The sequence below is a fragment of the Rana temporaria genome, chromosome 1 (assembly GCF_905171775.1).
Source record: "Rana temporaria chromosome 1, aRanTem1.1, whole genome shotgun sequence".
Lineage (NCBI taxonomy): Eukaryota > Metazoa > Chordata > Amphibia > Anura > Ranidae > Rana > Rana temporaria.
The window spans coordinates 244926283-245070461 of NC_053489.1; the positions used below are offsets into that span (position 1 = coordinate 244926283).

At 43.1% G+C, this 144179-nt stretch overlaps 3 protein-coding genes across 7 annotated transcripts; 2 read left to right on the forward strand and 1 right to left on the reverse strand.

Annotated features, from left to right (window-relative positions):
• Positions 1–866: 866 nt before the first annotated feature.
• PARP2 (poly(ADP-ribose) polymerase 2) lies at positions 867–51232 on the reverse strand. 4 transcript variants are annotated; one of them, XM_040352503.1, is made up of 19 exons: positions 51076–51232; positions 47105–47324; positions 37350–37486; positions 34911–35117; positions 31035–31148; positions 30729–30799; positions 29716–29769; positions 19935–20031; positions 19775–19850; positions 18653–18755; positions 18393–18555; positions 18151–18289; positions 17971–18034; positions 15791–15925; positions 14968–15095; positions 5938–6037; positions 4049–4147; positions 1391–1515; positions 867–1307 (listed from the first exon to the last, which is right to left on the reverse strand). In XM_040352503.1, exons 1-19 carry the CDS (start codon positions 51215–51217, stop codon positions 1148–1150), a joined length of 2334 nt encoding a protein of 777 aa, XP_040208437.1. In that variant the 5' UTR covers positions 51218–51232; the 3' UTR covers positions 867–1147. The 4 variants fall into 4 exon arrangements, with proteins under 4 accessions (XP_040208437.1, XP_040208453.1, XP_040208445.1 ...); XM_040352519.1 differs by lacking the exon at positions 51076–51232 and adding an exon at positions 50931–51039 and having other exon boundaries at positions 47105–47321; XM_040352511.1 differs by lacking the exon at positions 51076–51232 and adding an exon at positions 50931–51039.
• Positions 51163–77820, forward strand: METTL17 (methyltransferase like 17). The gene is made up of 14 exons (XM_040352542.1): positions 51163–51251; positions 57330–57483; positions 57748–57891; positions 60248–60335; positions 65306–65387; positions 65801–65874; positions 68689–68783; positions 69067–69137; positions 69690–69797; positions 69885–69953; positions 72728–72778; positions 73534–73626; positions 73730–73917; positions 77023–77820. The coding sequence occupies exons 1-14, from the start codon at positions 51216–51218 to the stop codon at positions 77135–77137; spliced, it is 1368 nt and encodes a 455-aa protein (XP_040208476.1). The 5' UTR covers positions 51163–51215; the 3' UTR covers positions 77138–77820.
• A 9329-nt stretch (positions 77821–87149) lies between these two features.
• SLC39A2 (solute carrier family 39 member 2) lies at positions 87150–139372 on the forward strand. 2 transcript variants are annotated; one of them, XM_040352555.1, is made up of 4 exons: positions 87150–87273; positions 87427–87519; positions 128027–128145; positions 137706–139372. In XM_040352555.1, exons 1-4 carry the CDS (start codon positions 87165–87167, stop codon positions 138387–138389), a joined length of 1005 nt encoding a protein of 334 aa, XP_040208489.1. In that variant the 5' UTR covers positions 87150–87164; the 3' UTR covers positions 138390–139372. The 2 variants fall into 2 exon arrangements, with proteins under 2 accessions (XP_040208489.1, XP_040208500.1); XM_040352566.1 differs by lacking the exons at positions 87150–87273; positions 87427–87519 and adding an exon at positions 121740–122119.
• Positions 139373–144179: the final 4807 nt, after the last annotated feature.

The following is a 144179-nucleotide window of genomic DNA, read 5'->3' on the forward strand; positions in this document are numbered from 1 at the left end:
TTGCCTATATGCTTCAGTCTAATGATCTCCCTGCTAACTTAATGCTGTTGGTTACAGGTAACAGGTGTTTTATGTGTGATTCATCTCTCTCTGTAAGGACTGTTCATATGTTAAATAAGGCTAGCTTTTGAAAGGCCTTTAATTGTGTGATAACCCTGTCTACAACCTAGTGATTCTCAGAGGTGTTAATAGGTGTCAAACTGGAAGCAGACGAAACGTCTGCTTAGGAAACTCAAGTGTGTGAAGGTGGTTTGTTGCGTAAGGAATGTGCAGTGATTAGACATGATAATTGTCGGTCGGTGCCGACCTGTCTGGAATGTTTTAGTAATTAGCCTTAGTGTGTGATTGGGTTGGGTGGAGATTTCATTGTTGCTTCAATGTCTTGGACTGTATAAAAAGCTGAGAAGAAAAACCATTAAAGGCTGTGTTGTTCAAGCAGTAAGCTGGTCTCATGTGTGGCTTTCTGGGCGATTCCAGGGATATCCCTCCTCGTGGAAGATTGGGGTGATTTTCGTTATGGGAAGAAGGGAACGTTGACGGGGATATCATACCGATACCGTCACACTCACTCTTTCTAATCCTGCACAAGTAGTGTACAGGAAAACAAGTTGTAGTCTGCCATTAGGGGTTTTACCACATCTCCATTATGTCCCCCATTTACACCAAATACGATATAGACACTTGTTGGACAAAATAGCAAGCACGCATTCTTAATCCTTATTGAAACACAAATCATTGCTTTTTTTGATGTACCTGGTGGAGGATTTTTTAACACATGACTGAGTGTAGTGGCATTATCAAATGTGCCAATATTTCCCCTGTTAAGTAACCCTGGTGCAGGCAGGATAATCAAGGAACAAATGCAATTACATTTTTCGAACTGTCAGTTTATTTAAGTAATACAAAATGTGCTAGACACTTGCTCACACTTGATGCTTTCAGTACAAAGGACTAGTTTTTGAAATATGGATCAATCAAGTATGTTGGCAATTAGTCTTATTTTGAAATGTGGATAAATCAAGTATGTTGGCAGAGGTGTGGACCGCCCACTGAGGATACCATCTACCTCAAGCCACATTACATTGTTTTGTCCACCTTTAAAACATATATATGATCAAAGTGGTGATTCTCCTACACAGCAATTCTGTTACCACAAAGATTCATAGTTGAAATGCACTTGCAGCAAATATTTCATTCGGACCTGACTAGAGTCATATACAATGTACTCATTGTAATTTAGTGTATAACCATCGTTATTCTGCAGTCCTGTGTCTATCAGAGGCCCCAATGGAACCAGTGTTCCTTCACTGAAAGATGAAATGAGAAGAAACGGTTAAAATCCTCAAAAACAACCAACATCAATGAGTTCATATAGTTAATAAAAACTTACTGTGTGATAGATTTCTGTGGGTCTGGAATACAACGGCCAACACCCTTGGTGCTGTGTTTTCCTTTCAATTGCTTCTGAGCATCATAATCTGCAGCTATAAGATTGTTACACTCACCAAGTGCAACCTGAAACAGAAGAATATACATTCAATACCAATGCTTTTAATTATTTAAAATGAAAGGTTTACAAAAGGTGGTTCTCAGTCTATGAATCATAACACACTGTGAAGCACCTTATCAAATAATGAAAGTCTTTTCTTGCATTCTATGCTCTCTTCTTGGTATGTGTTTGTTTGGCAATAAAAGTCACACAGGTCATCCTTGTCTAGAACATCAAACTTTCAGCCCTAGCACAAACACCAGTCACCAAGACAGACCTGAATACAATTCATTCCAGTACCAAGCTACCTTGAAACTAGTCTCAGAAGATTACCCTTTTAATATTCAGTTATAAATCATGTATGCCTTTGAAAGCGGAGATTTAGGACCCTTTCACACTGGGGCGGGAGTTGCGGTGGCAGTAAAGCACCGCCATTTTTAGCGGCGCTTTACCGCTTATTTCGCAGCGCTATTCGGCCGCTAGCGGGGCAGTTTTACCCCTGCTAGTGGCCAAGGGTTAAAACCGCCTGCAATGTGCCTCTGCGGAGGCACATTGCCGGCGGTATAGCCAAGGTGTTCCACTGATTTCAATGGGCAGGAGCGGTATACACACCGCTCCAAAGATGTGGCTAGCAGGACCTTTTTTACCGTCCTGCTAGCGCACCGCTCCAGTGTGAAAGCCTGAGGGCTTTCACACTTGAGAGACAGCAGCGGCTGTTTAGGGTTTGTTTTCAGTCGCTATTTTTAGCCCAATAGCGCCTGCTATCCGCTCCAGTGTGAAAGGGGTCTTAAGTGAGGGGACTGAACAAATAATCAGACATTTCTCTTTGCCCAAAAATATTTTTCTTGGATTTGGGAAACAAACAAGTCTTTAAAATTTTGGGTTATACTACCACCTATAGGAGGATTGTATACTGGCAAACAAAAAAACATGTAGGCCAGCAAAGGATTTAAAGCAGTGCAGAGATCATAATATTAAATCAGAGGGGTGGGATCAGTCTTTAATGAATTCCAAGAAAATTATTTTACTGTAAGTACAAACACTCTATTTTCTTTCTCATCTATTGAGGGACAAAAACAATCTTAAACCTTTAGAAAATTCAAAAGCAGTTCAACTGAGGGGTAGGCAGCAAAGCAAATGCTAACAGGCCCCAAAACAGGGAACTAGAGACTAGCTCTAGCTCAGAGTCACCTGCAGCTGGCCTTAGATGAGGTTGCAACATACACATAGTAAAACTTAAAGAACGTGTGGAAAAAAGACCAAGTGGCAGCTTTGCAAATCTGGGAAACAGTTGCTTGATGTCAAAAAGCACTCACAGATTTAGTAAAGCCTAGAAAAGGTGGAACGCAATCTGTTTAGAATTTCCTTCCCAAACTTCCTTTTGGTGAACTGGACACAGGGACAAGAGAGAACAATGTCCTGGTTGTGGTAAATTGTAGAAATCACCTTAGGAAAGAAGAAAGTACTACGCGTTTCAACATCCACCCTGATCATCACACTGATCTCCTGAGAATGTCACACTTCAATGACAAAATACGTAGGACGGAACTTCCGATATGTCACCTTTGCTTTGCTGGAATGCACGTTGGGCGAACCAGCTGCTATTTATGTATACATACAAAAGTCTTACTTTATTCACAAATGGTGAAAAAATAACTGCACTTGCATCAAGCTAAACAATGCAGAATCTGTCAGACCGAGGCCGTCCATTTTTCAAAAGCCGCGCCTCCTCCTCGTGCTGTTCCGTGATAGGCGGAACACTCAGCTTCCCAGGAGACACTGTGTTCAGTGTTCCGCCTATCACGGATGCCCTCTCGTCCGAGACCAAGGACGAGAGGGCATCCGTGATAGGCGGAACACTGAACAGAGGCTCTGCTGGGAAGCTGAGTGTTCCGCCTATCACAGGACAGCAGAAGGAGGAGGCGCGGCTTTTGAAAAATGGACGGCCGCAGTCTGCATGTTAGGTTACCGGCGTATAAGACGACCCCCGACTTTTAAGAAGAATTTCAGGGGTTAAAAGGTCATCTTATACGCCGGAAAATACGGTACTTTGTTTTATTACAAGGAGGTGAGTGAGCTTTCTGGACATGGTGGAGTGGAGCATATGATGATAATCCTTACCAGTAGACTTCCTACCTTTTAGCATCATATTCGCTTTAGCTAGAAGAGGATGAAGCCCCATCCACACATTCCAGGTGAATTGGGAAATTCTTCCTGCTGTGTCATTGTATTCTGACAGTGGGAGTCCCCCACCATCAGTATACACTGATCAATGCTACAGCCCATTGGCTGCATGTGCTAATCAAGCAGTAATTTTACAAGCCCTTTCATGAAAAGTTGATCTATAAATCGACTTCTCAAGAACAGAAATGGCCATATTGTTCAAGTATTGAAATTTGTCCGGTTCAGCATGTATGGCCAGCTTTACTCACATAAGGACACTAATTATTTAGAGGAGCCTCATTGATAAGCACCAATTCCATTACATTTTCTTGCTGACCAATTGTAAGTTTGGAAAATCAGAATTACTAAGTGTTAGAAATTCCCAACTGACCTTACCTCTGACAGAAGTATAATTCCCACATTCTTATCACGAGTGGTAAAGCAGTAATTTGCACTCTTTGAGGAGACATCAGCAAAATAGATTCCTTTGCCAAACTATAGGGAAAAAATGCTGCAATTATTACTTCCAACAGCAGTTACATATTTTTATGTACATACAACAGAAAAAAAAAAAAAAGGAAAACCAAAATGACTACTTAACTGCTTATCCAGCCATAGTACAGGGGCAGGCTGGATCCCATAAATGTTTTGGGTTAAGGATGCATACTACTAACCTGCACTGTCACTGGCTACAGCTGGATTTTGGCCCAATGGTTTATGGCTGTAGCCAATCACAGCACAAAACACACATGGTACACAAATACGTGATGTGGCTGTTTCTTCTCCCTGCAAAACAGGGAGAAGAAACAGCCAGATCTGTTACTAAAAGCACAACATATAACACACATCTGATCACTATATTAGTCTCACTATTGATTTCAGTCAGTTAGTGTACCTTCCAGCAAGGGTCCGTTTAGCAACAGATTGCCCACCACACTATCACAGTCCCACTTAAGTCGCTGATCACTGCCATTACCTGTATAGCTGCATAAATTCTATATATTACACACATACACACCATCTTTTATAGACAAACCAATTAATATACACTTTTTATTGGTTATGTTTTTTATAACAGAAAGTAGAAATAATTTTTTCTTTTTAATTCTCTGTCTTTTTTTGTTTATATAATAATAAAAATAAAAAACAACAGTGGTGAACAAATACTGCAATAAGAAAGTACTATTTGTGTGAAAAAAAATAATACAAATTTCATTTGTGTAAAGCGTTACATGACCGTGCAATTGGCAGGTAAAATAGCGCAGTGCTGAATAGCAAAACATGGTCTGGTCATGAAGGGGGTAAAACCTTCTGGAGGGTTAAGTGGTTAAAAAGAACCTGTCACCAACCTAAAATAATTGCTGGTAAAAGTACCAAACGTTTTCCCCATAAATGATTTTTCGCTCTCTGTGCTGGCCCAACTTCTCTGCCCCTCCCCTCACCTCCCTAAATAACCTTTGAGGAGGAAGAGCAAAAAGGTATGTCACCCGAGTAATAGTACCGAGTCAGCTGGGGCTACTGATGACATATCTAAGATGACAGCACCCAGCATCAGTCTTGGGGCTTTTGGATGTCTACACAAGGAAGGCTTAAATAAAAATAAAAAGCAGCATGTGTCAAATATGTAAAAATGCACACATGGTAAGATTTTTATTTAAAGCGGATCTCCACTCTAAAGTGGAGTCCCGCTGATCGGCACCCTCCCCCCCTCCGGTGTCACATTTGACACCTTTCAGAGGGGAGGGGGGTGCAGATACCTGTCTACAGACAGGTATCTGCACCCACTTCCGGCCCTACGATACGGGCAAAGGACGGGTTTTTTCTCCGCTTCCCGTCCGTCCCCCGTTGTATGCTGGGAACACTCGGCTCCCAGCACACAGCGGGAGCCAATCGGCGGGCGCAGCGCGACTCGCGCATGCGCCGTAGGGAACCGGGCAGTGAAGCCGGAGCGCTTCACTTCCTGGTTCCCTCACCGTGGATGGAGGGGGGAGCAGCAGGGTGACGAGCGATCGGCTCGTCATCTGCTGCGATCACCGCTGGACTCCAGGACAGGTAAGTGTCCTTATATTAAAAGTCAGCAGCTGCAGTATTTGTAGCTGCTGGCTTTTAATATATTTGTTTAGTGGCACATCCGCTTTAAATGTAAGGTCTGGGGACAAGACTCTGCAGCTCCCCAGTGGCAAAACATTACCTTCATCCAAGTGTTCTGATGTGTAAACTGCTACTACAGCATTGTTTTTGTTGTATTTGTCATTATATGGCCCCATTATCAGTGTGTTACCTACCATATATCCTGTTACTGGGGCTTCTGGGGGAGCCACACGCAGACCTTGGCTAAGGATACCAACCCAGTTAGACAGACGAGATCCGTGCCACAGAAGCATTCTTTAGAAACACAAACATTACTATATAATTAATCATCAATTTTTTTCTTCTATTTCACTACACACATGAAACGCTATACACCAGACATATTAAGAAAAATGATTAAAAAAAAAAATTGCAAATGCAGATATTATTTGAATTATTTTACACCTTTATGAAACCTACAGAACATACAACAAAAGAAGACTTTTTATACTCACAACAAATTATTTTCTTGGAGTCCACTGAGGGACACGGAAATCTTAATGGGCTTATACTACCACCTACAGGACACTGAGAAACCTAAAAACTGCTGGCCAGACCTATTAACAGCATGTCTTAATTTTTTAGCAAAGCAGTACCAGGAGCATGATCATAGAACACCAACGAGTGGGACTTGTGTCCCGAAAATTATTTTATTGTAAGTACAAATACCCGATTTTCCCTTTTCTTTTGTACATCCAAAAGCACTCAATGCCAGTTCACACCACAGAAACGCAGTCCTGGAGCGTTTCAGATGCTTTTCTGCATGCGCATTTTTGATGCGTTCGTTCTAGTGCGTTTTTAACTCCTTAACGCATGACTATTTACGTCCGCAAAATGGCAAGGACAGGCAGATGGGCGTATATATACACGTCCTTGCCTTCTAGCGGGTGGGGGGTCCGATCGGGACCCCCTCCGCTGCGTGTGGCGGGCGGATTCCCTCGGGGAGCGATCCGGGACGACGGCGCGGCTATTCGTTTATAGCTGCTCCGTCGCGATCGCTCCCCAGAGCTGAAGAACGGGGAGAGCCATATGTAAACACGGCTTCCCCGTGCTTCACTGTGGCGGCGTATCGATCGAGTGATCCCTTTTATAGGGAGACTCGATCGATGACGTCAGTCCTACAGCCACACCCCCCTACAGTTGTAAACACACACTAGGTGAACCCTAACTCCTACAGCGCCCCCTGTGGTTAACTCCCAAACTGCAACTGTCATTTTCACAATAAACAATGCAATTTAAATGCATTTTTTGCTGTGAAAATGACAATGGTCCCAAAAATGTGTCAAAATTGTCCGAAGTGTCAGCCATAATGTCGCAGTCACGAAAAAAAACGCTGATCGCCGCCAATAGTAGTAAAAAAAAAGAAAATTATAAAAATGCAATAAAACTATCCCCTATTTTGTAAACGCTATAAATTTTGCGCAAACCAATCGATAAACGCTTATTGCGATTTTTTTTACAAAAATATGTAGAAGAATACGTATCGGCCTAAACTGAGGAAAAAAAAAATTTGTATATATGTTTTTGGGGGATATTTATTATAGCAAAAAGTAAAAAATATTGCATTTTTTTTAAAATTGTCGCTCTATTTTTGTTTATAGCGCAAAAAATAAAAACCGCAGAGGTGATCAAATACCACCAAAAGAAAGCTCTATTTGTGGGGAAAAAAGGACGCCAATTTTGTTTGGGAGCCACATCGCACGACCGCGCAATTGTCTGTTAAAGCGACGCAGTGCCGAATCGCAAAACCTGGCCTGGGCATTTAGCTTCAAAATGGTCCGGGGCTTAAGTGGTTAATGCAGTCCAGTGAATTTTCCCCCCTCTATTTTCTTAACCTTAAATAAGGACATGTGTGTTTCAGTGCGTTTTTGATACTTTCTACAGTGTTCCAGTACAGTCCAGTGCAGGAAAAATGCAACATGGTCTAATTTTTTTTTGGAACTGGAACTGCAAGCACTGGTGTGAACTATTCCATTGGAAATCATATAGCCTACTTTCCAAGCATTTTTGATGCAGAAAAAAATGGCCTGCATGTGGTGTGAACTGGCCCATAAACTGAGGCATGGACAAAAAAACAAAAAATAGGATTTTTAGACAGCTTACCTGTAAAATTCTTTTCTTGAACCCCAAATTCCCGCCAGGTCTTGACCCCCAGGTTGGGAGCTTTTTTGGAGGCCTGCGCCGTACGCAAGTCAGACATTTTCTGGTGAATGACCATTGGCCCTCTTTGGAAGAGCTGCGAGATGAAAGGGGCGCCTTTCAACTGCCGTTTTGGACGGCGGTTCAACTGAGACACTTTCTGGTGTCCCTGCCTAATCCGCAAGGGTTCGCCAAATCACTTACCACCTTCGAGGCTTATTGCTCAGAAGAGGGTGCGCTCCCAAGGACACTATCCACCATGTACAACCTCCTGACCTCCCCGACGGACAACGCGCACCTGACCTATTTGACTAAGTGGGAGAGAGACCTGAATCGCACATTTACCCCATGCGAGTCCCAGCGTATTATCTTATTTGCCCTGAAGACCTCCATATGTACGAAGGTGCAGGAGACCAACTACAAGCTCCTGACTAGGTGGTACCTAACCCCACATGCTTCTTACAGGGTGTCTCTGCAGACCAATGCTTTAGCCAAAGGATTCTGCGCATATGCACCAACTGGAGACGAGATGCTTGCAGGATAGAATCTCTCATAGCATCTATTGTAAAGCATAAAGCTTTAGGCAAATCCTCCCAGGCCTTGGACTGCTCTGGAGTCAATTCCTTCAGTCCCTCTTTTATCTGGTCTTTGATGACCTGACACATGCCTACTGCTGCTACGGCAGGCTGGGCAACTGATCCTGCAAGCAGGAAGGAAGATTTAAACAAGGATTCCAGCTTTTTCTCTGAAGGATCCTTGAATACCTGTACGTCATCCACTGGACAAGTCAGGTTCTTATTTACAAAAGATATAGCTGCATCTACAGCAGGCAGACTAAATCTCTTTGTAAACTCTTCCTCCATGGGATAAAGAATATTAAACTTCTTAGGAGGAGAGAAATGTTTGTCTGGGTGTAACCAGTCTGCAAACATTAGCTTCTTTAGCAACGGATGAATTGAAAAGGAGTTTGTACTCTGCAGGGTCTTTAACGAGCCCAGGGAGGAGACAGGTGATTAAGTTAACTCCAAAGGAGGTAACCTGAATGTAGTACGTACGACTTCAGCGTAATATTGTACCTGTGACTTTAGCATCTGAGATGCAGAGAAGGGTTCCTCTGAAAAACCTGATCCATCCCGACTACTCTGCAGGTGAAATCTCATCCTCATCCTCTTCAGATCTTTCTGAAATAGGATCAATAATCACTGAAGGAAATCTGCTTCGCTTTCTGTCCGTCTTAGAGGACTGAGCGATTAACTTAGCGATCTATCCTTCTAGTTTTCCCATGGCTGCATAAAAAGTGTCTTCAGTGACATATGCAGGCCCAGGTGCCACTGGAGAAGCTCCTGAACGTGGCGACGGCTCCTCCTGAACTGGTAAATCAATAGTTACAGGGGAGGAAGGTTCCGAGCAGGTGCGAACAGAGCCTCCTGTCTCAGGCGGCACTGTTTTCTTGCTCCTAGTCCCTGATCCCTTTTTAGTGGAAGACATATTACTGAGCAAGAAGCCTAGGTACCAAAATGCATATACTGCTGTGCAGAGTTTAACATGCATATACTGCTGTGCAGAGTTTAACAATCTAAGTATGCAACTTCAAACACACAGACTTATGCATAGAGTGGGTGTCTCTCATATGGTAGTGCCCTACTAGCCATCTAGAGTTTGCTTCCCCCCCATTGCTGCAATCTCCCGTGGGAAGATCTGCTGCTGGCCTCCAGGATGGATCTTTTGGCTTTTACAAAAAGTTCCCCTTCATTAAAAACGGCGTGCGTGCACCCGTGCACGCCTCTTCCTGCTCCCCTCCCTTTCCTGCCTATAAAGCGTGCCCCCGTGCGTGCTATCCTAGCGCAATGGCAACTGCCTGGGAGCCTAGCCAGCTTCCCCCTACCTTCTGGGGGATTTTTACCGGCATCTGAGGGGAGAGCAGCGGTGGCCGTGTTCAGCAGAGCTCTGCAGCGGAGGAAGTGTGCTTGTCCAACGGATCTGACACTGTCTGAATGAGGTGAGACAAAACTCAGCTCATTACTCCCTCTAGTGGCCAATTTTGAGAAGACACCCCTCCAAATTTTGAAAAAGGTCCTTCAGAAGGCTCCTTTTTCTCTTGCCTTAATCCTCGCCGCAGGTTTTTCTGCTGAAATATTTTTCAGACAGTACCAATCTTCACCCCTCTTCGCGAGCTTTGTGTGCCAAACCTTCAGGGATACAAGTTTCCTATTTAAAGGAGACTTCCCCCTGGGCCTTGTAAAGGACTCTGACCAGGACTTTAAGTCTTAATACAAAAAATGCTGGACCTCAGAGCCCAGTCCTCCGAAGAGAGACATTACAGGTGACGCCTCTTTGCAGGAGGCCCGCATCCATTCCAGTTTTGGCATAGCTTCATAGCCTCTTGGATGGATCCAAAACAGGCATAGCTCCTTAGCCCCGAAGGGTCTATTTTAGCAGAGCTTTCATTAGCATTTCTCCACGCGTCCTACACCTTAGACAAAGGCGAAAAAACTGAGGTACTTCCGGGATGGGAGGGGCTATATTGAGGGGAACTGACTGATTGGTTGTGCCAGTGTCCAATCACCTCTGGTGAGCATATAACCCATTATGTAAAGACTTAGTCTCTGTGTCCCGTGGTGTACGATAAAGAAAACAGTCCCACTAGTAAACCAAAGAACTAGAGACTGCCTGCAGCTCAAAGAGCTGCCTGGAAGGCTTTACACCCAAAGCTGGCTTTAGAACAGCCACCAGATAGAATTTGGAAAATGTGTGAACAGAAGACTAGATGACTGCCTTAAAAATCTGAGAAACATTACCTGATGGCGGAGAGCCCAAGAGAATGTGCCTTGACAGGACAGAGAAGAACCCTTTCTCCAAGATCATACCCTAGGATAAAGGTCATACGAAGTCAAGGATGAGGACTGCACTCCTTTTAGTGTTTGACCTTGGTAACAGATGGGTGCTCGTAGTGACTGTATCAGTACCACGTAAAACAATCCAATACGTTAGGCAGTATCTTTCGCATGCTCACTGACGGAAGACTCGTGCAGGAAATGAGATGGCAAAGCAACAACCCATCCACACTGTAATCTCATATCAAAAGGGCATTTGTTCTAAATGCTCTATGACCAAGATATCAAATGCTATGCTAAGTAGATCATTACAAATCTTACAAGGCTGATGAGCACTTGGGAGGTAAAAAGATCTTGTTAAAAGTTTTTCAGTCTCCATAAAGGAAAAACATAACAGGGGGTGCACCAGAAAGGCCTTGGCAATCTCAGAACAGTGCTGGCAGAGGAAATAGGCTGAGCCTTTAGTTTGAAAGTAGCACATACCTCATTAATAAGAGTCCAGGCACCTTGTGTTAGCCTGGAAATTATAGCAAAAGACTGCAACTCCTCAGATGCAAGTTCATCCAGCAAGAACTGGAGAGACTCGGAATTAAAGTCAGCAGCTGATGGCTGGAGTATGCAAGCACACTGGATGTAGAATCTGAAGTCGAAAGCAAAGCAGCATGCTTGTGGCCTCTGTGGTCAGTCAGCAAACATCTGTACTATTTTGGTCCCAATAGTCCTGCGTGACTGTAGTGAAATCCTCTTTGGAAAGAGCAAAAGTGCTAGGCATGCCCAACAAAGCTAGGAAAAATTACAATATTGCATATTCTCTAGGAAGAGAGGGCAAGATTCCAAGCTACAGATGTCAGCCACATAAGTAGGCCCGCTGCAAGTAACACTGAAGCCGTTATTGGGGTTTGAAGTGGGGGACTCCTGTGTACAGGACGCAGTGGCTGTGTCCTCGAAGGACGCTATGTTTCCCCTCTGTTTGGGCTGTGGTCCCGTTAAGTAAGCAAGCAAAAGGGTTAACTCACCTGTCAGAGGAAGCGAGTTTAAAAAAAAAATACAGGAAGTTGTAGGTGGGTGAGGAGTATAGAGGAGACTGTGGATGGTGGTTTGGTGGACAGCCGTAAAAGTGCACAGCAGTGTCCTGCCTGGAAGCCTGCTAGCAGGGGAAGGTACCTGCGACAAAAATCAAGGACTGTTGAACTGCAATAGCAGTTCTGAGCTCTGTTTTTGCTGCTGTTAAGTGGTTTAAGTTAAATAAACATTCTTTTGATTGCAAAGCCTTTGTGCTGCGATCTAGCTGGTTCCCCAAACTTTACACCTGGTACAGAAGGAACGGTCCTCATGTGTCTAGAATCAGACATGTTGCCACTGCAAGGCGAAAAGGAAACAAAGCTCAGGCTATGAGGCAAGGCCTCAGGTACTCAAAACCCAACCATTGGTAGCAGGTGTATGGTCAAACAGCCAGAGGTGACAAAGTCACTGTAGGCAGGTAGCAGGAACAGACCAGCAGTCAAGAGTTCCACAAAGCTCTTGCAAGCGGAAACAGCAGTTAGGCTAAGCTTCCTCCTATGCTGAAAGGCAGAAAAGAGCAGTGGATGACATCAGTGCTCAATCCATCAATGTTAGACCTTTCTGCAGTAAGCAGATGGAAAGGAGGACATTTTAAGGCACTCAGCAAACCAAAACAACAAGGTAGCTCCCTGGGCTTAGCCTGACGAGCCTACTCACAAAGTAAGGATTCAAAGACAAGGCAAATTCTGAGACATTGGCAGCAGCTCTGGACCCAGAAAGTACTAAAATAGCCATTTAATACCAGTACGGGGTCTGTAAAGCAGGGCTGTGGAGTCGGTAGATAAATGTTCCGACTCCGACTCCTCAGTTTTATGTACTTCCGACTCCTCTGTATTAATATGCGAATGTATTTTATACATTCCTTGAGGGAAAGAAACGCAACCTACCACAGGACTACTGGCTGGGAAGCCAACAGTCTACTGTATTGCACAGTTTAAGCAAAAGACAAACACAATGAAAACAATCAAGTGGCTGGATAGTAGCAGCAGGCATAAACATCAGGAACAGGATCTTTACCAGTTCAAAAATACAAACCACATTATTTGGTTGTTTTAGAACAAAAACAAAGCTTATCTATAATGAACCAAAAACAAAATCTGTAAAACCTAGAAATGGTTTATATTAATCTTGAAATGTAGTTATAGGCTTAGCAAATGCAAATCAATTCAATGTAGAGTTCTAAGGAAGAGAATTGCCTCTGCCAGATCCTCTTTCATAGAAGCTCTTAAAGCGGGAGTTCACCCATTTGTAAAAAAAAAATTTTTCTCCCCTTAGCTTCCTGCTCGTTTTTACTAGGGGAATCGGCTATTTGTTTTAAAATATGAGCCGTACTTACCGTTTTCGAGATGCATCTTCTTCCGTCGCTTCCGGGTATGGGTCTTCGGGAGCAGGCGTTCCTTCTTGAGTGACAGCCTTCCGAGAGGCTTCCGACGGTCGCATCCATCGCGTCACTCGTAGCCGAAAGAAGCCGAACGTCGGTGCGGCTCTATACTGCGCCTGCGCACCGACGTTCGGCTTCTTTCGGAAAATCGTGACGCGATGGATGCGACCGTCGGAAGCCTCTCGGAAGCCTGTCAATCAAGAAGGAACGCCCATTCCCGAAGCCCATACCCGGAAGCGACGGAGAGGATGCATCTCGTAAACGGGTAAGTACTGCACATATTTTAAAATAAATAGCCGATTCCCCTAGTAAAAACGAGCAGGAATCTAAGGGGGAAAAGTGCCCTCTAAGGGTGAACCCCCGCTTTAAGTCAGACTGAGCCTAGGTTCACACTGCTGTGAATTCAAAATCGCGGTAAAATGCGCGATTTTACCGCGCTTTCGCGGCTGTGATTTTGCCGCGATTTCGGCAACAATTTAATGTAAATCGCGGCCCGAAATCGCAAAAAGTAGTACAGGAACTACTTTTTGAAATCGCAGATGCGGCGTCGCACTGATTAGGACAATGCCATTGCCGACAATTGCCGCCGATTTGAGATGTGATTTGACATTTCAAATCGCATCTCAAATCGTACCCAGTGTGAACCAGGGCTTTATTATTTTTAGGGCTGAAAATAATCTTTCGACACTGACTTGGGTGGGTGGCATTGCAGTAACTATTCTGGCCACATCACTAACGATCTCTGGATAAACAAGGATGGCTTCTTCAACAGTAAGTTTTGATGAGCGATCATACTTTTCAACTTCTTTTAGTGCTTTATAAAACTCCTGTTGGAATTTTTTTATTTGGACACTTACTGGTTCTCTAACATGCGTTCCCTGTAAAAGCAGAACACAACACTATGGAAAGTATAAGTATTGCAGCTCCTAATTGTGCGTTGCGTGCCATATAGTGAAGCACATGAAAAGCATGCTTCTTCACGGTCACTTAACGTGTTCGTTTTGCGGTTACGTGAGGCACTGCATGCATTGGTCTTTATTCTTACAGTAGAGAAGTCATTAATTATAACTTTTTGTGAATTGGGACATTTAAACTTGCTTTTTTTTTTTTTATTCCAATCTAAATTTAGTAGGAGTCGGAGTCGGTGCATTGTTTGCCGACTCCAGGTACCCAAAATTTCCCCCGACTCCGACTCCTCGACTCCGACTCCACAGCCCTGCTGTAAAGTGCCACAAGTAACCACCAAAGGTCACCTCAAGGCTAGCCCTGCAACTTCCAGTTTGGCAGGGTCTGGGCATGACACTCCACCCTCAAGCAGCAATGTGGTAGGAAATCTTATTTTGAACCAACAATTGAACTAAATGTAAAGAAAAAAAGCTACTAAAACATGACTAGACTTTTCCTAGCCAAGCCTATGAAAAAAAAAAAAAAAAGGTAATTCTCTTAGTACACTAGCAAAAAAACAGAGGTATGCTGGTAGTGATGGTAATCCTGGGCCAGACTACAGTGTTTTTTGATTGCCCGTGTCCAATCATCCTGTAGATGGCTTTATAGCCCAAATGTAACGATTTCCTTTGTCCCTCAATAGGCAAGAAAAAAAAAATCTGAATTTAAAGTACTAGACAGTGACTACTGGCAGAAAGATTACAAGCCATCCTTTCAGTCGATTTCATCTAAATACAATGTTTTCATATACAATAGTGTCGTTCAATTCTATAGAAACCAGACCGGATTCATATGGTTTGTAGAATACATATTGTAATACATACCTGTTTGGGAGTTCCGCTCGGAATTTACTCTCTTCGCCTTCTTTGTTTATCCGGAACACATTTATCAAGGTCATAGTGTAATCATTATGAGTAGAGGCATGTGTTGTTTTCAAGTAGCGCTCAATAAGCTTTTCAGGAATTGAAAATGCAAAAATGTGTGTCAAGTCTGGACTAAAGATTGGTGAGGTTATTCACAAAGAAAACAGTATGGATCTCTAAAACAATACTTTAGGCAAGCAGCTAAATATGCCGCTGAAATACATATGTGTGAAGAGTTACCTGACAACAACTTTATAATTCTGCTTAGTCAGTCTTGTGATTCATGTGCCACTGCAAGACAGAATCTGCAAATCCCTAACCTTAAGCAATATAGGCTTAATTAATCATTAATTGTATAGTAAAAAAAAGCAGCTGCACACTGATGAGGATACTCTTCCCTTCTCCTATCATATTGGCAAGCTTTGTTTTAGACTGGCAGCACTAAAAAGAAAATGTAGAACCCGATTGGCTCCTAGTTGAGTACTGCTAAACAAGTGATCTGATTACAAGAGGCCAATATAAAGACAGGTTGGGGTAGCATTTTAAAATACAGTTAATCCTTTAATAAACATATGTTGATTAAATGTAGGCATTTTAGATTTGCCTATAGTTCTGTAATAATGCAAAAAGCACAAAATTATTGTGCTACACATTTTTTTAGTTAATTCATGCAACCATTTATTGAAAAACCCAGCATATCTATAACTCCCCCTGGTACAACAGGCTGTATAATGTTTGTCAATGAAGAGAAAGTGGGGAATTGATAAATCTGCATGAGAAATACCTGGAATTCATCTGATGTTTTATCCAAATTGTCCAGTGAGCAATGTAACTGCCGATATTGCCTGTCCAGTGAGTGCTCATGAGAGCCGAGATCCATACTTGCCAGTTTCACTGCAATCTGAATGTCACCCAAAGCCTGCAGGGGACAGGGAATTTATTTCTTAAAGATTGGTTTTATATGAATGTTTAACATGCAGTAAATTACAACCGAATAGAAAAACTGTTGTAAGAACAATGGTTTAATAGCTGGTTTTGCACAATTCAAGTGTCACCTAGCTGCATCTGAATCTCATCACACTGCTTTGGACTGGACACCATTTCTGATCTTTATAAAGGAGCTAGCACACATGGGCCTGCATTAGGGAAGGTTATGGCTTCATAGTAGGCTATACAGTGAAGTGATCAGAGGACAATCAAGCATTTTCTATTACCATGTGGATGAATAGGATGCCTCCAAGTAACATTTTTTACTCCAGGTGTAGCCACAGGTCTGTTTTGTTGACACATCAGGGGTGTAAATCCCACCTGTGACAGAGAGAGTTTGGGCACAGACAGTTGAGTCTTGATATACTGAGCACACCACAGTGTGAAACCACTTAGGACTAAACAGTACTATCCTAATGTACGGTTGGAGGAAATGAGTGAATACAAGCTTGTGTCTTTCCTCAACAAACACATTTCTGAGCCTGTCTGTAGGTTCAAGATTCAAAATCATACCTGCAACCAATCAAAAAGAGGGGGCATCCGACAGAACACCACCTGGCATGAAACTATGCACTTAGTAAGCTACTCATACCTCCTCCTCCTACTTATTCAGAGCAACACACAACTCGGGTTAAGTACAAGTGGTCCCCGGGTTATAAACAAGATGGGGACTGTAGGTTTGTTCTTACACTGAATTTGTTTGTAAGTCGGAACAGTGAATTTCTAAGTGTAGCTCCAGTCTGTGCAGTGATGTGGGACGTTCTGGGTGCTTCTGCACATGCAGTCATGCTATTTGAGGCTCTTGTGGCCATGCAGTACTGCAGTGTGGGATGTGTTCAGCACTGCAAGATGGTTGCTCGGCGGTATCCGGGACCAGTGTGGAGCGCAAGCAGCCGGCAGTGACGTCACACCACCTCCGTTCGTAAGAAGGAGTCTTTCGCAGCTCGAAAGTTCATAACTCAGGACTGCCTGTAGCTGCGGCGCACACTGGACCAGATGGAACTGCGGCACCATTCTGAACTGATAAAGACATGCAAATCAATGCATGTGCACATATTGTCCATAGGCTCTACTGAATATGCCATCAATCTGCAACCTTGCCATTAGATGTCTTTTCTATTAGGTCTAATATGGAAAGCCACACTTGCACAGTACTGTACAGCTCTGCTAGCTCAGAAAAGGCATGGAACACTGCATAGTAAAGGCTGAAGCTCCTGGACTAGGTCAACCATTGATCTGAGCAAAGTACTAGGGGTACAGGTAGCGTGGGGTTGAGCTGTAAGGCTTAGTTTTTTTATAAGCAGTTATTCTTTCTCAGAGATTCACTACTATGACCACCAGTACAGGGGATGTGTTAACACTTTCACTGGCATGGCCTGTAATACGGGGGGGGGGGGGGGGGGGGCAAGTGGGGTTCACACTTTCACTGCCATAACCACTAATATGGGGAGTCAACCTTCGCTGCCATGACCAACAATGCAGAGGGGGGTGGGAGTAACTTTTATAAATACAGGGTGGATGGGAGAGTTAACTTGCCATGACACCAAACCGGGAGGGATGGGGAGAAGACGGTTAAATATATCACTGCCACTGACCAACTACCAATGATGGGTGAGTGGGGTTAAATTTCACTACCACTGACCATCAATGCAGGGAGGGGTGGAAGTTTAACTTTCACTGCCACTAACCACCAATGTTAATGTTAAAAGTACTTACACCCATGATGGGGGATATTATTGTGGCCACTGACATCAATGCAGGAGTGGGGGTTATTGTACTCCAACTTTGTCAGTATGCATCTCGATACACTACAAAAAATGAAGAAGCACCGAAATGTTTGGGTGTTGAGGTGAAAAAATGCACTGCTTTTGTGTGGCCCCCTGGAAGTGTCCGGGGCTGTGCTTGAGGCCTTCTATAATGTTCCAGTTGACCGCCACTGACTTAGGCAGCTGTAATAAAGAAAGTTGCAACTCTTACCTCTAGGAGGCGCACTTTCAAAGCCATCTCCTCTATCGTCCTAATTAACGGGGGTGTCCTTAGTCTAAATTTTAAGAGAACACAAGTTATAGTTAAAAATGTATATATATAAAAAAAAAAAAAATAATAACTTTGGTCACTTAACAGCTACCAATTTCTGTAAAATGAATATATATGTACCCAAAATCATGGGGGATTCTGGTGTAAAATTCATTACAAGCTTCAATAAGATGTTTGCCCAACTTTTGTAGTTTAATACAGTCCTCAATACGTTGCAGTGAGCTGTAACCTGCACGGATCTGCTCCACTGTGAGCTTTCCTGGAGAAGATAGAAGTTATTCATTTTGAATATACCATTAAAGTGAGTGTAAATGATGTACTTTTTTTATTTATAATACATTAGTCAGAAGCAATTGTCTTACCCAGAGGTGCCTTCTTTGTGTCATACTTCATCTCCAGAACAGTCTCTTCCATGTTCTGCATGTTACAAATCAGTTGGATCAAGGCCTGAACCGAGCTTGCCAACTTGGACTCAGGTTTGGGAATGTCGGATGGTTTGTCTACTTCCACAAGATTTTTCTCTTCCTATGGGCAATCCAAATATTATGAGCCATTTGTAACCAGTTCAAAATTGTGTTTTGTCACAGAAAAAAAACTTCATAAAATAGTCGTGAGCATGTACCTCTGTAGTTGTCTTATAGTCCAGATACAACATGTCATATTTACCAGCAACCTTTTCAAAATCTTTACGCTCAGACCAAACATTCTTGGTCTTATCAAAAAACCTAAAAAAAAAAAAAAAAATGAACTGCAGATTCATTATCACAAAAAGTTAAAGAGGAACTTTGGCCGGCCTCCCCATTTCCCCCCCGCCCGCTTACCTGAAGGTGGTATCTTCTCATTTCAGATACTCAGCCATCCTGTGTACACAGCGTCAACCCACTGAGATCATCTCATGCCCAGCCACAGCTCCATCACCCACCACAATGGTCTATCTGACGTCATCGAGAGGCCTGCTGGCTTTTCTGGGTTCAGCGGATAAGCCTCTCAATGACGTGCAGATAGGTCCACCCCCTCCTCCTGTTCTTCAATGAAAAAATATCCCAAAAGGAACAGGCTAAGTACATATACTGGGAGATACAGCGGGCAGAGTGCGCGTCATTCGCGCAAGGCAAATTACGTGCATGGGGAGGCAGGGCATAGTTTCAATATGTATATATATTAAAAAAAACACATACACAAGAAAACAAAAACACAAGACATAGGGACTACTTTGAAGTCACACAGATATAAATGGTACTCATTGGAAATCATGGGGTAAGACTTGTCATGTGACCTTAAAAGTCCCAAGTCGCAGGACAAGTCACACAAGTGTGAAAGGGGCCTTAAGGTGTGACGCTACTCTTATACAACCATATGAAAAAGCTGTTCCTCACATCAGGCATTTTGGTAGCAATCCATAGCAATGAAATTGAGGAAAGCCAAGTCTTAGTTCCATTGTACGTTCTAGTGGCTATGACTCCAGATACCAGAGATGAGTTTTTGAAAGTGTACAGATTCTGACATGCAACAAGAGGACAGTCATTAAATATTCTGACACAGGCAGTCATAACATCCACTGGAAGGGGGGAAGAGGGTTTGCTACATAGGTTAGTTGCATGCACAGACTGAGGGGCTGCTGTGGCTACAGGAAATTGAAAAAATTAGAAAAATAGTTCTTTGGACAATCCATAGGGCTAATTTGCAGAAATAACATGCAATGCATACATATTACAGAAAAGATAATGGGATCAAAAAAACTTACTTCTTCTCAAAAACGTCTTTTGCCTTTTGAAGGTCTCCTCCACAAGAAACCAAAGAATTTTGACCCACCTTTCCCACTGGCAAAGAATACACATACAGTAGGTGGGTATTTGGTTAAAAGCAGCTTTATAAAATCTAAATGAAACCTTATGCAGACTCACCTCGTCCCCAGCGCATCCAGACAGAGAAATTTTTAAAACTGTCATCTTCAAGCAGCTGGATCAGGTAGTACTTATTGTTATTAAATTGCAGGTTAGTCTACAAAAACACAAGATTTGTTAATGGACTTTCACAAATGACATTCACAAAAATTACCAATTTAATTCACACCAGTTTTGAACTTTTAATGAAAATTAAGCCATATGCATTGTATAAGTGTTAAAAGATGCATTTTCAAGGGTTCCACCTAAAACCACAGACCAAAAAAGTTGCATGTACTAATTATCCTAATGTATAGTAGAACTACGAATGCTGATTGATACTGCAGGTGCTCTAAGATTAGTTAGGTTGGCATTACACAACCGTGCTACTTGAAATAAAATTTACTGTAACAGAAAAAAAAGAAGAGTATACCACAAAATCATAATGTAGGGGTACAGGACTATAAAGAACTTAAAGCGGTAGTTCACCCTCACTTACATCATTTTTCCATCGAGACAGGCATTGTAGCGCGAGCTACAGTATGCCTGTCCCGATTTTTTTACCCCCGTACTCACTGTGTACTCGTACATTAAAGATTTCGGCTCCCGCGGGGAATGGGCGTGCCTATGGAGAGGGAGGATGATTGACGGCCGGCCCTGGCACGTCACTCTCCCCGAAGACAGCCGGAGTAGGTCTCGGCTCTTCACGGCGCCTGCGCACAGGCTATGCGCAGGCGCCGTGAAGAGCCAAGCCTATTTCGGCTATTTCCGGAGAAGCGTGACGCGCCAGAGCCGGCCGTCAATCACTTTCCGTCTGGATTGGAACGCCCATTCCCCGTGGGCAGACGGAATCGTCTAGGTCGGATTAAACAGTGAGTACGGGGATAAAAAATGTAAGACCGGCATACTGTAGCTCGCGCTACGATGCCGAATTTTATGATAGAATACATTTTTTTTTTTTTTATTCTAGGGTGAACCCCCGCTTTAAAAGGTGCATGACTTAAAAGTGGATGTAACCCCTCCATACACCCAGTGAACAGCCTCAGATGCTATTACTGCTCTGTGTAATACAACAGCTGTTGCATGGTGCTCATTGTGTTAAAGTAAGAGTTATATTCAAGGTTTATAAATAGCGTTCATACAAATCTCTTATGCATACTGTACATTTTATTACTGACCAAAAACTGAAATTTGGCATTTTAAACACAAGATACTTGCAATAGTTGGTGATGGAGGAATAATGAAACACACCCATTGCATATTAAATTACTTTAATAACATTTGAAGAACAATTCCAGGTAAATATATTAACAATTTACCAATGTATTTCTTTAAAAGGTCATGAAATGAAACTATCTGAAATCTAGGCTGCTGCATAGAAAGAAGTCATCACTGAACCTCACTGAGAGAAGCAGGGGACCAGGAGTTCAACACTCCCAGAAGTGTCAGTCATCAAAGCAATGTTAGGCAGTATCGGCAAAAATGTGATTTCCTCTTTTGCAGGGACTTATTCTAGGTTTTGATTTTAGTCGCAGAGTTCATCTACCAGGTTACAGACAGCAAAACCTGAGAGAGGATCCAACCCATTCTGATGCCATTTAAAACTAAAAGGTTTTTGGTTGAAGCAGGTCAATTATAGCATTATTATTTATGAACAGTTATACAGCCACTCTGCTGTCATAAAGGTACACAAAGGCTTAGAAAACTACATCTATGTTACTTATTTTGCAAACATAGTAGCTAAGATTTTGGACAACTATTCTTCTCTTAAACACGCTAATACATTTTTTAAGGGCTACTTTAACTAAAATACATACTGTATATAAGTGTACATGTTACAGGCCAGAAAGGGGATTAGAAACTGTACCTGTAATGAATTCTTTTTAAAAGATCCTAATGAATTCCTCTGACTTTATCATGAAACCTGAATTAGTGTATGGAAAGTAAGCCAACACCAAATATATTGTTGCAAATAATCAGAACCTTGTTTCATGTTCTGATCTAGACTATAGGAGTTGGAAGCTGATTGCTCATAGCAATCAATATATTTTTATACAGCACACACTTCATACATCAGGCCCAATGCTAATAAGCCAAGGTAGCACACATGAACCTCCGTGTTCAAGGATATAAAGATGCTCCAACTGTGGGTATATGGGAATTGTACGATCTTTATTTATTTATTTATTTATGGTTGAACTGGATGGACTTGTGTCTTTTTTCAACCTGACTAACTATGTAACTATGCCAAGTTCAAATGTCAGTTTCTTATGATCATTATGCTGTCTCTAAAACAACAAACATTTTAAACATGAAATCCTGTTTGAAATGCCTAAATAGTTATGGTAAAAAATATAAATGCATACACTAGATAAAATATAAAGAACCTTTTTTGAAGAGAAAAATGTACAGGGCCATATTCGTGGGTGAACACTATAGGGATTAATATACTAATAATACAAATATACTTTTCACCTACAGCACCATCTGCTGGAAAAAATTGGTAATTGCAGCAAACACTAAAATTACATGGTTTTCTATAAGACCCATATACAGTACAGTAAAACCTTGGTTTGAGAGCGTTTTGCAAGACAAGCTAAATGTTAATACATTTTGCCTTGATATACAAGCGATGTCTTGATATAAAAAAGAGTAGCTTCATGTCACAACTGAGTATAAAAAAGAAGAGGAGCCTCTAAGTGGTTACAAGCAATATGGTTACATTTATTGAGGGTACAACATTTAGCAACTTATTGCTACACTTAGAGGTGCCTCTCTTCTCTTTTATACCCTGTCAAAAAAATGCTTTAATATACAAGTGCTTTGGATTACAAACACGTTTCTGGTACCAATTATGCTCGTAAACCAAGGTTTTACTGTACATGAATAATTAAAATACAAAAACAGAGTCATGAATTATGTGCTTACGTGATGTTCATCATTTCCTAATACGAAAGGTCAATTCAAACAACGAATATTGGTTATTCTTTAAATATTGCATGCGATAATAAAAGAGATAATTCTTTAAAGTAAAAACATAACATTTGTTGTAAGTACCGAAAACAAATTTCGATAAATCTTTAAAGTCAATTCCCAAAAAACAAAACTTAAAAAAAAAAAAAAAAAAAACAACACACACACACACACACACATTTGTTATTCATGTCATTATATAGGCAGTAAATATTTTAGGAACGTACAAAATAACATTGAGGTGGTCAGTAAGAAAACAATGCATGAGTGTGAAATATGCCCTTAGCTCGGGATGGTAAATAATGTGTAACATTGCAGTAGAGGGAGATTGAAGGCACACTAACAATGTTTTCATAGGGGGTTATATACGAAAGGCAAATCCACTTTGCACTACAAGTGCACTTGGAAGTGCAGTCGCTGTAAATCTGAGGGGTAGATATGAAATAAGGGGAAGCTCTTCTGATTTTATTATCCAATCATGTGCAAGCTAAAATGCTGTTTTTTATTTTCCTTGCATGTCCCCCTCGGATCTACATTGACTGCACTTCCAAGTGCACTTTGCACTTGTAGTGCAAAGTGGACTTGCCTTTAGTAAATAACCCCCATAGTATCACAACATTTCTGTGCACATTCATTCACAAATCAATCTTCCTCTGGTGCAATGTTAGCGTGTGAAAAAAATAACTGATAAACCAAATTTACGTGCCAAATATTGCAAAACATAAAATTAAAAAAAAATATTAATTAGAACAGGCATGTTTTCTAATGAAATCTCTACTTTCGAGATACATACCCCCTGAGTTATTTAATGAGTAGGAGATGCCCAGTGTTTAGACATGCATACACCCACTAAAGAAAAAAAAACTTGTCCCATCTCCAGTGATATCAGACTTGCTGTTTGGTAGGTCTATTGTACAGTGAAAAACTGCTCTCTTCTATGCAGGGAACAATAACTCCCTGGCAATACGGGTTCTCAAACAGGAACATCATATGATCAATAAAGAGCCCTTCCAATGCTCTTATGTGTTTAATAATGCCTGGGAAATAATCCCTGCCCCATAGAGTATGTACTTAAAATAAAAAATATTTTAATACTCCCGACATACTTGACTATTTGATAAAGTGTATTTACTAATAAAAGTTTCTTTAAAGCAACCTTAACAGGTTTAACTACCTATTTACATTATATGAAAATAAAATAGATTAAGTAATGCCAGGGGACAAGGATATAGTCTACTATGCAATGGACATTATTCAACTGGAAAATCTTCATAAAGAAGAACTGCTGTTATCATCTGCGACACCTGCTCCCTGCATTTCACTGAGTGACACCCTCAAAATGCTGCTGTGGGAAGATTGCATATGCTGCAGCATCAAATATTCACGGTTGGCACTGACAGTTTCTCCCCGTGATATCATTGCCCCGCACAGAGTACAAACAGTAGCAAAAAAACAGTAACAGACGTCAAGCACTGAGTGCAAAAGTGGCAATTCTGGTTCCTGAGGGATTGTTCGGGAGGTGGAGGCCACTGCATAGTGGCAATGGGAGGTAGCTGATGCGGAAGGTGCAGTTATGCCTGTAGTGCCAGTCGCTGCCCACTCCCTTTGGTGATGCTTGGCCAGGTGGTTGCGCATTGCCGTGGTTCCCAATCTTCCTGGAGTGGACCCCCGTTTCACCTCTCTAGTGCACAGGTTACAATAGGCACTTGTGGAATTTCTTATGCCAATACTGGGGTCTTTTAGGTGAAAGAAATCCCAAACTGTAGACTTCCTTTGGGAGTAAGAAGTTTGCACTTCTGCATTATCAATTTCCAGAAAACTGTGGGTGGGTACTTCATTTGGATAATCAGGGGATTGCCTTAGGTCAACAGTTTCATTTTCAAATGTCCCAGATGGAGGAAGATCTAAAACTTGAACCTGAAGATTAGGTTGAGCATTGTAATCAGGCATGGAGTGCCTTGAATGGTACTGCAGGGAAGGTTGATGGAAATGCTCTTGTAGTTGGTATTGGTATTCTTCACCATGGCGGTGATGTTCATAGTGACTGGTTATCCCTTCCTGTTGGTGATCACACAACCAAATTAACACTCACTGTTCACCATGCAATGTGCCATGCATATCAAACTAGAAGTCCCCAAGTAAGCGTCTGAGCCTTTTAATGTGACTTCAGGTTGACATTATTTAAAGACAGACAGAGCTGCCTCACTGGGGTTGGATTTCCCACCTTCAGGCACCAACATTGTAAATCTAGTTATAAAATGGCCATCTGAAAATTATTACATCTTTTTGTATTTAACCCATTTTCAGGTGATCTCCCTACTGCCATTTATGGTGCATTGCCCCCTCGCCATTTTTGCTTTATGTAAAATGAGCAACTATTCTTAACAAAATTAGAACATGCTTTAGAATAGGTACAAAAAATGTCTCAGATAATATATATATATATATATATATATATATATATATATATATATATATATATTTAAATAAAAATAAGTATGTGTTCAGAAAGTTTCCATAAAAAAAAAAAAAAAATTGATACAAGTTAAGTTATATCCAAAATTTCCCGGTATTCTTAACTACTTTATCGAAGGCGTTTTCATACTTGCCTTCCCTATTTCTCATGCTCTGGCACTGCAGCCAGTCACCAAAGACCAGCACTGTCAAGTGGGAAGGAGGGGAGTGAGTTACATGCTTCCCCTTACCTGGAAGTACCAGGAACAGCTGAACACAACATAAAAAAACTTTTTAAAAGAAAAGGTTATCCTTTTTATTTTATTTGTAAAACATTTTTGATCATACTTTGGATCAGAAATAGTATTGTGATAAATGGCAAAAAAAAAAAAAAAAAAAAGAAGGACTATCACTATTATCTTCAGTAACACAAATGTTTTTTTTTTTACAATGTATTTTTCTAAATTTTTACCTTGACAATACAGGGACCATTCTAGAAGGCCATATTGTGTTAAGGCATGCCATTCAAACGAATAATCTGCCAATGCCCTAGAACAGGGATATGCAATTAGCGGACCTCCAGCTGTTGCAGAACTACAAGTCCCATGAGGCATTGCAAGACAGACAGCCACAAGCATGACACCCAGAGGCAAAGGCATGATGGAACTTGTAGTTTTGCAACAGCTGGAGGTCCGCTAATTGCATATCCCTGCCCTAGAACATACTTTTTGTATGTACACAAATGCAGCATTTTTCTTTCAACGTAATGCATCACGCAATGCATTTGAGTCAGAGGTGACATTTAAAATGTATTGTGCCGCAATGTGCTGTGTGTTCATTGACAAACAGCACAGGGCTCAGAACGGGCCCATTTGTCAATGAACACATAGAGCGAGGCCCGAGAGTGAGCATGCACAAGTGCCCCTATAGCAAGTGGTTTGCTATGGAGGCACTCAGCAGGGGAGAGGTAGCCCAGGGCGCCTGTGTGGGACCTGAGAAGAGGAGGATCGGGGCTTCTCTGTGCAAAAACCAGTGCACAGGGCAGGTAAGAATAACAGGTTTGCCATTTTCTTTTTTGTTCCTTTAGTATCACTTTAACTCCTTTAAAAGGAGGGTACAGTTCCAGACACCTTTTCACATATTTGTCAGGTTCCTTTACAGCTTTACTGAAAAAAATAATAATCATATTTACACATACAACCTAACTGAAAGAGTCAAAGGAGTGATGTTGTGTAGTGTTGGGAGTTTCAATGAGAAATGCCGCGTACACACCATCACTTTATGTGATGAAAAAAAACGACACTTTCTGTGAAGTAAAAAATTACGTTTTTGAAACTTCAATTTTCAAAGACGAAGTTGCCTACACACCATCGTTTTTCTCACAATGTTCTAGCAAAGTGAGGTTACGTTCCACTACGTTTTACCATTGAAGCTTGCTTCATAAGTAGCTTCTGGGCATGCGTGGATGAAAAAACGTCTTAGAAAACGACGTTTTTTGCTACACACGGTCAATTTCTGTGAAGTAAAAAGTGCACTTTTGAAAAACGACACATAAAATTGAAGCATGCTTCAATTTTTTTTGGTCGTTTTTTACAAGACATAAAACGATGTTTTCCCCCACACACAGTCAATTAAAGTGACGTTTTTAAAAACGTCATTTTTTTTCATCACATAAAGTGATGGTGTGTACGCGGCAAAAGAGTCTGGAAGCAAACATACAGTACGTGTACACTCAGAGAAGACGGGATATTCCTTTCTTTCAGAAGAACACTGTTTAGAGGATATATACTGTTGCAATTATAAAATTACTGTAAGGGCCAGTTTACACCAGACGCAGTTCCGTGTGCTTTTTTTCTGCACAAAATGCATGCACGTGTTTTCCATGTATTCCTATGGCTGTAGTTCACACCATGCAGTCAGTTTCTGCACCGGAAACTGACTGCATGGTGTGAACTACAGCCATAGGAATACATGGAAAACACTGTGCATGCATTTTTAGTGCAGAAAAAATGCACACGAAACTGTAGGGAACTGCGTCTGATGTGAACTGGCCCTAAAAGAATTTACCCTGTAAAGTGTAAACTGATCTTTATTGCACACCGATGTGGAACTCAAAATGTACAACTTAGGCCTCTTGCACATGACACTCCTGAGAATCTACTTTTTCAGATTTTTTTTGTATGTAATTGCCCGTATTTTCACGTATATGCGTTTGCGCATTTTTGCAAAAATGTACTCGTGTTCTCATTCTGCACATTATGTAAATGGATATTTGTGCGCATTTTTGCAAGCACAAGGCATAAATTACTGACCAAAAAAGCAGATTTTTCATTTTTTTATTGAAGAATGCACAGTGCTTGTTTATGTCCCTCTGTGCACATTACAATTAATAGGCTGTAGTTAGCTTAAAAAAAAAACCTGTACTGAGCTTTTTCAAGCTGCAGTGTGCAAGAAATAACACATTGCAGCATCTCGTTAACCACTTCCCGACCTCCTCATGTACATTTATGTCGGCAGAATGGCACGGACAAGCACAATCACGTACCTGTACGTCCTCTGCTAGACGTGGGTGGGGGGTCCGATCGGGACCCCCCCCCCCGGTACATGCGGAGGTCAGGTCCGCTCGGGGAGCGATCCGGGACGACGGCGCGGCTATTTGTTTATAGCCGCTCCGTTGCGATCGGTCCCCGGAACTGAAGAACGGGGAGAGCCGTGTGTAAACACGGCTTCCCCGTGCTTCACTGTGTCGGCGCATCGATCGCGTCATCCCCTTTATAGGGGAGACACGATCAATGACGTCATTTGTACAGCCACACACCCCTACAAAAGTAAACACATACACAGCGCCCCCTGTGTTTAACTCCCAAACTGCAACTGTCATTTTGACAATAAACAATGCAATTTAAATGCATTTTTTGCTGTGAAAATGACAATTGGCCCAAAAATGTGTCAAAATTGTCCGCCATAATGTCGCAGTCACGAAAAAAATTGGTGATCGCCGCCATTAGTAGTAAAAAAATAATAAAACTACTACTACTACTACTACTACTACTACTACTACTACTACTACTACATAAAAAATTTCCTTGTTATGCCTGGTGCCTCTACTACTACTACTACTACTACTACTACATAAAAAATTTCCTTGTTATGCCTGGTGCCTCTCTTTGTATGCGATAGAATAGTAACAGTAGCTTCCACTTAACCCAGAAATTGAACCACACACCCCCAGTCATCTGCCCTGCTCCAGCCATAGTGGAGATGGGCTCTGAATATATACATGCCGATAGCTGCCCTTTTTTCTGTTAGGATACGGTAGAAAATAATTAGAAAATTCTGTGATATGCTTGATAGTGAAACAAGAGCATACTCATCTAACCCCCAGACATCACATTACATGGGTAGGTGGTGCTCCAAACAGAATACAGAAGTTCTGAATTACCTTTCCTGTTACCACAAAGAGGTATCCTGAGAGTGTCAGGATTAAAGAATAAACACATCAAATAATCTTTAAAAGGGACATCAATTACCGTATTTATCGACGTATAACACGCACCCTAACTTTAAGAGGGAAGTTTCAGGAAAAAAAACTTTCCACAGCAACCTGCGTATAACACGCAGGCACAGTTTACCCTCTATTTTCAGGGTAAAAAAGTGAGTGTTATACGCCAATAAATACAGTACTTTAAATGTTTAAACCTAGTAAATACAAATAAGAAAAAGCAAAAATGAGAAAACAGCAAGAGGAACTGTACAATTTCTATTTGATAAAATTGAATGCAGAATGCATATCAATTAGGACATCATTAATTGAACGCATATAATACTAACAGAAGCAAGAAAGCTGGAAATCTAAAAATGTGATGTACTGCCATTTCATAACATGTCAAGGATTAGTTCAACTTTATTAATCAACAGCTGAAGCGGATTTTAAGGTCTAGTGACACCTTAAAAAAGAGGAGTTCCGGGCCCCCATGAAAAAAAATTCAAAGTCAGCATCTACAAATACTGCAGCTGCTGACTTTTAATATTAGGACACTTACCTGTCCAGTGCGCCCACGATATCAGCACTTCAGCCAATTTTTGGATTGGCTCTCAGGTGCCACCATTTCGGCTTCACAGCTGGTTCCCTACTGCAAATGCACAAAGTGTCCTGCGCTTTCTAATTGGCCGGGCAGCGCAGGTAGGAGGAGGGGGGCCGAACTTCTGAGGGACGGCGTCGCCTCACGGAAGTGGGGACAGGTACCTGACCGTCCGTGCCCTCCCCCCCAGAAAGGTGCCAATTGTGGCATTGGGGGTTCCACTTTCCACTAAAATTAGAAGCATTACACATACAGAAATGCATGACAGTAATAAAAAAAAGCTCAGTTCTCACCTGGTTTAACATAACATCATATACATCATCATCTCCTTCACAATACACATGAGCCTAGGAGAAAAAGATACAGGGGTTGATAAAAAAATGTAATTGCCACAGCTACTCGGCAGAAAACAGGAGGCAATCGAACACACAATGACAGAATAACCAAATACTATGGTAATGAAGCAGCAACCTTATCAAGCAAACAAGGCTTCCTAGAGAATTCCCTGGACAAAAAGGCCCCATCTACAGCCTAGCTAAGATCATATACTCATTTGGAACCAGGTTATCAGACCCTTAAAATGCTATGCCATCTGTATACTGCCTATTGATTTTCTTTGTATATATTAAAGTTTTTTTTAAAGGCTTAAGTTTTTTCACCTTCATGCAATCTATGCATGAAGGTAAAAAGCCTTCTTTGTGTGCACCCCCCACCTAATGCTTACCTGAGCCCCTCTTGATCCAGTGATGTGCATGAAAGCAGCAGCTCTGACATTCCTCATTGGCTGAGACAGCAGCGGGAGCCATTGGATTCTGCTACTGTCAATCACAGCCAGTAAGTCAATAAGGGGGGGGGGGCTCCAGGTCGCAGCTCTGTGTCTTATAGAAGCATAGAGCGGGGCTGGGGAGCAAGCATGCACTAGTGCTCCCACTAGTGCAAGCGGCTAGTTATTGGGGCACTGGCTGAAGAGGAGGAGCTATGAACGCTGGCAGGGGACCCAAAAACAGTAGAATCGGGGCTGCTCTGTGCAAAACAGAAACAAAACAAGTATAACAAGTTTATTTTTATTTTTTTTAAATCAGCCTTTAATGTCACTTTAAGTTCTTCAGTTTAAATAGAAATCTATCATTACACTGAACTGAGCAGGCAAGAATGTAAACAGATGTATTACGAGTATCCAAATGTAGTGGTACTGCCTTCCATTCTTAACTTTGAAAGCATCCAAACAAAATATTAAATATATATATATATATATTAAATAATCAGTGTTACTACAAAAACTATTTAGACTTCTGTTAACATGTACCTTTCCAATTTTTCTGGAACATTCTGGATCAACTGGAGCTTTGCCTTTTAACACGAGAGTTCTCACTTGTTCTGTGTAACAGGAAAAAAAAATAACATATGAGATAACAAATTGTACAATAACACTCTGTAAAGCTCTAACTTTTGTTGTCCCCCTAAACTTTATTTGTATACACCAACATGAATTATATAATAAACCTAAAATAAATGAATAACTGTTGAGCTTACATTGTGGGAACACAGTTTGCTTGCTTGCAGTCATTCATGATCTTTATATACAGGCCATCATACATACATATATATATACCTTTGCTGTCCTCCTCTTCAGTTTCCACAGTTTTGTTCTTTCGGGAACGTTTTGCAGTAGTTGGCCCATTAAGGATATTTTGTTTTGGCGGGTCACTTTCTTCATCTGCAGCAACTACACAACACAACAGTAAAGCTCATTAAAAGCTAAAGTCAAGGTAAATAAATGTTTTAATGCAACTCTGTATTTAAAACAGCCCTGTTTTATTTAAATAAAAAGTAGACAGCGCCTGCTCCTACTTAACACCAATTGCTCTTATATATACACACTGATGTGCGTATTTAACTTGGGATGATTTGATATGACATATGGCTAAATATCATAATAATTGATCCATTACCAACATAGGTGCATGATTGTTGTGAACCAAATAAGAATAATTAATTGATAATTGTGACAATAATTAAGGCGGAGCTCCACCCTCAAATTAAACTATACATCACCAGCTTCCAATACATATGATAAATCAAGTTAAAAAAAAAATGCGTTGAAAGCTGTGTTGCTAGGCAGAAATCCTAATCTGCCTTCTTTCTGCACCGCGGTCCTTCTCTCCAACCTACCCCGCACAGACTCCTGGGAAAGTACTGCAGGACCTTCCTCCCCAGCCGCCGCCCGTTGTCGTGACAACGGCACAAACACACGGCTACGAGCGTCGCTCTAATGAGCACGCGCGAGATCTAGCGGTGCCCCAGCATGCACCTCTCCACGGAGAGGAGTTAAAAAAAAATGTACTGGGCTTTAGATGCCCACACTTAGAATGGAAACGGCCAGATCGTTCACAGCTGCAAACCAGGCAAATTGTAATATACTTTAATGATTGGTTGGCGGTATTTAAGTCGGAGTATTGTGATGTTTAATACTGTGTTATTTAAATTGCCCAAAAAAATTAATAATTTGTGACCGGAGCTCCACTTTAAATAGATAAAGTGACAATAGTACAACCATGAATAAAGTGATAAAAGTGCAAAAATAGTCCTTTTCTTTGTGCCAAAAAGTGCTATAGTGCTCCATGTCCCAATGATGTGGAGATCCACCTCCTGGGGGTAGTGTAAAATTCCAGACTCACCAGATGAGTTGGACTTCTTTACCTTACAGCAGAAAAGAGTCAATCGTGTTTGTAGATCATTTTCTGGGGGCCAAAGCCAATACAGCAAACCAGCACGTTGCAAACTAAACAAAGCGCCCCTCAGAGTAAAATCCTTTGATTTATTGGTTAAAATGGCTTAAAATAAAAAAATAAAAACTCATAATGACAGAACCGGCATCACTACCCAAACCATCAGTCAAAGCAATTGTGGAGATGTGGTGTCTAATCGACACAGCATGCGTTCCACCCTACTGGCCGGAAGTGACGTTAGTGGAGAGTCAGCTTATCTTGTTTCGTCTCTATGATGAAACGCGTCAATATGACTCTCCATTGACATCACTTCTGGCCAGTAGAGTGGAACGCACACTGTGTGCTGATTAAACACAACGTCTCCACAATTGTAAGGGCCGATGGTTTGGATAGTGACGCCGGTTCTGTCATTATGACAGTTTTTTATAAATTGTAAGCTGGCTGAGGGAAGGAGGTTCTCACCAAAGATTTGACGGTACATGGCCCCTTCCATTGTCCCTTTGATACAGTGAAGTTGTCCTGTCCCCTTAGCAGAAAAACACCCCATAGGTAATAGGCAGCATTCCTCCTCCTCCTCCAAACATGAATGACAAAAAACTTGATTTTGGTCTCATGTGACGACAACACTTTCACCCAGTTCTCCTCTGAATCATTCAGATGTTCATTAGCAGACTTCAGATGAGCCTGTACATGTGCTTTCTTGAGCACCTTGTGGGCGCTGCAAGATTTCAGTCCTTCAGGGGGTAGTGTGTTACCAATTGTTTTCTTGGTGACTATGGGCCCAGCTGCCTTAAGATTATTGACAAGATTCTAGGCCGATTCCTCACCATTCTCATGATCACTGGAACTCCACGAGGTGAGATCTTCCATTGAGCCCCAGACCGAGGGAGACTGACAGTTATTTGGTGTTTCTTCCATTTGTGAATAATCGCACTAACTGTTGACACCCTCTCACCAAGCTGCTTGGCGATGGTCTTGTAGCCCATTCCAGCCTTGAGCACGTCTACTATCTTGTCCCTGACATCCTTGGACAGCTCTTTGGTCTTGTCCATGGTGGAGAAATTGGAATCTGATTGATTGATTTGCTTCTGTGGAAAGGTGACTTTTATACAGGTAACAAGCTGAGATTAGGAGCACACCCTTTAGAGTCTGGTTCACACCTATGCATTTTTTAGTGCATTTTCCGTTTTGCAGAAACACACTACAGTCCATTTAACATGGTTTCCTATGGGTCACGTTCACATCTGTGCATTTTATGGAAAGGGCTAGGGCCTTTTTTTCTGGTTTTTGGTTCCATAGCCTTAAACAAATCAAAAATGTGTATTGAAAAAAATGCAAAATGCACCTGCATAGGTGTGAACCAGGCCTAAGCGAGTGCTCCTAATCTCAGTTCATTACCTGTATAGAAGACACCTTCCTCTCTATTCCTTTTTTTTTTCCTTTCTCTCTTCCTCTCTCTTTTTGGTTCTATATTTACGCTATCTTTCCTCCTGGCTCTTTCTCTTCTCTCTGCTTCTTTTCTCTGTTGTTCTGGCCCACAGGCTCGGTCCTGCTGGGATTGGACACAAGATGTGACCTTGTTCATCTGACATATTGGTGGAGGTTACCTTCATTTTATGTAATTCATTCAGTTTGTTTTCCTTATTTATGGCCAAGCGTGATAATGTTATTTTTAGTCATGGGTTCCATATAGGTCCCTGTGTATTAACCAGTTTATAATCCCAGACCAGTATAATGCCTCTTTACCAGGACTTAAGTGGAGTAGACGTCCTCTCGCTAGTCACTTATGCTCGCCCTTGGTCCTCTAATGTCTGGCTTGAATTTCAATTTCCCAATTTAACGTTCCTGATGCCTGAAGTTTTATACCTGTTAGTCCATTCTTTGTTTATCGCCGTTTTTGTACTTTTTTCTGATGTTGTGCATTTTTTCAATAAAACCCATTGTACAAGACGACACCTGGGAGCCAGACATCTTGCTGATTGATAGGGGATCAAATACGTATTTCACTCATTAAAATGCAAATGGATTAAAGTGGAGGTTCACCCTTTAAAAAAAAATCTGACATCACACGGAGTCGAGCCATCCTACCAACAGAATGCCGGTGTTTTTTTTTTCCCTCAGCACATACCTCGTTATTAGGATTTTCACCTCACGGCAATCCCGCGGGAGTGGGCGTTCCCAAGCACTGCCTGTGATTGACAGGCTTCCGAACGGCACATACTGCGCATCACAGGTTGCCGACAGAACCCGAACGTCGGTGCGCAGGCGCCGTATAGAGCCGCACCGACGTTCTGTTTTTTTCGGCAACCTGTGACGCGCAGTATGCGCCGTTCGGAAGCCTGTCAATCACAGGCAGTGCTTGGGAACGCCCACTCCTGCGGGATTGCCGTGAGGTGAAAATCCTGATAACGAGGTATGTGCTGAGGAAAAAAACAAAACACCGGCATTCTGTCGGTAGGATGGCTCGACTCCGTGTGATGTCTGAAATTTTTTGAGGGTGAACCTCCACTTTAATTACTTTTTTGAAATGCGTTTTTCTGGATATTGTTGATGTTATTCTGTCTTTCACTGTTAAAATAAACCTACCATTAAAAATATAGACTGATCATTTCTTTGTCAGGGGGCAAACATACGAAATCAGCAGGGGGTCAAATACTTTTTTCCCTCACTGTACAATTAGTTTATAAAATGTAAATCACCTATATCTCCAAACACCACTCTTTTTGTGGATCATTTATTTTCATGGCTTGCACACCTACCAGATAAACAGCGTTGAATATCTCGTTCATGCTGAGTCTGGCCATTTATCTGCACCATAGCCGCCAGATCAACTGTGTAAGGCTTTCCACCCAGATTTAAAGACACACGTTTTTCATCATGCTGAAGTGCAGACTCAAGCAAGATGCAGGATTTGGCATCATAGGACACCCAGTATTCTTCATCTGACTGCCACTCCCATACAAAATCTGCAATGAAAGGTTATATATTTTTTTTAAAGCACTTGTAATTTGTACTTCCCATAAAATTCTTGTCTCTATGTTCATCGAAAGACACGGTTGGTTATAGTGCTCCTTTCACACTAGGCAGACTCCGTCGCTACGGAGTCCGCCTGTTCCTGTCAGCTCAGCGGGAGATCTGTCCGCAGATCTTTACTGAGCCGACGGATGACAAGCTCCTCTCTGCTCACTGAGCGTGGAGGGGCTTATCGGGCGCCGCTGTCTCCTATGGAGCGATCTGATGAAAACGGACAGCATGTCCATTTTCATCAGATCATACCCGATCCGATATGGACAGATGGGGATGTATTCCCATATGTCTGTTTTTAGCGGATCAGATGTCAGCGGACATGTCTCCGCTGACATCCGACGCTCCATAGGGATGAATGGAGCAGCCGTTCAGGTCCGCCGTTAAAACTGACAGGCGGGCTTGAACGGTCCATCCGTGTGAAAGGGGCCTTAGACGCTAGGCACAAGAACAATAGCACAGCATAGAACTGGCCCCTGATGGTGGCCAAACCCCCCAAATGCTTGAGACAGCTCAGCTAGTAACAAAGCAGTACATACAACACACATTTAACAACCAGAGGAGTACATGCCATGTCCTTCAATAAATGCAGAGAAAAAGATTTTACAATGGGTACAAAATAATCCTATATTTTCTTATGCTCATTGAAGGACACAGTGGACATGTTGAATCTCTGATCATTGGTATGTCCCAAAAAAGCGTCTACTAAGGCATAGGGTAATCATTTAAAGTTTTCCTAAGACAGAAACAGTACAATGCCACCTGTGAACTCGCAAGCTACGGAGGGGATACAAAACCTCGGCAATATGAGGAGGACCCCTGACTGAGTAAAGAGCCAGTTTCAACAGGTTAACTGGCCTTGGGGACCCAGAGGCCCCTTTGTTGCTTAGAGAGAGTAAGACTTTCAAACAGAGCAATGCCTCCATGGTAGGAAACATTACAGGTGGACAGAAAGAGAGCACTGACCTCAGCACAGACACAGGAACCATTCTTTTTGGAGGTAGAAAGTTAAAACTAAGTTAGGGAGGAAGGAAGCACTACTCCCCTATCGTGTGACAAATAGGGTCAAAACAACTAATCGATTCATTAGCAACTAATCGTTCATGAAAATGGTTGTCAACTATTTTCATAATCGATTAGTTGGTCATCCGATTAGTTGGTCTGCATACAGAATACATTATTTGTTTACACATCAGGAAATACAGTGCAGCACACATACAGCTCAGTACACCATCCATACATGTCAGCAAGTGCCTGAGAACTTGTGAATGTGTGAGGAGCAATGCCTCGTGGGACACATAGTCCTGGGCATGAAGTGAGTGGTTCTAAAGGCAGAATTTTTTTTTACCTTGCTATATTGTCACTCTATACCAGGGATATGCAATTAGCGGACCTCCAGCTGTTACAAAACTAATCCCATCATGCCTCTGCCTCTGGGTTTCATGCTTGTAGCTGTCAGAGTCTTGCTATGCCTCATGGGACTTGTAGTTGTGCAACAGCTGGAGGTCCGCTAATTGCATATCCCTGCTCTATACTATAACAGCTTGCTATTGGAGCACTCTGAAGGCAAGGGTCCAGAGGTGTCGGCGAGGGACCCCAGAAGAGGAGAATCAGGGCTACTTTGTGCAAAACCAATACACAGAACAGGTAAGTATAACATGTTTGGTGTTTAACCACTTCAGCCCTGGAAGTATGGAGGGCAGAGGTCAATAGTATGGAGGTCAGTAGTATAGAGGGCAGTGTGCAGAGGTCAGTAGTATGGAGGGCAGTGTACAGAGGTCAGTAGTAAGGAGGCAACATTTTTTTTTCTCCCTTTTGAATAGAGTAAAAGAAGGGTTATAGCAACAGTAAGGTTTATTTTTGCTATCTGTTGGAGATTTCCTTTCATTTCTCCCTGTCCCATAGCCAAAACAGGCGAGACAAAATCCCTATAAAGTGAAGGGATTCCTGGTCGTTACCAGAACTAGTGTCCCCATAGGAAGATATTCCTGCTATTTCTGTTCTGGGGAAAACAAAATATTGGATTTAGATAAAAATAAGGCCAGGCTCATACTCTATCCCTTGTTTAGCAAACGATGTAAAAATAAAAAACACAACATTGTGTACCCATTTCTGTATATCACATTATGAAATTTGAGATACATTTTCATATATATATATAGCTACAGACTTACACTGGTCTTGTTCCTTTACCGAAAGACGTATTTGCCTTTGGTAGCCAGTCTTTGTATTTTTTTGGATCATCTTCCTAAAATCCACTTGCAGAGGGACACCTACAGCAGGTGAGACTTTTAAGGTTTGTTTTCCAGCGCTAAGGTAAAGAAGAAAACAGATTTTATATATGAACTTTACCTTGTAAAACAACCCATTCAGTATAAGATAGAAAATAAAGGTAAAACATTTGTGTGTAGATATACAGTACACAAAAGTGAGTACACCCCTCACATTTTTGTAAATATTTTTATATATATATATATATATATATATATATATATATATATATATATATATATATATATATATATATATATATATATATATATATATATATATATATATATATATTCATGTGACAACACTGAAGAAATGACACTTTGCTACAATGTAAAGTAGTGAGTGTACAGCTTGTATAACAGTGTAAATTTGACGTCCCCTCAAAATAACTCAACACACAGCCATTAATATCTAAACCGCTGGCAACAAAAGTGAGCACACCACTAAGGCTGGGTTCCCACTGATACTACATGACAGTCATGCGACTGTCATCCTACTTTGCTCTGAAACATCAGTCCTACATGAATGAACAGGATACTACTTTGATCCAACTTTGTGATAGTCTGACTCGTCCTTTGACCACTTAAAACAATCCCATTGTGACATAAATTCCTTTTACTGCTGCTGTAATCACATGTTGGATGTCACAAGTCAGATGGTAAGGACAAGGATCCTACTTGATCTGACTTCAATGATATTCAATGGGCTAAATAAAGTAGGACCAAAGTAGTACAGGGAGCATTTTCAAAGTCGGACCGACTTGCGTTGGACCAGTTGAGACAGGTCTCATAGGGAAACATGGATTTTCACACATCATGCGACATGAGTACCCAATGTCAGAGCGTTTGTCGTACAAGTGTGAAACCGGCCTAAGTGAAAATTTCCAAATTGGGCGCTATTAGCCATTTTCCCTCCCCGATGTCACGTGAGTCGTTAGTGTTACAAGGTCTCAGGTGTGTTAAATTTGGCGTTATCGCTCTCTCTCTATCTCATACTGGTCACTGGAAGTTTAACATGGCACGTCATGGCAAAGAACTCTCTAAAAATCTGAAAAAAATTATTGTTGCTCTACATAAAGATGGCGGATCTTGGCACCCCAGATGTTTTGGAACTACATTTCCCATGATGCTCAACTACACTGCACAGTGCATGAGCATCATGGGAAATGTAGTTCCAAAACATCTGGGGTGCCAAGGTTCACTGGCCTAAGCTATAAGAAGATTGCCAAGACCCTGAAACTGAGCTGCAGCACGGTGGCCAAGACCATGCTGCGGTTTAACAGGGCAGATTCCACTCAGAACAGACTTCGCCATGGTTGACCAAAGAAGTTGAGTGCATGTGCTCAGTGTCACATCCAGAAGTTGTCATTGGGAAATAGACGTATGAGTGCTGCCAGCATTGCTGTCAAAGTTTAAGGTGTGTGTGTGTGGGGGGGGGGGGGGGGGGGGGGGGTCAGCCTTCCAGTGCTCAGAGCATACAGGTGAAAATCGAAAAATTTGAATATCTTGCAAAAGTTCATTTATTTTACTAATGCAACTTAAAAGGTGAAACTAATATATGGAGATAGTTCAAGCCGTGATTTGTCATAATTGTGATGATTATGGCTTACAGCTCATGAAAACCCCAAATCCGCAATCTCAAAAAATGAGAATATTACATGCAATCAATAAAACAAGAATTGTACATAGAACAATATCGGACCTTTGAAAAGAAGAAGCATGCATATGTACTCAGTACTTGGTTTGGGCCCATCAGTACGGCGTGGAATGGAAGTGATCAGCCTGTGGCACTGCTGAGGTGTTATGGAAGACCAGGATGCTTCAATAGCGGCCTTCAGCTCTTCTGCATTGTTCCGTCTCATGGCTCTCATATTTCTCTTGGCAATCCCCCATAGATTCTCTATGGGGTTCAGGTCTGGCGAGTTTGCTGGCCAATCAAGCACAGTAATCCCACGGTCATTGATCCAGGTTTTGGTGCTTTTGGCAGTGTGGGCAGGTGCCAAGTCCTGCTGGAAAATGAAGTCAGCATCCCCATAGAGCTCGTCTGCGGAAGGAAGCATGAAGTGCTCCAGAATCTCCTAGTAGACGGCTGCGTTGACCCTGGACTTGATGAAGCACAGTGGACCAACACCAGCAGATGACATGGCTCCCCAAATCAACACAGACTGTGGAAACTTCCCACTGGACTTCAAGCATCTTGCAGTGTGTGCCTCTCCTTTCTTCCTCCATACTCGGGGTCCTTGGTTTCCAAATGAGATGCATTTGCTCTCATCAGAAAAAAAGGCTTTGGACCACTGAGTAAAAGACCAGGTCTGTTTTTCTTTAGCCCAGGTAAGACGCTTCTGACGTTGTTTGTTGTTCAGCAGTGGCTCGACAAGAGGAATATGACATTTAAAGCCCATGTCCAGGATCTGTCTGCGTGTGGTGGCTCTTGATGCACTGACTCCCGCCTCAGTCCACTCCTTGTGAAAGTCCCCAACACTTTTGAATGGCCTTTTCCTGACAATCCTCTCCAGGCTGTGGTCATCCCTGCTGCTTGTGCACCTTTTTCTTCCACACTTTTCCCTTCCACATAACTTTCTATAAATGTGCTTTGATACAGCACTTTGGGAACATCAAACTTTTACAATTACCTTTTGAGGCTTTCCCTCCTTATGGAGGGTGTCAATGATGGGTTTCTGCACAACTGTCAGGTCAGCAGTCTTTCCCATGATTGTGATTCCTACTGAACCAGACAGTACATTTAAAGGCTCAAGGACCATTTGCAGGTATAATGGCTTAATGACACTTTGAGCCTAGAATATTGCACCTTTTCACAATATTCTAATTTTCTGAGATTGTGGATTTGGGGTTTTCATGAGCTGTAAGCCATAATCATCACAATTATGACAAATCATGGCTTGAACTATCTTGCTTTGCATGTAATGAGTCTATCTCATATATTAGTTTCACCTTTTAAGTTGCATTAGTAAAATAAATTAACTTTTGCACGATATTCAAATTTTTCGTGTTTCACTTGTACATATCAAATTGGTCTGCATGGCTGTCGTCCCAGAAGGAAGCCTCTACTAAAGATTATGCACAAGAAAGCTCACAGTTTGCTGAAGACAAGCAGACTAAGGACATTGATTACTGGAACCATGTCCTGTGGTCTGATGAGACCAAGATAAACTTATTTGGTTCAGATGGTGTCCAGCGTGTGTGGCAGCAACCAGGTGAGGAGTACAAAGACAAGTGTGTCTTGCCTACAGTCAAGCATGGTGGTGGGAGTGGCATAGTCTGGGGCTGCATGAGTGCCGCCAGCACTGGAGAGCTTCAATTTATTGAGAGAACCTTGAATGCCAATGTACTGTGACATACTGAAGCACAGCATGATCCCCTCCCTTCAGAGACTGGGCCACACACCAGTATTCTAACATGATAACGACCGCAAGCACACCTCCAAGACAACCACTGACTTGCTAAAGAAGCTGAGGGTAAAGGTGATGGACTGGCCAAGTATTTCTCCAGACCTAAATCCTATTGAGCATCTGTGGGGCATCCTCACATGGAAGGTGGAGTACAAGGTCTCTAACACCCACCAGCGTGATGTTGTCATGGAGGAGTGTATTCACTTTTGTGAGAAACTGTACATACAAAAAACACATTATATACATTTTATTTCTTTTTTTTGATCACATAATCTCCCCTTTCAGTTGTATAAAGGGCTTGGAGAGGCGGGGGTGGAGAAACAGTAGTACATCCATCTTCTTGATCTTCCCACTGAATGGCTGTGCCATTGGAGAACAGGTAGGTAGTGCTCCCTATACTAGGCTCCTACAGCGGTTGAAGGGTAACCCTAGGGGGCTTCTTAATCCATAGAGACAAGCCCAAAGGTCTACTTTAGAGATGGTCAGAGATTGCAGACATGATACAAGAGATAGTCAGAGACTGTGGACAAGCTGCAGGAGACTGTCGGACTGTGGATATGCTAGAAGAGTTGTTGGAGACTGGGGACATGACGTCAGAATAAAAAATGTTGCCTTTGTGCAAAAGCTTCCTGTAATAATGACCAGTCACTGCTGATCTCACTCATTGTCCACTGTCCAGTGGATGTAAATCTCTTGTGGCTATTGAGGAATATATTCAAATGAAATTGTATATGCCCAGAGTTCAATTGACCTTTAAAAGGATCTAATATTGCATATTGCTGTTGTTGATAACAGAAGAGAAAATAGGATTTTTGTACTCACCGTAAAATCCATTTCTCTGAGTTCATAGACGGACACAGCCTTCTTTGACATTAGGGTTATGCTTCTTCCTACCAGGAGAGTTTAGGCAGAATTTAACAGCACTTAAAGTGTTAAAACCTTTCCTTCGTGCCGCTCCTCCCAGGGGGCGTGGCTCCCCCAGGCATAACCCACACCCTGCTCTAGGAGCCTCAGTCCGTAACAAGCAGTACAAACCAAGGAGGGGTGGGTGCTGTGTCCGTCTATGAACTCAGAGAAATGGATTTTACGGTGAGTACAAAAATCCTATTTTCTCTTCCGTTCATAGACGGACACAGCCTTCTTTGACATTAGGGACGTCCCCAAGCAGTGTCAAAAAAATTTGAGGGGTGGGAAAACAACACAGCAAACCAGGTTACACCCCAAACAAAAACCGGAGTTGCTCAACGGAGAAACTCCAATCATAAACTGCCGCCCATAACACCTGCGGCTGAAGGAGGCATCAAAAGATGCACACACATCCACCTCGTAAAACTTTGAAAAAGCGTGGATTGACGACCAGGATGCATCCTAACACCGCTGTAACACAGAGGCATGATGCCGGAAAGCCCAAGAGGCCCCGATCGCCCTGGTCGAATGCGCCATAACCTGAACCTTTAGGGCATAGGCCTGAAGCACCATCCGTCGGAACCACCTAGGAACTGTGGCCTACGAGACTGCCAGGCCCTCTTGTAGGGCCAGCCACCGACACGAACAGTGAGTCCGACTTCCGGAACGGAACCGTAACATACAAGTACACTCGTAGGGCCCGAACCACATCCAGAGGATGCAAAGTGGCCTCCTCCTGGCATTTCGGCCGAGGACATAAGGATGGAAGAACAATGTCCCCATCAATGTAAAAAGCCGAAACGACCTTAGGGAGAAAAACGGCTGCGGCCGCAGCACCACCTCATCCTTACGGATGACCAAGTAGGGAGCCTTGCAAGACAAGGCCGCCAGATCAGACAGACACCCGTCTGATCGAGGTAATCGCTACCAGAAATAAAATCACCATTTGTGACAATAAACAAAAAACCTCTCGAATGTCCTCAAAGGGAGCATCCCGAAGCACCGAAAGGACTAAATTCAAGTCCCATGGGGGTAATGGAGGGCGCACCGGAGGGGCCACCTGCCAGACCCCCTGACCCAATGTACTCACCCAGGAGTGCTACGCCAAGGGTCGCTGCAAGTAAAAACAGCCAGAGCAGAAATCTGGCTCCTAACCGTACTTAAGGCGAGAGCCCGAACCACTCCCTGCTGTAAAGACAGCAGAACCCTGTACACCACATATGTACGAGGGTGCCATTTCATCTCCTCACACGCAGAGATGTAGGCCTTCCATGTATGATGAGAAATCCTACGTGAGGTAGACTTCAGTGCACGCAGCACGGTAGAGACCACCGAGCCCAATAGGCCTCGGTCCTTCAGCCCCTGGCTCTCAACAGCCACGCCGCTAAAACCGTTGGCTGTGAAACAGGGTGGAAGATCGGACCCTGTAACAGAAGATCAACTCCCAGGGGACGACGCTAGGGGGCGTCTGCCACCAGACGCACCAGGTCCGCGTACCAGGAGCGACGCGGCCAATCTGGGGCAATCAGGATTGAAAGAATCCCTACAGCTTCCACTCTGCGCAGCAGGCGAGGAAGAAGCTTCCGAGGAGGGAAGGTGTAAAGTAGACGATAGTGACCCCAAGGAGCCACCAATGCGCCTGACGCGTCCGCCCACGGGTCCTTAAACCTGGCCACGAACCGCGGCACCTACCTATAGAGACGGGACGCTAGAAGGTCCACGTCCAGAGTGCCCCACTTTTTGGCACAGACCCCGAAACACCTGCGGGTGAAGAGACCACTCTCCCTGATGATCAACCTACGCCACGGCCGTGGCGTCATCGGACAGGATCCCGACCTGTCGGCCCTGTAGATCCAGGGACCACCTGGCAAGGCAAAGCTTGATTGCTCGGAGCTCCAGAACGTTGATCAGTAGGCAGGACTCCACCTGAGTCCAGTGCCCCTGGGCTGACTGGGTGCCCCCTCCCCAACTGGAGAGGCTGGCATCCGTCGTGACCACTGTCCAGTGGCCTGCAGAAAAACGACTTTCCGGCCCGAAGCACCGGAAACGCCAGCCACCACACCAGGGGAGACATGAGCAGATGACTCAATTAAATCTGGTAATCCAGAGATGACGGAAGCTTGTCTCAACGTGACAGAAATTCCCACAGTAGACCCTGGTGTGGAATTGGACATACGGAACTGCCTCGAAAGAGGCCACCAACGGACCCAGAACCTTCCTGCAGAATCGCAGAGATGACCGCTTCTGGGTTGGCAACTGCTGCACAGCAGATAGCAGAGTCTGACGTTTTTCCGTTAGGCCCCAGCGGAATCCAGGACTAGTCCCAGGTATTCCAGTCCCTGAGACGGAATCAACCCTGATTTCAGGACAATCCAGAAACCAGCCGAACACTCGGATAGCATGACACGTGATAGACAGGGCTCCACCAATGCAGAGCTCGAAGAAGCTCGTAGGAGAATGTCGTCCAGACATCCCATGATAACAAACGCCCGTTGTCACAGCCGGGCCAGTATCGGGACGAGCACCTTGGCGAAAACCCGCTGAATGGGAAGGACTCAATTGAAAATGCCCCCCCCCCCGACCGCAAAGCACAGAATCTCTGGTGCTTTGAGGATATGCGAACATGCAGGTACACGTTCATGACATCCAAGGATGCCAGAAAATCCCCCTGATGGAGTGCCGCTATTACCAAGCGTATCGACACCACCTAAAAGTTTGCACCTTGACAAAACAAACAAGGGACTTGAGGCCCAGGATTGACCGGGCCCCATCCTCCGTGGGGACACAAACAGAATGGAGTAAAACCCCGAGACCGTTCCAATGAGGGAACTGGCACAAACACTCCCCTGACCAGAAGATCCTGGACAGCCCCTGACAGAGCCAACCGGCAAACCGGAGGAGGCCAGAGGCCGGAGGGAAAAAACCTGTATGGCAGACAAGAGAGAAACTCAATCTTGTACCCCAAGGAAAACACTTCGCAATGCGAAGCCAGTCTCCCACCCGAGACACGGGCGGGAGCAGACCTTCAGGCGGAAGCAGGTATGTCCGCAGACTTGTTAGGCATGCGGTATCAGGTGCGCTGCTACCCCGCAGTGGGGATTTAAGCACCATGTAGACCAACCCCCACCACACAGGGCGGGCGAAAAACCGCTCGGAGGTAGGCAAGGAGGGTCCTTGCACAGGGCGAGGTCCCTAGCCCTTCCCAGACTGTGGGAACAGCATGCGCTTACCACCCGTGGCATCCTCAATGATGCCATTCAGGGAAGTCCCAAAAGGACCGTTCACCCTTAAAGGCCATCACCAAGGCCTCCTTAGAGGACTAGTCCGCAGACCACCTCTTCAGCCACACAAGGCGGTGGAGAACCACTGCATAGACGGAAGCTCCGGATCGTATTCATGGCCGCCTCGCAGAGAAAATTCTGACCCTGAACCAATTGTTCAGCCAGGTCCCTAGAGGATTCGGAAGCCCCTTCTTCCAGCTCCTGCAGCAGGAGCTTCGCCTTTTTAGTCGGGGCCTGACCAGGGCCCCGGCCAGAGCCGGCCTCACCGCCGAACCCACCACCGTGAATAGGGAGCGGGCCACGGCCTCCACTCTCCTATCAGCGGGATCCTGAAATGCAGGAGCCCCTTCCACAGGCAACGTGGTGGCCTTGCGCAGTCTGGACACAGGGGGGTCCACTGGCGGAGGAGAGACCTACTTATTTTTTTTTAAAAGCCCCCCTCAAGGGGGTAACGGGTTGCAAAGTTTTTTGACAAACTTTTTGTGGTGCATCCCATTCCTTGTATAACATATTGTCCAAATAAGGAACCCAAGGAAACACTTCAGCGGTGCGTGGCGGTCTGCGGAACCCCAAAAGGTACTGACACGGAGGTGTCTCCGCCACATCCTCAATTTTTAGAGTCTCACACACCGCAGAAACAAGAGCTCCAACAAATTCTTGCCAGCAACTGACTGCAGCAGAGTCATCCTCACTATCCATAAGGGTTAAGCCCGCAGCCTCTGACATAACAGAACCAGAAAAAACAGCGATTCTGTGTCAGAGACATCCCCAGAAGCAGGCTCAGGGAGGGGGCGCTTTTTACCCCCCATCCGGGCACTAGCTGCTTCAAAACTGGCAAGAAACCCAGACAGCCAACATAACAGATGTGGCAGGGGAATGGGCGTTAAGGGTTAACTCAGGCATAGCTGGAGAGGGAGACCTGGCTCAGGTTCCATAGAGTCACCCACCCTGCAAGGCAGGACAAAAAAAAACCACTGGTCACCTCCTTGCTGCTATTGCAGGGCATGGGGGCCCCTGGTACTCACCACCCCACCCAGCTGCAGAGAGAGCTGAAAACCTGAGGTGTGCTCTGATCTGCTGGCTGTGATGTGTCTGTCACCTCAAGGAAGAATCACAGCGTTTCACAGCACTAAAACTGTTACAAGAGACCAGAGGCTGTGCTGTGTCTGTCACCCCAGGGAAGAATCACAGCGTTTCACAGCACTAAAACTGTCACAAGAGACCAAGAGATTTCCAAGATGGCCGCCGTCTGAGGTAAAAATCACCTCATAGAACACAGTCCCCCAACAACACACGGGCCCCGGTGGTAATAAAGAAAACCCAGGAGGCCCCCCTTCACAGCCACTACCCAGTCAGTGGAAGGAGGGAGAGGAAGGGGAGAGAGGAAAGCAGGACGGACCCTCAGTCGACCTCCCCAGGGAAAACACCAGCCAGACCACTTACCTGAGTAAGGGGCCACTACTTACCCGTCCTGCGACTACCCGGCTGGAGGTATCCCAGACAGAACCAACGTCCGTAAACGGCATGGCTGTCGGCCAGACACACTGTGGCAAAGCCATAGAGACCGGTCATATGTGTGCCCTAGAACCGAAGTTCCCCGGCCGCCCCTGGAGCAACGGGGCCTGTCGTGGACATCCCAAAGCTGAGCTAAGGGCCGGCACACGCTCGATGGCCGAACATGGGGGGAGTACAAGAGTCAAGACCCAGCCTGTCACCCAGTCGGCTGTTGATAGAAGAATCACAGGATTCAAAATTGCAGGAACAAAATAATAAAAGCGAGAAAAATCGCAAGAAAAAAACTCCAGAGTACAGGGACTCCAGAAGCGCCTGACTCCTCTCCTGTCGTTAGGCAGAAAAAGACTGAGGCTCCTAGAGCAGGGTGTGGGTTATGCCTGGGGGAGCCACGCCCCCTGGGAGGAGCGGCACGAAGGAAAGGTTTTAACACTTTAAGTGCTGTTAAATTCTGCCTAAACTCTCCTGGTAGGAAGAAGCATAACCCTAATGTCAAAGAAGGCTGTGTCCGTCTATGAATGGAAGAGAAAGAAGTCTGGCACCTTACCTGAATGCTTGATTCATTTGTTTGTTGAGCTCAGCAGTATAAGCCATCCACATGTCTCCATCATTCAACCATTCCCAGCGGGTCAATAGCTCGGACTTTACAGCAGATTTTCCTGTGACTTTTTCAGATTCAGCAGATGCAGAACTCTCATCTTCAAGTTCAGTTTTGATAAAAACTTCTGGCTCAGGATCTGCCTCGATTTTCCTCTTCTGGGATACTGCTACAAGGAAAAGGAGATTTTTTGTATTTTATTTTTTTAATACAGTAAGAAGTGCTGTATGTTACCTTGTGACTCTCAACTAACCAGAAATGAATTTAGCAAGCGTAATGACACTTCATAGCAATGACTCAATTAAGCATGAGATTGGTTTATAATGTAAATACCGAAGGTCATATATATAGTCCATCAGTGATTTAAAGTGAGACCAAACAATATCCTTATTCTCCAAAAATAATCAATACACATCCACTATTTATTAGCCCTGTAATCTATTTTTCTTGAAACTGTTTTATTTACTGTGTTTTTCTTGTAATGTCCTCTGAGCTCCTAAATCTTTTCCCCCTCATTTCCATTTGTTTGGAACAAGCAGTGCACTGCTCTATGAACGCTAATAATGCCATAGTCCCAAGTCCATCATGGTAGTGGGCAACAGAGGGTGGCTACATTCCTATATACACTGGAACCAGGGAAAATTTATATTGCCACCCTCTAACAGGAAGTCATATTACAGCTTTAAACAAGGAATTTGAAGGAGGCCAAGATCAATACAAGGACATCTTTGAGTTAACACTTGAAATGTTATTTTATTTTTTAAAACCAGAGTTTAGTGTCACTTACTACTGGAACCAAGAAGGGTAATTATATTATGGATGAAGTTCATTTCCTCCAAAATGAAATGGCATATACAGCATTTGTGATATGTATGTGAAGGGTCAAGCCTTAAAGGTAAACTGCATATTTTACAATACAGAAGCCTCAGTATATATTTTACTTAGAGAAGTGCACGGGATAAGTATCGGTGCCTTGTGTTTGGACAGGGACACCATTTATAGGGCACATTCGAAGCATTAAAACAAAACAAAACAAAAAAAAACTTCTGTGTGCAGCTCCCCCCTCCCTAATACTTACCTAAACCCAAGTCGATCCAGCGATGTTGCACGAAAATCTCAGCTGTCTGGAGCTCTCCCTCTTCATTGGCTGAGACAGCAGTGAAGCGCCATTGGCTACCGCTGCTGTCAAAGTCAGTAAGCCAATGAGGAGAGAGAGGGTGTGGGGCTGAGCTGTGGCTCCGTATCTGAATGGACACAGGGAGCTGTGACTCGGCTCGAGTGCCCCCATAGCAAGCTGCTTGCTGTGGGGGCAATCAGCAGGAGGGAGGGGCCAGGAGCGCTGACGAGGGACCCGAGAAGAGGATTGGGGCTGCCCTGTGTAAAACCATTAAAGAGCAGATAAGTATGACATTTAAAAAAAAAAGACAAGACTTTAATATCACTTTAAGGTTTGACATGTTTGGTATCTGTTTACTTGACGAAACCCCATCTTTTATATTTTACCAAAATTAATAATGCATAAATTCATTTTAGTGTATTTTTCCCTGAAAATATGCATTAGAAAAATAATTGCGCAAATATCGTGCGACATCAAAAAAATTGCTACCACCATTGTTTTATTATTGGGGGTTCCCGCTTTCATATTATATATAAAAAATGTATTTATTATGATGGTTTACAGTACTTTCTAGCAAAAAAAAAAACATGTCTGCAAAAAACGAAGACAACAATAAAAAAAATTGCCCTGGTATTGATACTGAAGTCTTTTTATTTTTGTTGTTAAAAAAAAAAACACGTTGCATTTACCTGCTCTGTGCAGTGGTTTTACACAGAGCAGCCTGTATCCTCCTCTTCTCTGGGTCCCCTGCCGGCGCTCCTGGCCCCTCCCTCCTACCCCCCCAGCAATCACCTTGCTATGGGGGCACCCCGAGCCAAGTTGCTGCTCTCTTTGGAAAGCTGAAGCTCTTGTGCAACAACACTGGATCGAGATGAGGCTCAGGTAGGTATTAGGGGGCTGCTGCACACAGTAGTGTTTTTTTATCTTAAAGTGTTACTAACAGTAAATTCAGAAAATCGTGCTTGTTTTTTGTCCCCCAATCCATACCCTGATAGAGCAGAGCCCTAGGAGGCAGTCTGCACATGCTCAGTTTGGTGTGTATTGCTAGAGTTTTTTTATTTTTCTTGGGAGGATGCATGTTATCAGCACAGGGCCAATCAGCACTGTGCAGACAGAGGGTCAGGGGTCCTGCAGCCTCATTGCACAGTCAGAGGAGAATGAAAACTCAAAGTTTTAACCAGTGCTTGGCCGGACACTGATAGAAGTCACAAGACTGCTATATACTGCTGATGAGAAAGGGTATTTAGCAGTTATATTTACAAAAATAAATGCATTTCCATGTTCTGTATACTGTGGGAGACCAGATATAGTGAATGCAAGGTCATGGGTTTAGTAATACTTTGCTGCATAGAATGCATTAAGATAAAAAAAAAATCTGTTTTTAGAACCATTTTAATCAAAGAAGTTAACGTGGGCAGCTCCCACTCTCCATCCAGAATTGTCCTGCCTCCCACTATTGGCTCTGCTGTGATGACAGCGGTGATGTCTGGGGATAAGGACTGGCTCCTACAGTGACGTGATCACAGCGTTCCCAGATAGGACACGGCTCGGTTCTGGGCTACAGTCTGCCAATTAGGGATGCCTGCCTGGTATAGTGGTGAGCCTAAAACCCCTTTCACACTGAGGCGTTTTGCAGGTGCTATAACGCTATAAATAGCGCCTCCAAGTGCCCTGAAAGAGCGGCTTTCACACTGGAGCGGTGCGCTGGCAGGACGTTAAAAAATGTCCTGCAAGCAGCATCTTTGGAGCGGTGTGTATACCGCTCTCGCCCATTGAAATGAATGGGCACCGCCGCCATACCGCCGGAAAAGCAACACTGCAGTGGCGCGTTGCGGGTGTTTTTAACCGGTTTTTCGGACTCCGCAAACATGACAGTAAAGCACCGCTAAACATAGCGGCACTTTACAACCGCCCACGCCCCAGTTTGACAGGGGCCTTATGGTGGCCATTCAGGGAACACTTTAAATTGTTGTTTATTGTTGTCCGATCAGAACAGCATACACCTAGCGATCATATTGAATAGGATCAGATTTTTTCTGGTAAGACCAATCAGAATAGATCAGATTTAATTTATCGGTTTATCCTTAGATATGATCACATTATCCATTTCTGTAAAGAACCATTCATCAGATCCTTATCTTCGAGGAGCCTTCCTGGCATGTAAGGATGAGCTCTGGCGTGTTCGCATAGAACACGTGCAGAGCCCGCCAGGAAGTGTGCACGGCGCTGCGCTAATAACAGCCAGGGAGACATTTCACGATCCCTGCAGCCAAGCATCGGGACAATGTCTCCCTGGCTGTTATTAGCACAGCGCCTTGCACACTTCCTGGCGGGTTCTGCACGTGTTCTATGCGAACACGCCAGAGCTCATCCTTACTGGCATATTTACAAATCTGAACCTAAGCTATCCCGCCAGGAAGCGGTCAGCCAATCACATGTGGCGGTCCCCCACCCACTTTCCTGAATACACACAGCGCCCCCTATCACCAGAATTCTAGATTTGCACAGAATAGAGTAGCAAGTTCTACCCACAGCCTACATGGCGACCCCCTATCTAACTACCCACCACATGCAGCTTATAGAAACATACAAGGGCATATTCGTCCTGCAACAACGTGTGAAGTACCCAGACATGCAGTGTTACACAGCACCCCTCACCCCGAGTCTTGCGCTCCCTGGCAGAACCTGCGCGCCCAGACATGTTCACCTCTTCCTCACTGCTTAGAGGCCAACAATGAGACCCAGCTCGCATCCAGGCCCGCCACTGGCCGACTGAGCTGTCACTCATAGGACTGCTTCTCACCATTGGATGAATGAGAAGCCGGAGTAGAGCACGTGATAGGAGCGTTTCGTAGTGGAGGGTGATTGGCTGTGAAGGCGGGGGTAGAGGCAGAGGCATGGTGTTTAGTGTTTTGTAGGTGAAGCTGTGACACTGAACGCACCATGTTAGCGGTACGCTTCCGTTTCCAGCAAATGAGGGTGAGTACTGAGGGTGGCACAGCGCTCCTGGTGTCCTTTCCCTCCCTCGGTCTTTATAGCAGAGCGGTGTTGTTGGTAGGAAGGAACTCTCGCGATAGCAGGGCTCTGCTGTGCACATGGTAGTTGCAGTCCTCCAGGGTTGTGTGCTGTAACCTCTATCCTTACACTGATGGGATGGGGTGTTACTGGCCCTATCACAGTCCTCTGCTGTCTACAGATACATTCACATCAGCTTACTGCTGCAGAACTTATTTTGTTTTAAGTTTAAAATTGCCTTTTTATTTTTTTCAGTTAAAGGGAACAAAGTTGAACTATGGACAAAACTTTATTTTTTATTTTTATTTTGGATAGAGCAAGGGAAGGTTATAAACTGCCCCCCCCCCCATCTGTGTCCCATTGGGAAGATTTCCCTTCACTTCCTGTGCCATATGGGAAATGAGAAAATCCCTGGAAATAAAGGAAATCTGTGTCCTCATTGGAGGATTTCCCCCCTCTAACTTTTCTGGGGACAACCCAAACTTTGAGATTTTCTTTTACTTTCAATGATCACATTAAACAGGACGAATAGAGAGGGTGAATCTCCTCCTTAATAGGGGCACAGACAGCAATAAAAACTAACAGGTGCTCTAATCCATTTCCACTCTATCCAAAACTTTAAAAAAAGATTTGCCTTTTAGTTATACTTTAAAAGAGAAGTATGGGTTTGGTTTCCCAACCCCCCAATCAAAGGTGGATGCAGCATTGGTCCGATGCTGCATCTGTCCCCCCAGTGCCTCTACACTGAGAACCGAGCGATCGTATGCTGCCAATCACACGGTTCTCACAGCTCCTCCAAGCAGAGAGCTGCTGACTAAGGATGATCTCAGGTGTGCTCACAATTCCACGTGCCTGCATCCGCCAGGAAGGTGACACCCTGCAGCGCTAATCACTGCACAGATCAGGGAATGTCTCTCTACCTGTGATTAGTGCTGCAGAGTGTCAGCTTCCTGTCGGACGTGGGCACGTGGAGATGCGAACATGCCTGAGCCCATCCTTACTGCTCACTGTCAATTAGCAGCTCTCCTGCTCCTCCACACTCACTGGAGCCCTGAGCTGTGGAGGGGCAGGGAGCGGCCGTCTCTGGCTCGCTAAGACGGCTATCGCCAGTCCAGGCACCTGGCGGATCCGGACTCCCATTGTCGGGATGACGCGGTGCCTGGACTGATTTCTGTGACGTCAACAGAGAGTGGACTTCAGTCTGCTCTCTGCTGAAAACGGGTCGCAAGAATGCAAAACTAATTGCACTCCTGTGACCCATAGGAGAAGTACAGCCGAATTAGATCAGGCTGAACTTTTCTTTTAGACCCCTTTCACACTGAGGTGTTAAAGCCCTAAAAATAGCGCCTGAAAAACACCTTCCATGCAGCCCCGGTGTGAGAGCTAGATTGCTTTCACACTGGGGCACTGCACAACGTTAAAAGTCCTGCAAGCAGCTTATTTCGGGCTGCCCGTTGAACTAAATGGGCACCACTGCCGAAGCATCTGCAAAGCGTTTCAGCAGCGGTGCATTTAACCCTTTCTTTGACCACTAGCAGGGGTTAAAAGGACCCTGCTAGCGGCTGTATAGCGCCGCTAAAACGATGGTAAAGCGCCGCTAAAACTAGACATTTGAATATGACAGCTAAACGTCAGTAATCTGCACTTGAGCCTAGGTTCACACTGCTGCGAATTCAAAATCGCGGTAAAATTTTACCGAAATCGCAACAAGTAGTACAGGAACTACTTTTTGAAATCGCAGATGCGACGTCGCACTGATTAGGACAGTGCCATTGCCGACAATTGCCGCCGATTTGAGATGCGATTTGACATGTCAAATCGCATCTCAAATCGTTCCAAATCGTACCCAGTGTGAACCAGGGCTGAAAAAGTTGAAAAATTTCCTGTATATAGCTACAATTTGTAAATGAGTTTAGGTGCATCCTCTTTTTTTCCCCTCAATACCCCATTCTTGGGCAGATGTTAGACCCCGGGCACCTCCTCTTCCACTTTGGTAGTTTCCTGAGCAAGGAGATAGAGCTGTGTAATTGAAATGGAGTGCAGAGAATGGCTGGTTAACATGCATGGCACTACTTTAAAAAAAATGTGTTGCACCAAATTGCATGGTTCTGCGGTACCATGCGATTTGGTGTTTGCAAAAGCATTGTGTTACGACTTGCTTTTGGGGCGCCATTAACAATCAATTGCCACCCGCATGCAGATCAGAAGAGCAGTGCGGTCACCTGCGTTGCGGGAAATGCACCTTTTTCACAACGTGTTATGCTGTGAATCAGCCCTGCAGCAGAGAGAGAGGAAAGCGAAGCAAAGATGGGTGCATGCCCTAAAATCCCTGCATCTAACTAGGGGACATTTTGTTCCAATGTATGAGGAAATGAGAACTTGTACAGGATAAATTTGACCTTACAAGAATGTCAGTGTCCACCTTGGACAACTTACTAACTAATATTAGACCACATCTGCAAAGAATGAATACCAATGAGAAGGAATACCAACATTTCAGGAAGAAAAGAGGAAGTGTGTTCTTTACTGCTGCTAAATGCACAGCAGCTAAACACTAAGGACACTTTCACACTGAGGCGCGGGGGCGTCGGCGGTAAAGCAGTGCTTTACAGTCTTAGAGGTGTTTTTCGGCCTCTAGCAGTGTGCTTTTAACCCCCACTAGCGGCCGAATAAAGAGTTAAATGCGCTGCTACCGCAGAGCTTTGCAGGTGCTTTGGTGGCGCTGCCCATTGATTTCAATGGGCAGGAGCGCTTTAGGAGTGGTGTATACACTGCTCCTAAAGTGCCTCAAAGATGCTGCTTGCAGGACTTAACGTCTCGCAATCGCACCGCTCCAGTGTGAAAGCCAGTGAGAAGCGCTTTGCAGGCGCTATTTTTAGCCTGTGAAGCGCCTCAGTGTAAAATTAGCCCTTTCTGCAGATTGTCGACCCTAGATGCAGCACTTTCCTTCTTTTCATAAATATACAGTCAGGTCCATAAATATTGGGACATTGAAACAATTCTAATCTTTTTTGCTCTATACACCACCACAATGGATTTAAAAATGAAACAAACAAGATGCGCTTTAACTGCAGACTTTCAGCTTTAATTTGAGGGTATTTACATCCAAATCAGGTGAATGGTGTAGAAATTACAACAGTTTGTATATGTGCCTCCCACTTTTTAAGGGACCAAACGTAATGGGACAATTTGCTGCTCAGCTGTTCCATGGCCAGGTGTGTGTTATTTCCTCATTATCCCATTTACACGGAGCAGATAAAAGGTCCAGAATTTGTTTCAAGTGTGCTATTTGCATTTGGAATCTGTCGCTGTCACTATCAGTGAAGCAAGCCATCATTAGGCTGAAAAAACAAAACAAACCCATCAGAGAGATAGCAAAAACATTAGGTGTGGCCAAATCAACTGTTTGGAACATTCTTAAAAAGAAAGAACGCATCGGTGAGCTCAACAACACCAAAAAACTCGGAAGACTACGGAAAACAACTGGTGGATGAGCGAAGAATTCTTTCCCTGGTGAAGAATAACGCCCTTCACATAAGTTGGCCAGATCAAGAACACGCTCCAGGAGGTAGGTGTATGTGTGTCAAAGTCAACAATCAAGAGAATACTTCACCAGAGTGAATACAGAGGGTTCACCACAAGATGTAAACCATTGGTGAGCCTCACAAACAGGAAGGCCAGATTAGAGTTTGCCAAACAACATCTAAAAAAGCCTTCACAGTTCTGGAACAACATCCTATGGACAGATGAGACCAAGATCAACTTGTACCAGAGTGATGGGAAGAGAAGAGTATGGAGAAGGAAAGGAACTGCTCATGATCCAAAGCATACCACCTCATCAGTGAAGCATGGTGGTGGTAATGTCATGGCGTGGGCATGTATGGCTGCTTCTCTTCACTTCCTGGTTCCCTCACTGAGGATGGCGGGGGGAGCAGCAGAGAGACGAGCGATCGCTCATCCTCTGCTGCTGACGGCGCTGGACTCCAGGACAGGTAAGTGTCCTAATATTAAAAGTCAGCAGCTGCAGTATTTGTAGCTGCTGGCTTTTAATATTTTTTTTTTAGTGACACATCCGCTTTAAAGCTGAAAGTCTGCAGTTAAAGCACATCATGTTCGTTTCATTTCAAATCCATTGTGGTGATGTATAGCGCCAAAAAGATTAGAATTGTGTTGATGTCCCAATATTTATGGACCTGAATGTAGCTAGTGTCTGCAATTAAATGTTGCTAATCATTCTGTGTAACATGATCACGCTGCAATGTGTGAGTCTACCTGCTTTTAGAAAAGTCTTCAAAACTCAGCTAAAGTCTGAAATGTAGATGTCTGTTTGAATGTAGCCTAAGCCCAGGTTCACACTAATGCGGGTTTGAAATCGTGCAAGTTCAGCTGAATTTCAAACTGGTAATGCAGTCTAACTTCAGGGGCGATGTGACAGACATCTGTGCGGGTTCATACACAGATGTCTATATAAATCCCCCCCCCCCCCCCCCCCCGAAGTCTCCAAAAGTAGTACAGGAACTACTTTTGGGAAAAGGTGAAGCGCCGCAAAGTCGGCATCGCACCATTTCGAACTGTGCCATTGCCAACAATAGCTGCTTATTTGACATGTCAAACGGGCCCAATGTGAATGTGGGCTAAAAGGAGCAGCAGGTCAGTTGCCTATCTGGCAGGTGATTAATTGAATCTTTGCTGTCTTGCATGGCTACAGCCCTCCTAACATGGGACACGTTACCTCAAGTTCTGTGCAGGAAGACAAACCGCTCACAGCCGTGTTTCTGTGGCTGCAAGGAATCCAAGCAGTGTTAAAGCGGGAGTTCACCCAATTCGTTTTTTTTTTCTATTTTCCCCTTAGCTTCATGCTCGTTTTGTCTAGGGGAATCGGCTATTTGTTCTAAAATATGATCCGTACTTACCCGTTTTCGAGATGCATCTTCTCCGTCGCTTCCGGGTATGGGTCTTCGGGAGCGGGCGTTGCTTCTTGATTGACAGTCTTCCGAGAGGCTTCCGACGGTCGCATCCATCGCGTCACTCGTAGCCGAACGTTGGTGCGGCTCTATACTGCGCCTGCGCACCGACGTTCGGCTTCTTTCGGAAAATCGTGACGCGATGGATGCGACCGTCGGAAGCCTCTCGGAAGACTGTCAATCAAGAAGGAACGCCCAGTCCCGCAGCCCATACCCGTAAGCGGCGGAGAAGATGCATCTCGTAAACGGTAAGTACAGGTCATATTTTAAAACAACTAGCCGATTCCCCTAGACAAAACGAGCATGAAGCTAAGGGGAAAATGTGTTCGCTATGGGTGAACCTCCGCTTTAATTTTGGCAGCAAATTTTGATTTAGTCTTAGTACTAAAATGGCATTTTAGTTTTAGTCCCATTTTATTTTTCTGCAATTGTTTTTAGTTTTAGTCGACTAAAATCTCCAGTACATTTTGGTCAACTAAAACTAATTTTAGTTGTCTAAAATCTAGTGTAATTAAATTGTAATGCATTAGTTAACATTTCTACAATTTCCAAACTATACTGCTGGAGTAAAAAACTATTATTGTTAGTATTTATAGTATTGAGGTATGAACATGCACTACAGACCAGTGTTCATTTTGAAGTCAAATTTCAATTTAGTTTTAGTCTTTAGTAATTTAGTTGACTAAAATTAACACTGAATCCAAGTTTTTTTTTAGCAATTTATAAAACTTCTAGTTGGCAGCAGATTCAAAATTTAATGTCAGCTTTAATTTCATTTGGTTTGTTTTACCATTATGTATGTTGTAGCAACTTTTTTGAAACAAATGCAAAGTTTTATTTTTTCCTTTTTCCGAAGCACAAAAGCAAATCTTGAGTTGCTTATAGCTTTCACAAACTTACCCAAACTCTTCCAAAGCACGCCGATTGTGCATTCTGGTGAAAAAATATCCCAACTGATATTAGGACAATATATGGTAACATGCTTTGGGCAACAGCTCTTCTAGACTGTTTCTGAACTATAGAGTTTCTAAAGTGGGCTGTTTCTCTCTTCCTTTTTCTCCCCCCCCCCCCAACACAGGCATTAAGCTCCGCAGCCTCTGGAAAGCCTCAGCTTGACAACTGCTCAGATTTCTTGTCTAAGGGTCTTCACCGCAAGCACCCAGGAATCTTGCGCTTGAATATAGTCCATCTGCCACAAGAGGCTGAAGAAGCAGCCAGTTATATTCTGAAAAGCAAGTGTTGCTTTAATATTATTATTTTGTCTTGTATACACCCAGTAAAGGAATGTACCACTATTGGATATGATTTTACGATTTACTATTTATTAGTACTATTTTCTATTAATATTTTTACTATTTATTAGTACTAGTCTGTAATTGTATTCCTTGAATGCCAAAGACATTTGAATAATAGTATTTTGCTGAGTGCGCTATCGTCTTTGTAGAGAGGGGGATGTTTCCTCCTTGTCCTTTCATTCATTTATTTTTCGATTTCAGAATGCCATATCCATGGTATGGAAGAGCATGCTGCTTCTTTAAAAAACTACCTATGGAGCAGGAAACGCCCTGTGGAAGATAGGGAGTTGAGAAAAAAAGCATCTGCGCTACAGGCTGAGCTTATAGCCAAAATGCCAGATTCAGGTAAATTTCCACTTGTGGACTACCCCATTCCAAAAATACTGTGACAAGACTACTACTCTGCACCGCAACACGTACATGATCTCAATCTCTGTTGGTTTTGCTGCAGATAGGGGTTAACACTAAAGTATTGCGTGCTAATGTCGTCCACTTAGTGAAGTTTTGTGTGCACTCCACTGTTTTTCCCACCATTCAGCATTGAGGAAGAAGCATCCTGCTGCTGTTTTGCATTGCAAGTGACCCATTGAACTCTCACCTGATCACCTGACTATCTGACCCTTCTGCTCCCTATCAGCCAGGAATATTTGAGGCCAAACCCTGAACCCTAAACTACTTTGCCTTCTGCCTTGCATTGCAACATGTCTTATTCTAGACTAGCACGCTGTGCTGAGTACATCAAGCTCACACTCCACTAACTATTCTGGTGCTGCTTGCAGGGTGCCAGACACCGTATCCCAGTTTAACAAAGCATCGACCATCCTAGTGGAGGATGCATTGGGGGCAAGGGTATTCCTCTCCCTTAACAGAAGAAGCATAGGGCTCGCTGGGTAGACTCGCCCCTCTGCAGAGGCAAATAGTCATTCTTTGCTCCCATGAAGGGAGATGTTAATGCTGAGGTACTGATCACTGATGTCATCCACTTGGTGGGTTGTTTGTTCCACGCCTTTTTCTGTCAGGCTTGAGGAAGCACCTTTTCGCTGATGCACCTATTGTAACCTAATCGCTTTCAACTGCCTGACCCTTCTGCTACCTTTCAGCTAGGATCATGAGTTTGAGGCTTGACCTTGTACCCTAATTGTACATTGCCTTCCATCTTGCAGTGCAATGTAACGTTTTAAAAAAAAAAAAAAAAAGTTAAATGGATGTGTTTACTTCCGCTTTAACTGAATAGCAAAAAAGAGGTATGACTTTGGTTGATGGACTATCCCAGTACCCAAAGACAAGGATGTCATACATAAATAGTTTGTAATAAAAGTGCACAGGCGCTACACATATTTTAAATTTAATAAAACACTCGGCCTTTTAAAAGCCACCCAGAAAAATCTAACAAACGGGATATGAAAATAACTGATACAATATCCAGCTCAGGATTGGCCATGGCCTATGGAAATAATTGCTAGCATCCGAAGATCACATATAAATTCCAAATAGTGTGAGATGGGAAAGATGGTTGCGGCTGCTCCTCTACATGTTTTGCAACATTATTTGCTTTATCAGGAGGACTTTGAGCCAATAACTATTAGGTAAACCATTATTAAGATGCATTTAGACCAATGACATATAATTACTAAAACAAATAAAAATATATATATATATTGTATTTTAAAGTGTAGTTCTGCCTTGGGGAAAATTTTTTAAAGTCAGCAGCTACAAATACTGTAGCTGCTGACTTTTACTATATGGACACTTGCCTATACAGGGAGCCTGCGATGTCGTCACACCAACCGATCTTCAGATTGACTGTAGGGTGCAACCGCTGCCATTCCAGGTAAGGGAACCCGGCAGTGAAGTCTTACGGCTTTGCCCGGTTCCTTACTGCGCGCGCTGCGCTTTCTGATTGGCCCGGCAGCGGATGAGGGGACTGAACTTCCTGGAGATCGGGCCGCAGCCCGGTTTCCTGGAAGTGGGTAAGGGGACCTGTCAAAAACCAGGTCTTCATCTCTCTCCCCCTAAAGGTGCCAAATATGACAATGAAGGGGGGGAGGAAGCAATTGAGCAGAAGTTCCACTTTTGGGTGGAACTCCACTTAAATATACCATCAATACAATCAACATATTAGTGCAATACTTGTCTATAGCCAAAAGAGGCAGCACCAGGGACCTGATCACGTGCACCAAGAAAGGACACCAAAAAACACCTTGGGTGGGCATGGGAGGCACATAGGAAGGAGAACGAGCAAGGTGACCCCAGTAACCATTCAAATAAAGCGTTAGAAAGTAAAATGAAAGCTCTTCAATAAATGATTAGTTTTACCATGATTCAGCTGAAGCAAGAGAAGGGACAGGGGGGAAAAAATGCGGGGATGAGGGGAGGACTAGGGAAGAAAGAGGGGGGGGGGGACCCAGAAGGGAGCAATGAATAGGCAAGGGAGTAGAAACAAGGAAAAAGTGAAAGGGAGAAAAAAAAGAATAGTTTCACTTTCACATGCACTGATCGTTTTGTACCTTTTATATAAAAACAAATGCTTATCCCCTTTGTTTCCTTTATGCTAATGCAGGAAGTTGTCTTTTAAACTGGCTTTTCTGTCACTGACCTTTATGTAAAGCATGTAAAACCAAACCTAGATGGCCATGGGTAATAATTTTAGCCACAGTAAAAAAAAGTGAAAATAATATAAACTGTTGTCTATATTTGACAGAGGTGGACACTGATGATTATAAGGAAAAGATAAAAAGTCAAGTACTTACTACTTTGCGTAAGAAAATGTATAACTGGCAGCCTTTAAGGTAAGAATTCCTGGGTTGCAATGAAGAAACTTTACACTTGGAAACTAATATTGCTTTTTTTTATTATTTTTTTTTTTTAAATGGTTCTTGTAAAAAAAAACGTCTAAGATGTCTAAGACTGGATTCACACCTATGTATTTTTAGTGCTATTTGCATTTTGCTCATTTGCAGTAACGAACGTGTTCCATAGGAAACCATGTTAAATGGACTGTAGTGCAAATCTGCAAAATGCATTAAAACTGCATAGGTGTGAATCCAGCCTAAGAGAGCACCCCTTGTACACAAGCAGACTGACCTGTCTGTTTTTCAGACGCACCCCGATTGGACCATCCATTGTTCTATTTCTCCTGACATCTGTTGGCATCCGGTCTCCTAAAAACAGACGGACAGGGATATGTTCCCCCATCGCTCTGCTGGATAGGATGGAAACAGATGGAGAACAATGAGCTGTGTCACTATCGCTATTCAGAGCGGACACGGACCTGTCATCCGCCTGCTCGGTGGTGAGATCCCTCGCTGAGCAGGCAGATCCGCTTGATGGATTCAGCTCTGTCTGAAAGGGGCCTAAGTGGATTGGTAGACAGAGTACAATCAGATGGAAAATATATTCAGCAGACATTAACAATCTCTAAAATATGTTCTACATTGCATATCGTGGATCATATTCCAAGAAAAGTTTTAGCAGAAGTGAAGACCGACAGAAAAAATTACATTACAAAATAGGGTCTTTGCCAGGAGCTATCAGTGTGCTTATGCAACCACAAAAACTACTAATGCTACTTATAAATACATTTTGAGTATGGCCTCAAGTCAATTGTTTAATCATATAATGTACCATCATCCAGAAATTTATAGAGAGAGAGAGAGGGACCGGAGGATAGAATGGTAGCGGCTGCTAGTACCGCGAACCCAAAATAACTATCGCCCAGAAAAATAATGTATATGGACTTTCTCGGTACTGATGACACAGGTAGATACAATAAAAAATTCATTTATTATAAATAAAAATATATACAGTTTAAAAACAGAACCATGACAATCAACCTCACACTAGTTACAGCAGTATAATAACGGAAATCCGTATAGTATCTGTTGTGAGGGAAAAACAAAGGAGACCTCTACCGGTTTCGCGGAGACACCGCTTCTTCAGGAGGTAGTCTGTATAATGAATAACAACATATCATGATCAAGGGGGAGATTGTGTATAAAAAAAAAAATTCCAGCCTTTCTCAAACTTTGTGTATCCTTCAATACACTAAACAATTTTGCATTACTTTAATTTACATTTCATCAAGGACAGATCTTCTGCAAACTAATATTTCTATGTTTAATAATGCAGATCTTGTTGGTAACGGGAGGTACACAAACCTAAAGGAACTTTGCACCCTATTATGAATTTTGATTAACGTTTTTGTGTTCTGTATAAAAAGTTTGGGGGGGTTGATTTACTAAAAGCAAGTGTACTGTGCACTGCAAGTGCATTTACTCTAGATCTGAGGGGAAGCTCTGCTGGTTTCTATCATCCGATCATGTACAATCAAAAATGCTCTTTTTTTTTGTTTTTCCTTTCTTGTGATTAAGTATTTTTTTCAAAGTTAAACTTCACTAAGCTCTGGAGCAAGTGCACAGTAGATTTTCTTTTTTAGTAAATCAACCCCATAGTGTGTATTAAACCTTGTGAAAAATTGGAGAAAAAAGCCTTTATTTCACCTGCAAATATCTTTGCATTGCTTTTTACCAGAAATTGAATTTAGGAGTCTGTTAACCACTTACCCCCCGGACCATATTGCTGCCCAAAGACCAGAGTACTTTTTGCGATTCGGGACTGCGTCGCTTTAACAGACAATTGTGCGGTCGTGCGACGTGGCTCCCAAACAAAATTGGCGTCCTTTTTTTCCCACAAATAGAGCTTTCTTTTGGTGGTATTTGATCACCTCTGCGGTTTTTAGTTTTTGCGCTATAAACAAAAATAGAGCGACAATTTTGAAAAAAATTAATATTTTTTAAATTTTGCTATAATAAATATCCCCCAAAAATATATAAAAAAACATTTTTTTTCCTCAGTTTAGGCCGATACGTTTTCTTCTACATATTTTTCGTAAAAAAAATCGCAATAAGCGTTTGATTGGTTTGCGCAAAAGTTATAGCGTTTACAAAATAGGGGGTAGTTTTATGTCATTTTTATTATTTTTTTTTTACTAGTAATGGCGGCGATCAGCGATTTTTTTTTTTTTTTTTTTTTTTTCCGGTACTGCGACATTATGGCAGACACTTTTGACACATTTTTGGGACCATTGGCATTTTTATAGCGATCAGTGCTATAAAAATGCATTGGATTACTATAAAAATGCCACTGGCAGTGAAGGGGTTAACACTAGGGGGCGGGGAAGGGGTTAAGTATGCCTGGGTGTGTTCTTACTGTGGGGGGGGGGGGTGGCCTCACTAGGGGAAACACTGATCCTCGGTTCATACATTGTATGAACCGAAGATCAGCATTTCCCCTGCTGACAGGACCGGGAGCTGTGTGTTTACACACACAGCTCCCGGTCCCCGCTCTGTACCGAGCGATCGCGTGTGCCCGGTGGCGATCGCGCCCGCCAGGCACACGCACGGGAGTCGGGGGCGAGCGGGGGGCGCGCGCCTCCGGCGGCGTGCGCGCGCCCCTAGTGGCGGCTGGGAGAGAGGACGTCATATTACGTGCTCTCGCCCAGCAGAGCCACCTTGTGGACGTATATCGACGGTGCGCGGTCGGCAAGTGGTTAATGGGTTCACACAAGACACACTTTTTTCTAATTCGATTCAATTATAAAATTTGTAAATCCTGGTTAAGTCTTGTGTGAGTCATCTTTTTATAAACAAACCCTTCATTATTACAAACAGGACATCTTAGTATAAAATGTATGGTTTTTTTTTTTTTTTCCCCACCTTCAGTAACACTCAAGAGAACTGATTTGAGGGCTGGTTTACACCAGATGCAGTCCATTTTTTTTTTAATTTATTATTCTGCATCAAAAAACGCATGCACAGCATTAAACATGGATTCCAATGGCCCTAGTTCACACCAGTGCAGTCAACAAAAGCAGAACATGATGCATTTTTTTTCCTGTATTTAAACGCATCTGCTATGCAACAAAATGCATCAGAAACACACTGGAAAATATAAGTCATCCAAAAAGATGAAGAAAAGGGGGGGGGGAAGAAACGCACCGGAATGCTTCAAAAACACGCATGCAGAAATGCACCTGGAACACAGTGAACCAGCCTCGAGTGATCATTATTATTAGAGAATTTACATTTTGGACTTGTCAAATAGTATGATATAGATAGAGGGGTCTCAGGGATTCCCCCACAAACCCCAAAACTCCAATGGAAAATATGGGCGGGGAGGACTATATCGGTACTATTGTGTATAGGTTCAAAAACCTTAGTGATTCACATTAGATAAGTTTAAGAATTTTTTTTTTTTACATATAGACATCATGGACAAAAATAAAAACTACATCACATTAAAACATATTACAAAAATACAAACTTGACCACAGTCTGGTCACCGGTTGTGCAATCCCATTTCTTAACAAGAGGGGTGGGGTATCGGTGAAAAAATTGCAATCATGAGACCAACAGTCTCTAGTCTCGACTAGTTTCGCTTTCGCTTCGTCAGGAGACGGTCTAGTGGCACAGTGTCCCTTAGCCCCAAAGAGGGGGTCCCAGGCAAACAGTGGATAAGTATCTCACACGTGGACCAAGACCAAGTCTTTGAGACAGACCTGTGTGCCCTAACGGGCATAAAATACTAAGAAAAGGTTTGGGTCCCAGGACATGGGAATCCCATATAAAGAATGTACAGATGCTCACAATAATGGCCTGGTTAGAGCAACCAGCCACACACACAATAGGCTGGTAATGTGTCAGTTACCAGTCCATAAGGATAACCAGATAGGAGCTTGTTATGTATATGATAATATACATATGTCCTGGGACCAGAGCCAGGTCCCAGGACATATTTATATTATCATATACATAACAAGCTCCTATCTGGTTATCCTTATGGACTGGTAACTGACACATTACCAGCCTATTGTGTGTGTGGCTGGTTGCTCTAACCAGGCCATTATTGTGAGCATCTGTACAATCTTTATATGGGATTCCCATGTCCTGGGACCCAAACCTTTTCTTAGTATTTTATGCCCGTTAGGGCACACAGGTCTGTCTCAAAGACTTGGTCTTGGTCCACGTGTGAGATGCTTATCCACTGTTTGCCTGGGACCCCCTCTTTGGGGCTAAGGGACGCTGTGCCACTAGACCGTCTCCTGACGAAGCGAGAGCGAAACTAGTCGAGACTAGATACTGTTGGTCTCATGATTGCAATTTTTTCACCGATACCCCACCCCTCTTGTTAAGAAATGGGATTGCACAACCGGTGACCAGACTGTGGTCAAGTTTGTATTTTTGTAATATGTTTTAATGTGATGTAATTTTATATTTTTGTCTATATGTAAATAAACGTTTTCTTAAACTTATCTAATGTGAATCACTAAGGTTTTTGAACCTATACACAATAGTACTGATATAGTCCTCCCCGCCCATATTTTCCATTGGAGTTTTGGGGTTTGTGGGGAATCCCTGAGACCCCTCTATCTATATCAAAATAATAGGACGATGGTACATCCCCTACGAAATTTTATGGTTTCAATTATAAAAGGTTTAATCATATTTTGTCAAATAGTAGTATATATTTTTTGTGTGTGTGTATATATAATTTTTTTCGCGTTTTTATTGATGGTACAAAGAAATTAACTTTAACCACAACAAAATGGTCTTCTGTTGAAAGCTTGTTTGCGACTTGTACACTATTAATGTGTATTGATACTTTTACAGCATCTGAAAATGAGATACTGTACTCCCAATTAATTTTTTCTCTTCTTCTTCCTTTTTTTATTTATTTTATTTTTATTAAAAAAAAATTGTAGTTACACCGAGCAGATTGGCTTGGTGTATTTGGCCGCACGCTTTGATGGTGGATATGCTGCAGTAACAAGAGCTCTACAAGAGGTGAGATGGTGAAATTACTTCAATATGAACAGCAGTAAATAGTCTCTACATTTTTCTTTTAGCGATTTAGGTGCGATTCCAATGAGAATTGTAGTGTATGAGATTAGAAGTCGCACCTGAACCCGACTGAAATCACACGACACATATGTGGACAGGCTGTTGAAACACACATGAAAACTGATGTGAAAGTGAAATCTGCAGTTTTCTCACCAGTTTTCATGCATGTATGGTGTGAGCAAGCCCTAATAAAACATGACCCTAAAAATTGGTATCGGTACTTGAGATCCGCGAGTACTTGAGAAGAAGTATCGGTAACTCTTACACCTGTCTTGAAAAACTGGTATCGGTGCATCCTTTGGAATTTTTTTAAACTATTTTATCATTCTGTTTTTATGTCTTGTATACTTTCACAGATACATCAGCGTGTTCCTGATTTTAAACCTCAGACATTGTTGGACTTTGGCTCTGGTGTAGGATCAGTGTCATGGTGAGGGCAATTTTTAGGTACTACTGCGTTTGTTTATATCAGAAAAATGTATACTTCTAGTCATTTTTTTAACATGGTGTTTTTCCTTTGCATAATCATATCAGACAATAGTCACCGTCCACTAAACTGACACTGAATTGTGTTTTGTAAAAATCATTATTGAGGATGGAGTCTAAAATTCTGCTCCCTTTATCAAATCTTTTATTCTGTTATTGTAAAATAAAAATCCCTGAGATCACACACACACACACACACACACTGCTAGGTCTGAAAAATAACCACTAAAACATTGTATAATATCAGACAGGACATCTTTGAATTTTAAGATAACTTATTTTTTTTTATTTATTTTTTTTCTGCATGGATCCATATCTTTTGCTAAATAGAAATAAAATTAAAACACCTGTGCCTTTGTATGCAACTAATGTTAATGGTATTGTGGGCAGCCGCTGTCCTTGCAGGTAAGCCAGTATGAATAAATATTCAGATAGCGATTGCTCAACCATGAACTAATAGATTATACCACAACTGCTATAGTGAATACTATATATTACCATTATAATGGTATAACCAATTAATATTCCAAAATGCTATAGAGTGACAAATAGAGAAACGTAGTGCAATAAAGTGCTTTGTGCTCTGTTCCTAGAATGTTTCCTGTGTGACCTTGTGGTCTGAGGAGCCAATGCCAAACACACGGAATCTTACTCTTAAAGGGAGTCTGGACCTTTGGGAGTCACCAGAGGATATCATAGTGGGATAGGTCACCCAGAAAGACCTGCTAGCCTAGCTGACTTTTCTTACTATACAGTAAGGGAGTCGCCAACATCTAGTGAGTGTGGAGTGATTACATCTTTTCACATGGTGGACACACAGGAAACATCCTGGGAACAGAGCACAACGCACTTTATTGCGCAGAGGCTTTTTTGCACTACGTTTCTATATTTGTCATCTTTCATAGCATTTTGGATTCTTAATTGGTTACACTATTATTATAGTGGTAATTTAAAGTATTTACTATAGCAGTTGTGGTATAATCTATTAGTTCATGGTTGAGCAACCGTTGCTAAATGCCTCTCTTTTTGCATAATTACTTTATTAAATAGTTAACACGGTTCAATACTGCTATCTCCCAGATCATGCAAACGCTATGCATTATTGCACTTACAATGGGTTATGCTTTTAGTAAGCACAGCCTGATATCCAATACATTCAGATGGCTATAACCGTTTTCTTTTTTCTTTCTTAATATACTTGATGTTATGCATATATAGACGCTGTAGATCAGGGGTGCCCAACCTTTTGAAGAGTGAGGCCCACTTAAGCGACTTGGTAACCAGTCACGGGCCACAATGAGCGGAGCGGGTGGATGGCATGTCCGTGTCTGCTCTGCATATGCAGAGCGGACATGGACACTGCCCACAATACCTTTTAGCGGATTGTATTAAGGTAGAACACAAGTAGGTTTATGTCTACCAATACTTAGAAGGGACCAAGGCTGCTTTCACACTGATGCACTGTGGTTTTCCTGCACTTTGAAGTAGACTTCTATTATATTCTGAAGGTTTGGTGCACTTTCAAAAAGCTCACCAAACTCGCAGGTAATAACAGAAGTCTATGGCTCAACCTGCGAGCTACCTGCACTAACTGCTCTGCACCTGCAGATCAGTTTGAAAGCAGCCCAGTAACCACTGCAAAAAAGATATGCCCAAATACACACACACACACACACACACACTGTGATTTTAGTAATAAACTGACCTTTAATAACGGTATTCTATTCCATCCCAGAGCTGGAGGTCGCAGGCCACATCAAAGGGCTCTGTGGGCCACATGTGGCCCCCGGGCCACTGGTTGGGCACCCCTGCTGTAGATTTGCATTGTTAGAGCTTGGAGATTACTGAATGGGCTAGATTAGATGAGTCACAAGAATAAGCGGGCAGTCGAGGCATATTAAACTGTATGAAAATACTATGGGAAGTGGGAGACATACAATTATTATGTAGATTTGATTACAAGCAGTACCAAAGTTTATGACGTTGGAAGTGCCCACCCTGGAGACAGTTGCAGGTTCTGGTGCATTTTTAAATGAAACCAAAGCAATTTCCCAGCTCAACTTACCGACCAGCCTGCAACCAACCAACATCAGGGATTTAGTCTGCAGACATTTGGAAATGCGTAAGCTACAGGCCCCATCAAGGCACCCCATTTACTGTAGTCCCTAACTCTAAGTTCTAAGAGCCTCCGCAGTGGAAGCACGTGCATTTTAATGGATTGCATGTTCAGGTAGTATTCTTTAGGCTGGTACGTAACTGGCCGAATATTCTGCCAGTGTGTACAACAGCCTGTCCGACGTAAACTGACCTAACATCTGTCTTCTGTCAAACAGGCATGCTAGAAAACCAGAAGCTGGCCAGTGTGTTCTGGCAGGGGGGGGGGGGGGGGGGCAGTCCTGTCCGAACACAATCGCTCTGTGGGGAGGATCGCTGTAATAACATTGCATAGTTCGTACAGCCAGCTACTTCGTTTTTTTTCTCTTCTTTTTGTTCCTTAGTTCTATTTTTCGTTCAACCCGCTTGGTTGAATGGGGGGGGGGGGGACCTACCTGTGTGTACCAGGCTTTACCTGGACGCCGCTGTTCAGATACCACCAATATTGAAACATGCAATGATCTGCATATTATCTTTAAAGATAAAAATCTCTATCTAATCTTAAAGGAAAATTTAGGAATGCTCATTTATTTAGTTCATTATACTGTAGTTATTTGTTTTTTCCTATTTGACATTATAGGTTTTGTGTGTTCTTGTATTTCAGGGCAGCACATGCTAACTGGGGTACCAGTCTGAAAGAATATATGTGTGTTGATAGTTCTGCATCAATGAACCAACTCAGTGAATTAGTTCTTAGAGGTAAGATTCTCTGTCCTGATTATTTTTTGTTGGACAACCTCCTCCCAGATTGATGTGTCTTTTGTGAAGGGCAGTGAGAATAGGCATTTATATAAAGTCATGCTTATCTTTGCAGTTCTGCCACATTATTCCAGTGCCATTTAACTCCTAAAAGGTTATCATTTTTTATATTTGGCTTCCACCCGCAAATCAAACTATTCATTTTTGATGAAGGCCTTCTTAAAAAATATCTTGTGCATACATTTTACTAACCCTAATACTTCCTACTTGTTTCTGTTGGCAGGTGGAGAAGAGACAGGCGATATGCATATCGATGGCATTTATTTTAGGCAGTTTTTGCCAGTTTCTCCCAAGGTATTTATTTATTTATATATATATATATATATATATATATATATATATATATATATATATATATATATATATATATGTGCAGGGCTTTTTTCAGGGGGAACGCAGTTCCGGCACCTCCTGCACTGAATGTATATACATTATATTATGGCAAATGGGTGCTGGAGGGTCTATTGTCACTGATGGGGATCTATTTTTGCATGAGGATCTATTGTTGCTGGTAGAGGAACAATTTTTTCTGGGAGGGGCATGCTTGGGGGTGGAACCAAGGGGCATGCTTGGGGGTGGAACCAAGGGGCATGCTTGGGGGTGAAACCAAGGGGCATGCTTGGCAGAGGGTGGGCGGTGGAGATGAAGAGTGACCCAGAAGAGAGAAGGGTAGAGTTCCTGCACCTACTTTCTGAGAAAAAAAGCCATGTATGTATGTATGTGTATGTAAAAAAAAAAATTCCCTCTGCTCCTGTTAGATTATGCTTTTGCTTTTCTTATTCCATTTTCTAATGCTGACCGACAATGTTTTCACTATCATACCCCGATACATTATCTTTTTTTCAGGTGCAGTATGACTTGGTGATTTCTGCTTTCTCCCTAAATGAGCTTCCCAACTTGTTTGAAAGACAAAAGACCATCCAGGCTTTATGGAGGAAAACGGGAGGCTTTCTGGTTTGTGTTAAATTTTCACTTTATAACTACCGCTCTATATCCATATATCCTCCTTTATTTTTTGGCTTTGTCTTCCTGGCTTTATAGGTGCTGGTGGAAAATGGCACTAGAGAAGGCCATCAACTTTTAATGGAGGCCAGAGAAACTGTCTTAAGAGTAAGTGTCAACGTGAAACATGCTAATTTTTATTTGGTTCCTATGTCATCGTGTTACCTAATCAAAAACGTCTCTGTAGATTTGTAACTGTAAGGCTAGGTTTTACTGCTAGTGTAAAAGGAAAAAAATCTGCGCTAAACCCTATAAAACCAAATAAATAAATGAACAAGTGAACAAATGTGTTGCAAATTAATGATGATCAAGATGGTATAAAAAACAAACATAAGTGAAGTGGTGCAGCAACTAAAAAACCTTAAATATTCAGTCCATAAAAGTGAAAAACCTTAAATGAGAGAATATCAAGAAAAATAGATACAATGTCCTAAAAAAGCAATTAGGAAAAAGTGGAGGGACCCCCTAAATGGGGCTTTAAAGGCAACAAAGGTATACAGTAATCACAGTAATCCAAAAAATAGATAATTTAATATTCAAAAATAGAAATTGTACACATATATCACATAGAATTATTTAAAAACAATACATGGTTAGGTGTCATTGAAAAGCAAGGTCCATGAAGACGTACACGGCCCTACGCGTTTCGGATTACCCTTCATCAGGGGCCGAAGTATATGTAGTCAACGAGTATAAGAACCACTTTTCAATCACAGCGTTTAATCAACCCTGCACACCCCAGAGAAAGGACACCACTATCAGGACGCAGAAAGACTCCTCTGGATGAAATTAAGAGGAAGGAAGCCGGCGGTGCAGAATCACATATAGCAAGACCTCAGGCCCATATAGTCACAAAGTAACATATGATAATGTAAAAACCTGAGGTTAGCAGAAATGTGTCATATTAAATTTGGCCAGAGGTGTCAGTAGAGAGCTAGCAGAGCTCCAATAAGAGACAAGCGCTCAGTGTAGCCACCAGACATGTCACTAGAACCTCTGCCGTCCAGCAATGTAAAGCAATTAGGGATCCAAAAAATGATCGGAGTAGCTTCACAATTCCCGGTATCCACAATTACAACAGAATGACAACTTGTCTGCAGGTAAGATTTTCTGTTCATCAAAGAAAAAAGGCAATCACTGCCGCTTACCAAATCTGTTGGATCTCAGGTAATAGAGATCAAATAGGCATGTCAGAACACCATCAGCCAGATAGGGATCAGCATCTGAAGTTTCCAATGAAGGTGCAGATATCCCGTCCGAGCTATGTAAAACTCTTTTCTTTGATGAACAGAAAATCTTACCTGCAGACAAGTTGTCATTCTGTTGTAATTGTGGATACCGGGAATTGTGAAGCTACTCCGATCATTTTTTGGATCCCTAATTGCTTGTTTAGGACATTGTATCTATTTTTCTAGATATTCTCTCATTTAAGGTTTTTCACTCATTAACACATTTTCACCTCATTTATGTGGTAGCGCACTATTTTTGTTTTATAGGTTTCACTGCTCCGATACAATTTTTTGATCAGATTTTTAGTACAATTTATGTAGTGCTACGTGAACACTACTTGGATGTGGTATGCATATTCTATGGTGTCAGAATATCACTGCAATCACACCAAAGTAGTGCAGAAACCTTTTCCGAAATCGCTCTGTGCTGAGTTGCATTGATTTGAAAAAAACACAATTGAAAACAATGTGATATGTGATTCTGTGCCCCTCAAGTCGCATCTGAAATTGCACTAGAGTGAACTGGGTCTAAATCTTTGTTTCAGAATAAACCTTTACGCATTCAACAGTGTGATTGTGTTGATGCATAAATGTATGTATATATGGCTTAAGGACGGTTGCTGAGGTCTGACCAGGGTAGTCTCGGACTATAATATATATATATTGCATACATACCTACCATTTTAAATGTCCTCTCCTTTTTTATAGTAAAGCATATAACGCATGCTTCTATTACTACAAGTTTTACAGGGTGTAGGTTATTAGGTCAGGGTTTCAGCACAGTCTACTCAATCTTTTAGAAGGGGACTGGAGTAATCTGTGTACTAGTCGTAGAGCCACCTTATGATCTAGTTTAGGAGCTTCCTTAAAATTGCAGTGTTGACCTTCGGTCTTGTCTAGGTTGGGTTTTTAAAAATGTTCTGTCTGTATCCTCCCAAACTACATTGTTGTAGTCTCTCACGTGTCCTGGAGGATGATTTACAGAAACACAAGTTATAACCTGATAGCTCCTTTTACAGGAATCCTCCAGGACAGTATGTTATACACCCTAAGGGCCCTTTTACACGGGGCAGATCAGTAATGATCCACCCTGTGAGCCTCCGCTTGCTCAGCGGGGATCGCTTCGTTGATCCCCGCTGAGCCGGCGTATGACAGGGCGGTCCCGCACACTGTGCAGGGACCGCCCTGTATTTTATCCGCTCTCCCCTATGGGGGGATCGGATGAACACCGACCGTTTGTCCATGTTCACCCAAACCGATCTGCAGACGGAAGGAAAAATGGGGGTTTCCTCCGTCTGCAGAATCGGAGGAATGCTGAAGCGGGGGAGATCGGGTGTCAGCGGATGTTCATCCGCTGACACCCGCAATCTCATAGGGACCAATGTATGTCCCTTTTTCATCCGCACACGGATGGATGAAAAAGCGGACATACGGTCCGCAGGTGTGAAAGGGGCTTAAGATTCTTATTTTATGCATGGGTGGTTCTGCTGGCTTTTCAGTTCATCTTTGGTAAAACCGAAGGGTAGAAGTGGGTGGGGAGCTTTCAACCTCTCTTTGCTTTTGTTTTCTATAAGAGGAGGAGCCTAAACCTTGTGACCTTCCTGGAGTCTTTTTCTGTATTCGAAACATCACTGATTTCTGTTTTTGGTACAGGGAGGTGACGCAGAACTTTGGGACCATCGGCCAGCATATATTTTTGCTCCGGTAAGACATTCCTTGATTCAGTACTGCTTGTGAATGTATTTGGGAAAGAGGAGTAAAGTACCCAAAATTCATAATGAGTTGTAATGCACTTTACATTTTCTTCCTTAACTAGGTGGCCTCATCATGCATCCCTTTTTTTTTTTTTTTTTTTTTTTTTTTTTTTTTTTTTTTTTAAATGTATTGTTTTTTTTTTTTGCTGTCATTGTAGGACAATGACAAGTATTAAACATATTGTATAGAATATGCCGCTGCAGCCTAAAAGTGACACCGTTCAACTGCATGCTGAAGGCTTTTATTTTCTCATTGAAAGCTGCATGTGTTAACTATTTCATGGCTGACATAGTGACCACATGAACGATGACTGCCTTTTCGTATTTATTACAAATCTTTATATAGGGCTGACAATTTACACAGTGCTTTACCTAATATACATTTACATCATTCGCTGCCCTCAAGGATTTTACTACGAAGGGTCCCTATTTCACACAAACTAGGGCCAATTTAAAGAGGAGCCTATTAACCTAACAGCATTGGAGTGTGGGAGAAAACCAGAGTACTTGGAGAAAATACACACAAGCACGGCATTCAATGGTGGCCTGACCGAGATTTGATACAGAACCCGTGTGCTGCAAGCTGCTAAGCTACTGTACTGCCAGATTCCACAAGAGATGTTAAAGCATCTCTTGGCTATTATAGAATTCTGTGTTTGAACAGAGAGAACCCCCCTCACGTTCTTTTTATACTTTCTTTACCAGTGTCCTCATCAATTGGAATGTCCAAGACTAACTGAAAATTCCAAAGTACCCTGTAATTTTGTGCAGCAGTACCAGTCATTACCACTGAGATGGGTGAGAACACCAAACTCTGCTTATAAGTTTCCTATAAATATATATTTTTTGCTTAATTTTTTTTGTATCTCTTTGTATTTATCCCCCCCCCCCCCCCCAATAGAACCCACCACAGCGCTGGGAGAGGTTTTCCTTTCTGGTGATTTCCCGTGGCACCGTGGATGAAATTGGCAACCAGTGGCCACGTGTAATTGGACCTGTGCTGCGAAGACCGCGCCATGTGCACTGCCACACGTGTGGCTCTGATGGAAAGCTACACTATGATGTCATAACTTCCCAAAGAAATGGAAAGTACGTTTTCATGGATCTATACTTGTAGATGTTTTGGCACTTTCTATGCCTGCTGTGTTCTTATTTCAACCTGATCTACACACACAGATTTATGTATTTTCAATTTTTCATAGCTTTAGGAAAAACCTGGATTTTGAAATTATGATGAGCACAGTGCACCAACTTCACTTTAATTCATAATGTTAAATTGGCTGTATAGGCTAAACATTTTTTTACCTTTAATGGATTCTCTGCATTTAAAGCAGAACTTTACCTATAATAGTTTGACAACAATTGATGTGTGTTTTTTATTTTTATTTAACAAAAGCACATACATTCCATATTGACCTATGCTACCAAAATTAGTATGTGCTCTAAATTGCCTCCAGCATGGCTCCTGTTTCGTCTTGCTGAAGGCTGCCATTTTATTGAAGCCAAGAGCAGTCACTTCCTAATTGGAAACTCTCCCCCTCTCCTTGGTCTCAAAAACCATATGTCGCTTTCTGTAATTAAAATGTGTGCTTTTCCAGCCTTGATTTATTCTATGTCTTGGTGCAATTATATAGAGGAAAGCTAACAGAAACTTTAAAGCGGAGCTACACCCTATAGTGGAACTTGCGCTCACCGGAACCCTCCCCCACCCTCCGGTGTCACATTTGACACCTTTCAGGGGGAGGGAGGTGCAGATACCTGTCAAAGACAGGTATTTGCACCCACTTTCGGGAGTCCTCTCTGCGGGGAGTACGTCACTTCCCGCCCCTGCCCGCTGTGTTTTGGGAAACACTCGGCTCCCAGAACACAACGGGGACCAGTCAGGACGGCGCTGTGCAACTCACTCATGCGCCGTAGGGAATCGGGCAGTGAAGCCGGAGCGCTTCACTTCCTAGTTTCCTCACCGAGGAGGGCGGTGGGGGCAGCAGAGTGACGAGCGATCGCTTGTCCTCTGCTGCCGACGTTGCTGGACTCCAGGACATGCAAATGCCCTAATATTAAAAGTCAGCAGCTGCAGTATTTGTAGCGGCTGGCTTTTAATATATTTTTTTTTTTCCCAGCTTTAAGAAGGCCATAGATTTGTATTCCTTCCGCCGTGGGTGGAAGGAAAGAAAACCGCTCGATTTCCACTTCATCACAATTAGTATTGACGGGGAAATCCTTAATGCAGGGCTATTGTGTTCTGCAGGCAGGGGGCACAGGGAGCCTTCCTGGCCGGAAAAACATATAGCTGCCGGCAGTAATTTTTGTAAACAATTGGAAAGGCTGGCTGTACCCAATCGACTTGGATGCAACCAGCCGGCATGCCCATAGGTGAATCGAATCTCAGCCGGTACCGGCTGAGATTTGAATTATCTATGACCAGCTTTACAGTGCTGCCATTCACAGGCTGCCTATGAAGGAGACAGGATAGAATTTCAGGGAGATGAGAGAAGACACCGTTTTTGCAGGCATACCGTTATTTCTATCTGACGGCAGAATTTGTCCTGTTATATCTCCTGATTTTTGTTTCCCTCCTCCCTAATTTGTGTTCTTTCACCAGTCTGTGTCATTCCTGAGGCTTTCATCCCCCCCCCCCCCTTCAGCAGTAAATCTTTAGGCTGTCAGCTGATCGCCCTCTAGTGGCTCTGATTTAAGGCACAGGGTCGAGAATAGATAGCAATTGAGCATATGCCAAATAGGATTAGACTATGCATTACTGGATTTTAAACCGTATAGACACTTATTTTTACATCGCTATACCTGCAAAAGGGGCCAGCCTGACGTGCTCTAGCAGGACATTATTTTCAGACTAAAGTTTCACTTTAAGGTAAAATGCCTTCCAAGATTGGGTCCCCCCTTAAACTTCCATAAGCCTGATCTCTCTCAATCCAGCAATGTGCCTGAGAGCAGCGATGTGCTTATTCCCTCTTCTCACTGGACATGGAGGCAGCAGCAGGAGCCATTGGGTTCTGCTTCTGTTAGTGTTACTAAACCCAGGACCCTGCCAACAATTCGATTTGATTCCATGATGCATCATGATTACTGCCCATAGTTTTCATCAAAAACCCATCGGGGCCCATCAGTGGAGCCTTATATGTGCCCATTAGTACAGCAATATCAGTGGCCATCAGTGCAGCCTCATCAGTGCCTGTATCACACAGAGCAGAGATCTCCCGCTGTGACATGGAGCTTGAATTTGAATTGCCTGATTCCCCGCTGTCAAAGTCCCGGCTCCTATAACACAGGTTACACTGATTCAATGCCGTCTATCGTAGGAACACAAACTTTTGTTACGGCGGCCACATGGCATTTCAGATCCAAACTTTGTGTCACAGCTGGAGATCCCCATTCTGTGTTACACATTTAGGTATGGAGGGAGGAGGGGAGGACTCTTGACAGGTGCCGATAACGTAATTAATGCAATCTCAATTTAGCCGTTCTCTGCATCGATGCAGAATCTTTCAAGGCTGAATTGTGTCTGATTTACACAATTATTTTCGACACCCCCCTACTAAATACCCTTTCTCATCAGCAGTATATAACAGTCTTGTGATTTTTATCAGTGCCTGGTTAAAGGTTATTGGAGGAGTTTTCATACTCCACTGGCTTGCCTGTGAGGATGCAGAACCCCTGACTCTGGACAGTGCTGATTGGCCCTGTGCTGATCACATGCACCCCCCCAAGAAAAAAAATGCACACCAAACGGAGCATGTGCAGACTGACTCCACTAACTCTGGGTTATCCGGAGATGTTTTGGGTACAATGCAAGAAGGGGAGGATCTTTGCATACAGGATCAAACAGCCTTTTTATACAATGCATACGATTAACCTCTTGGGTTCTATAGTGAGTATAACGAGCATGCTTTTCTGCATATACAGACTGGTTCAACTGTTTGGGTTTAGTAACACTTTAATCAGATCCAGTGAGGGAACAGGGGGCAGGGCCGAGCTGTGCTCTGTGTAAGCGCTTGCTATGGGTGCAGACACTAAAGAGGAGGAGCGGATAGTGCCAGGGCGGGGGGGACCCAAGAACAGGAGGTTTGGGATCACTTTGTGCAAAACCATTGTAAAGAGCAGGTAAATATGTTTGCTAAATTAAAAAAAAAAATTGCCTTTAATAACATCTTGTTTGTTGATTATTTATTTTTTTAGGGATCTGTACCGCTGTGCTAGGAAATGTGAATGGGGGGACCGTCTACCGGAACTGATTTCTCCCTCGAGTTCTGATCCTGGCAAGTCTGAAAATGAGAAGACAAATGATTCATGATAATGGGGGAGGAAAGTACCGATCTCTTGGTTTAGCAGATCTTCACGTTGTTGAAAACTGTCCCTTTCAAGATCCTCTGAGACAATGCTCTATATTTTTATATCGGGCTGCAAGCCTCTCTTGGCTGTGCAAAAAGATTACTGAAAACTGTTGAATTATTTTTTTCTCATTTGGAGCACCACTAGAAGATCTTTATTTTTTTCATACTGAAGAATGTTCCCTGGCATGGTGTATATGCACGACAGATAACTCTCCTCTTCTTCCCCCTGCTGGTGGAAATAGTGACGTGCACCAATTATCTACAGTTCTGCAAGTAATTAACAGTTGTACTTGTGGCAGTTGAGCACACATGAGCTCATTGAGGCACAAACAAATTTCATGCTGCCTTCTAAATTTCTGTTATAAGAAATGTTTTTTCCTGAGAAATCAGACTCTTGATATTAAATTGATATAAACAGTTTTTAAAAACCTTTAGGAAATTACCAATAATTGTGAACATTCTTTTAAATCTCTTATTTACAGTAATGCAAAGATATGAATACCAATAGTATTTAAGTGTGCTGTGTCCTAGCACACTGAACCCCATAAATGTAACCCTTGATAGTGAGTGTGTATATAATTTCTTTCAAAATATTTTATTTTCATTATTTTTTTTTTCAGAAAATAAATATTACAATTCAGTACATTGCGGTACATCTCGTTATGAATAAAATCTGGTAGATGACCTCTTAGAATAAATACTATTATTTTGTAGATATAGACATATCATTAAAACAATAATGTGGTTTTAGAATGTTAAATAATTAATATGAAGAATTTAAATAAGAAGTTTCTCCTATATAGGCCAACTGATAAACAAAGACCTTTCTGTCCTCCTGGTGCCCCTTATCAGGAACTAACTGCACCAGGGGAGGAAACCTCTCACCATACTTGCAGTTTTACTTAAAGTTCCCCGGGAATAGCCAGGCTAAAAGAGATGGTCCTTATCTATGAAAGAGGATTTTTTATCTATAGTTTCTAGGTATAATCAGAAAGTGAAAAGGGGGAGATAGGACACCCTCAGAACATCACCAGAAATCCCTATAGGAGGGAAAAAATAAAAAGAGGGAAAAGTATGAGAGAAAAAGAAAAGAAGGATTAGGAAGGGGGGGGGGGGTGGGGAAACTTGCCTAACTTAGAGTTATGTAGGAACCGGAGGAACACCCTGGGTAAGAGAGATTCCTACATATCTAGCCAAATGTTTTAGAATTTCGGAACAGTATCAGTTAGAATACTAGCTAGCTTTTCTTGAGAAATTTTCCAAGATATTTTTTTGGCTTCCAAGAAAGAAGGTTTAGGTTTCTGCCACGCTTTTGGCAGTTGTAAGCTTGGCTCCTGTAAGAATAAAATTGATTTTGTTTTTGGTATTTGAGGTATGTGAGCATTTAGGAGAGCTATTGACATTGACCCTAAAAGTTGGCATCCCCTGAAACAGGTTGGATAAGCTGTAGAGTATATAGATGCAAGTTTAGAGGGGGTCGAATACCACCTGGTTATAACCTTGATATTAGCCTCCATCAGTGAGACATTTAGAATACCCTTGAAGGACACTGAGAAGGCTCTACAGTGGGTGACTGCGATATTGTGTTTTTAGCACGACAGCATCGCGCTGATTCTCGGCGACATCTCGCACTCGCTGGAATATACAAAGCACATTCCAGCGAGTGCGTCATAGAAGCGACGGGAGATCCGACTTGGATTCCCGCCAATTCTAGGTACGGCATTTGGTATGCATTCCTGAGAGGGAGAACTCCACGCCAATTTTTAAATAAAAAACCGGCAGGGGGCCCCCCCCCCCCCAGGAGCATACCAGGCCCTTAGGTCTGGTATGGGTTGTAAGGAGACCCCCCTACGCCGAAAAACCGACGTAGGGGGTCCCCCTACAATCCATACCAGACCCGTATCCAAAGCACGCTACCCGGCCGGCCAGGAAGGGAGTTAGGACGTACCAGGCTGCATGCCCTCAACATGGGGGGGGGTCGGGTGCTCTGGGGCAGGGGGGCGCACTGCGGGGCCCCCCCACCCCAGAGCACCCTGTCCCCATGTTAAGGACAGGGCCTCTTCCCGACAACTCTGGCCGTTGGTTGTCGGGGTCTGCGGGTGGGGGGCTTATCGGAATCTGGGAGCCCCCTCAAATAAGGGGGCCCCCAGATACCGGCCCCCCACCCTAAGTGAATGGATATGGGGTACATCATACCCCTACCCATTCACCTGGAGGCAAAGTGTTAAAGTAAATAAACACACAACACAGGGTTTTTAAAATAATTTATTAGTCTGCTCCGTAGGCCCCCCCTGTCTTCTTTAGCTCTTTTAGCAGGGGGGGCTTCTTCACCGCCGTCTGGTTCTCTTCCGCTCTCCGGGGGGGCTTTTTCTTCCGCTGTCCGGGGGGGGTCTCCTCCGCTCTCCTTCTGCTCTCCTGGTATACTCCTGGGGGGGGGGGGGGACCCATGCCGGTTTTTTATTTAAAAATTGGCGTGGAGTTCTCCCTCTCAGGAATGCGTACCAAATGCCGACGCTGGAATTGGCGGGAATCCAAGTCGGATCTCCCGTCGCTTCTATGACGGCTTTGTCTCCATCGCGGCTGGCCAGCTCGGCGCTGGCTCCCGCGATGGGGCTCGTAGGTGGTCAATCTCGCCGAGAAAGGGAGCGAGATTGACACAATATCGCGGTCACCCACTGTAAGCCAGGTGTCTAGGTCCCATCTATTTTGAACCTCATTTTCCCATGCCTCCATATATGAGGATTTCACTGTAGGGTGATGAGTGAGGCACGAATATATTACAGATATACCTCCCCTTTGCCCCCCAGCCTGGTCACACCATAGCTCATATTTCTTTCGTGAACGGGGGGGGGGGGGGGGGGGGGGAGTGGGTTTTTCCTTCCAGACTAGTTGTAAATATTTTGAGATTTGATCAAAATGAAGTCTTTCGGAATTGGGGTTCCAAAGTTTTAACACAGTGGTTTAGAGACAAAGGTCCACCAGAGTAGAACTGTCCTATACGGTATAGTCCCTTGTCCACCCACCACTTTAATGCTTTTAAATCCAAACCAGGGGTAAAATTCAGGTTCCCCAACAGATTTGCAAGTGGACGTCCTGCAGAAACAAGGGCCGAATGATTTTTAAGGCTATCCCAGAACGCAAAGGATTGTGATAGGGATGGGGCCAGTATAGGAGGTAGGGCTGCAACTAATCGATTAGTCAGCCGATTATTGTTTTGATTAATCGTATAATAGTATAATAATTGGGCCAATTTGTTTTGGGCAGATTACAAAACACAAATTGCCGCAAAAACACATTACATGCTTTTCTGCAGCTTCTCCATTGAAGTAAATTGAACCAAAAAAAACAAAATAGCACCGTTTTGCGTTAAAAAGTCCTTGCCCTTTCCAAATACGCAGCAGCTGAAAAAAAATCATGTATGTGAACGTGTCCCATAGGAAAACATGTAAATGAACTGTAATGTGTTTCTGCAAAATGCACCAAAAAACAGCTGTGAACCCCCAGGCCTGAGGTGTTTAGTAACATAATGGGGTTAAAAGAAAAGAAGTACAAAAAGAGCAAATAATCGCTACTATAAGGGGTTCATTTTTTACTGTGGGACAGTGAAAGTAATATTTACAGTAGCGATTTGCTTTTTTGTACTATAAAAGGGCTAATTTTAGTTGTTTTAACCCGATTATGTTACTGGCCGATTAATCGATTATGAAAATTGTAATCATTAATTTCATAATCGATTAGTTGTTTCGGCCCTAATAGTCTTTTTTTGGGTAGACACCATAAAAGATAGTTGAGAGAAAAATGCGGAGCAGCCTGTCTTTCAATGTTGAGCCAGTCCAGTTCTTCTGATTTGGAGTAGATAACTGTGCTAGTCTAGCTGCAAGATAATATTTATGTAGATCAGGGAGACCTAGGCCTAGGGTGTTTTGGGGTATTTGATATCCAGATGAGCCCCAAGTGTACTTGAATATTTTACTCTGAAGTTTTTTCAATTGGATTTTTTTGGATGGGCATAGGGAGCGACCTAAAGTAATATAAAATTCTAGGGACATTTTGATCAAGTTGATTCTACCCAGCCAGGATAACTCATATTTGGACCAGGATAAAAGGTCACTTTCTTATTTCTTGAACAGTGGGGGATACTTGTGTGTGTGTGTGTGTGTATATATGTGTATGTATATGTGTGTGTGTGTGTGTGTGTGATATATATATAAATAAATTTCAATATGAGCTGTTAATGTAATACCTAAATATTTGATTGGGGTGTCATTTCATTCAAATTTAAATGATTGCTTTAATAAGGAAACCTCAGGGAGAGGGAGCGAGACGTTAAGGGCTTGTGATTTTGTGTAATTGACTTTAAGGCTCGAAATCTTAGAAAAGTTGTGTAGGACAGATATTGGGAAGGGAGCTCAATGGAGAGGTTACAAATAGGAGTATATCATCAGCAAAGAGTCCGCATTTGTGAGTTTGGACTCCACAAGTTAACCCTTTAATGTTTTGGGTTTTGTCGGATAGCTATTGCCAGAGTTTCTATGGCTATTGCAAAAATGAGAGGTGAAAGTTTGCACCCTTGTTAAAGTGCCTTGTGTTATGTTGGTTTAGAATAGTAGCCTTGTAAACAAATTGGTGCCTTTGGGATGAGAGTAGAAGGAATGTAGAAGACCTGTAAATCGTTCTCCGAAACCCCAATGTTCTATAAGGGTGAATATGTAATTCCAAGACACTGTGTCAAAGGCCTTTTTGTAAATCCAAAGACAAGAGGAGTCCCTGCTGTCTCGTTCCTCCTTCCCAATTTGACTGTAGTATTGAAACTACAATTAACTGCTCTTCTTATTTGATCTGGGCTTTGTCTGCCCGGGATGAAGCCGACTTGGTCCTTTTTATGAATGTAGGTATTGATAAGATGCCAAACGGCCACTATTTTAGTCATTATTTTTATATCATTATTAGGGAAATGGTTAACTTCATCTGGGTTTTTTTGTCTAGTTTAGAGATAACCGTGATGTATGCTGTTTTAAGGTGCGTGTCCAAAGGGACTCCCTGTGTTTTGGCGTTAAAAAAAAATGGTCCAATAGGGTGCTAAGATGTCTACAAAGGCCTTATAATAGGGAATAGATAATCTGTCAGGGCCCTGGAGCTGTCCCTTTTTTAAGGCCTCAACGACCTCCCTAACCTCCTCCACCGTACAAGCAGATTCAAGTAAATTTTTGTGTGTGGTGTTTAGAGTTGGGATGGGGCGGTCATCCAAGTACCTAGCTATTGAGTTTTTGTCAGGCTGAGAAGGAGACTTATACAGATCAAAGTAGAAATCATGGAATGCCTCTAGGATTTTGACCGGATTGGCTGTAGAGTGTTGACCTGATATCCTGATTTTAGGCATAGTATGAGTTCTGATTCTGGGAGAGAGTTTCGCAGCGAGTAAAGATCCCATTTTGTGTGTGTGCATGTAGAATTTCTTACCGCTCCATCGAATTGCCTTTTCTGCTTGTGTAGTGAGAGCAAGATTAGGAGCCAGTCTGGCTCTATCTATTAGGGCTATGGGAACCTTGGTGGGATCCCTGTTATGACCAGCTCGTAGGGCTGCATATTCAATTTCCAAGCGCTCTGTCAGCCCTACGACCCCGCTTGGTTTTGGTAGAAATATGGATTTTTTTACCTCGAATGTAAGTTTTATGGGCAGCCCAAAGCACTTTGCTTGAGATCACCTGTGTCATTGAGAGAAAAATATTCCTTTAAGTGCCTTATTTATTGTTTCAATTGAAGCCCGACTTGACAGAATGGACTCATTGAGTTTCCATTGACCCTGTTTCCTACCTAAAATGTTAGAACAGATAGATATCATTACTATTGAGTGATCGGAGAGGGCAGCGTCTTTGATGTGCACACTAACTATAAAAGGCTGTAAGGGTGTAGGAGTAAGAATATGGTCTATTCTAGCATAAGTGTTGTGAGGATGTGAGTAATGCGTGAAGTCCCTTTTGGAAGAATTTAATTCCCTCCAAGTATCGGTAAGATTATGGGCCGACATTATTCTGGCAATTTTGTGGCTTTCTTTGGTTGGACGAGTAATTTTTGGTCTTTGGGGGGGTTTGGATTTGTCAAGAGCCTGATCTACCCCTTTGTTTTATTTTCTGTATTAGCTAGGTGAAATTGGGGGAAAATGGGTGTAAGTATTTGGGACTATACCGTATAGGAAAGTGTGTCTCTTGGAGTAAAAGGGCATCTAATTATAGTGATTTGTAATAGTCTAACATGTTTCTTCGTTTTGATTGGGGAATTCAAACCTTTAACATTGTGGCAGGTTTTTTTAAGATGGGTTTGTGAGCTAGCCAGGGGAGGCATACCTGCTTTCAACATCCCCATTCACCCCTAGTAGTCTTCTAATCGGAGGTGTTTCAGGAATTTCTCCAAACCAGTAGTAGTGGAATAAGATGGCCATCTGCAAATCGGGGACACAAAGTTCTGTGAAATACGAGAAGGTTAGGCATTAAGGGAAAAATTAAAATAAAGTAAAGAGAGAGGGGCGGAAAAAAGGATGAAAGATAAGGAAACGTCTCCTAACATGTAGAACCGGGGTTCAGGAGGGGAGACACCACTTGAAACCTCAAAACTAGAACAGAAAGTAGTCTGACCCGTGGTGATCAGACAACCTATTCCTCGGAGGCCTGTGGGTTTCTAAGGGGTAGGTGGAGGCACAAGTGGACCACCCCTGCACAGGGCACCCATATAATAAAAAAAAAATGCTAAATTTAGCACGGCGAAACATTTGAGCATAATTTAAAAAAAAAATAAATATAATAAATAAATTTTTAGGTAATCAACGGGTAAATATATTGCGCTATGGAAATAATGAAATACTAAATTTATAAGGAAAATAAGTGAAAAAGGTGTTAAATTAACCACTTAACGCCCGCCCACTGTGTATGTGTGTATATATATATATATATTGTCCTGTTTTTAAAGATGGATATCTCGGTAACGGCAGCAGCTGCTGCCACAACCGAGGTATCATCTTTTCAGTGGGCGGGCCTGTAAACGATAACGGCGGTCTCCGCCCCTCCCGCCGCTCTTTCGCGCCCTCTGCCGCTTACCGGAGCCGTCGGTAGCGGCAGAGGAGATCGGATGCTGCTGCCCGGTGAGTGAGGGCAAGATGGCCCCCACCCGTCCTCATAGCTTTGCTGGGCGGAAGTGACGTCAAAACGTCAGTCCCGCCCAGCGTCTTAAAGAGACAATTTTTTTGTTGTCATTTTTTTAAATGACAAATTTTCCTTTTTTTTTTTTTTTCTTGCATTTAAGTCTAAATATGAGATCTGAGGTCTTTTTGACCCCAGATCTCATATTTAAGAGGACCTGTCATGCTTTTTTTCTATTACAAGGGATGTTTTCATTCCTTGTAATAGGAATAAAAGTGATAATTTTTTTTTTTTTTATTTCAGTGTAAAAAATAATAAAATCAATAAAAATAAATAAGAAAACAAAAAAATATTTTTTTTAAAGCGCCCGTCCCGATGAGCTCGCGCGCAGAAGCGAACGCATACGCGAGTAGTGCCCGCGTATGAAAACGGTATTCAAACCACACAAGTGAGGTATCGCCGCGATCGTTAGAGCGAGAGCAATAATTCTAGCCCTAGAGCTACTCTGTAGCTCAAAAAATGCAACCTATAGAATTTTTTAAACGTCGCCTATCAAGATTTTTAAGGGTAAAAGTTTGACGCCATGCCACGAGCGGGCACAATTTTAAAGCGTGACATGTTGGGTATCATTTTACTCGGCGTAACATTATCTTTCACAATATATAAAAAAATTGGGCCAAATTTATTGTTGTCCTATTTTTTAATTCAAAAAAGTGAATTCTTTCCAAAAAAAGTGCGCTTGTAAGACCGCTGCGCAAATACGGTGTTACAAAATGTATTGCGATGACCGTTATTTTATTCTCTAGGGTGTTAGAAAAAAATATATATGTTTGGGGGTTTTAAGTAATTTTCTAGCAAAAAAAAACTGTTTTAGTCTTGTAAACACCGAATCTGAAAAATACCTTCTGTCCTTAAGTGGTTAATAACTCAAGCTGCAACACCTAAAAAACACGTGATATACATGTAACAGGATAAAAACAAAAAAGGAAAAGCTTTGCGCTAGGAAAAACAGCACAACCTGACAAATGTGCGTATGTATTGTATGAATAAATCACAATTAAATGAGGTTATAGATACTTTAAATGAATAAAGTGAAGAAAAAATATATAAATTATATATAAAAATTATGTTGTAAACAGTCCCATTAGATGACACAACCAGTATCGCATAAATGGACAAGATAATAAATGTATAAAATAAAGTGAGGAAAAATTAAATAAAAAAAATCCCTAAATTAATAAAACTTTTACATATGAAATTGAAGATAAGTTAAAGTTCAAATATTCCAATTCCAAGATCATCCAAAACAGTAAAGATGAAAAAAAAAAATGAATGAAATGAAAGAAGTCCACCACCGATTCAGATTGCAGTTGATTGAGAAAAGGGGGGAATTCCTCTGGATCACACCAAAATAAAGGTATGTATATGCTCTTACCAGACACGTAGGACCCCCTGTTAGATGGGGTCAAACAGGCATGTAACTCCACTCGATCCAAAGATGGGAGGTCACAGGAGGAATGGGCTCCTCGACTTCCAGCTGGTCCTCACCAGATTCCTGCAGGTGGCTCTCTCGAAAAACGCTCCGCTCTACAACTCCATATCCCAAAGGAATCACCAGGAGAAAAACAAACGAGGGCTCGAGATGGTGAAGTACCATAAAACTGGGTTTAATAAAAATGTGTACCAATATACACTCAACGGTTTAAAAATTGCCGGCAGAAACATAAAAACAAACGTACTCCCGTGCTTCCGGGGTCACGTTAACGCGGTGATGTCAGTGCGTGGCTCCGCCCTGACATGTTTCGTCATACATGACGTTTTCAAAGGACCCCTTCCTTTACAGAATAATAATGTGGTTTGGCAATAATGTTTCTGTGTTTTCCATCTTTTCTGGGGGGTCCAAGGGCTCTGTGGGCCCTGTCTAGTTCAAGGCGGTGTTGTGGAACATTAGGTAGCATTGTTTTGATTAGTTCCTGGACTGCTGAGGAGACATCTCAAACAGTTTCAGGTAACCCTCTGATTCTAATATTGTACCTGCAGGACCTGTTCTCTAGTTCAATTCTGGAGATGGCATAATCAAGTTGTTCCTGGACTGTAGATAAATGTTTGGAATGGTTGGTTAGAAACGGACACTGTTTCTTCCAGTTTATGATCTATTGTGTCTATCCTTGCTCCTAAATTTTGGAAATCGGTTTTCAGGTCCCCAGTTATTTTTGATGCTGTTTCAGCCAGTCCCCTATCCAAAAGTTCTGAACATTTCTGGAATAGGTCCTCTATTTGAAAAGCCTGGTCTCTGAGGCGAGTTTCTGACAGTAATGGGAGAGGGGAAACAATTAGTTTCCCATCAATATAGGAATGAGAGAGAATATAGGTAGGATTAAAGTTTATATAATAAAAAAAAAAAGAAGGATTTTTCTGGAAAGTAGCAGTGATTGGTTACTCACATATAGCACGAGCCCTTTTGTCAGTTGAAAGTTGGAGAGCCTAAATATATGAGTGGACGCCTGAAAACAGTAGCAGAGCAGCGGTGACATCTATCAAGACATGTCCCCTCGTCAGCTCTGCTCTAGGATGGAATTTCAGCTGCGTCAGCTAATGGAGCGGGCCGCAGCGCCAGGAGGGGAGAAATGGATTCAGCGGTGTCTCTCTCTGTCTCCACCATCTTTGGCTGCCCTGGAAGTGGATGCTGGAGTGCGCTGATTCACTGTCCCTTCCTGCTAATGTCCAGTCCCAGGGTTCATTCCTCCTCGTATGGAATCGAGTGATGGACAGATTGCTCCTCCTATGGTTGTTCGGGAGGCAGTGTGTACTGCGTCATCAGCCCCCTCCTCTCAAGCCGTGATTGACAGCAGTGATGCAGGTGCTGGTGCCATCGTTGAGGATGGGCAGGACTCTGGAGAAGAGGACACAGAAGGGACGTAATAGATTTTCTCCATCTCCGCCTGCTAAAATAACTAAGAAGGGTAAGGGTGGTAGAAAAGCTCCTTCCCAGAATGTTGCTAGAAATAATGCTCAGATTCTAAGCAGTTTTTGTGATGTGTTATGCGCTGATGCTGGCAATCCTTTCCCTGCTCATTCTGTACTTCCTGCTGTTTCTAATGCTTTCTCTCATGCAGGTCAGGCTGATCCACCTTTAACTGTTTCAACGCCTGTTTGCAATCCTATTCCTGTGGTGACAAATGATGCAGCTAATTTACAAAGTTTGGGAGGTAAGTCTCTAAATACTGCTGCTTTGCCTACTTTAATTACTAACTTCTCTCTGCTGTCTGAGCAATTGCAACAATTTATGTCTAGTTCTTTATTGACTGCAGTTAGTGTTTCTAATGCTTGGTCTGGTCAGCACTCTACTCAGTCTGCACCTGCGATTGGACAGAGGTATAAGTGCTCCAGGAATTTCTTCTGTGCCAGAAAATTGTTTCAGGGAAGTAATGTCATGTGAATTGTCCCCATTGGTATTTCATTTGTCTGCCAATATTAAATCTAGAATATGGAAAGGTGATTATATAGATATATTGTCACTTTTATCAGCTGCTGATGACAGATCTCTCAAAAGAGAACAGGATAAAAATATTGGCCTAGATTCAGGTAGGGCTGCGCACTCTTACGGAGGCGCAGCGTACCGTTTTAACGCTGCGCCTCCGTAAATTACCTGCGCTTCATTCACGAAGCAGTAGCTCCGTAATTTGCGTGGGTGCTCCGTAAAAATGGCCGGCGTAAGCACGTGTAACTTAAATGATCCCGTAGGGGGCGTGGATCATTTAAATTAGGCGCGTTCTCGCGCCGAACGTAGTGCGCATGCTCCGTCGGGAAACTTTCCCGATGTGCATTGCGGCAAATGACGTCGCAAGGACGTCATTTTCTTTAACGTGAACGTAAATGGCGTCCAGCGCCATTCACGAATTACTTACGCAAACAACGTAATTTTCAAACATCGCAACGCGGGAACGACGGGTATACTTAGCATTGGCTGCCCCTGCTAATAGCAGGAGCAGCCTTACGCGGAACCCGACAAACGCAAACGACGTAAAATGCGTACGCAGTGCGCGCGTACGGTTGTGAATCGGCGTGAGTATGCAATTTTCATACTCTACGCTGACCACTACGGGAACGCCACCTAGCGGCCATCGTAAGAATGCAGCCTACGATACGACGGCACAAGAGCCTTATGCCAGTCATATCTTAGGCTGCAGTCGGCGTAACGAGCTTTCTGAATACAGAAAAGTCGTTACGCCGGCGCAACTAAGCAATTGCGCTGCGTAACTATGGATACGCAGACGCAATTGCTTACTGAATCCACCCCATTGATGATAAGTATAAAGTTGTGCCTCGCTCTTTCAATAATTGGTTACAGGCATTTTGTATTTATGCTAGTGTTATGGCTGAAAAGCACCCGGAAGTTTGTTATAAAATGTTTCATCACGTTGAAATTATTTTGGAGGCATACAAAAATTTCCCAGGTTTGTCCATGGGTTTACCTATGACGAATCTTTTCGTCAAAAACTGGCAGTTCATGGGTCTTTACAATGGGGTTCAAAGGATGTCGGGTTGTTGCTCAATTTACTTTTACCTCAGAGACCGATCATTAGATCGCCTTTGGTTCAATCTGGGCCTTTCGCAAAGGTCTTTGTTTTAGTTTTAACGAAGGACAATGTAAATGGCCTCAGACATGCCGCTTTAAGCATTAATGCTCTAATTGCTCGGGTGTACACCCGGCTGCTAGATGCTTCAGAAAAATGGCTTTGAATGCTCAGCCTCCAGCAAAAGATTTCGTAAAAGCGGCAACTCCGGTGATGCTGTTAGAAATGTTGCCGTATCTCCGCATTTGGCCTCGGCGGCAGGAAGCGGACTTATTAATTGAAGGTTTTATGTTTTGTTTTTTTTTACCATCTTTTTCTGGGGTAGGTTGTTCTATTGTTGATAATTTGCCCTCTGTTAACAGGTTTAAGGTAATTGAAAAGGAAGTGCTTGCTGGCAGGGTTGCAGGTCCTTTTACTTCTACCCCGATTTAAAATTTTAGGATATCTCGGTTGGGTATTATTCCAAAAAAGGATTCTCTGAGTTTTAGGATGATTCATCATTTGTCCTTTCCTGCTGCCTCCTCTTTGAATGATGATATTGACCCAGGTGTTTGTACGGTTTCCTACAGTTCCTTTGATGATGCTATTTCTTTGGTTAGTTCAGTCGGTTGCTCAGCTTTTTTAGCTAAAGCAGACATTAAATCAGCGTTTTGTTTATTGCCCATTCACCGATCTGCATTTGATTCCCTTGGGTTTTATTTTGAGGGTAATTTTTATTTAGATCGTTGCCTCCCTCTGGGATGTGCTGTTTCATGTTGTTATTTTGAGGCTTTTTCGTCTTTTTTGGAATGGACAGTTTCCCTTGTATCGGGTTCTCCGAATTTTGGTGTACTACCTAGACGATTTTCTTTTTATCGGTGCTTCAACTACTGAATGTTTGTATTTATTTACAGTGTTTAGGATGATTTGGAGTGCCTCTGGCGGAGGAGAAATCTGTCTGGCCTACCACCTCGTTGGAATTCCTTGGTATCACTATTGATACGGAAGGAATGGAATTCAGTTTGCCTCCTGATAAGGTTTGTCGTATGCGTTTTTTAGTTTCCTTCATTATAAGCAAAAAAAAGGTAACTCTGCATAGGTTGCAAGCTTTATTGGGTTTGTTGGCTTTTGCTACTAGGGTAATAACGTTGGGGAGAGTTTTTTCGAAACGTTTAAATAAAGCTTTAGCAGGACTGAAAGACCCTCGACATTTTGTGCGTATTTCTTCCGGTTTGAGAGTGTGGGATTGTTTTTTAGAATCTTTTAATGGCTTTTGTTTTTGGCAATCTCGGTTTTGTGATGCTTCTGCACTCTCCCTTTTCACTGATGCTTCGGGGCTTTGCGGTTATGGTGTTTTTTGGGATGGACATTGGTCAGCTTCTGCTTGGCCTACCGATTAGTTTGAAAAAGGTTTGACTTCAAATATTGTCTTTCTAGAAATATTTCCCATTTTGGTTGCACTGGAATTGTGGGGTGACAATTTTCGCTATTCTAGATTGCTTTTTCATTTAGATAATAAAGGTGTGGTCTTCGCTATTAATTGTCTGTCTTCCAGATCTCTGCCAGTGCTTGCTGTTCTACGCCATATTGGTTTTAAATGTCTGTTTTACAATATTTGGATTAAATCTAAGTATGTTCCAGGTAATTTTAACGATGTGGCTGATTCGTTGTCTCGATTCCAGCAGGAACGTTTCAGGACATTGGTACCGGATGCGGATCATCTTGGTCTTCCGTGCCTTGTCAATCATCTAGTGAGAGTTCAAGATGCTGTGAAGAATTCTTTTACTCCTTCCACACGGGCGAACTATAATGCCGCGTGGAAAAGCTGGTACTCGTTTCTGGTTTCTACAGGTCATCATCCTGCTGATTATACTGAACGTCTGGTTCTCTCCTTTTTGGAATTCTTGATGGGTTCTGAATATTCTTATTCTCATATTAATAACATTTTGGCAGGGTTTTTTTTTTATTTATTTTTTTGTAGATGGCGTAATTTACCTGCTTGTTCTAGTTTTTTTCTATACAACAAGCGTTGAAAGGTTATCGGAAGTGTACTTTTTCTAGTGATACTCGGGTTTCCGATTACTGTTGAGCTATTGCGATCTTTAATGGGGGCTACTGATTCGGTGTGTTCCTCTGCTTATGAAGCAGTTATTTTTAAAGTTTATTTTAGCGTATGTTTTTTCGGTGCTTTTCGAATTTCGAATGGGCCTGGGTTCTTGCCTGTTTGTGGTGGGACGTCACGACTGTTTGTTCGATGTGGTGCAGTTGGTTATCCTCTGGTGGATGTGCAGTAGGTGCGGCGGTGAAGAGTGAGGAGAGAAAAAACGCTTACTGGGCTGATGAGGGTGACCTGCGTGCGGGGGAGTCCCTGCTGGGGGCCTTGCTGGTCACTGAACTTCGTATTTTGTGGTGGTGGTATATTTTGTAGTGGTGGCTGCAGGATTGGGTAGTTTGGGTGTACCAAGATGGCCGCCGCAGCGGTAGTAGGCCCAAGCCGCGGACTTTCCCACTGGGGGTGGCGGGCTGGCGGCTCGGGTGGGGGCTCCACCTAACCTGCTTAGAGCCGGGGGATGTCTGGGGATGCCTGGGGGAGCTGGATTTGCGGGGGTAGAGTGATCGCTGGCCGGTCGGCCTGCCGTGGCCTTTCCTGGCGGCAGCCGCGGACTTTCGTGGGGGGGCGTTCACCTCCCTCTTAAGGCCGGCTCCTGGTTCGGGCTGCACTCTGCACTCTGGTGCCAACGGCGTCTGGTGGACCTGCGGGAGGAGGAAGGGGGGAGGCGTGTGTTTAGGCCGCAGACGCGGTCTGTCCTACCAGCCTGGGCTGTCTGTCAGCTGCTCTGGGGCACGTAGGTAGCAGACTGTGGCTGAGGCAAGTGAGGCTGCGTGCTGTGTGATTAGGGCCAATTTTGGGCCACAAGGATTACTGGAATTCCCTCCTTAATCCTGCAAAGTAGCCTTTGTAAGAGAGCGATTGGAGGAAATGCATAGATCGGTGAGAACTGATTCCAAAGAATTATCAGAGCATCCGTTCCGTAGGCCAACGGATCTCTCATCCTGGACACAAAGTTGTCCAACTTCCTGTTGAGCCTGGAAGCTAATAGGTCTACATCCGGGGTCCCCCATTTCTGAAATATTGCCTGAAAGACATCGGGGTTGAGAGACCACTTTCCTGGAGACAGTCGCTGGCGACTTAGATAGTCCACTTGCCAGTTCTCTACCCCTGGAACGAATATTGCAGAAAGACGAGGAACATGTTTTTCTGCCCATGTGAAAATCTGATTCACCTCCTTCTGGGCATCCCGACTCCAGGTGCCTCCTTGGTGATTGATATAAGCTAAACTAAAGCTTTGGCGCACCTGTGGAGATAGGCACATGGGTAAATCCAGAGCTTGGCTTTTCCTGTTCCAGGCAGCTAGAATATTGCTTTGCAGTAGTTTCGAATGAAACTGGGCATAGGGAACAGCCTCGAAGGAGGCCACCATCTTCCCTAATAGCCTCATACAGAGGCGAATTGATGGTCCTTTCTTCGCCCTGACCTTGTGGATCAATTCTCTTAAAGACTTGATCTTTGGCTCTGGCAGGAATACCCTGCTTTGGGCTGTGTCTATGATCATGCTCAAGTATCCTTCCCTTCTTTGGGCTTGCAGAAAGGATTTCTGTAAGTTTATGATCCATCCTAAATGCTCTAAGTATTTCACGGTATTGAGCACTGCGTTATCTAATCCTGCCAGAGACTGATCTATCACGAGTAGATCATCTAGGTAGGCCAACACTGCTATGCCCCGTGCCCTTAGTCTTGCCAACAGAGGGGCCAGAACCTTTGTAAATACTCGGGCGCGGTTTCCAAACCAAAGGGCAGAGCCACAAATCGGAAGTGGTGATGTTCTACTGCAAACCTTAGGAACCTTTGGTGAGCGGGATGGATAGGCACATGTAAATATGCGTCTTTGATGTCTATAGACGCCAAGAATTCTCTGCCTTGTAGGGTGGCGACCACTGATCAAATGGTTTATATTCAGAAATGGCAAATGTTCAGAAACCGATTCAGAGATCTTAGATCCAGGATGGGTCTGACGTCTCCATTTGGTTTTGGAACCACAAAGAAGTTTGAGTAAAAACCTAAACCTTGTTCTTTTAGGGGTATTTCATGATTACCCCTTGGGACATCAAGTGATCCAATCCCTTGAAGAAAGACTTTCTTTTCAATGGATCTTTGGGGAGCCTTGAACTTCGGAACCGGTAAGGTGGGATCTCCCGAAATTCCAGCTTGTACCCTAGGGATACTGCGGAAACTAGCCACTTGTCCTGGATCTCGGTCTGCCATGCCTCTGAAAACTGCCAAAGTCGCCCCCCCCCTCCACGCCTCTTCATAAAGAGGCTTTGGGGTCTTGCTTGTTAGCTTTTGAACCCCAAGGCTTCTTGTTCTTCTGGGCCTGGTTTTCTTTAGCCTTTGTGGCTGGCTGAAAATGCCATCGCCACTGGCTGGAGTCAGATCTTCCAGCTGCTGTGGGAAATGTTTCAGGATGGATAGCAGGGGAGGGAGCTAGTAAATATGTAATTTACCGACCCCTTCCTTTTCTAAATGAACACACCCACACACTGTTCATTTAAAACCGAAGCATAGTAAACTGTGCTTACTATGCTTCAGTTTGTGAATGAACCCAAAGCCACTTACCACAGAGCACTTCCTATTCATTCACTGTCCTGTGCAGCTTAGGCTGCAGGAAAAGGCATGTGTGTTTGAGCTATGGGCATTCCACCAGACTGCAAACCTAAATACTGGGTGCTGACCGAAACGGTGTATCTCACGAACTGCAGGAGGTGCTGGGTTAGGCTATGCAGGAGGGATTCAAGATTCCAAAGAAGGAGGGTGGAACATCTCTTGTTGAATACTTTGTTAACGATGAACTGCACGGAAAAGATTAAAAAAAGGCTTTCCATCTAAGTTATGCACGTGTGAGAAAATTATTCAAGTGTACACATTTTTTTTTTTTTTTTATATATTCAGTAGGCAATAGATAAAACCACTTGTGTTACATTGGGAAGATTTTCGTTTCTAATGATTTTTATATAAAATGTTTACAAATACAATATCAGCATTTACCCTGCAAATAGTCGTACATTAGCCACTTAACCCCCGGACCATATTGCTGGTCAAAGACCAGAGCACTTTTTGCGATTCGGCACTGCGTCGCTTTAACTGACAATTGCGTGGTCGTGCGACGTGGCTCCCAAACAAAATTGGCGTCCTTTTCTCCCCACAAATAGAGCTTTCTTTTGGTGGTATTTGATCACCTCTGCGGTTTTTAGTTTTTGCGCTATAAACAAAAATAGAGCGAACAATTTTGAAAAAAAATAATATTTTTTACTTTTTGCTATAATAAATATCCCCCAACAATATATAAAAAAAAAATGTTTTCCTCAGTTTAGGCCGATGCGTATTCTTCTACATATTTTTCCTTAAAAAAAATCGCAATAAGCGTTTATTGATTGGTTTGCGCAAAAGTTATAGCGTTTACAAAATAGGGGGTATTTTTTATGTCATTTTTATTAATATTTTTTTTTACTAGTAATGGCGGCGATCAGCGTTTTTTTTCGGTACTGCGACATTATGGCGGACACTTTTGACACATTTTTTGGGACCATTGGCATTTTTATAGCGATCAGTGCTATAAAAATGCATTGAATTACTATAAAAATAGTGGCCTGCGCGAGAGCCGACGTTATATTACGTGCTCTCGCGCAGGGGAGCCGACCTGCCACCGTAAAACGACGGCGGCTGGTCGGCATGTGGTTAACAAGTCATTGAAAGTTAAGGTACATGACTGTTAAACCCATATGTACTAAAGTCTTAATGGAGCATCATTCACCTACTAGGGTCCATTCCAAACCATACTGGCGACCCACCAACTGAACTTCCACGTGATCTCAGGGTTCATTAGTGGTTAAAATAGCATTGGGAAGATTTTCCTTTAATTCCTGTACAGTATAAACAGCGAATCTCTCTAAAGTAAGGCAAATCCCCATTTAGACAGCTGTCACCGAAATATGTATTTCCCATTGAAACATTTCCCCTACCCCTGTTCCTGTTCCCATAATCAACTAAATGTCTACGTGGCCTATTTTTTTTTTTCTTTTGCAATGACTGGATTGTTCTAGGACCCCAGACCTGCCTCTGAGTCTATCAGTATCACACCTGTGTTTGCCTAGAATGATATTAATATTGACTGTTGCTGACATTGTGCCATGAGTTTGCAGATTCTTGTATGGCCTATTCAGTAAGTCTCACAGTGGTGGCAGTCAGACATTCATAACACCTGTTTTAACTGTATTGACACGTGTGGGATGGCGTGCTGGAAATTCCAAACAGTATCAATAGACTCTCCCATGGTTTTCAATTACCAGTGCTTTTCTAGAATTAATTGCCATCTTATGAATTTACAGTATTACCAGGTCCCTTTGAATAATCCATCTGTCTGATTTTTATCCTGTTGATCTTTACTGTCACTTTAGCTTCAAAGTGTACTCTTGTTCTGTATTGTCCTGTAGAGAACAGCCGGCTACACTTTCCTTCCTTTTTGTTTATATTGTAAAAATTCCTCACCATTCTTGGTTCACTAATACTACTGCTTACCTTGATATCATTTGTTTTCCTTTGCTTAAAGCTGGCTTACTGGGGGTCCAACAAGGTGCGTTCTGCTTACAGCCCCTCTGCTATCCATTCCCAAAAGGCTGTGCTCAAAATAAAGGGTTCACATAATACAAAGCTCTTTGTGATTGTGCAAGAGGAGAGGAGGGCTGGGCGGAGTGGCTACACATGACCCTGCAACTGCAAAACCTGAGACACGAAGGTCCAGTGCTGAAACGCCAGGAGCATAGTCATAGCTGTACTCCCAGTGCTCAGTAAAAATGTAATTTAAAGAGATAAGTCCAGGACGCTTTATGCACCTGGAGACTTAAGCCATTGTAAGCCAGAATATTCAGCTTTAAATCTTCAGATAAAAAACTGGTTGTTGGCCCTTCAGAATCTTAAGTAAAAGTTTGCCCTTTGTTTGACTTTCCAAAGCCAATATGTGTTTTGCTTAGCAAAGTCCCCCTTCGTTTTACACTAGCTGATACCTATAATTGTTACTATAAACATCTGTTCTTCACTAAATATAATTTGGGCCAAAATAAATACATAACGGGATTAATTTACTGTGCAGTTGCACTCTTTTTCCCCCCCCAGAGCTTAGTAAATGTAGTAAAGCTCTGTTTAATTCGATCATCCAATTGTAGCAAGGTCCCCGGCCTCCTTCGGTCTAATAAGAAATATCCAGGGCCAGAGATAGCCAACATCCTTCTGTATATGGTGGGTTGTGAGGCATAGTGGGTGCAAAGTAGTTAGAATCATTGGGTGCCAGTATCTTCTTGAATGCAAAACAGTTTTTTTCTCTTCCGTTCATGGACGGACACAGCAGCCTTTGACCTTAGGGTTATATCCGCTTCCTTCCAGGAGAGTTGGGCAGAAAAAAAGCACTTTAAGTGTTAACAACACTTTCCTCAGTGCAGCTCCTCCCAGGGGGCGTAGTTCCCCGGGTATAACCCACACCCTGCTCTAGCAGCCTCAGTTTTTCTCTGCCTAACGACAGGAGAGGACAGGCCCTTTAGAGTCCTGTACTGGAGATTTTTTTGCGATTTTTTTTTTTTTTGCTTTTTATTGTTTTGTTCCTGCATTTTTGAATCCTGTGATTCTTCTATCAACAGCCGACTGGGTGACAGGCTGGGTCTTGACTCTTGTAGTCCCCCCATGTTCGGCCATCGAGCGTGTGCCGGCCCTCAGCTCAGCTCTGGGTCGTCCACGACAGGCCCCATTGCTCCAGGGGCGGCTGGGGAACTTCTTGTTCCAGGGCACACATATGACCGGTCTCTATGGCTTTGTCACAGTGTGTCTGGCCGACAGCCATGCCGTTAGTGGACGTTGGTTCTGTCTGGGATACCTCCAGCCCGTGGTCGCAGGACGGGTAAGTATGGCCCCTTGCTCAGATAAGGTGGTATGGCTGGAATTTTTCCCTGGGAGGTCGACTGAGGGTTCACCCTGCTTTCCTCTCTCCCTTATTTCCTCTCCCTCCTTCCCCATTTTGGGTAGCGGCTGTGAGGGGGGGCCTTCTGGGGTCTCTTTTTCACAACTGGGGCCTTTGTGTATAGCGGGGGCTGTGTTTTTTTACTCTGGGGGGTGCTGCTGTATGCTGCTGTGTAGTGTGAGGTGTTTGGTGCATCACTGTGGAATTTAAACTGCACCACAGCCGCCATTTTGCCGTGGTAGCGGTTTACATAGCTCGGCAGCCATTTTCCTGTAGCCTGCTGGTGATTTTACCTCAGACGGCGGTCATCTTGGAAATGTCTTGGCCTCTTCTGTCAGTTTTAGCGCTGCAAAGCGCCGCAAATCTTCTCGGAGGTGACAGACGCAGCACAGCAAGCACATCAGAGCACACCAGGTTTTTAGCTCTCTCTGCAACCGGGTGGGGTGGTGAGTCCCTGGGAGGCTTCACCTTCTATTTTTACAGTTGGGAGGTGACCAGTGGGGTGTTCTGCCTTGCAGTACACTGCGGTGGGGCAACATGGACCTGTTTCTGCCCTAGCTATGCCTGGATTATACTTTAATCCCCATGCCCCTGCCGCATCTGGAGGCAATGTCGGTGAAGCAGCTAGTGCCCATAAGGGGGGCACAAAAGCGCCCCCTCCCTGAGCCTGCTTCTGGGGATATCTCTGACACAGATCTGGTCTGTCATGTCAGACGATGCAGGCTTAACCCACACGGACTGTGAGGATGACTCTGCCCCAGGGTCAGTACATGATAGGGGATTTGTCTTATTTCTGCGGTGATACTCATAAACTTGAGGATGGCGGGGGCACCGGATGTGCCGGTCCCTTTTGGGTTCCGCAAAACCGCCCAGCACTGCTAGAGTATTTCCCTGTATTCCATGTTTGGAGCAATTGATGTATGGATTGGACACGCCACAGAAATTCCTAAAAAATTTGCGGTCCTTTATCCCTTTGAGGAGTCTCTCCTCCATCAGTGGACACTCCTGTGTCCAGACTGAGTACAACCACCACATTTACTGTGAAAGGGGCTCCCGCTTTTACGGACCCCACTGATAGGAGGGTGGAGGCTGTGGCCCGCTCTATGTTCACAGTTGTGGGTTCGGCTGTGAGACCTGTTGTGGCCGGGTCTCTGGTGTCGCAGACACTGACTGTATGGGCAAAGTTGTTGCTGCAGAAACTGATGAAGCAGGATGCTTTCGAGACCTGCATGGGCCTGGCTGAACAATCAGTTCAGGGTCTAGAATTTGTCTGTGAGTCGGCCCTGGATACGCTTCCCTTGCTTTCCAGAGCCTCAGCATAAGCGGTGGTACTACGCCGCCTTGTGTGGCTGACATACTGGTCTGCGGACCAATCCTCCAAGAAGGCCTTGGTGGATTTACCCTTTAAGTGTGAACGGCTTTTTGGGGCATCCCTGGATGACATCATTAAAGATGCCACAGGTGGTAAGAGCACACTGCTCCCACAGTCTGGGAAGGGCTAGGAGCCTCGCCGTAGGCAAGGGCCCTCTTTTGCTACCCCTAAGCGTCTTTTTCGTGCGGCGGGAAAAAGTTTGCAAGGTGCTAAGGCGCCCGCTGCAGGGCTAAAGCGCCCCTGATTCTGCAAGCCTCAAGCCTGCGGACAAACCTGCTTTTGCATGAAGGTCTGCCCCCGCCCGTGTCATGGGTGGGGGGCCGGCTTTGCGAGTTCACGGCTCGGTGGAGGTCTATTCTCTTCGACTGTTGGGTTTGCAAAGTAGTTTCCTCGGGGTACAAGATAATGTTTCTCTCTTGTCCACCGAACAGATTTTTTCCTTTCTGCCTCCAGCTTTCTCTGGTTCGCCAATGGGCTCTGTCAGGGGCTGTCCATGATCTTCTGGTCAGGGGAGTGATTGTACCAGTTCCCTCGTTGGAATGGTTTCAGGGGTTTTACTCCAATCTATTCGTAGTACTCAAGAAGGAAGGGGACCGTCCAATCCTGTACCTCAAGGCCCTCAATTGTTTTGTCAAGGTGCAAAAATTCAGGATTGAGTCGATTCGCTCGGTAATAGCAGCACTCCATCAGGGGGACTTCCTGGCGTCCTTGGACTTCGTGGACGCGTACCTACATGTTCCCATATGCACAAAGCACCAGAGTTTTCTGCGCTTTGCGGTCGGGGAGGACCTTTTTCAATTTGTGGCCCTCCCGTCCGGCTTGGCATCGGCACCATGGGTTTTCACCAAGGTGCTTGCCCCAATACTGGCCCTGCTGAGACATCGGGGGATCGATATCATGGGATATCTGGACGACCTTCTCCTGCGAGCTTCTTCAGGCTCGGAATTAGAAGAGGACGTGTCTATCACGTGTCAGGCTCTCCATGAGTTCGGCTGGCTTCTGAATATCCGGAAGTCAGTGTTAGTTCCATCTCAGAGACTGGAATACCTGGGACTAGTCCTGGATTCCGCGGAGGCGAATCCTCTGCCTCTCTGCTGGGTCCCTAGCTTGGCACTCAAGATACTTCTTAAGGCCCCATACTCACGACCAAACATGTTTGCTGAAACTGGCCCGCGGACCAGTTTCAGCATACATGTTTGGTCGTGTGTAGTTACGAGCGTACAGAATTTCACCGTACATTTGCCCGCCGGGCCGTTTTTCAGCAGACATTTATTTCCAAACTTGTTTTAAAACCGTCCGCTCAAATCCTGTCCGAACGTACATGTTTGGTGGTGAGTACACAAAACCAACGTACAAAAACCCCGCGCATGCTCAGACTAAATGAGGCCACGGGAGCGCTCGTTCAGGTAAAACTCACGTTTCTTTGGGATATGGCACATTCGTCAATAGAAAGATTAATTCTAGCAATAGAACACTGAAGCAAAACACACAATAACCAATGCTTGATGCCGTCGTTTTCTTCATTCTTCTCTTGCTATAACTAATCAGTTATTTAGCTCATGTTATTTCAACTGAGTTGTTCCATATTCAAAAGTGACATTTGTTAGCTGTGATGTAGTAAGATTTTTGCAAACTTTTATTGGCCCGACGTATCATATTTTTAGTGGTCCTCCACATTTAAATTTTTTTGCTTTTAATGTTTAATGGTTATCTTTCCCACTTTCTTTAGGTGTTTATAGTTATGTCACCATTTAGAATATTTTAATAGGAAATAGTTTTGATTTAGCTTTTGTTTGTATATTTAACATGATTTTGTTGAAGGTTGTTTAAATTGTCTACCATGTTGGCACACCAAATGACCCCCCCCCCCCCCCACATGAGTTAGTGAATATTTTAGATTAATCATTTTATTTATTTGTAATGTTTGATGCCTAAAATAATACCCACAGTATTACAAACAATAGGCACGTTTTTCAAATCAACAAAAAGGCTTTTATTTGAGCAAATTATAAAAAGGATCAAAAACAGAATGGCAGCACTTGAACAGCTAGCAACATACATGCAAACTTGCATTTCAAACATGGTGAAGGATAAACTAGCCAACCTCAGGAAGCACACAAAATAAAATCTGAAGCAGCAGCACATAACCAAAGGAACCCAAGCTGTGGTAGTCCAAACAAGATGCCATTTGTGGGGGATCAAATGGAAGGCAGGGCATCAACGTCTCCTCTTCCTTGCAACCTTCCTTCCAGGCTGCCTTCCAGCGGGTCTTCCCTGGGCCCTTGCAGGTGGGGATGATGTGGCAGCAGGAGAATGGTGTTCAGCAAGCCGGGCCGGGTCACATAGCCCAGTGTCTGGGGTCAGCAGCTCCCTCTGCATCCACCAAAGGGCCTGGTTGATCACGCCCTTTGCCAGTTGCCTCTGCTCCTCCGTGCCTTGATTCAGGTCATGTGCCACGGAGGCACTGTAGGCCTCAGTGGGGTTGAGGGGGGCCCTCATGATGGCACTCGCCTCCTGAATCATTTTCAGGCTGGCTTCCTCCACTGCCCCCAATTTCTTCTTACGGCCTGGTGGCCTAATATAAAGTGGAGGAGCCTGGCTGGTGGTGGTTGTCCTGGGGAGCTGCTGAACGCCACTGGGCCCGGCCTCCTCCTGGCTGCCACTGACCCCTTCGGCCTGGCTGTCAGTGAGGAGAGGATCTGCCACCTCCTGGCTGGTCTCTTCTTCCTGTGTAAAAAAAAGGGACATGTTGTAATATATTTAGGAATATACTCACTCACATTTTCATGCTTGAATCTTATTTTTTGCCTTGAATTTAAACTTGAAAACAGACTCACCCTCTGACCCCTGCAGTTGTCATCCCTGACACCTATTTGTTTGCCCACGATTTTAGATTTTTACTTCCCAGCTTGTATTTTATTAACCAATATCAAGTCAAGAATCAAACAATAATTAATATTATTACATAAATAGTTATGAAACTACTATACCTCATCATCGTAGAGGCGCAGATCTGCCTCTCTGTCAGCCAGGCCCTCTTCATCCGACTCTGCAGGGCTGTGGTGATCTGGGGAAGTCCCGCTGGGAGGTAGCGTGGAGGAAAGGTTGGGATTCAGACTCGACATTGATGGCCTGCCTTCCAGTTGATCCCGCAAAAATGACATCTGGTTGTAATACCACAGCTTGGGTTCCTTTGGTGGTCTTGCTGCTGCTCCAGATCTTAGCTGCTTTTGGTGAGCTTTGTACGCTCTCCTATATGTGCCCCTGAGGTTGGCAAGTTTATCCTTCACCATGTTGGCACTGCATTCTGGCACCCATGTCCTCATGTATGCTGCTAGCTGTTCAAGTGCTGCCGCTCGTACGTCCTTATTGTGGTAATGGTCCTGCTTTGAATCCCACAGGATGGGCATTTCCCGAAATTTATCCAGCAAATGCTGGATAATGTCTTGGCTCTGCAGGAGATCCATTGTGAATTTATTTTTTTATTTTTTTTATTCTAGATAGAAAAAATGAAAAGAAACCAAAAACACTATTAAAAAAAGCCTCAGCATTTACATTGATAGAATATGTTGTTAAAAAAGTAGTACCTATATAGAAATACAAACACAGTGTCTCTTGTTTTGAAAATGCTGGCCAGCTCTGCCCCATTGGTTGGTTTTAGCTAACATTTTTTTTTAACATGCCGCCCCTTTGGTTACATTGCAGGAAATAATATAAATCTACAACCATACACAATTCTTACAAATGACAGCATTCATCAAGGCACTATTGCATGTGTAGATATCCTGCCCCTCAGCATTGATTACATGAAAGAAACTTCCTAATGACCTCTGTCCAACCAACACAGAACAATACTTGGCCTGATCTGAATACACCCTACATAATTACTAATGAGTCACAGCATTTTTGATCTCTCTATTTTGTGATGTCTACAAAAGCATTTGGGTATGAAAATCACATTCTGGTATCCAAGAGACATAATAGCTTAATAAAACTGTGCAACCAACAGACCAAACCCCCATCCCATTGCTCTACATTTTAGAGCCCGCTGCTGATCCCATGTTTAAATTTCTTACCTGCCTCTCTCACAATCCTCGTTTCTTCCGCTCGCTGAATTAACACGTAACCTACGTAATCACGTCAAGCGCCTTTTATCCACTCCGCGTATGTATGAAACGCCGCCCTCGTCACCTTTGCCATGCCCCTAATCAATTGAAAAAGTAAATATGGCGTTAACTGTGTAGGTTCTGGAATCGCGCGAATATTCTCCGCGTAACCTACGTCAATACGTTGTTGGCATTCGCGACACTCCGCATATGCAATAATCCCCGCCCTCATCTCCGCCCCTGACGGGACATTTCCTCGTTTCCACGCCCCTAATCTCTGTGGGAAGGAAAGATGGCGATGTCACACGAGCGGGCACGGAGCTCTCATGGCGCAAGTGAAGGGACAGAGGCTGGACCGTCCCGATCCAGGCCTAAAAGATATAAAGCCACTAATATGGCGTTCGAAGAAATGGTGGAGTTGGTTTACATCATGAGGAGGAAGGATTATGATGGTGAATGTGGGCCCTACAAAACACCGAACCGTAGGAAGTCACACATAATGGACAAGGTGGCAAGGAGAATGAGGAGAATGTTTGGTGTCACCAGGTCAAAGGAGCAACTACGGAAGCGTTGGTCCGATTTAAAATTGAGGGAGCCACATCACATGAAGAAGATCCTCAAAATTCTGCGTAAAAGTAAGTCCATATTATTTAAGGGGGGGGGGAATGTCTGCAATAATGTGTTGACATGTATTTTTTCACATCTGCCTCCTTGGCCTGCTTTTACTTTTGAACACGTGTAGATACTGTATTGTGTTTATGTCAAATAACAACCTTAAACAAATTTTGTGAAATAGTAAACACGCGTAATATGACATTGTTTAGCAAAAATGTGACGTTACTCCAGGAACAACACACCTGGACATGGCTGACTGGCCCCAAACTTGGTTTTCCAACATTGTTGAATAGCAAAATCACAGAAATTAAATTGAGTGAATGTGACAGGCAAACAAGATTCATTCTCCAAAATGCAAATAAAGCTGATGTTTTAACATCTTGAAATGCAAAGCACCTGTGTCTCAAAAATCAAAGTATATTTATTTGGAGGGTCGAGGAGAATTAATGTTTTGGGGGGACATCCATTTGTGTCACTTCTTTGCAAAAAAGGGGCAGGATCAGAGCTTGGCCTAGAACTACGCCAAAAATGGAGGATTGCTGAAAGAATAAACAACCAAAAATCATCATAAATGTATCGTCTATGCAATGTGTGCGATTTATGATATCCAATATCAGTGTGCTGATGAGTATACCTTTTGTTTTTTATTATTTCTTATAGGGGAAAGAAGACGCCAGCAATTGGAGGAGGCAGAGAGGGCCAGACACCCGGAAAATCAAACACCTCCACATGTTGAGCAGGAGGAGGCTGGGGAAGGAAGAGAGGAGGATGTGGAAGGAGAAGAGGATGTGGAAGGAGAAGAGGATGTGGAAGGAGAAGAGGATGTGGAAGGAGAAGAGGATGTAGAAGGAGAAGAGGATGTGGAAGGAGAAGAGGAAGGAAGAAAGGAGGAAGGAAGAGAGGAGGAAGAAGTTATTTTGGACTTAGAATTTATATCAGATGAAGGGCAAGTGGCGGAAGAACAATTTGGCAAATTGCAAGAAGGTGGATTGATGGATGAAGGAGGAGTCGAAGATGATGGGGAGGTGGTGGAAGAAGGAGGAGTGATAGAAGATGATGGGGAGGTGGTGGAAGAAGGAGGAGTGATAGAAGATGAAGAAATTGGGGATGTGGAAATTATCAGGCCATCAGGTCAGTGTCACCCCTATATTAATAGGGCCAAACATATGCAGATAGGCTGGAAATTATTTACATATTTTGAATGCCAATTTGTTTCTTTTTAGGGGATCAAGATGGAGTAGCACATTTTTCACGTGCAAGTGCTTCTATCATTATACAGCAACTAATGGAGTGCAGCACGGAAATGGACATTATGCAGGAAAGGATGCTAGTCATGGAGCAGAATGTGCGAAATGTCATTTCAGAGTGTAGCACGGAAATGGAGAACATGCGACAAAGGATGCTAGTCATCAACCAAAATTACAAAAATATCATGGACATGATGGGCCGTGTCAAAGACTGAACCACAGAATCCCATCCCCCGCCCATCCCCCGCCCACAAAACCCTTTTTAATTTTTGTACTTTATAATACGCCAAAATTTCTAAATGCACACACAGTGTGCCAATATGTGCTAGCTGCCATCACAGACTATCTATTGTCTGTGCTTTGTGGGTACAAACCCCTCCTCGATCCTCAAGTAGTTGAGAGGAAGGGTTTGCTCCCACAAAACACAGACATTGATCACCCATGATGTCAGATAGCACATGTGGCCATTTGTCTGTTTAACCAATGACATTTGGCGAGTTTTCACTGAATGTGTGCATTTAGAAATTTTGGCGTGTTCCAGTGTGAAAGCACACCATCCATATGACTGACTGCTGTTCATTTTTTAAATTTTTGTTTGGTGTTGATCTTTTTTGGTTTGTAAATGTTTCCATTTTCAGATCACAAAACGAACAATAAATCTCACCTAAAGAAAGAAGTTAACTAATTTTTGTAAAAAAAAAAAAAAGTTTTGTGTTGTGTTAAAATCTTGTTAAAAAAATTAGACACAAACAAATGACAAGCCCAAAAATTCTTGCGTATAGTTTCAGTGAAATTATTCTTACATTGTGTTTCGATCATTATTATTGATAATCACTGTCAATAAAGACAAAAAAATAAATAATTAAAAGCCAATATTTTGTCTCAAGAATTTGCAGGAAATGTTTTCTGCCTAAAAATACACATTTCTTGTTAAAAAATGACTAAAATAAAAAAAAAAAATGAGACATCAAAAGCAGAAAAAAGAGTGGCTTCTTATTTCTAGACTGAATACCCAGTTAGTAGATGAGTGAATAATGTGCAAATGTGGTTAGTTAATACATCTGAGTAAGTAAATCTGGCACTAGAAGTGCACTATTTTTGGAGATAACCTGGAAGACAGAAAAATAGAGAAAAAGCAGTAATGACAAACAACTGTATAAAGTCCAATGGTCTAATTATTTATTAGTTGTGAGAATATTCCTTTCTTTGGGGGCCGAATTAGAAAGAAATATGATCTGGCATAGCAATGGCCCCCCGACCCATGAAGTACTCAACATATTTGTCGCGTACCTCACGAGCAGATTGGGGGGCCAAGCCAGCGCGACCAGTGTCCAGGCCAGGAATGTTCTCTGAGGGTAGTCCTGCCTCAGAGCCCATGGAGGCTAGGTACGTCTGGGAGTGCCTGCGTAGAAAATTGTGCAAAATGCAGCAGGCAAATATAACGGTGTTCAATTTATATTCCGCCAAATGTATCGATGTCAGGAACAGGCGGAACCGGTTGCTGAGGATCCCAAAGGCATTCTCGACTACCCTCCGAGCCCTGGACAACCGAAAATTGAACACACTCCTCTCTGAGGTGAGGGTCCTCTGGGGAAAAGGCCGCATTAGGTGAGGTCCAAGGCCAAAAGCCTCGTCCGCTAGGAACACAAACGGAAGTCCTTCCACATTATCTTCATCTGGTGGCAATGCCAGACCACCAGTTTGGAGACGATCATAGAAATCAGTCCGTGCGAACACTCCCCCATCTGACATCCGGCCGTTCTTCCCCACGTCCACATATAGAAACTCATACTGTGCCGACACCACCGCCATCAACACGATACTATGATAACCCTTGTAATTATAATAGTAGGACCCCGAGTGGGGTGGGGGCACAATGCGGACGTGTTTCCCATCTATTGCTCCACCGCAGTTAGGAAAATCCCACCGCTCGGCAAATTGGGAAGCCACAGACTGCCATTCCTGTGGTGTGGAGGGTAGCTGTGGGGACAAACAAAAAAAGAGATTTAGTACTTTGGCACATAAACATTGCAAACATAATCATACAAGCATCCTTGTGCAACTTTACATTTTTTAAATAGCATTTGCAAATTATGAAGGGAGAATTTCGGGGCACAAATATATAGGCCCACTTAATTAATAAGAGACTCCACAGCCCTCTGATGGGGACAAAAACACTTTGAAGGGGGGGGTGGGGGGTGTTTAAACTGTTTTTAGAAAACCAAAAAAATAAAAAAATAGTGGCATGGTGGGGGTTGGCCCGAAGATAGCATGCTGGACAGGTTAATATTGGGTAAGATCAAAATATGCAGGTAGGCCAAAATAAAAAGAACATGTAAAAGCTGATATCAACATGCATAGTGAGAAAAGGGAACGTTAGTTAAACACACAGCATATCTGGGAAATAAAATAAAAAGTTAGTTTGCCACATTATTAAAGACACATTGTGAGGTTAAAATGAGGAAACTTACCTTCATATACTCCTCGTGCATAACTTTAATGATGGCAGCACACGTGTCCGGTATGATGACCCCAAGCGCCTGCGGAGAGATGCCTGTTGAGAACTTGAGGTCCTGCAGGCTCCTCCCAGTCGCCAGGTACCGCAACGTGGCAATAAGCCTCTGCTCGGCCGTGATGGCTTGGCGCATCACAGTGTCCTGCCTCGTGATATAGGGGGACAGAAGATCCAGCAGACTGTTGAATACGGGGTCCGTCATGCGGAGAAAATTCCTATAGTCATTAGGATTATTCTCCTGGATTTCCCTAAGCAGAGGCATATGTGAGAACTGGTCACGCTGGCGCAACCAATTCTTGGTCCAGAAACGCCTCCGCCCCCTGTTTCTGGCCAAAGTACTGGAATAATGAACATATCCAGCAGCCATCCCATAAACAGCACCAACTCGCGAAAATTGACGCTGCTGCTCCATCATGGCTTCAAACCGGCCTGGCTGGTCAGTCAAGAACACACTCCAACAGAAAGCACAATCAAATCCAGTGGTACCTGCAAAGAACGCACGACACACAGATACGAACGCACAGTACGAATCTGCTAAGCAGAACGAACTGCACGCCTGTACCCGAATGCCAACTACGTACCCACAAGCACACGCACTGAACGAGAAAATACTACCTGCTAAAGCCTGGAGACCGAGAAGCGCGAATCAGCTCTAACCAAACCTTCACTAACACGAGCAAAGCCGTAACTAGCAAAAGCGGAACAGAGGGCGTCGCCATTGACTTTGGCCTTTCCCTTTATAGTGACGTCAAACGTGGATTACGTGCACGCGTTCAGGTCCGCAGGGAAATATCGTCCGCTGGTGTGTACAAGCCAGCGGGCCAAATGAAAAAACAGCCTTGTACGCCGGAAACAGCCCGTCGGACATTTCGAACGGACATGTTTGCTCGTGAGTACTCGGCCTTAAGCTTCACCCCACTGGCCTGCTCGGTCCCTGGCTTGACACACAAGGCTGCTCTGCAAGCGTCACCTCCGTTGGCTGGTTCCCTGGCTTGATACCTGCTGAAGTTTCACGATTCTTCACCATCATTGGATGGTGAGAATTCTGCTGTCATACTTCAGTTGCTCACTGTGGTCTCTGGTAATAAGATGGTTGGTCCCTTAGTGGTGACAGCTTCACCTCTGCCTCCGACCACAACGGGTTTTCCGACCGGCAGAACTGTCACTTCTGCAAACCGCAATCCCAACCCTGCGCTGCTCTCTTGCTTCTGGATAGGCCCTCAGACAGCCTAGCAGCCAGATGTGCCCAGGATAGGCCAAAACTCTGGCCTTGCAGCCCGGGCAATACAACACACGTCCAACCATCCAGGTGGCACATGTAACACTATTCTTTTCTCTCTTTGCGGATACTGAGGTATGATGGCGCCACCTGTAAAGTATTTGAGTCTTCATAATCTGTGTGATCAGGACAGGATCTCTAACAAGAGTAGCGCCTCCACTCAATTGGGGCTTGTGAATAGAAAGTGAAATCCCTATTGAGAAATATATCTTCACATAGACAGTAATCCACACAACATTGTATTTGAAAGTCCATGCATTGAAGAAACAACATTCAGTGAACCTTCCAACATAAGTATTTTCCAAACAGGAACATGAAATCATTAACGGTCTGTATGTATTTCTCAGTGAGGTGAATCTGCAGCAGCAGCACTTACTTTGTCTGTATTCTCTTATCAGCCATTACTGTTCTCTCCCCACATGTCTGTCTCTCCACCTACTCACCCACAAAACCCCCTGCCATCCTCTGCTCTTCTTGATGACCTCATCCTTGGTGAGAGAGAGAGTATAGCAACCATATTGGAAAAGGGCAAACAAACGCTGCATAAAAAGGTTCTCCCAGCAGTCCAAGGGATTAATAAAACCCCTGCCCATTGGCTGGGATACCCCATATACCCATAACCTGACCCTGCATTGCCCTTCTTGTATCTAATACCACCAGGTACCTGGCGGCAAAAGAGAGAAGTGCAGCAATTAAAGACTTAAGCCTCGTACACACGGTCGGACATTAAACAAAATTTCCCTTGGATTTTTGTCCGAAGGGAGTTGTCCGGTCACACCCATAGCATATACACGCTCAGACTTTTCTGCAAACTTTTCTAAAACTTTCCCAACATCACATGGTTTTTCTGCTCTTTACCGCCACCCTTTGGTTAACTTCTGCTATTGTTGGTTGATTTTAACATTGGTTCTGAGCATGCGTATTTGCACTTTGCCGAAAAGGAATTACAGATGCTGACATTAATTAATATACATTTTTGTCAAGCCTGGACACGTGGGATAATTTCAGGAAGAAGCAATAATGGATTTGCACTATTTATATGGTGCATTAATATCGTTGTTTTGACAGTGTATAATTATACTACTAGTGTGTTTCTATTAAACAAGCTTAGCAAGTTCCTTGTTTGAAAGAAACATGTTTTGTAATCAAAGGTATGCTTCCCGTTTTAGAAAGTATGGCAATGTAACTGGATAACTAGCCCAATTAGACTAGTTAGAGTAGTCCAATTAAATATAACTATCACATACAAAACTATTCAAGATTTCCTGACACTATTATAAACAATTTAATTACATGGTGCATATGCCTGTGGCTAGACATCACTGCAAGTTATACACATTCTTGAACTCCCTACACTGAGATTGTTCAGTGACGCATAACCAGGATCTCAGTTAATTCTAATGAAACAGTCATACTCCATTGGGACAAGGGAAGTACCTATTTTCCATAGGATTTAAAGGAAGTTTTTCATGCGCATGCATGGGGGGAAGCAGACATGACTGAATATTTGAGAGAAAAGTATTTTTTATATCCTGTGTGTAAACCTATTGATTTACAGGGTTTGTGAAGGTTGGCAAGCCACTTGTATAGCAATTTCAACATTGGTCCAAGCACTGACCTGTCCCATAAAAATGATCAATAGCTCTTTAACTCCCAAGGATGCTATTTCTGAGACTATTTTAGCTGACAAGATTGCTACTGCTTTGATTTCTGAGGTTAAACTAAGCAAAACAAGCAAAACATTTTGAACCAGGTTTAAGTTTGCACTTTCTATAAAGCCCAGAACTATGGGAAGATCCCACTTCTGTAATATTTGCTTCCTTAATAGTCTTAATATTTAAACAGTAGGGCATTTAAATACCCACTTAAGTTTGATATGAACCAATAATTAATCTGGACCTCGAGAAGTCTTAGGCTTAGGTTTTTGTCAAGTTTTTGTTAGAAGAACTCTAATACAATTTTACTTGGGGATGTATGGTGAAAAAAAACTGCTGCACAGGAGTACTAGGAATTTCGAAACTAGACTTTGCATATAAAACTCAAATTTTCTTGAGCTGTCATTCCAAAGCTTTGAGCTCCCCAACCATTCCACATGGCAACTTTCTTAATTATAACCCACGAGATAGGTAGAAGAGATTGACAGTTGGTAAGGGTCTTCTGTATGTCCACCACCATAGACTTTTCCTCATGAAAAGTGAAAGACTTCTGCTAGAGATTGTGAGGCTACCACTGCTGGGGAATCCCATCCTAATTGCTGGAGTGTGCCACTGACCTAACTTCATTATTGGCAACTTAGAAACCATTGTGCCTATTACTTTGAGATACTGGAACGTTGAGTTTAAAGCCAGTGGTACAGACAGACACCTCTGATGTGGGACTGAGTGTGGTACTGTCCCATATCGAAGACGGTGAGAAGCACCCAGTGGTCTACCTGAGCAGAAAGCTAAACGGATATGAGAAAAAGATATGAGAAAAAACTATGCCGTTGTTGAGAAGGATTGTTTAGCTATCAAATGGGCCTTAGATGCCCTGAAATGTTACCTTTTGGGGAGACCATTCAAACGAATCACTGATCATGCCCCTCTCAAATGGATGTGTGATGACAACGAGAAAAACAGTGACAAGGTGGTTTCACACTCTTCAAGCATTTAAGTTTACAGTGGAGCATAGAGCTGGGAAACTTCAGGATAATGCAGATGCCCATTCCCATGTTCATTGTTTGGTTGAGACAGTTGCTCAGCAGCAGGGGCTTGAGCAGGGGGGGTATGTAGCATTATGAAAGGCGAGGTGATTGAAGGACATTATGTTTCACCTTGCATGCATTAATTTGCAGAAAACTAAGGAGGAATCCGGTCCGGAATTTACCAGTCACCTTGGCAGGGCTGGTCCCGGGCCAGATTTTGCAGTCCACTTGTGTCCACCAACAGGTGGTATAAATTAAGCAGGACTAGACCAAAGGCTTGCTCTTGGCCTGGGACTCATGAAGCAAAAACCTGTGAGAACTGCTTATGTGAAGTTTGCTTTGTAAGAGAAGAGGTTTGCATTATCTTTGTTTTGTGGGTGACTGGGAGAAGCCCTTCACCAGTGAGTTAGGAACCTGCAATGTTCAGTTAGTGCCTGGGTGGCAAGGATTTATTTTCTGTTTATGCTAGTGTTACTTTCATGCAACCTTTTATAATAAAACTGGCTACAAGTCAGATTTTAAGAAACCTGCCATTTGGACTACCTTTTCCCAGGGAAGGTGATCCCCTTTGAGCTAACCCCTGACACATGTTATTTGATTTTTTTTTACTCCATAAGTATATAATGAATTTGAAGATTCTAGAGAAATGCTTAAAGTGAGTGTAAAGCTACGTTTTTTTGTTTTTTAATAACAAACATGTCATACTTGCCTCCACTGTGCAGCTTGTTTTGCACAGAGTGGCCCCGATCCACCCTCCCCGCTTCAGATAACCCCTAGGAGAAGCACTCTCCCGAGGGGGTTACCTTGCGGGGTGCGCTCCCGAGTCCAGCATTTGCGTCCACAGACACAAATGCCGGGCTCAGCCATTATATTTGATTGACAGCAGCGGGAGCCAATGGCTGCACTGCTATCAATCTAGCCAATCAAGAGCTGGGACCCCGTGGAGAGACAGCGCATCCCTGTGGAGGAGATGAATGGGCTCAGGCAAGTAAAATGGGGGGTGGGGGTAACTGGGGGGCCGGTGACTGCCAGATGACTGCATAGGATGCATTAAGGTGAAAAAACATGAGGGTTTATAACCCCTTTAAATAATGCATACAATTTAACTAAAACCATTAGATTTTAGTCAACTAAAATGTACTGATTTTAATTTAGTTTTTCTGAAACTGGCCTGTGCAGATATCTTCATCAATGAGGTTATAGTTTATGCCTCTGATTTTTTTATTTAGAATTTGTTATTTCTTTATAATTTGTTTTTCCTATGTATTAATACTTAACACTATTCTAAAGAATCATTCTGCTAAAGGCAAGAGTAAAGCCTTCTCTACATGTGCCCCTCATGTTATAATTGTACTATGTATTTTGGAGCTGTGGTGCCAAATGACATCTCCTAGGCCCCACTGCTAAACAAATGGGTAGGATCTCACAGGTGATGTCATTGATTTAACCAGTTAGCAACAGCCCTATAGACGAAATACGTCTACAAGGCGGTTGCTTAACTCTGGGAGGGCGTCAATGTACGTCCTCCCAGAATCCCGCTCCTGTGGGGCGCGCACACGGGAATCTCCGTGACCGCCAGGTCCTCCGGACCCGGCTGATCACGGATCACGGTAAATCGCCGCTGATATCGGCGGTTTACCACGTGATCGCTCCGTCCAATGACGGAGCGATCACTAGTAAAGAAACCGGCGTCATGTGATGACGCCGGTTCCTCCCTCTCCTCTCTGTACCGAACGGTACAGTGTGAGAGAGGAGAGGGGAGAGAGCGCATGCAGCAGCAGCTGCTGCGGGCTGGATCTGTGACACATGCAGTCACAGATCCAGCCAGCCATCCATCCCTCCCTGTGCAATACTCTGCAATGCCCCAGCAATACTCTGCAATGCCCCAGCAATACTCTGCAATGCCCCAGCAATACTCTGCAATGCCCCAGCAATACTCTGCAATGCCCCATCAATACTCTGCAATGCCCAAGCAATACTCTGCAATGCCCAAGCAATACTCTGCAATGCCCCAGCAATACTCTGCAATGCCCCAGCAATACTCGGCAATACACTGCAATGCCCTGGCAATACTCTGCAATGCCCCGTCAATACTCTGCAATGCCCCAGCAATACTCTGCAATGCCCCAGCAATACTCTGCAATGCCCCAGCAATACTCTGCAATGCCCCAAAATACTCTGCTGCAATACCCCAAAATACTCTGCTGCAATACCCCAAAATTGCCCACAATACTCCGCAATACCCCACAATACTCCGCAATACTCCGCAATACCCCACAATACTCCGCAATACCCCACAATACTCCGCAATACCCTGCAACGTTGCCTATGGGGATTCTTAGGTAGCGAAGTTTGGCACCATTCCACGAGCGTGTGCAATTTTGAAGGGTGACATGTTGGGTATCTATTTACTCGGCGTAACTTCAACTTCCACATTTATGCAAAAGAATGAAGAAAAAATACAAAATTTACTAAATTTTATAACAGAAACAAAGAAAAATTCTTTTTTTTTACAGAATTTTCAGTCTTTTTTCTCTTATAGCGCAAAAAATAAAAAACCCAACGGTGATTAAATACCACCAAAATAAAGCTCTATTTGTGTGAAAAAACGGACGAAAATTTAATTTGGGTACAATGTTGTATGACTGAGTAATTGTCATTCAAATTGTGAGAACACCGAAAGCTGAAAATTGGTCTGGTTATTAAGGGGGTTTACGTGCCCATTGGTCAAGTGGTTAATATGGTCATGGCCATATTTTGTGAATCAAATTGCTTAATAATGACCACGTAGCCATGTTTGGTCAGTGATGTCACTCTTACCTCACCCCAATTTTTTTTTGCCAGTGGTTTAGATATTAATGGCTGTGTGTTTGAGTTATTTTGAGAGGACAGCAAATTTACACTCACTACTTTACATTGTAGTGTAATTTCTTCAGTGTTGTCACATGAAACGATATAATAAAATATTTTCAAAAATGTGAGGGTAGTACTAACTTTTATGAGATACTGTATAATTTCTTGGACTGTATATAGTTTGTACAAACTATGAAAATGTAGATATTTGTCTGGTTTTAGAGGGGTGGGGGAGGCATGAAGAACTTTAAATGATTAGATTTTCTTCAGTTATATTTGTTTCTTGTCTGACACCAATCTTATCTGTATTGTTATGCATGATATATGTGTGTGCTAAGGATTGTTCATAGTTACATGTTAACATACCTAGGGAAAGGTGCCATTTATTTAACTTATGGCTATGCGCTAAATATATAAATATATTGGCTACAAAAAAAGTGCATTGTTTTCAATAAGCCGACCAAGTCATGGACTTGCATCATGAGAAGGAGCAGTAAAGCACAACCATTGTGTAGCATTACAAAGCAGACCCAGTAAATATATTTTACAACTGTGATGTCCATATATATATATATATATATATATATATATATATATATATATATATATATATATATATATATATATATATATATATATATATATATATATACATACACACATTTAGACCAAGCTGATCTTATTACATAAAAAAATGCTATACTTGCCCTTTAAAGCAACTCTATACTGCTTTCTAACAAAACATAGAAAAAAGAAAAAGAGGCTTCATGTGGCAATATATGCAGGATAAACTGTCCCAGCTGTCAGTTGATGCACTTGTAGGGGCTATGGGGTAGTGTGGTAGATGGTTGTTATGTTCTCCATGTTCTCCTCCTTGTTGGGTGTCAAGTGTTGGTCATATGAGAGGCCTACCCCGGGGTGGGTACTTCTGGGCTACGCTAGGCACCTTGAACAGGGTCACTACCTTACACATGGGGTACCTTTACTTGTGCGGCCAACTTTACGCTTTAATTTAACCTTCCTAATGTTAATATACACCACGACAGTCACTGTTGCATTTAGGAGAGACATGCAGCAATGCCCTCTCCACCTGTCCGATGTATCTCCGCTATCTCACTCCCAGCAATGGAATTGGGTCCCATGGTGAACCTAGCATGGACTCCAATGCGTGCACTACACTTAATTCTTCTTCTTTAGTACCTATGCACAGGCTGAGGACCTCTGCAGTGCTGATCTGCTCCTGTTAATATAGGTGACAGACTTGCTCATGGAGAGAGTTCCGACAGTAACTCCTCCTGCAAGAGGCTACCCCACCTGCCAGCATTGGTGCCATCAGGCATTTTGTAGCTCTGTGTTCCAGTACTTTGTAGAGGCTCTTTATGCATAGTGGACGGATCCCGGCAATGGCAGTATCTCGGGTAATATGCACACCTACTCACTCATCGCCCCTGAATCGGACCTCTGTCACATTTTTATATAGTACAGGACCAGTGGGTCGGGCCCAAGAAAGCCTGCAAGGAAAGAACAGGAAAAACATTCCAATACTAACTCTCCCGACTGCGGCAGCATAAAACTCCATCTGCTTTAGACATGTGCAGAACAGAAAAATGGGTAGAATAGTTATGTTACTAATTTTGTTTCGTTGATTCATTTTGGAATTCGGCTACTTTAGTTTAGTTTTGTTTAATTTTGGCACTGATGACCCCACCCAGTTGAGGCATCACCGACCAGGGCATGCTGGGTCTGTGAAGTCAAAAGGGGGCGGGGGTCAACCGCTGATGTCATCGTCTGACTCTGCCACCTAGCTATTTAGGAAATGTCAGATGGAGAGCAGACAAGTGTACATATTCGCCAGCACACCGTGGATCAACAACTTCCGTCCAAGGGTTTCTTTTATTGAAAGAGATCAAGTACCAAAGTGGGGTACCCACGTTTCAAAAACTTGTGATACATTATCTCAATATGCTTCCTTTTGTCATTCTCATCTGAACAGATGAGTAAAACCCTTACAAATTGTGAAATTGGCAAGTTCTTACATAGATGTGCAGGATGTGCACTATGAAAAGGAAGCAGTGTGTTTCTGTCAGTGGGTGTGGTGTACAAAGATGTAGCGATGGTCCCGTGGGTGTTGGTGATAAGCACATCAAAAAATCAAATCAGATTGTGCGAAAACTTGGGATTGAACACTATTCTTGGGAAAATACTATTCAGGAAGTAAACCAACACAGTAAAGTCATCCTCACTACCTGACCAAATGAGAAAAATATAATCACTATACATCCATTTCTTTACATGCATGGGGTATAGAGGGGGAAGGGTAGACATGGTGCTCTTCGAGATAACCCACAAACACGTTAGCTGCTGCTGAGCTCCCCATGGATGTACCCCAAATCTGTGTTTATGTTCTTCCCTCAAACATAAAATGGTGTTAGTAAGAATGAACCCAAGACATTCAAGTATATCGTCACTTGAGTGAGTGAGTGAGTGAGAAACTTATATAGCGCAGCACATGCGAACTGAATCGCCTCAGGGCGCTTAGTATCAATTCGCTATTGTATTTTTGCCTTCAGAATAGATGGGTTTTGAGTTTATTCCTGAAGGCCTGGTGATTCACTTCCAATCGGATGTTGGTTGGTAGTGCGTTCCACAGTCTAGGTCCTTGGACTGCAAATCTACGTTCTCCTTTGGACTTGTATCTGACCTTGGGTATCTGGAGTAGTTTTTGGTTAGTGGAACGGAGAACGCGATGGGTGTTGTGGAATTTTAATTTTTGGGTTTTGGTAACCTAGGAGAGTCCTGTTTGGCAAGAAAATGTTCAACGGCCTGTAAGCCAGAAGCATTGGGTATACAAGTGTATAAAGATGTAATGTCCATTGTTACAAGTTTCCACTCATCCTGAAATATCGAGAAGGGCCCCAGATTCTCTAAGAAATCTCTTGTGTCATGAATGTAGGCATATAAGTTCTTCACAAGGGGTTGTAGGTGGAAATCAATAAACTGGGCCATTGATTGAGTGATGGCCCCTGTGCCAGAGACTATAGGTTGGAACTTGAGTAGTGTAGTGCCTTTATGGATTTTTGGTAGTCCATAGATGACTAGCAGGCCGGGAAGCTGGCTGCTACTGTATGTCCTTGACAACCGGAGCCATCGGTGGTAAGGGACCTGGTTGGAGGACTTAAGTGAGTATTTCTGGCTTCACCAGGTAAGGAGGAGAAACCTGTCAACATAGGTTAGAGGGTGTGGGAAGAAGGGGTGGTAAAAATGTTCTCTTCTCCCGAAGTGCAGCTTTAACAAATTCCCTCCATTATCAGGCCTCCTAAATTTGCTGGCATTTGTTCAAAGGCCAGTGTACTATGCTTTATGAAAAAATAAAATGGGTGAATTTGGACGGAAATTTTGCCAGGGCCCCTGAAGGCAAAACCCTACAGCAATTATAATATATTTATTATTATTTTATTTTATGGGGGAGTTTGTATGAACTACTAGATGTGATCATGGAGTATCAGCAGCTTTCAAGTACTTGTATTTTTTGTGATCAGAATTTTAGGATTGTATAATCCATTATTATTAATACATTTTCAACAATTATTTTTGGTATGTATGGCTGATCTATTGTTTGATTAGTGGGAAGATTGCTTTGCTTATGACAGTGTTGTTATTTTTATATAATTTGGTGTTATGTGGATAAATGTTTTACGTAATATTTAATTGTTTGCATTTATAACACTGCATTTACATAATTACAGATTATGTACATTGTGGATTTTAATAACCGTTCAGAGTGGAACATACATATGTAAAGAATATATATCACAATAGGTCAAAAGGCACGAATTATAAGTAATGGAAAGTGATTACGCCTCCAACACCAAAAACACAGCCCACGTGCATTAAATAAACAAGAAGCAAGTCTATAGGATAGACAGTGTGTAAAGGGTTACTGTGTATTGTACTGAAGTGCTGGTGCGTTCCTTTAACCTATGTTTACACGGATGTGTTTTTAGTGCATTTTTCAGTTTGCAGAAATGCACTACAGTCCATTTAACAGGGTTTTCTATGGTACACATTCAAATGTATACGTTTTGCGGTCGATGCGTTTTTGGAAAGGGTCGGGACTTTTTTCCACGCTTTGCGCTTAATAGACTGTAATGGAATTACACCAGAAATGCAAGTGTTGTGTTTGTGATGCGACTTTTGATGTGTTTTGCATTTTGCGGTTTTAATTTTTCAGTTTAAAACACTGTTTATATCTGGTTGCTAAGGTGGGGGCAAGGAAGCTAGCCGTCGCATCCTTGACAACCAATAAATCACAGCTGAATGTAAAACAATTAAATAAAATTGCTGGCAAAAAATATATAAAAAAAAACGACGTGGGGTCCCCCCCCCCGGTAATTTTTTGCATAAAATGGTGTGGGGTCCCCCCTAGAATCCCTACCAAACCCTTATTCGAGCATGCAGGTCAGGAAAAGGAGGGGACAAGCCAGCGCCTCCCCCTCCTGAACCATACCAGTCCGCATGCCCTCAACATGGGGTGATGGGTTCTTTGGGGAGGGGGCTCTGCCAAAGCACCTTGCCCCCATGTTCATAGGGACAACCCTGACCGGTGGTTGTCGGGGTCTGCGGGCGGGGGGCTTATCATAATCTGGAAGCCCCCCTTTAAGAAAGGGCCCCCCAGATCCTGGCCCCCCAGATCCTACCCCCCTATGTGAATGGATAGGGGTACATCGCACCCCTACCCATTCACCTCAAAAAGCAGTGAAATTTGGAAACGAGCTGGTTTTTGACAAGCCCTTTATTAAAAAAATAGCTCTAAGCCGCGTTTTCACACAGCCATCTCGCTTGGTGCCATCTTCTCCTGCCATCGTCTCTCCCGGTGCTGTCTTCCCCTGCTGCCATCTCTCCTGGTGCTGTCTTCTTCTCCTGCTGCCATCTTCTCCCGATGCTGCCTCTTCCCGGTGCTATCTTCTCTCGCTGCTGTCTTCTTCCTCGCCGCCGGTTACCAGCTAAAAAACAAAAGCTGCTCCTCTTCTGTGGCTGTGTTCCCCCATTGTATTGTCGCCCGCTGTCTAGCATCCGATGACATCACCTGGAGAGCCTGCCCCTTGTGACATCAAACACCTATGGGGAATTATGAAGAGACAAGATGAGCATCACTCTCCAGTATCCAGGCTCCAAAAGAGATCATTCTTGAAGTATGAAATAAGATAGATGTTGCAATATGTCGCCAACTTGTTCATTCCATGCCTAGAAAACTTTGTGCTGTCCTTACAAATCATGGAGGTCATACAAAATACTAGATGGAGTCGTTTTTGTTGTAGGGTGTATTCATTTTTGCATCCACTTCAGCCCGGAAGATTTTTCCCGTTAATGACCAGGCCATTTTTTTCAAAATGCCATTGCGTCGCTTTAGCTGACAATTGTGCGGTCATGCGACGCTGTACCCAAACAAAATTGACGTCCTTTTTTTCCCACAAATAGAGCTTTCTTTTGGTGGTATTTGATCACCCCTGTAGTTTTTTTTTTTTTTTTTTGCGCTTTAAACAAAAAAGACTGACAATTTTGAAAAAGAAAACAATATTTTTTAATTTTTTGCTATAATAAATATCCCCCAAACAAAAAAAATATCTTCATCAGTTTAGGCCAATATGTTTTCTTCTACATATCTTTGGTAAAAAAAATTGCAATAAGTGTATATTGATTGGTTTGCGCAAACGCTAGCATCTACAAAATAGGGGGTAGATTTATTAATTTTTATTATTATTAATTTTTGTACTAGTAATGGCAAGGATCAATGATTTTTAGCAGGACTGCAACTTTGCGGCAGACAGATCAGACAGTTTTTTGGGACCAGTCTCATTTATACAGTAATCAGTGCTATAAAAATGCACTGATTACTGTATAAATGACACTGGCAGGAAAGGGGTTAACACTAGTGGTGATCAAAGGGTTAAATGTGTTCCCTGGGAGATGTTTCTAACTGTTGGGGAAGAGGACTGACTGGGAGTACAGAGAGATCGCTGTATCTAATCACTAGGAACAGACAATCACTCTGTACGGGGATCTGTTTGTTTACATTGACAGATCCCCGTTCTGACCCTCTGTGGAGCGATTGCAGGTTGCCCGACAGCCACGATGTCTATTGGCTGTTAAAGGGACTGATGTACGGCTACGGCGATTCTTGGGAACGAGCCGACCTGCCGCAGTACAATGACGGCGGCTGGTCGGCAAGCAGTCAAATTTACCTTTATGTAGCTAAAAAAATTTTTTTTTATAAAACTCAGTTTTATCAACATTTTGGAAATTGTTCTTGTGTTCATTGAGATATTGATTCAAATCCTATGTTTCAAAAGGGCTGTACTCATTTATGCTTAGCACTGTGTATACTGTGTGTGTGTGTATATATATATATATATATATATATATATATATATATATATATATATATATATATATATATATATATATATATATTGGGGCAGATCCACAAAGAAATTACGCCGGCGTATCTATTGATACGCCGGCGTAATTTCAAAATTCCTGCGTCGTATCTTTGTTTTGAATCCTCAAAACAAGATACGACGGCATCTCGGCTAGATCCGACAGGCGTACGTCTTCGTACACCGGTCGGATCTTAGGCCCCGTACACGCGACCAAACATGTATGCTGAAACTGGTCCGCGGGCCAGTTTCAGCATACATGTTCGGTCGTGTGTAGGCGCGAGCGGGCCGAATTCCAGCAAACATTTGCCCGCCGGGCCTTTTCCCAGCAGACAAATATTCCTGGACGTGTTTTAAAATCGTCCGCTGGAATCCTGCCCGCTCGGACATGTACGGTCGTCAGTACAGACCTACCGTACATGTCCGAGCGCCCGCCGTCCCTCGCATGCGTCGAATGACTTTGACGCATGCGTGGAAGCCTTTAAATGGCAGGCCCGCCCACGTCGCCGCGTCATCGTCGCGACGACGCGGACACGCCCCGCGTAGTGTTTACGCGCGGACTTCTGTACGATGGTTAGTACAACCATCGTACAGAAGCCCTCTGGCAGGCATGTACGGTACGATGTACGATGACCGCTTTCATCGTACATGTTTGCTCGTGTATACCGGGCCTTAGATGCAATTTTTCGCCAGCCGCTAGGTGGCGTTTCCGTCGAAATCCAAGTCGAGTATGCAAATTAGCTATTTAGGGCGATCCACGAACGTACGTCCAGCCGGCGCATTTTTTTACGTTGTTTCCGTTCGGCTTTTTCCGGCGTATAGTTAAAGCTGCTATTCTGAGGCGTACTCAATGTTAAGTATGGCCGTCCTTCCCGCGTACAATTTAGAATTTTTTGCGTCGTTTGCGTAAGTCGTTCGCGAATAGGATTTTGCGTAGAATGACGTCACCGTCGTAAACATTGGCTGGTTCCGATTTTCCGGTTTAATTTCGAGCATGCGCACTGGGATACCCCCAGGGACGGCGCATGCGCAGTTAAAAAAAACTTTGTTTACGTCGGGTCACGAATTCCACGCCCTTACGCCGCAAGAGATACACTACGCCGCCCTAACTTACGGCGCGGATTCTTTGTGGATTCAAATGAAAAAAGACAAGTTACGGCGGCGTAGCGTATCTTAGATACGCTGCGCCCGGCGCAGATGTATGTGGATCTGCCCCACTATATTTAGGTTAAAATTCTAAAGAAATAAGAAAAAATTGTACAATTGTAGATTTAAAACTATTATGTTGCTTTCTAGCATTTAACATGAACTTTCACACCAAAATGTTTGCTGAATCACGGTTCATATATAACTGTCTGGTAGTTTAAGCCAGTTGCCAGCACTTTATCTGTTTTCCCTTTTTTCTATAGAACTAATGTATAAAAGTTTGCTGTAAAGTAAAAAAAAAAACTTTACCTTTGAGCTCAAAGGGCCTCTACTGTACTTTAACTTTCATCAGCATTAGCAAAAGACCAACTTGTCTTTAACAAGTATATAATAATGACTTTAGCAAACAGTGATTATTGACACATGAGCTGCTACTTGGCATTCACAATTATTCCAAGACCTTAATGAGTCACTAAATATTGGGATAACCTGGCAGACAGGTCAGTAAAGAGCAGTATAGGGTGGGGTGAGATGGATAATAGTATATAAATAGAAGGGAATACGTAAATCACTGTGGAGAGGAGAACAGAGGAGAAGGAGGAGGAGGAAGGAATAAAGTTGGATCATAATAGGAAGTGTAATTAATTAAGGTGGCAGAAGAAAGAAATGGAAATTAAGAGGTTAATAAATTGATGTATGAGTAACAGGATAGAAGTTGGAGGAGAAGCTGTAAGAACAAGAAGGTGAAGGAAAGCTCATTGTTCGAACCATTCTGAAAAGTAAAGACAAGTGACATCTGTAACGAAAACACCCAAAGCAACTATGGAGCCTCTTCTGGCAGTGAAAGTTGGATGTTTGGTGGCTCTTCTGTTCCTGACGTTGATTTGTGGGATGGCTCCTGCCTTTATCAACTGGTTCCTGAAAAAAAGTGTCACAGGTACCAAGCTATCAACTCTCTTTATTTTGTGCATAGGGGCTGCGAACTAATTCTACTGTTCTCAGTGTGGGTTTTATTAGAATTTACTCTAGCATTTGAGATTGCTTTATGTAAAACAGAATAAAAAAAAATATCCTGCCTGAATTAAATTAACTTAAAGCGGGAGTTCACCCAATTCGTTTTTCTTTTTCTATTTTCCCCTTAGCTTCATGCTCGTTTTGTCTAGGGGAATCGGCTATTTGTTTTAAAATATGATCCGTACTTACCCGTTTTCGAGATGCATCCTCTCCGTCGCTTCCGGGTATGGGTCTTCGGGAGCGGGCGTTCCTTCTTGATTGACAGTCTTCCGAGAGGCTTCAGACGGTCGCATCCATCGCGTCACTCGTAGCCGAAAGAAGCCGAACGTCGGTGCGGCTCTATACTGCGCCTGCGCACCGACGTTCGGCTTCTTTCGGAAAATCGTGACGCGATGGATGCGACCGTCGGAAGCCTCTCGGAAGGCTGTCAATCAAGAAGGAACGCCCAGTCCCGCAGCCCATACCCGGAAGCGGCGGAGAAGATGCATCTCGTAAACGGGTAAGTACGGATCATATTTTAAAACAAATAGCCGATTCCCCTAGACAAAACGAGCATCCATCTAAGGGGAAAATGTGTTCGCTATGGGTGAACCTCCGCTCTAAGTATAGCACACTTATATAAACATATTGGGCCAGATCCACAAAGAAGTTACGCTGGCGTATCTATTGATACGCCGCGTAACTTCAAATTTGCTCCAGCGTATCTTTGTTTTGTATCCACAAAACAAGATACGCCTGAAGCTGGGCTAGATCCGACTGGCGTACGTCTTAGTACACCGTCGGATCTAAGGTGCATATTTACGCTGGCCACTAGATGGCGTTTCCGTCGATTTCCGCGTCGAGTATGCAAATTAGCTAGATACGGCGATCCACGAACGTACGTCATTCCCGTGTCAAATTTTGAAAATTTTATGTCGTTTGCGTAAGTCGTTCGCGAATAGGGCTTTGCGTAGAATGACGTTCACGTCGTAAGCATTGGCTTGTTGCGGGTTAATTTCGAGCATGCGCACTGGGATACCCCCACGAACGGCGCATGCGCCGCTCAGAAAAAACGTAATTTACGTTGGGTCAAGACGTATTACCATAAAACACGCCCTCATCACATCCATTTGAATTGCGCGCCCTTACGTCGACACAGTTACACTACGCCGCCGTAACTTACGGCGCAAATTCTTTGAGAATACGGGAAATTAGCTGTAAGTTACGACGGCGTAGTGTATCTGAGATACACTACGCCTGCCGTAAAGAAGCGCCGCACTTCATGGATCTGGCCCATAGTAGCTATTATTATGAAAGCATTAAAGAAAAAGCTGCAAATCAAAGTATTTTATTTGGTATTGATTTAAAGCGTTTCTTCTTTGGGCAGTTGTGGCTACATATTGTATAAAATTAACAACGTAACCTGAAACACATTTATTTATATTACAAAATAGCATACCCATTTGTTGAGTGTTAGTAAAATAGAAAAACAGATAATATATGATTTTATGTAAAGGGAATATGTGAAGTACTTACTTTATGTGCTGCCATATAGATTTATTTTTTAACTATCAAACATATATGTATTGTTAAATGCTAAGTGATTCTTTTTTTTATTACTATTATTTGATGTAAGAACTGTGAAAAATGTGGGCTTGTGATTTGAAAAAAATGATGCATGTGCATAGTACATAAACGAATGCCGCGTACACACGGTCGGAATTTCCGACAACAAATGTTCAATGGGAGCTTTTTGTCGTAAATTCCAACCGTGTGTAGGCTCCATCGGACATTTGAGAGCTTGTTCTCAAATTTACCGACAACAAAATCCGTTCTCGTAAATTCCAATCGCGTGTGGACAATTCCGACGCACAAAATTCCACGCATGCCCTGAATCAAGTACGAGACTGAAGCGCTCGGTCTGGTAAAACTAGCGTTCATAATGGAGATGGCACATTTGTCATGCTGTTACGGGCTGAAAAGCACTAAGGTTGAAAAGCACGAATTGTCTCTCACCAAACTTCTACTAACACGACTGGTATTGAACTTCCCTTTAATAGTGCCATCGTACGTCTTGTACGTGACCGCGTTCTTGGCGTTCTGAATTTCTGACAACATTTGTGCAACCGTGTGTATGCAAGACAAGTTTGAGCCAACATCCGTCTGAAAAAAATACGCGGCATACGAGTTCAATTTATTCATGTTTTTACCCAAGATTCAAACTTTCCCAGTGGAAATGTATGAATCTTTGATGAAAAAATGGATTGATAAAGAGGCTCTAAATTGAAGGAAGAGTGCTTGACGTGACTTGTTACTGTGTCAAAGCCAGTCTTGGTGTCTATATCAAGCTGATCATCCTAAAGGCGGAATATAATACTAGTGAAATGTAAATATGATGAACTTGTAGGAGTATGTTTATAAAGCATTGAATGTGACTTTCATTAAACATTCACTGCATGTGAATTTGTCTTGTGCATGTGTTTTAATTGACTCGTTGACTCACTTGATTCATTGACCTGCAAGGAATGTTTGGTGAAAGTCTTGTTAACTGCTTTATAAGTATAACCGCCTTGGTTCACAATATGAACCACATATAAATCGCACAGGAAGTGTGATTCCGTGTGGTCCTTTATGAGTCCATTTATTTTGAATTGGCTCAACTTGCACCACACCGCACCAAAGTCATACATGCACCAATTTTGGAACCAAACTGCAAATGGGCCGCATGGCCATTTTGTACCATGTGATCCAATGCAGGCAAGTGTGTTTTCGATCTGCATTTGGGGTGTCGTTAAGATTGCACTGACACCTTCAGCAGATCACAAGGGCAGTGCAATTTCAATAAGTCACAGGTTTCCCACACCACATTCTAATGTGAACTCAGGCTTAAAGTACCGGTATATTACATAACTTGTTTATGCTTTAGATAGAGTAGGGAATGTTTAAATCCCTGACAGGTTGTTTTATCATTTGTATCCCACTTAAGAAATGTACCTTTACTTCCTCATAGGCACAACAGGAAGAAATAAAAGATCTTTCCAAAGTTGCGTAAATGTCCTCTTGGATAGTTGTCACCAGCAGAGGTTTCCCCGTTGGAAGATTTCGCCACCATTCCTGTTCTAGAGACAGCTCAAAATGATAGGTTTTCTCTCTATTTCAGTTCTGGAAGCATTGGTCACCAAGACAAATAGAGTGAATTTCCCTACCTGAGACACAGCCAGCAATTAAACATGACAAAGGTTCTAACTAACCATTCCCACTCTGTCTCTCCCTTCTGGCTTTTGATCCACTTTAATTTGTTCCAGCAGTTAGTCTTACGCTGAAGTGATGGCCACTTACTGGCCTATAACAGTAAAATCTGATACCTGTAATTTAAACTAACTAAAAAAAAATCTACCTGTGTTTTTTTTTTTTTTTTACAACATTCCATGTCATTTGTCAGTATGTTGGAACATGTCAGAACATATGATATAAGGGTATTTTCTGTAGTAGCGGATCTTTGGGTGGTCATTAGGAATAAGATTCAAGCTTGGGAAGAAGCAGGGTTCTCCCTGAACTCCAGATGTTTGCGATTCACCCAACAAGCAAATTAAATGGTCTGTTTTCCTGACCATCACAGTAAACTTCTGTCTGTGTAGGAAGTCATTCATTAATGGCAGTATTACTACCACCACTAAATGGATGCGTTTCCTACTTAGAACTTGTGGTTGTTAGATGCTGGTAGTTGCCAGGGTCCCTGCAACTATTGAAACATCCCCATTCTCTGTTAGCTGGGGTTCCATTGAAGCCTTGCTATCATTTGGTGATCAGAAGATCATCAGAGGAGGATCATCATGAAGCATTTACATTCTTTGGACGTTGTGGGACATTATTTTTTGGACTTTGAAGGACATTATTTTATTGACATTTTGGGACAATATTTTTTGGATATTGTGGGACATTATATTTTGATATTTTGGGGCAATATTGAACCATATAGACTACGACTGGGATGCCATTAAAGTTCATGTGCTTGTAAAGGCAGGTGTCCCAATACTTTTGGTAATATAGTGTGTATTGACATGCATAACAATGCAGCATGTTTGCATTTTTCTCGAGTGCACACAAACGCACTTGTGTGGTGTGACGATTACATATATACATTGTATGAACAGAAGATCAGCGTTTCCCCCGCTGACAGGACCGGGAGCTGTGTGTTTACACACACAGCTCCCGGTCCCCGCTCTGTAACGAGCGATCGCGTGTGCCCGGCGGCGATCGCGCCCGCCGGGCACACGCACGGGAGTCGGGGGCGAGCGGGGGGCACGCGCGCGCCCCTAGTGGCGGCTCAAAGAGCCGACGTAGAATGACGTGGTCTCGCCCAGGAGAGCCGACCTGCCGCCGTAGAATGACGGCGGCTGGTCGGCTAGTGGTTAAAACGGAATAAGCAAAGATAGCCTAAAAACACAATACAGTAAAAGCTTGGTTTGAGAGCATTTTGAAAAACAAGCAAAATTTTAAAATACAATTTGACTTGATATACAAGCAATGTCTTGATATAAGAGCAGCATCATGTCACAACTGAGTATAAAATAGAAGAGAGGTGCCTCTAATGCCCTGTACACATGATCGGTTCGTCTGATGAAAACAGACCGATGGACCGTTTTCATCGGACGAAACCGATCGTGTGTGGGCCCCATCGTTTTTTTTCCCATCGGTGAAAAAAAATAGAACCTATTTTAAATTTTTCATATGGTTAAAAAAACGACCATCGGTCAAAAATCCACGCATGCTCAGAATCAAGTCGACGCATGCTCGGAAGCATTGAACTTCATTTTTCTCAGCACGTCGTTGTGTTTTACGTCACCGCGTTGGACACAATCAGATTTTTAACCGATGGTGTGTAGGCAAGACTGATGAAAGTCAGCTTCATCGGATATTACTTTACATATATTTTCTTACCTAAATCTTTGGTGTATCTTTCCAGATATGTGCAGTAATCCAGTCTAAAATTGTGCCTCTGTGCAGGAACTGCTTTGAATAAAAAATAGCCATTGCTGTTCCCTCTGCCTGTGCAGGGTGACTGGTCTTGTATTTGTTCCCCTCCTGTAGTTTTCTGCAGGAAATCTGTAGTGGGTGAACCTGTTTTGTCCCTTCTACAGTGTTTGTCTCTCCACAGGCTGTGCCAGCACAGTGATGATGTCATCACTACTTTTTAAAAATAATATCTGAGTTTGTAATGGCATTTGTTACATGAAATGGATTTATATGTTTGTGTCTGCCGAGAATATGTTTAAATACATTTTTTGTGCACCAAATGCAGCTTTAAACAGTATGCCACCATCTACTGTCTATGAGTGCCTTAAAGTGTAATTCCACCCATAAAATGAACTTTACAGAAATCAACAGTAATATCCATCAGCATCATTATTTGTACATTTTTTATTTTGTTTTACTCGCTTTACTAGTTTTACGCTTCTGCTATGGGGTCCCTTGTATTCTGCCACTTTCTCTCCGTGGCGCCTGACGTCATTTCCCTCGGCGCCTGTGCTCCTTAGTGCTCCAGGGTGATGTGCGTCATCCTTTCCCAGAGTCAGTGGGCAGCGCCGAGGGCTAGCATTGCGTTCTTTTGAAACCGGAAATTACGGTAGCAAAGGTTGGTTGCCATCACAACGGGGCGGGCGGGCGGGCACTACCGAAAGTATGCTGCTAAAATGATTTTTTTATGTCTTTGGAACTCCACTTTAACACCACTTTGGAGAATACAAAATATTCTAATATATTCTAAGTTAAAAGGTCATGTTATTACTGTGGTCATGAGGACACTCTGTATGATGACTTGCTTATTTTCAAAGGGCTGCTTTCTTTACAGGAATCTATGAGCTTATACTTTGCTTGATCAGCTCATTTGCCGCTGGCATCTTCCTGGGCGCGTGTTTGCTTCACGTAGTGGCAGATTTCCTCTCAGATGCTGCCGAGCAACTTGCATATGTAAGTCTAAACATGCTTCACAACATATTAGTAGAATGAAAACAATTTTTGTATTTAAGACAGTCCTAGGCCTTTATTATACCTATTCATTTATGACGAGGAATGTCTTTTCAGAATGTGTCTTTCAGTATTTCCATTTACCTGTATTTACTGTGTATTAGAGATAACTGAGAAAGCAATAAGAGAAGTAAGCTGTGCATAGTAACATTTTGTGAATCTGCTTGATTCATATAAAAACTGGTCAGATGTAGTTAGTTCCATGTTTAACCACTTTAGCCCCGGGCCTGTTTTTCAGAGTCGGTGTTTACGAGACAAAACCATTTTTTTTTGCTAGAAAATTACTTAAAACCCCCAAACATTATATATTTTTTTTTTCTAACACCCTAGAGAATAAAATGGAAGTCATTGCAATACTTTTTGTCACACCGTATTTGCGCAGCGGTCTTACAAGCGCACTTTTTTTTGAAAAAAATCACTTTTTTAAATGAAAAAATAAGACAACAATAAATTTGGCCCAATTTTTTTATATATTGTGAAAGATAATGTTACGCCGAGTAAAATGATACCCAACATGTCACGCTTAAAAATTTCGCCCGCTCGTGGCATGGCGTCAAACTTTTACCCTTAAAAATCTTGATAGGCGACGTTTAAAAAATTCTACAGGTTGCATTTTTTGAGTTACAGAGTAGGCCTAGGGCTAAAATTAATGCTCTCGCTCTAACGATCGCGGCGATACCTCACTTGTGTGGTTTGAATACCGTTTTCATATGTCGGCGCTACTCGCGTATACGTTCGCTTCTACGCGCGAGCTCGTCGGGACGGGGCGCTTTAAAACATTTTTTTTTTGCTTTTCGCATTTATTTTTATTTATTTTACAATTTTTAACACTGAAAAAAAAAAAAAAAAAAAAATTATCACTTTTATTCCTATTACAAGGAATGTAAACATCCCTTGTAATAGAAAAAAGCATGACAGGTCCTCTTAAATATGAGATCTGGGGTCAAAAAGACCTCAGATCTCATATTTAGGCTTAAATGCAAAAAAAAAAAAAAAAATTTGGAAATGTCATTTTTTCAAATGACAAAAAAAAAAATGTTTCTTTAAGACGCTGGGCGGGACTGACGTTTTGACGTCACTTCCGCCCAGCGGAGCTATGGGGACGGGCGAAGGAGATTTTTCCTTCAGTCTCGTCCCCGCTCACCATCCGGATGGTCGCGATCTCCTCCGCCGCTACCGACGGCTCCGGTAAGCGGCGGAGGGCGCGGAACAGCGGCGGGAGGGGGGGGGGGCCCCTCTCCCGCCACCGATAACGGCGATCTCGCGGCGGATTCGCCGCGGAGACCGCCATTATCGTTAACACGGCCGCCCACAGAAGAGATGAATATCTCGATTGTGGCAGCAGCTGCTACCGTTACCGAGATATTCATCTCTAAAGTGATGACGTATAACGACGGTGGGCGGTCGGCAAGTAGATATTCTAATACTATAAACCATCGGTAGGCAACCTGGGGCCCTCCAGCTGTTGTGGAACTACATTTTCCATGAGGCATTGCAAGGCTGGCAGTTACAATTACTCCCAGAGACACGATGGGACTTGTAGTTCTGCAACAGCTGGAGGGCCCCAGGTTGCCTACCCCTGCTATAAACAATAAGTGGGAAGACTGGGAGATTTTGGCCTGGGGAGAAAACACCACTGACTGCCCACTTTAGGTTAAGGGTGGTTTTCTGCAGGCTAAAGAAAATGCCCCACACAAAGTGTACCAATATGATTGATGTAGGTTGGGTGTTATCTCAAATAATATAGTTTAACCTGTTCCTGACCGGCTCACGCAGATATACTGCAGCAGAATGGCTCTCCTGGGCAAAATCCTGTATATATACGGCTTCGCCCAGGAGAGCCACCAGAGGGCGTAAGAGCGCCGCCAGAGAGCCCAAGGGAACCCAACGTACGTGGCTGGCGAGCGCGATCACCGCTGGTCACACGCGATCACGTGCATGAGCGGGAGCATGGGGATTTGTGTGTGTAAACACACAAATCCCCATGCTGTCTGAGGAGAGAAGGAGAGACCGTGTCTTTCTACAAAATTTGTCAAAACTGTCCATCGCAACGTCACAATAGCGCAAAAAATCAGATCACCAGCATTACTAGTAAAAAAAAAAAAAAAAAAAACCCTTATAAATGGCATGAATCTTTCCCATAGTTTGTAGACACTAGTAGCCGGATTCAGAAAGACTTATGCCGATGTATCTTCTGATACGCCGCGTAAGTGCACGCGCCGCGTCGTATCTCTGCGCCTGATTCTTGAAATAAGATACGCCTGAATTTTGTCTCCATCCGACCGACGTAAGTCTCCTACGCCGTCGTATCTTGGGCGCATATTTACGCATATTTACGCTGGCCGCAAGGGGCGCTTCCATTGATTTACGCTTCGAATATGTAAATGAGCGAGATACGCCGATTCACGAACGTACTTACGCCCGTCGCAGTAATCAACGCCGTTTACGTAAGGCGTACGTCCGGTGTAAAGTTATTCCACACAATAGCAGGTGTAATTCATGTTAGGGTATGGACGTCGGAACAACCGTCGTATTTTACGTCGTTTACGTAAGTCGTATGTGAATGGGGCTGGGCGTAGATTCCGTTCACGTCGTAGGCATTGAGCCGTCGTATCTTAGGGAGTATATGCGACGTGATTCTGAGCATGCGCGCGCATGCGCTGTTCGTTCGGCCCTTCATTTACATGGGGTCACGCTTCATTTTAATACATCACGCCCACTTCCTTGCTACTTTGAATTAGGCGGGCTTACGCCGGCCATTTTACGCTACGCCGCCGCAACTTACGGAGCAAGTGCTTTGTGAATACTGGTCTTGCCTCTCTATGTTACGTCAGCGTAGCGCATATGAGATGCGCTACGCCAGCCAAAAGATGCGCTGCACTACGAGAATCCGGCTATAGAACTTTAATTATAAACCAATCAGTATACGCTTATTGTGATTTTTTTTTACCAAAAATATGTAGAAATATACATATCGGCCTAAACTGAGGACCTTTTTTTTATTTTTTTGGATATTTACTATAGCAAAAAGTAAAAGATTCTAGGGGTTATTTACTGTGACCGCAAAATCTGGTGCAATTCTGCACAGAAACCAATCGACTTCCAGGTTTTATTGCCAAAGCTTAACCACTTCCCGACCGCCGCATGTACATTTACGTCGGCAGAATGGCACGGACAGGCACATTGGCGTACCTGTACGTCCCTGCCTAGACGTGGGTCGGGGGTCCGATCGGGACCCCCCCCGTACATGCGGCGGTTCCCGTGGCTTCAGGAGCGATCCGGGACGAGGGCGCGGCTATTTGTTTCTAGCCGCCCCCTCGCGATCGCTTCCCCGTGCTTCACTGTGGCGGCTGCATCGATCGAGTGATCCCTTTTATAGGGAGACTCGATCGATGACATCAGACCTACAGCCACACCCCCCTACAGTTGTAAACACACACTAGGTGAACCCTAACTCCTTCAGCGCCCCCTGTGGTTAACTCCCAAACTGCAACTGTCATTTTCACAATAAACAATGCAATTTAAATGCATTTTTTGCTGTGAAAATGACAATGGTCCCAAAAATGTGTCAAAATTGTCTGAAGTGTCTGCCATAATGTCGCAGTCACGAAAAAAATCGCTGATCGCCGCCATTAGTAGTAAAAAAAAAAAAAAAAAAAAACTATCCCCTATTTTGTAAACGCTATAAATTTTGCGCAAACCAATCGATAAACGCTTATTGCGATTTTTTTTACCAAAAATAGGTAGAAGAATACGTATCGGCCTAAACTGAGGGAAAAAAAATTTCTTTATATATGTTTTTGGGCGATATTTATTATAGCAAAAAGTAAAAAATATTGCATATTTTTTAAAATTGTCGCTCTATTTTTGTTTATAGCGCAAAAAATAAAAACCGCAGAGGTGATCAAATACCATCAAAAGAAACCTCTATTTGTGGGGAAAAAAAAGACGCCAATTTTGTTTGGGAGCCACGTCGCACGACCGCGCAATTGTCTGTTAAAGCGACGCAGTGCCAAATTGTAAAAACCCCTTGGGTCATTTAGCAGCATATTGGTCCGGTCCTTAAGTGGTTAATTGAACAAGCTGAAGCTAGAAGCTGATTAGCTACCATGCACAGTGGCACCACATTCTGAGTGCACCATATTTAGTAAATCTACCCCATTGTGTTTTTTAAAAAATGTACGCTTTTTTTTTATAGTGCAAAAAATAACCACAGAGGTGCTCAAATACCACCAAAAGAAAGCTCTATTTGTGGGGAAAAAAGGACGTCAGTTTTGTTTGGGCACAACTTTGCATGACTGCGCAATTGTCAGTTAAAGCGACGCAGTGCCGTATCGCAAAAAATGGCCCAGTCATTGTGCAGCCAAATCTTCCAGGGCTGAAGCGGTTAATGTAACACACCTTTGAACAATATGCTAACAAAAGATGATCGTAAAGAAATTTTACAAGTTGAGCAAGATGACTGCCTGGTTTGTAAAAAAAAGAGATGGATTCACCTAAATATATACATATATTATATAATATTCTATACAATATAAAATACTAAATAAAATACAATGCCATTATCACAAAGAATCCTTATGATTCAGAGTATTTTAACAAATGAACACAACACATTTCCGCGTCCGTTTCCCCAGTGATAACCTGTTAGACCCTTAGGCCGGGTTCACACTTGTCCGACAAACGCTCCAACATTGGGAGCTCATGTCGCATGACGTGTGAAAATCAATGATTTCCTATGAGAGCCGTCTTAACCCCCTTGGCGGTAAACCCGAGCGTGACTCGGGGTGGGTTTCCAATGTTAGGATCGGTATCCCTGAGTCACGCTCGGGGTGGACGTGCAGAGTGTGCAGCGGTGCGGCTTACCTTCTCGCTGGATCCACAGGCAAGTTACTTACCTTGTCCCTGGATCCAGCGATGCCACCCCCGCTGTGTGAGCGAGCGGGTCCTCCTCGCTCGATTCACAGTGTCCCTGTGTGCCGCCGATCTCCGTTCCCGGGAGCGGAGAACGGCGCCAAATTAAAAAAAGTAAACAAACACAATACATACAGTATACTGTAATCTTATAGATTACAGTACTGTATGTAAAAAATACACACCCCCTTGTCCCTAGTGGTCTGCCCAGTGCCCTACATGTACTTTTATATAATAAAAACTGTTCTTTCTGCCTGCAAACTGTAGATTGTCCAAAAGTGTCCCTTTATGTCAAAAATGGTTTTAGATCAGCTAGAAAACAGCGATAATAAATTATAATCACTTGCAGAATTGTGCGATAGCGATTTGTGGGGAAATTCGTCATAAAAAAATAAAAGTAATGACAGCGACAATTCTGCAACTGAGCAAATTTCAGTGATTTTGAGTTGATTACATTATTGAATAATTTTTATTATAATTATATTATTATTTGTTATAATTATTTATAATTATTTATTATATTATAATTTATAATTTAGTTTTTTTTAAAAATGTCATACCCGGGATGCCTACAAGATTCTTGTTTGGTCAGATTTAAGTGAGTTATTCCTTAAAATTACAGGCCTACAGTACAAATAACCAAATTTCCTTGCAAAATAATTGTACCGCTTTTGGTACGTAATTCCAGACAGAATCATACCGCCAGGGAGGTTAACTGGTCCGACACATGTCGGTCCGACTTTGAAAATGCTTCCTGTACTACTTTTGGTCCGACTTTGAGACTACTTCAGCCCAATGTCAGGGCGTTTGTCAGACAAGTGTGAACCCAGCCTCATGGATGTGCCCACAAAATCAATTCGTAAACATATAATGCAAAAAATAAGTGCAGCGCAATCACTTACAAATTATACACTATTAATAAACAGAACTAAAACCACCATATTGGAATAGTAATAAATACAATATAAAAGTCCCATATATAGAACTCCATCACTGTGTACAAATCGGTGTCTATTCATATAATATTACTCTTGATGAGTGCCTGTCACAGGTCAAGTGCTACTATAAAAGAGTTCCACCCAAAAATGGAACTTCCGCTTTTGGAACTCTCCCCCCTCCGGTGTCACATTTGACACCTTTCAGGGGGAGGGGGGGGGCAGATACCTATGTAATATAGGTGTAGGGCTCACCCCCGCAGGAGCCGCTGGTTAGAATAGGGATGGCGTGTTACCTCTGTGAACGTCTAGGGGTAATGATGATGATGAGATGATGAGAGCAATGATGGAATGTCCAAGCAACAGGTGTCTTTTCTTTGTAGCTTTATTTCACCCAACACGGCAAAACAGTAACTTGAGGTAGATAGGGAAAGATGGGTGAAGAGGAGAATTGCAGATTCAGGCCCAACAGAATAGAAGCAGTCCTGCTTTAAAACGACACTCTACTTTCATTGCCCCTCCAATCGAAGGGGTATAGTGTACCTGGACAGGCCTCTCACATCGACCTGGCAGCCAGGGTATCACTCGGAGCACTGGGAAGAAAAGTAAGTCTCTGCCACAGACCTGTTGCAAATGAATATCAGGGAAGAACCTCTGCCACAGGCCCTTCCCCCGTATGTAGAATTACGAAGTGAATCTTCCCAGTGAATTTAGTGCCTGAATCTCCCTCAGGTAGTTCTCAGCTGGTCACCGACTGACAGGTTGCTGACATCCAACCTCTCAGTGTCCGGTCACCTTGATCCCCGGTAGGTTGTCTAGGCCCTGTTGGATCGCCTGCCTCCGGGCTCTCCTCAGACTGACTCCCCACCGAACAGCACAACTCGCTTGGGATCTTCCTCAGAAATTTTGGGAACCCAGTCAATCACTGGGGTCCCGCCATAGCTTCAGTTGCTCCGGGCCAGTAGGGTCCCGGAACCAAGAACACCGCGTTGCACGCGCACCCCGGCCTGGAAGGCCACATCGCCGGGGGCCGTGATGTGCGTACACCCTGAAAGTGGGTGCCGCACCCGGAACAAGAACCCCGCCCTGCGGCGTCTGCTCAAGAAGTACCCTCCCCCAGCATGCCCCGTGAGGGAAAACCCCTCCTGATTGGCTGCTGGCAAGAGGCGTTCCAGACTGAACTCCACTGCTGCCACCTGCCGCCCCGGGGTGGAAAAGCACCTCAGGAACACAGAATGAACACCCAATAGAGCCCAGTTAGAACAGAGGCTTAATTTACACAAATTACCTGGATGAGAGTTAACTAACCCTCTCATCCCCCTCTAAATTTAGGATAGCACCTGTACAGAAAGTACACAGGCGCTACATAGGTATTCTGCTCCCACTTTCGGGCATAGAAACCAGAGCCACCCGCAAGTCTACGCCACTTCCGGCGCCTTTTCCGTCGCCCCTGCTGTCTTCTGGGAGACACACAGGTCCCAGAAGACAGCATAGACTAGTGGGTATGCACAGCACGAGTCGCGCATGAGCAGTAGGGAACCAGGAAGTCAAGCTGCAAAGGCTTGACTTCCTGATTCCCTTACCGAAGGTGGCGGCGCCTCCACCCGAGAGCTTCGGGTGCCGACATCGCGGGGCGCCCTGGACAGGTAAGTGTCCTTATTTTAAAAGTCAGCAGCTGCAGGATTTGTAGCTGCTGACTTTAAAAAAAAACAAAAAACGCCAGAGCTCTGCTTTAAATATGGCTACGGGGTGTGACAGAGGTTCAGAGGACTGAAAATTTCCCCTATGATAGCCGTCACCAGCACAAAGGACACTTTGCATTAAATGTAAGTAATGGCCCTTGTGCTGTTTTTTTTATGGAAGTTATTTTATGAAACATAGGCATTACCTGCTTGGCTGTGTTTATGTGAAAATCCCATCCAAACTTTGCAACTACGCCTTCCTCTTCTGTCACCTCACAAAATTCATTGCATTCCTTTCAAAGAATGCAAAACATTCTGTGAGTCCAGAAAAGGCAGATGAATAACAGGGTCCCCTCCGCCACTCAAAACAACTCTTTGAACAGAGTGCAAGGAATTCTTTGAGTGCAGGAGCATATTTTCAGTTTGTATCACCTTATTATATATTGCTTGATTCACATTTGCCCACATGTATTAACAATCATAGGGGGTTATTTACGAAAGGCAAATCCACTTTGCACTACAAGTGCAAAGTGCACTTGGAAGTGCAATCGCTGTAGATCCAAGGGGGACATGCAAGGAGAATAAAAAACAGCATTTTAGCTTGCACATGATTGGATGATAAAATCAGCAGAGCTTCCCCTCATTTCAGATCTACCTCTCAGATTTACAGCAACTGCACTTCCAAGTGCACTTTCGGTGCAATTTCAAGTGCACTTTGCACTTGTAGTTTGCACTTGTGGTTCAAAGTGGATTTACCTTTCATAAATAACCCCCATAGTCATGGGCGTCCGCTGAAATTTTTTCGGGGGGGGGGGGCAGCGATACTCAGTCACATTTTACCCTTTCTTCAAACGCTAGCGGGGGTTAAAAGCGACCCCCCCATGTTAAAATTTAAAAACACCTCACTGTGCCCCCTGCATCTTTCAATATCTGAAACAATATCTGTACCCCCTCTCCACAACTGCACCTCTGGACCCCTTTACATTACACAGAACCCTGCATCACTGAACCCCTTTACATTACACAGCATCACTGGACCCCTTTACATTACACATCACCCTGCATCACTGGACCCCTTTACATTGCACAGCACCCTGCATCACTGGACCCCTTTACATTGCACAGCACCCTGCATCACTGGACCCCTTTTACATTACATATCACCCTGCATCACTGGACCCCTTTACATTACACAGCACCCTGCATCACTGGACCCCTTTTACATTACACAGCACCCTGCATCACTGGACCCCTTTACATTACACAGCACCCTGCACATGATGCCATACGGAATGCAGTCTAAGGATTATTAACTGTGATTACTGTCTGTGATTTTTTTAATATGCAGCATGGCGGTGGGGGGAGGGGGGTAAATGTCCTGCACTGTTCATAGTAACTTATGTATTAATGTCCTGCACTGTTCATAGTAACTCATGTAGTTACCATGTCCAGTGCAGGACATTTACCACCCGCCGCCTTACTGCATATTAAAAAAATCACAGTCATCATCACATTTAATAATTTTCAAACTGCATCATTCCGTATGGCATGCCGCATGCCATCAGCTTAATTTAGTTTAGTGTTTACTTGCCGTGACACTGACACGACTGATGCTGCTGTGCTGTCTGATTGTAATGAAGATGTTGTTGCTGCTAAATGCAACACAGACACTGACATGAATGATGACAGTGACAATCGGCCGCCCCGGTGGCCCTGGCCCACCGATGTGCGGGACATGGCGTGTCATTGTCAACACTTTTATGATTCCAGGGGGGGCAAACGACCTCCCTTGCCCTATGGAGCGGACGCCCATGCCCATAGTATTGCATGTGGCTCATTTTCTAGGGAATAGTGCCTATGGCTTTTGTCTATGAAGATTATGATGTCACACATTATACAGTACTACCTGAAGATGCATCATCGATCCAGTTAGTTTTACATTTTGTAATATTTATTATATTTTTTTTTACAGATTAATTACCCTATGGGAGAGCTGATCCTGTCATTGGGCTTCTTCTTTGTCCTTCTCATAGAACGCATTGTACTGCAAACATCTCAGTTTTGTAAACGCAATACTCAGGATGGCATCTCAATGGATTCTATTCCATCAAGTCCTGATGACTATCAAGAAAAAGTTGACCCTCCAAGTGCGATATCTATGGCCCCTGAAAATCCACACAACCATGTTCATACTCAAGTATATTCCAGTTCCTCCTTTCGCTCCCTTATTCTCTTTTGCTCCCTGTCCATCCATTCCGTTTTTGAGGGTTTAGCAATTGGTCTTCAGTCCAACTATTCCAGTGCTCTTCAGATTGCAATAGCTGTACTTATCCACAAGGGTATCATTGTCTTCAGTCTTTCTCTAAAGTTAATCCAGAGCATGACCAGACCAGCTTGGCTAATCACTTACATAGTGATTTTCTCTCTTATGTCTCCTATTGGGATAACTATTGGCATTATTGTTACACTACAAAAGACCAGCATATTGACTCTGGTGCAGACCATCCTAGCGGGTATTGCCTCTGGCACATTTGTATATGTCACTTTCCTGGAAATTCTCCCACAAGAACTCAATTCAGGAGAGAGACCTCTTTTAAAAGTATTCTTTATAATTATTGGGTTTGCAGTAATGGCAGTCGTAGCTATATGGGCCTGAGTATCATTTTTTTTTGTGCTACTGAGAACATTTAGTTATCAACCTACTTTCTGAAAGACCAATGTAAGTTACTTACACTTATATTTTGGAAAAATATAGAACAAACCTGGGCTGTCAACTGAGAATGAGGATGTTTATGGAAAATTCAGCACTTTGCACATGCCATTAAACAGGCTCTTCTAAATGAATAAACCATTGTTAGGTTGGGTCCAGTTACATTTTAGAACAAGCGATATTGTAGGATTCTTCCTACCAAGAAGTTCAATGTGTTTCTTCAATTTCCTCTCAGTACGTCCATATCAAACACTACTTGTGTGAGGTACCAAGACGTGAATCAATAAGGAATCTTCAGAAAGATGAAGCTGGGAAAATGTTACATGAGCTTTTCCATTTTCTTATTATGAGTTGGCATCCTAATTATTCTGAGAATACCAGTGCCTGTGAATGGCTAAAATTGGGATGGCTTAGAAAGAAAATGACAAATGGAATGGGGCAAAATGAGATTCCCTTCTGTGGTATAATGGGCAAAGAGACCCTGGCTACAGGAACACAATAGACATAACAAACTAAGAATCAGCTGGTGACACAAGATGTTTCATGCATTAAAACTTGTAGAAACAAAGAATGTTTAGCAACCATTCGATTCAAGCTATTGCACCTACAGCTTTATTCTGATTAGTTGCTATGGGCAACATGTACACTTGTCCTTTGTTTACTTAATTCCAAACTCATTCTGTTTTCTGGTACAATATAAGCCCTGTTTCATTATGTTCCTTTTATGCACCTTTGTTTATGACAAGCTCCTAAAACTTAGCAATTTCTAAAGCACCTTTGTACTGGTATTTTTTAGGTTTACAATGTTACATTGGGAAGAGGAATGTAATATGCATGCACTGGCCAGTACTTGAACAATTAAGCAAGTACAGTACTGGGTCTTTCTCTGGTCTTTTACATTAAAATTTCTTACACAATTACATATAAAATTAGTCTTTCGTCTTATTTTTTTTTTTATTAGTAAACCCCAAACATTATGTAGTTACCCCTATCTGATAACAGAAAATGTTATTAAGATGGTACCCTGGATCCTCCACGGCTGTGGACATCTCTTGAAACATAGACAGCTGTAGCCAGGCCTTGTCTGATAGTTTTGCAGATGTTAAAAGGGCTGTTAGAATATTTAGGAACGTCCTGTTTTAAAGTATTACTAAACCCACAACAGTAAAATCAGTCTGTATATGCAGTAAAGCATGCTTGTTATACTTACTGTGGAACCTAAGGAGTTATTCCTCTGCATTGTGTAAAAAGGCTGATTCATCTTGTCTCCTCTGATTCTCCCCTTCTTTCAGAGTCCCCAAACCATATCCGGATAGTACAAGTTGCACATGCTCAGTTTGGTGCAGAGGCAGCTCTTGGCTTTGTGAGGCCTTAGGGAAAAAGCCACACTCACGCCCACACTGGGAAAAAGTACAACATTTTTAGTGCAGAGTACTTGCATGAGGAGATTGGTCCCGCACATCTGCATCAGCGAGGCCTTAGGTGACTGCTTAATTTGCCTAATTAAAGAGCTGTCTCTGGTTTGATGTGTATTGCTAGAGGTTTTTTTCTTAAGAGAATGCATGTGATCAGCACAGGACTGCTCAGCACTGTCCCGGCAGAGGGTTCGGGGTACTACAGCCTCATAGGACAATCAGGGGAGAATGAAAACTCCTCCCATCTTTAACAAGACACTGATGGAAGTTACAAGACTACTCTAACTGCTGGTGAGAAAAGGTATTTAGCAGTTTATATTTACTAAAACTATTGCATTTCCATGTTCTATGTACTTTGGGGAGACAAGGTATAGTGAATGCAGGGTCCTGGGTTTGGTAAAACTAAACTAAAGATCACTGCTTTTATAACCCCATTTGTGCTCTCAACATCCCCCTTAAAATTTAATGTGAAACTTTTGATAATTCAACAAGATTTAATTATAATAGAGATAAAAAAAAGGATTAACGCCAGGTTCGCATCTATGCGTTTCTGAGGGCCGCATTTGCGCAGGCAGAGCAGCCCATTAATTTCAATGGGCTGCTGTGCCTTTGTTTACCGCAGAAAAAGGTGCATGCACCTATTATCAAATTGCAACTCGTAGGGAAATCACATGGTCATTTTACAGATGAAATTTCCCTGAGGTTCTTGCACACGCAATGCGATTTTTACATGCGTGGGGGTGCCATTCAGAATGAGTGACAGCACCGTGCGTTTTTTTCACACCAACGTGTTTTCACTGCAGGTGGTTGTGGGTGCAGGAATCACTGCGATTTCCATGCCCGCAGCCACACGCATAGGTGTGAAAGGGAAGAACAGCACAGAAAAAGATAATGTGAAAGAAATAAACCAAGTTGTTTAACTTCTAAAACTCAGTATGAAGAATTTTTTACCTTTACAGATACTCCTCTTTCAACGACTTGCCTGTTTAAAGACCACTCAGACTTAAGACCAGCTCTCCCCACTTAAACAACGCGTTATACATCATTGTATTGTACAGTACAGTGCAGAATTTTTATTTGAGTTCTGTACTTATGCAAATTAAAACAACGCTATTGAGCTGGAGTTGTTTGTTTAGACCTTTGCTCGTCACTCTGCTGCTCCCCCCGCCATCCTCAGTGAGGGAACCAGGAAGTGAATCGCTCCGACTTCACTACCCGTTTCCCTACGGCGCATGCGCGAGTTGCGCTGCTGATTGGCTCCCGCTGTGCTCTGGGAGCCGAGTGTTCCCAGGGCACAACGGGGGGAGGACGGGAGGTGACGTTCTGCCCGCAGTTTACCCGAAACTGTGTGGCCAGAAGTGGGTGCAAATACCTGTCTTTAGACAGGTATCTGCACCCCCCTCCCCCCTGAAAGGTGTCAAATGTGACACCGGAGGGGGGAGGTTTCCGATCAGCGCGAGTTCCACTTTAGGGTGGAGCTCCGCTTTAATACATTTCTTAGAAAACCTAACACAGTTATAACAGTTTATATTCACATTTCAACTTCACACCTAAAGACTACCACACCCAGCTTCCTAGAAGTGTATGTAGAAACGTATAAACAAAAGATATAACACTGATACACGATGGGTAATCGTGTTAAATACCTGCTCACGAGCAACTAGTTGCCTGATATAGAAATACAAATGTTCATACATTTCCTAATCTTGCAGTCAAAGGTTAACACTACAAAACCATTAGCTAGTCAAGATATTAAACTGCTTTTGTGTGATAGGTCAGGCTGTAAAGGCTATTCCTTTTTCACATTTAGTTATTGCTTAATAAGTCACACAACTCAGCAAGAGAGAATGTTTTTGTACAATTATTTATTCATGGCTGTGTTCTTAGGCAAAATTGTGATTCCTTGGCTGAGAAGCAACCCCACACATGAATGGTCTCACTGATGGTAGCGCTCACCTTTTTTTTTCTCCAGACAAGTTTTTTTCCGGATGCCCCAAACAATCAGAAAAGGGATTCATCAGAGAAAATTACTTTACCCCAGTAGACAAATGTGAGGCATAGGAGGTCAAATCAAGACACCACATCCCATATATTGATCAAAAGAGAAAATGGGGGGGGGGTAACAAAGATAACAGGTTATCTTTGTGGCTCCTTTTGAAGCCACGCATATCCTCACAGGATCTAAATGTGGTTTTATTCACTTCCATTTTAATTATGTATGTTAAAATCAATAAATTATGTATTTTTCTACTTGATTTACTTTTTCTTTATCGACACCGTTTAAAGTCCCTGGGTTTGTTACCCCCCCCCCCCCCCATTTTATACTTTACCCCAGTCTTCAGCTGTCCAATCCCTGTACCTTTTTCAGAATATCAGTCTGCCCCTAATGTTTTTCCTGGAGAGAAGTGGCTTTTTTGCTGCCCTTTTTGGCACCAGGCCATCCTTCAAAAGTCTTCGCTTCACTGTTCCACTGCAGATGCACTCACACTTGCCTGCTGCCATTCCTGAGCTAGCGCTGCACTAATGGTGCCCCCTGATCCCACAGCTGAACCAACTGTAAGAGACTGTCCTGGCACTTGCTGGACTTTCTTGTGCATTCTGAAGCCTTCGTCACAACAATTTAACCTTTCTCCATGACGTTATTGATGATCCGATAAATTGTTGATTTAGGTGAAATCTTGGTAGCAGTAATATCCTTGCCTGTGAACCCCTTTTTTGTGCAAAGAATTGTTTCCTGCACGTGTTTCCCTGCAGGTAACCATGGTTAACAGAGGAAAAACAATGATTTCAAGCACCACCCTCCTTTTTAGTCTGTTATTCTAACTCAATCAGCATTACATGGTTATTTCTGTCCTTGTCCGCGTCAACACTGACACCTGTTTAAATGAGAGAATCACTGACATGATGTCATCTGGCCTTTTTGTGGCAAGGCTGAAATGCAGTGGAAATGTTTTTTGGGGATTAAGTTAGTTTTCATGGTAAAGAGGAACTTTGCAAATAATTAAAATTCATGTGATCACTCTTCATAACATTCTGAAGTATATTCAAATTGCTATCATAAAAACCGAGGCAGCAGACTTTGTGAAAAATTATATTTGTGTCATTCTGAAAACGTTTGGTCAGGCCTGTAGTTAAAGGGCCGATGTGGGCATTTATTCTTCTGAGTGGATGTTTTTAAATATGTGAACTGAGCATGCATTATACATTATATTTAGCCATTGCACATAATGCAGTTTCATCCTCCAAAGAACTCGTTCACTAATTTGGCTTCAGAGAAGCACATTTCTTAATTTCCAAAAACATGTGGCTATTGGCCTTTTGCACCTTTTTAGCACTAGTAATGCAAGGTTGAGTTATCAGGTCTTGCCATATATAAATAGCACTCCGGAATAAATAGTGTCACCATTTCATAGTGTTTTCCTTGGTGTAAATGGTAACAGTCAGAGAGTTAAGACTACTTTTCTTACAAATCAGTGAAGGAAAAAACATTTGGATAGCTCACTGGCTTAGGTTAGGCTGATCACATCAGGGCTATCTTTCAGTGGGCACCAAGTAGTTTATCCGAACAAAACATAAGACAAAACCTATTACTAAAGCCCACCAGGACTGAAATACATCAACGTGTGTGTATTGTATTTTCCCCTACCTTGATGGATTTGAAATAAAGACTCTTTCATGAGTATGACATATCGAGTTGCCGACCCTTTGTTTGAGGATCAGAATAAAACATGCATCAATGGAAGGAGCGCCAGACCAAATAATAAAATAATTTAACATAATTTTATTGGCTTGCACTAAAAACAAGCAATGTGTTTTGGGGCTAGGAAAAACACTCCTTTCATCAGGGCTTCAACAAAACACAATATAATATAAATGTAGATGTGCTTGGTACAATCTTAATACCGACAACAAAAGTATATACAGCACATACACATAGAAATAAAGATAAAGGAATATCAGTATATAGGTAAAGATAAAGATTAGCATATGGCATGAACAATGTCTAACTCCCTATTTATTCTTCCATATTTTCCCAGCAAGGAGATACAAGTGAAATTCAGGTTCTTATTCGCTAACATTGCTGTTGCTGTATGAGAAGCCAAAAGCAAGTAGAAGTGGAAGAGTATAATTTCAATGATATTATTGGGGTTTTTTCTTTATTAATCTTTTTCAACATTACGTTACATACATTATAATACAAAAATACTTAAGACACATATAAAACACACATATACGGTCTCTATATACCTCCTTCATTAAAATGGAACATAGAATATCCAAGCTCAAACTTACCGACCAATCAGCAACCAACCAAATTCAC

Bases quoted from the DNA above. Each gene is read 5' to 3' on its own strand.
- METTL17 (XM_040352542.1), top strand. From the start codon at position 51,216: ATGTTAGCGGTACGCTTCCGTTTCCAGCAAATGAGG. The intron at 57,892-60,247 runs GTAAATTTCCAC...TATATTTGACAG, and splicing joins AGCCAAAATGCCAGATTCAG to AGGTGGACACTGATGATTAT. The intron at 69,138-69,689 runs GTATTTATTTAT...TCTTTTTTTCAG, and splicing joins TTTTGCCAGTTTCTCCCAAG to GTGCAGTATGACTTGGTGAT.
- SLC39A2 (XM_040352555.1), top strand. From the start codon at position 87,165: ATGCAGGTGCTGGTGCCATCGTTGAGGATGGGCAGGACTCTGGAGAAG. The intron at 87,274-87,426 runs GTAAGGGTGGTA...TCTCTCATGCAG, and splicing joins TGCTAAAATAACTAAGAAGG to GTCAGGCTGATCCACCTTTA. The intron at 128,146-137,705 runs GTAAGTCTAAAC...TTTTTTTTACAG, and splicing joins CTGCCGAGCAACTTGCATAT to ATTAATTACCCTATGGGAGA.
- PARP2 (XM_040352503.1), bottom strand. From the start codon at position 51,217: ATGGTGCGTTCAGTGTCACAGCTTCACCTACAAAACACTAAACACCAT. The intron at 31,149-34,910 runs GTAGGTGTGCAA...TGTGTTGTGTAG, and splicing joins TATTCAACGCTGTTTATCTG to TTGCTGCAGATGAAGAAAGT. The intron at 1,308-1,390 runs GTAAGTTTTTAT...TTCATCTTTCAG, and splicing joins CCACAGAAATCTATCACACA to TGAAGGAACACTGGTTCCAT.